This window comes from Histomonas meleagridis (genome assembly GCF_020186115.1).
Source record: "Histomonas meleagridis strain 2922-C6/04-10x chromosome Unknown contig_48, whole genome shotgun sequence".
Classification (NCBI taxonomy): Eukaryota; Parabasalia; order Tritrichomonadida; family Dientamoebidae; genus Histomonas; species Histomonas meleagridis.
The window spans coordinates 309,822-454,000 of NW_027150891.1; the positions used below are offsets into that span (position 1 = coordinate 309,822).

At 28.8% G+C, this 144,179-nt stretch overlaps 37 protein-coding genes across 37 annotated transcripts; 18 read left to right on the forward strand and 19 right to left on the reverse strand.

Annotated features, from left to right (window-relative positions):
• Positions 1–3,962: 3,962 nt before the first annotated feature.
• Positions 3,963–5,189, forward strand: GO595_006819 (uncharacterized protein; the record flags this gene model as incomplete). Its single annotated transcript, XM_067920214.1, has 1 exon — positions 3,963–5,189. The coding sequence occupies one exon, from the start codon at positions 3,963–3,965 to the stop codon at positions 5,187–5,189; it is 1,227 nt and encodes a 408-aa protein (XP_067773039.1).
• A 1,711-nt stretch (positions 5,190–6,900) lies between these two features.
• GO595_006820 (nuclear transcription factor Y subunit beta-like) lies at positions 6,901–9,913 on the reverse strand (the record flags this gene model as incomplete). The annotated part of the gene is made up of 2 exons (XM_067920215.1): positions 6,901–7,857; positions 8,921–9,913. 2 exons carry the CDS (start codon positions 9,911–9,913, stop codon positions 6,901–6,903), a joined length of 1,950 nt encoding a protein of 649 aa, XP_067773040.1.
• Positions 9,914–10,216: 303 nt separating this feature from the next.
• On the reverse strand, positions 10,217–11,293 carry GO595_006821 (TerD family protein; the record flags this gene model as incomplete). Its single annotated transcript, XM_067920217.1, has 1 exon — positions 10,217–11,293. The coding sequence occupies one exon, from the start codon at positions 11,291–11,293 to the stop codon at positions 10,217–10,219; it is 1,077 nt and encodes a 358-aa protein (XP_067773041.1).
• A 3,320-nt stretch (positions 11,294–14,613) lies between these two features.
• Positions 14,614–15,528, forward strand: GO595_006822 (uncharacterized protein; the record flags this gene model as incomplete). The annotated part of the gene is made up of 1 exon (XM_067920218.1): positions 14,614–15,528. One exon carries the CDS (start codon positions 14,614–14,616, stop codon positions 15,526–15,528), a length of 915 nt encoding a protein of 304 aa, XP_067773042.1.
• A 1,267-nt stretch (positions 15,529–16,795) lies between these two features.
• Positions 16,796–17,194, reverse strand: GO595_006823 (uncharacterized protein; the record flags this gene model as incomplete). Its single annotated transcript, XM_067920219.1, has 1 exon — positions 16,796–17,194. The coding sequence occupies one exon, from the start codon at positions 17,192–17,194 to the stop codon at positions 16,796–16,798; it is 399 nt and encodes a 132-aa protein (XP_067773043.1).
• A 1,429-nt stretch (positions 17,195–18,623) lies between these two features.
• On the reverse strand, positions 18,624–19,058 carry GO595_006824 (uncharacterized protein; the record flags this gene model as incomplete). Its single annotated transcript, XM_067920220.1, has 1 exon — positions 18,624–19,058. The coding sequence occupies one exon, from the start codon at positions 19,056–19,058 to the stop codon at positions 18,624–18,626; it is 435 nt and encodes a 144-aa protein (XP_067773044.1).
• Positions 19,059–19,387: 329 nt separating this feature from the next.
• GO595_006825 (DNA-binding protein) lies at positions 19,388–19,717 on the reverse strand (the record flags this gene model as incomplete). The annotated part of the gene is made up of 1 exon (XM_067920221.1): positions 19,388–19,717. One exon carries the CDS (start codon positions 19,715–19,717, stop codon positions 19,388–19,390), a length of 330 nt encoding a protein of 109 aa, XP_067773045.1.
• A 3,733-nt stretch (positions 19,718–23,450) lies between these two features.
• GO595_006826 (uncharacterized protein) lies at positions 23,451–24,494 on the forward strand (the record flags this gene model as incomplete). The annotated part of the gene is made up of 1 exon (XM_067920222.1): positions 23,451–24,494. The coding sequence occupies one exon, from the start codon at positions 23,451–23,453 to the stop codon at positions 24,492–24,494; it is 1,044 nt and encodes a 347-aa protein (XP_067773046.1).
• Positions 24,495–28,848: 4,354 nt separating this feature from the next.
• Positions 28,849–29,511, reverse strand: GO595_006827 (cysteine protease; the record flags this gene model as incomplete). The annotated part of the gene is made up of 1 exon (XM_067920223.1): positions 28,849–29,511. One exon carries the CDS (start codon positions 29,509–29,511, stop codon positions 28,849–28,851), a length of 663 nt encoding a protein of 220 aa, XP_067773047.1.
• A 305-nt stretch (positions 29,512–29,816) lies between these two features.
• On the reverse strand, positions 29,817–30,929 carry GO595_006828 (uncharacterized protein; the record flags this gene model as incomplete). The annotated part of the gene is made up of 1 exon (XM_067920224.1): positions 29,817–30,929. One exon carries the CDS (start codon positions 30,927–30,929, stop codon positions 29,817–29,819), a length of 1,113 nt encoding a protein of 370 aa, XP_067773048.1.
• A 1,066-nt stretch (positions 30,930–31,995) lies between these two features.
• On the forward strand, positions 31,996–34,716 carry GO595_006829 (ankyrin repeat protein; the record flags this gene model as incomplete). The annotated part of the gene is made up of 1 exon (XM_067920225.1): positions 31,996–34,716. One exon carries the CDS (start codon positions 31,996–31,998, stop codon positions 34,714–34,716), a length of 2,721 nt encoding a protein of 906 aa, XP_067773049.1.
• Positions 34,717–35,303: 587 nt separating this feature from the next.
• GO595_006830 (Bromodomain containing protein) lies at positions 35,304–35,870 on the reverse strand (the record flags this gene model as incomplete). Its single annotated transcript, XM_067920226.1, has 1 exon — positions 35,304–35,870. The coding sequence occupies one exon, from the start codon at positions 35,868–35,870 to the stop codon at positions 35,304–35,306; it is 567 nt and encodes a 188-aa protein (XP_067773050.1).
• Positions 35,871–37,900: 2,030 nt separating this feature from the next.
• On the reverse strand, positions 37,901–38,626 carry GO595_006831 (uncharacterized protein; the record flags this gene model as incomplete). Its single annotated transcript, XM_067920228.1, has 1 exon — positions 37,901–38,626. The coding sequence occupies one exon, from the start codon at positions 38,624–38,626 to the stop codon at positions 37,901–37,903; it is 726 nt and encodes a 241-aa protein (XP_067773051.1).
• A 3,300-nt stretch (positions 38,627–41,926) lies between these two features.
• On the reverse strand, positions 41,927–42,697 carry GO595_006832 (Cyclin, N-terminal domain containing protein; the record flags this gene model as incomplete). The annotated part of the gene is made up of 1 exon (XM_067920229.1): positions 41,927–42,697. One exon carries the CDS (start codon positions 42,695–42,697, stop codon positions 41,927–41,929), a length of 771 nt encoding a protein of 256 aa, XP_067773052.1.
• A 457-nt stretch (positions 42,698–43,154) lies between these two features.
• Positions 43,155–43,469, reverse strand: GO595_006833 (60S acidic ribosomal protein P2; the record flags this gene model as incomplete). Its single annotated transcript, XM_067920230.1, has 1 exon — positions 43,155–43,469. The coding sequence occupies one exon, from the start codon at positions 43,467–43,469 to the stop codon at positions 43,155–43,157; it is 315 nt and encodes a 104-aa protein (XP_067773053.1).
• A 3,808-nt stretch (positions 43,470–47,277) lies between these two features.
• Positions 47,278–49,759, reverse strand: GO595_006834 (uncharacterized protein; the record flags this gene model as incomplete). The annotated part of the gene is made up of 2 exons (XM_067920231.1): positions 47,278–48,115; positions 48,171–49,759. The coding sequence occupies 2 exons, from the start codon at positions 49,757–49,759 to the stop codon at positions 47,278–47,280; spliced, it is 2,427 nt and encodes an 808-aa protein (XP_067773054.1).
• A 2,990-nt stretch (positions 49,760–52,749) lies between these two features.
• On the reverse strand, positions 52,750–53,568 carry GO595_006835 (F-actin capping protein, beta subunit; the record flags this gene model as incomplete). Its single annotated transcript, XM_067920232.1, has 1 exon — positions 52,750–53,568. One exon carries the CDS (start codon positions 53,566–53,568, stop codon positions 52,750–52,752), a length of 819 nt encoding a protein of 272 aa, XP_067773055.1.
• Positions 53,569–58,670: 5,102 nt separating this feature from the next.
• Positions 58,671–60,860, forward strand: GO595_006836 (uncharacterized protein; the record flags this gene model as incomplete). The annotated part of the gene is made up of 1 exon (XM_067920233.1): positions 58,671–60,860. The coding sequence occupies one exon, from the start codon at positions 58,671–58,673 to the stop codon at positions 60,858–60,860; it is 2,190 nt and encodes a 729-aa protein (XP_067773056.1).
• A 433-nt stretch (positions 60,861–61,293) lies between these two features.
• On the forward strand, positions 61,294–62,622 carry GO595_006837 (uncharacterized protein; the record flags this gene model as incomplete). The annotated part of the gene is made up of 1 exon (XM_067920234.1): positions 61,294–62,622. One exon carries the CDS (start codon positions 61,294–61,296, stop codon positions 62,620–62,622), a length of 1,329 nt encoding a protein of 442 aa, XP_067773057.1.
• An 8,275-nt stretch (positions 62,623–70,897) lies between these two features.
• On the forward strand, positions 70,898–72,190 carry GO595_006838 (E3 ubiquitin-protein ligase UPL1; the record flags this gene model as incomplete). The annotated part of the gene is made up of 1 exon (XM_067920235.1): positions 70,898–72,190. The coding sequence occupies one exon, from the start codon at positions 70,898–70,900 to the stop codon at positions 72,188–72,190; it is 1,293 nt and encodes a 430-aa protein (XP_067773058.1).
• Positions 72,191–75,033: 2,843 nt separating this feature from the next.
• On the forward strand, positions 75,034–76,254 carry GO595_006839 (uncharacterized protein; the record flags this gene model as incomplete). The annotated part of the gene is made up of 1 exon (XM_067920236.1): positions 75,034–76,254. One exon carries the CDS (start codon positions 75,034–75,036, stop codon positions 76,252–76,254), a length of 1,221 nt encoding a protein of 406 aa, XP_067773059.1.
• A 1,641-nt stretch (positions 76,255–77,895) lies between these two features.
• Positions 77,896–79,092, forward strand: GO595_006840 (intraflagellar transport protein 52-like; the record flags this gene model as incomplete). The annotated part of the gene is made up of 1 exon (XM_067920237.1): positions 77,896–79,092. The coding sequence occupies one exon, from the start codon at positions 77,896–77,898 to the stop codon at positions 79,090–79,092; it is 1,197 nt and encodes a 398-aa protein (XP_067773060.1).
• A 280-nt stretch (positions 79,093–79,372) lies between these two features.
• Positions 79,373–80,335, reverse strand: GO595_006841 (Phosphofructokinase family protein; the record flags this gene model as incomplete). The annotated part of the gene is made up of 1 exon (XM_067920239.1): positions 79,373–80,335. The coding sequence occupies one exon, from the start codon at positions 80,333–80,335 to the stop codon at positions 79,373–79,375; it is 963 nt and encodes a 320-aa protein (XP_067773061.1).
• A 449-nt stretch (positions 80,336–80,784) lies between these two features.
• GO595_006842 (ribosomal protein S3) lies at positions 80,785–81,435 on the forward strand (the record flags this gene model as incomplete). Its single annotated transcript, XM_067920240.1, has 1 exon — positions 80,785–81,435. The coding sequence occupies one exon, from the start codon at positions 80,785–80,787 to the stop codon at positions 81,433–81,435; it is 651 nt and encodes a 216-aa protein (XP_067773062.1).
• A 4,679-nt stretch (positions 81,436–86,114) lies between these two features.
• On the reverse strand, positions 86,115–87,287 carry GO595_006843 (putative integral membrane protein; the record flags this gene model as incomplete). The annotated part of the gene is made up of 1 exon (XM_067920241.1): positions 86,115–87,287. One exon carries the CDS (start codon positions 87,285–87,287, stop codon positions 86,115–86,117), a length of 1,173 nt encoding a protein of 390 aa, XP_067773063.1.
• A 4,028-nt stretch (positions 87,288–91,315) lies between these two features.
• On the forward strand, positions 91,316–93,622 carry GO595_006844 (ABC transporter family protein; the record flags this gene model as incomplete). The annotated part of the gene is made up of 1 exon (XM_067920242.1): positions 91,316–93,622. One exon carries the CDS (start codon positions 91,316–91,318, stop codon positions 93,620–93,622), a length of 2,307 nt encoding a protein of 768 aa, XP_067773064.1.
• A 5,921-nt stretch (positions 93,623–99,543) lies between these two features.
• GO595_006845 (microneme protein MIC12) lies at positions 99,544–103,359 on the forward strand (the record flags this gene model as incomplete). Its single annotated transcript, XM_067920243.1, has 1 exon — positions 99,544–103,359. One exon carries the CDS (start codon positions 99,544–99,546, stop codon positions 103,357–103,359), a length of 3,816 nt encoding a protein of 1,271 aa, XP_067773065.1.
• Positions 103,360–112,213: 8,854 nt separating this feature from the next.
• GO595_006846 (uncharacterized protein) lies at positions 112,214–112,798 on the forward strand (the record flags this gene model as incomplete). Its single annotated transcript, XM_067920244.1, has 1 exon — positions 112,214–112,798. The coding sequence occupies one exon, from the start codon at positions 112,214–112,216 to the stop codon at positions 112,796–112,798; it is 585 nt and encodes a 194-aa protein (XP_067773066.1).
• A 599-nt stretch (positions 112,799–113,397) lies between these two features.
• On the reverse strand, positions 113,398–114,387 carry GO595_006847 (TBC1 domain protein; the record flags this gene model as incomplete). Its single annotated transcript, XM_067920245.1, has 1 exon — positions 113,398–114,387. One exon carries the CDS (start codon positions 114,385–114,387, stop codon positions 113,398–113,400), a length of 990 nt encoding a protein of 329 aa, XP_067773067.1.
• Positions 114,388–116,387: 2,000 nt separating this feature from the next.
• GO595_006848 (SAP domain containing protein) lies at positions 116,388–119,332 on the reverse strand (the record flags this gene model as incomplete). The annotated part of the gene is made up of 2 exons (XM_067920246.1): positions 116,388–117,374; positions 118,151–119,332. The coding sequence occupies 2 exons, from the start codon at positions 119,330–119,332 to the stop codon at positions 116,388–116,390; spliced, it is 2,169 nt and encodes a 722-aa protein (XP_067773068.1).
• A 435-nt stretch (positions 119,333–119,767) lies between these two features.
• On the forward strand, positions 119,768–120,979 carry GO595_006849 (WD40 repeat-like protein; the record flags this gene model as incomplete). The annotated part of the gene is made up of 1 exon (XM_067920247.1): positions 119,768–120,979. One exon carries the CDS (start codon positions 119,768–119,770, stop codon positions 120,977–120,979), a length of 1,212 nt encoding a protein of 403 aa, XP_067773069.1.
• A 352-nt stretch (positions 120,980–121,331) lies between these two features.
• Positions 121,332–122,978, forward strand: GO595_006850 (embryonic polyadenylate-binding protein-like; the record flags this gene model as incomplete). The annotated part of the gene is made up of 1 exon (XM_067920248.1): positions 121,332–122,978. One exon carries the CDS (start codon positions 121,332–121,334, stop codon positions 122,976–122,978), a length of 1,647 nt encoding a protein of 548 aa, XP_067773070.1.
• Positions 122,979–124,735: 1,757 nt separating this feature from the next.
• Positions 124,736–125,008, reverse strand: GO595_006851 (Dynein light chain 1, cytoplasmic; the record flags this gene model as incomplete). The annotated part of the gene is made up of 1 exon (XM_067920250.1): positions 124,736–125,008. One exon carries the CDS (start codon positions 125,006–125,008, stop codon positions 124,736–124,738), a length of 273 nt encoding a protein of 90 aa, XP_067773071.1.
• Positions 125,009–125,399: 391 nt separating this feature from the next.
• GO595_006852 (AGC family protein kinase) lies at positions 125,400–126,677 on the reverse strand (the record flags this gene model as incomplete). The annotated part of the gene is made up of 1 exon (XM_067920251.1): positions 125,400–126,677. One exon carries the CDS (start codon positions 126,675–126,677, stop codon positions 125,400–125,402), a length of 1,278 nt encoding a protein of 425 aa, XP_067773072.1.
• A 703-nt stretch (positions 126,678–127,380) lies between these two features.
• On the forward strand, positions 127,381–127,686 carry GO595_006853 (uncharacterized protein; the record flags this gene model as incomplete). The annotated part of the gene is made up of 1 exon (XM_067920252.1): positions 127,381–127,686. One exon carries the CDS (start codon positions 127,381–127,383, stop codon positions 127,684–127,686), a length of 306 nt encoding a protein of 101 aa, XP_067773073.1.
• A 360-nt stretch (positions 127,687–128,046) lies between these two features.
• GO595_006854 (uncharacterized protein) lies at positions 128,047–129,456 on the forward strand (the record flags this gene model as incomplete). The annotated part of the gene is made up of 1 exon (XM_067920253.1): positions 128,047–129,456. One exon carries the CDS (start codon positions 128,047–128,049, stop codon positions 129,454–129,456), a length of 1,410 nt encoding a protein of 469 aa, XP_067773074.1.
• Positions 129,457–133,189: 3,733 nt separating this feature from the next.
• GO595_006855 (uncharacterized protein) lies at positions 133,190–136,105 on the forward strand (the record flags this gene model as incomplete). Its single annotated transcript, XM_067920254.1, has 1 exon — positions 133,190–136,105. The coding sequence occupies one exon, from the start codon at positions 133,190–133,192 to the stop codon at positions 136,103–136,105; it is 2,916 nt and encodes a 971-aa protein (XP_067773075.1).
• Between the last annotated feature and the right edge of the window lie 8,074 nt (positions 136,106–144,179).

Sequence of the window (144,179 nt, forward strand, 5' to 3'; positions counted from 1 at the left end):
AAAAAAGTTATATCGGTTTACTTTGAGAGATTTACATATTTTCAAAAATAACATTTATTCTTTTAATAAAATAATGTCTTTATTCAATAAATTTTCTTAATTATAATTTTTTTTATGAAATAACTTAACAATTTTTTGATTACCTTTTGAAGATGCTAAATCAAGTGCTGTTTCAAATAATTTCATTAATTTCCAAATATTATTTTGAAATATTATATCATTTAATTGAATTTTAAAGAAATTTAATAAATAGTTTTAGCTTTAATATCAATATCTTTTTGTTCAAGAAGTAATTTAACTATTTCAGCATGACCATTTCTCGATGCTTTCATGAGTGCTGTACAAAATATTTTAAGTAAATTCCAAATATTATCTTAAAATATCAAATTATTATAATAAATATCAAATAAAACAACAAAAATTCATCTTTAGCATTAATATCAATTCCTTTTTGTTCAAGAAGTAATTTAACAATTTCTGTGTGACCATTTTTAGCTGCAAACACAACTGCTGTTTCAAGAATTTTCAATAAATCCCAAATACACATTTAACACATCCAATTTTATAAATAAATTCTAAACAAAATATAAAAACAATATCTTGAGCATTAACATCAATTCCTTCTTTTCCTAAAAGTATTTTGGTTATTTCAGTGTATCCACTTGAAGATGCCTTTATAAGTGCTGTCTGAAACAATATGAATATTTTCCAAACATTATTAAGAAATCCATTTTAATTAATTTAAACCTTGAACAAAACAATCAAAAATTTTTGGCATTAATATTAATTCCTTCTTTTTCGAGAAGTATTTTAACTATTTCTTTATGACCATTTTTTGAGGCCCAAATTAATGGTGTTTCAAATTATATAATAAAACTTTAAATTTTGGATTAAAAACCAAAGTAATTATAAATAATATCGATTATAGTAAATAAAAATTATCTATAACATTTAAAGCAATTCTTTTATTATCCAAAAGTAATTTAACAAATTCTAAATTACCATCTCTAGATGCAAAAATAAGTGCTGTTCTAAATACTTTAAATAATTTCCAAATATTATTTTGAAATATAAAATTATTGAAAATAAATATTAAATAAAACAAATAAATATCTTTATAATTAATATCAATTCCTTTTTGTTCAAGAAGTAATTTAACTATTTCTATATGACCATTTGAAGATGCTAATATAAGTGCTATATTAAATATTTTAAATAATTTCCAAATAGTATTTTGAAACATTAAATTATTAAAATAAATTTTAAATAAAACAAATAAATTTTATAATTAATATCAATTCCTTTTTGTTCAAGAAGTAATTTAACTATTTCTATATGACCATTTGAAGATGCAAAAATAAGTGCTGTTCTAAATAATTTAAATAATTTCCAAATATTATTTTGAAACATTAAATTATTAAAATAAATTTTAAATAAAACAAATAAATATCTTTAGCATTAATATCAATTCCTTTTTGTTCAAGAAGTAATTTAACTATTTTTGCATAACCTTTTCCAGATGCAATCATAAGTGCTGTTTCAAACAATTTAAATAATTTTTAAATAATATCATGGATTATTCCAAAATTATTAAAATAAATATTAAATAAAACAAATAAATATCTTTAGCATTAATATCAATTCCTTTTTGTTCAAGAAGTAATTTAACTATTTTTGCATAACCTTTTCCAGATGCAATCATAAGTGCTGTTTCAAACAATTTAAATAATTTTTAAATAATATCATGGATTATTCCAAAATTATTAAAATAAATATTAAATAAAACAAATAAATATCTTTATAATTAATATCAATTCCTTTTTGTTCAAGAAGTAATTTAACTATTTCTATATGACCATTTGAAGATGCAAAAATAAGTGCTGTTCTAAATAATTTAAATAATTTCCAAATATTATTTTCAAATATAAAATTATTAAAATAAATTTTATCTTTAGCATTAATATCAATTCCTTTTTGTTCAAGAAGTAATTTAACTATTTTTGCATAACCTTTTCCAGATGCAATCATAAGTGCTGTATTAAATATTTTAAATAATTTTCAAATATTATTTTGAAATCCAAAATTATTAAAATAAATTTTAAATAAAATAAATGAATACCTTTAGCATTAATATCAATTCCTTTTTGTTCAAGAAGTAATTTAACTATTTTTGCATAACCTTTTCCAGATGCAATCATAAGTGCTGACCAAAATAATTTAAATAATTTCCAAATATTATTTTGAAATCCAAAATTATTAAAATAAATTTTAAATAAAACAAATAAATATCTTTATAATTAATATCAATTCCTTTTTGTTCAAGAAGTAATTTTACTATTTTTGTGTGACCTTTTTCAGCAACATATATCAAAGCTGTTCTAAATAACTTAATAATTCATAATTAAATATTATATGAAAACATTGAAATTTTACAAAAAATATTTACAGAATTAAAATTAATTTCTTTTCTGTGTTTAAGAATGATATATTCCACAACTTCAACATTCTCTGATTTAATAGAATAAATTAAAATATTTTTTGGTATTTTCTTGTTATTATGAAGAAAATACATGAGTAGATATATATTACCAATTTCTGCTGATTCATTGATAATAGATTCATTGATTTTAGTTCCTTCTCCTTCTAAAAATGATAGGATTTCATAATTTCCACTCATAACACAAAATTTTATTAAATCTTCATATGTCAGAAAATCTTTATGAGGTTTTGCATCATGTTCCTCACACAAATTATCCATTTTATTTTCATAAAGATAACGAAAAATATCGTTTCGATGAGATTTAATTGCTGTTTCATAAGACCCTATAAATGATGAACCATTTTGTTCACATAAATTAATTATTTCTAAATTTTTACCTGCAACTGCATATTTACCTGTTTTACTTACATTTGCTTTGTTCATAAGTAAATATTTAAAACATTTAATCGAAGAAAAAAATGCTGCATAATCAATTAATGAAACATTATCTTCATTAACAAATGAACATCTTTCATAAAGTGATGGTTCAATTATTTGATTAAAATCAAAATTTGTTTGTGATGATATTTCTTGAAGTTTTTCTATTTCATCATTTCGAATGATTTTTGCTATTTCATTCGGATTATGCCCTTCTTCAATTAATTTCTTATGAAGCTCAAAATCATTCTTTGAAAGTTTGTTATAATTTTTTAAAAAAAAAGAACAAAATAGATCATTAGATATCCATTCTTTGTTTTCATTTGTAGTTTTGTAATGAGCAAAATATTTTGAAGGAATTATCTTTGTCATATTTGCATCAATTAAATTTTGTCTAATCATTTGCTCAATTAGATATAGAGCTTCTTGAGAATTATTCCTTATGATATAATTCAGGAATATTTCAATAATATTGTATTTAGAATTAATTTTTTCCTCTTCTTTCTTTTGAATTATTTCTAAAAATTTAAAATATGTAGTACACTTATTTCTTTGTGATAAAAATGAATAATAAATTAAATTACTTATAACAAGATTAAATGAATATGGTAAATTAAAATCAAATAATTTTATTGTTTGGATTGCTGACAAATTTAAATTTTCTTCTGTTAGATTCATTATTATTTGTTCAAGCTCAGAGAATAATTCTAGTTCTATGTTTTGGGGATATATTTTTTCTTTCTTACTTGTATTTGTTTTACGTTTTCGCATGTTCTTCCAAATGCTATGTGCGGTTTAAGTCAATAGTAGTTTATTGGAAAAGTGCATTAAGTTTCCCAGATCACAAAAAAAGAAACAAAGACAAAATCTTCAATTTTTTCGAATATTTTCATTCATAAAAACATTTAAACTTGTGCATTACCCAATCGTTTCAATTGTAGTTTTAATTACAATAAAATTTTAAAGAATGATTGGACCAGTTATGAATTCAATTTTCAATAGTTTATAACGAAAATGCAACGGCAAAAACGGTTTTCGAATACAAATGGAATCTTCAACAAAATCATTTTCTTCTTCAAGTGAAACAGACTTAGATGCACATGAAATGAATCAAGCAGACATCACTCGAAATTCTTTTTCTCCACCAGGAGTCCAAACTTGCCAAATCAGAGGTAGCTTAAGTCTTAATCAAAGAAATTTCTCACGCTTTATATCACATATTCATTCCTTCACACAAAATTCCATTCCAAGTGGAGGTTTGTTGCTATCACAAAGTAGTGAAAGTAATATTATATCAGAAGATTCAATGGAAAATCTTTTTTTTAAAGATTTAACTATTACCCTTCGTGAGATCCTCGATGGCGCATCTATAGAAGGACTCCATACAATGAATAATTTTTTACCATATTGTAAATCTTTAATTCAAAAACGACTTCATGATTATGAAATCACTATTAATCTTCAAGATCATTATCTCTATTCACTTAAAAACATTGCGCTATATCAAATCCGAGAAATATATCAAAATTTTAATAATCAAAATACAAGTTTATCACAACTTATATCAACTATTGAACGTCCACCAGAAAGTAAAAAAGAAAGTAGTGAAGCTGATAAGAAAGATAAAGAAAAGAAACCAGATTCAAATAATGATTCTTCAACAGCCAAAAAAATAATTTCACAAAACTTTCTTCTTCGACATCAACTAATCCTTCAAAGTATGCGATGTTCTCAACTTTATGAGCAAATCAATACTCTTCATTATGGGATCAATTTGATAGGTAATCCGACCAAGAAGTCGATCAAAAAAGAAACGAAAGAAATCATAAGAAAACTTCGTGATGATATTAAAACCAATAAAACTAAAATCAAAAATCTCGAAATCGAATATCAACAAAAAATAGAAGAAAACGAAAAATTAATTGAAAAACTTCGACAGAAATTAAACGGTCACGGGCCAAATAGCCAACCGTTTGAGACTCCCACAATTTCGCAACCAAATTCAATGAAATTGAATATCGCATCAAGCAAAAGTTTACTTCCATCAGATTTGAACCAAATGAAATTCGGAATAATTTTCTCAAATGAAAGTTCAGAACATGAAGAAATAATAAGTGAACAAAAGAAGCCAATAAAGAAAACTAAAAAGTTAAGGGCCAAGAAAAGAGTTAAAAAGACAACGAAAAGGAAAAAGAGTCAACAAGAAAAATCAATTGATCCGAATACACCGCAATCAACAAAGCTTAAGAGACCAGGAATGGTCAAGAAATAATTTTGTTATATATGTAATAAAAATAGAATTTTTATTTTTAATTTTATTTGATGTTACGAGTATCTCCGAAGTACTTAAAGTTGTTTTAAAGATGAAGCAAAATGAAGACAATTTCATGAAAGATTTTAATTAATAAATTTGTATAATTCTATAATTATAATATTTTTAGATAACTTGTTGTCTTCAATAATTATTTAATATATAAAATATTATTAATTGCATATAAATTTATACAGTTTGTATCTGAAATGAGCAGAAACAGCTGATTTCCCAAACAAACAAACTCAATTCATGTACTGTTCAAATTACGTAGGAGTAAAGCACACAATCGAGTAAAGCATTACAACATGTAGAAACATAAAATATTCGCCTGCTTCTAATTTGCGAATATTAATTGTATAAGCGAAAATATATTTATTTTATATTGAACTTGATTAACATTTTTGTGATAATTAGGAATCTCATATTTGGGATTAATCAATACCGAATGTTAAATGGCAAAAAATATATGAAAAAACAAAAATGAAGTCAAAAAAGGAAAGATGGAAATAAAAATACTAAGGACACAAATGATATCGTATCTCATATATAAACTGGTCGTAATGAGATGTAATGCGAAAACATATCCTATGTATGCTATAATCATTGGTATGAAATGTTATTTTATCCTGTAAACTTTTATGAAACGAAAACAAGAATATATTTGATACAATTCATAGATTAAACATGTTTAACATATTATAAATATTCATACATTTTTTATGGATTGAAATTGCCATGTTATTTTATATATAATTTATAACATTAAATATATCATTAAATTTAGAGATTTTTATGAATTTTAACATAGAGTTCTATGTGCAAAAAAATTTTTTCAAAATTTCTCCAATATCTCTCTATTACTTTGATTTAAATATTTTTTACAATATTTTGATGTTATTTATTTCATTTTATCTCATATAATAATCCCTCTAGATTCATTTTAAGTTTCATTTTTTAATGATTGAATTGTTTTTAATTGTTTTGTATTCAATACTTCCGGAAATATATATCATAATTATGATCAATATATCACACATTGAGTATAAACACATAAATAAATGATATTATATATAATATATATTTTTGAAGATACCAATTAAGATGACGAAATATTGTATGCATTAGACCATAAAAAAAAATGAAAGAAAGAAATTATTCTGTAAATTAAATTATCTAATTCAGATATTATTGAATTCATCCAGATTGTAGAAGAAAGAGAAAATGATATTAATTGTCTTTCAACTTGCGAAGCAAAAAAAATAGCTATTCATCTTCAATCTCAAAGAATTATCAAAGCTCGATGCTTACTTTAAGCTTGCGGTTGCGACATCCTCGCAAATCAATTGCATACCAAAAAGCCTGATAAATCATGGTTACAAAAAATGATTGTCGAACATGGGTTATCGATTGTACCAAAATCAGAATTAGAGACACAACGGTTGAGTTGTTTCTGGTGCACAGAAACAATAGAAATTTCAAAATGACGATAACATTTTCTGTAGAAACAGTTTCTTGACCTTCCAACGGCGTAAATTTTACAATTGACAGCGCCGTTCTGTATCGTTCTGTCGGACTTTACTTTACATGTGAAATTTTATCGTCACATTAATAAAACGGTTTATTAAGAAAAAGTTGGAATACGATTATTTGTTTTAGAAATTATCTCACTTTATTGGAAAGCCGGCAAAAGGTGCTTCTCGAAGTATGTTCGGCTCAACTCACGGTTGGTCTTTGTAAATTGTTCTGCAGTTATCTTTCCGTTGTGGAAGTCTTCACGGAGCTCTTTCACCTTTTCCTTGTATTCGGCTTCTGGATCTTTCTTAGGCTCTGGAGCTGGTTCTGGTGCAGGAGCTGGCTTCTCCGGCTCTGCCTTTGGTGGTGCAGGGTTGGCCGGCTGTTGCTCATGAGTGTTGGGTTGAGCATTAGCTGGAGGAAGCGGAGCAGAACCACTTCCTGGGATAGAGTGAGGAGGTTCTTGAGCTGGAGGCATAGTGGCACTCGATGGCTGTGATGGTGGCTGTTGATATTGTTGTTGTGATGGAGGCTGTTGATATTGTTGTTGTGATGGAGGCTGTTGATATTGTTGTTGTGATGGTGGCTGTTGATATTGCTGCTGTGGTTGTGATGGTGGTTGTTGATATTGCTGCTGTGGTTGTTGATATTGTTGCTGTGGCTGTGCGTGAGATTGTTGATATTGTTGTTGTTGAGGTTGCTGAGCACTCAATGACTGAGCTTGCTGTAATGAATATGGTGGGTAATCGGAAAAGAATTTTTGAATTGCATATACAATCTGTGATAAGCGGGATTGTCTTGGAACCCATTTGAATACAGCGTTTGTGTTTATAGTTCCATTAGGCTGAAGAGCATAAGAAGAAGAAAGATGAAATCCGTTTGGAACGGAAATTGAAGCGAATGGAGGAGCGAAAGGGAATTGATCTGGCAGAACCATACTTAATGGCAACACGGCGTCGTAACCACCGATTTTTATTGTTAGAGGCCCTTGAATCAAAACTGCGTTTCCAGATGGATAACGATAATTATAAGCTCTTAAGGTTGGATAGTACCTAAACATATCTTGCATGTCAAGGTAGATGGCATGAGCGATCTGAGGGTCGAAACGAGTGCCCTGGAAGAGCTGCTGCTCGGAAAGCATTTTATGAACTTCCGACGGTTATTGATCAAAAACCACCGTTTTTGAATGGATGTAACTGTTCATCTTTGTCAGGAAGTTATTTGTGTCAATAAACGATCGCAAAATAACTTTGTGCTATTTCTATGATTTACACGTGGCTTTTTCTTTGCTTTATCAGCCATTGAGAGCAATTTATTTCAAAATGAAAAAAATTGTTCAATTTGGATGTCCAGAATACAAAATCATTTCCCGCATTAATGAACATAACAACAATAATATTTAAATGGAAATCAAGGTATATGCAGATGTATAAAACAATAATTTACAAAAATATTAAAAAACAATCAAATCATTTAAAATGAATTTCATTAACTTTAACTTTTATATCAATATTACTTATCATAAGATAACTAATTTTCGTATGACATCAATTGTATTTAAAATTATGAAAATGCCAAATTGATAATATTTAAAAAAAATCAGAAAATTCTAAAATAAAACAAAACTTATTATTCGAAAACCAAACAATTTTTATTATTTATCAAGTTCCATTATTCAAAGTCAATTTTGTAATACTTCGAAATATTTCGGTAATTTGTTTCTCAATTTCATTCATTTTAGTATCGAACAATTCTTCTGTTCTCTTCACGACTTCGTCCAGCTGATATTTAGTTGTATAATTTGTATTCTTTTCGTCATTTTCAATTTCCTCGAATTTCATTTCTATTTCATTTTTTTTCTGCTTAAATTGCGCATTTACATTGTCCAAATCATTCAACAAATTTATATATTTCGTATTTAAAGCAGTTGCTTGTTGAGTTAATTGTTCATAAGTATTTTTTGCGTTATCGATAATAATTTGTAAATGATTTTCTATTTCATTAATTTTATCGAATTGATTATTAATATTTTTAATTTCGTTTTTTATGTTTATAATTTCGTTTTTGCATTTTTCTTCGTTTTCTTCAATCGTTTTATTGATAATGTTCTCCATATAATCTGTTTGACTCTTTAATTGATTCGTTATGTTCGTCTTAAGTTGATCATATCTTTCGACAATTTCCGTTTCGGAATTTATTCGCGAGTTCGAAATGTTCGAAATTGTCGTTTCGAGTTCTTGGCGCGCTGTGATTATATATTGATGTAACGCTTGTATTGTGGATGAGATATCACTTTCAAGCTGTTTAAATTGTTTGTTACTATCACTAATAAACTGATTGATTCGATCATCGATTTCTTTGAAATTGTTTGTATACGTTGTTGAACATGTTGTTAAGCCTTCTTTCGATGCGCGTGTTAAAGATGTTAATACTTGTTGGTATTGATTTCGTAACGTTGTTATGAAATTCTGAATCTTTGTTGTGGAATCAGTTGCGTTTTTGATGACTTCTTGGATTTGTTGTTGAACTTGATAAATAGATTTGGATCGGACAATAGCTTCCGATTTAAGTGCCGAGTTAAGACGTGAAGAAACATTGTTAAATGAATTTGTGCATTCATTTACAAATTGAGAGAGTTTGTCTGAAAATGCTTTCGAAAGATTTTGCACGTCGCTTTTAAGGGAACGTAAGACAGAGTCAGCTTTGGAAAGATTGGATTCAAGAAGATGAAGTCTCTTACTTGCGTTGTCTAATGCTTCTTTAGAATGTTGTAAATCAGTCTCAATATTAGTAACAGATGTTTGTGTGAATGATGTTAAATCATTATATCTGGTGATGGATTGTTGTAGTGATATTGAAATGTCATCAAGTTTTTCATGGAAAGATTGAATTTTAGTTTGTGTTTCAGATGAAAATTTTTCAAATTTTTGTTTAACTCGAGATACATCATCTTCTACGGGCTTAACCGCATTCGGAAGTTCAGATGAAAGAATCCTTTCAAGAGAATTTCTGATGTTTTGAATGGAAGATGTTATACTAGGGATTTGGGATCGTTCAACATGTTTGAGATTTTCAATAAGCGATCTTATTAGCGTATCTTGCTGATGCATTTCAGATTCTAGCTGATTAGCTTTTTCATCTAACATGGGATCAATTGGTGTTGGCTCCATTTTAAAAGATGTCTTTTCTGTAAGCTGATTTTGATTGATTCGTTGCGAAACTGAAGGAGATTGGGTATTTGTTTTATTATCTCTATCACCAAAATCATATCTTTCCATTTAAATACGTTATAAAAACATTTACATTAACGGCCGCTATAAATAAACGTCCTCCAAACGAAATAAATTTAAAATTCATTCCAAACATTTATCAAATAACTATCAGCATATCTTCGCAAGATAATCAACAATTTGCTCCAGCACAAAAGAAAACAAAAAATAAAAATTAATGTTTGGAATCTTTAAGCAAAATGCTTACTTGTTTCCATGCATTCTTTGGATGAAGTTTTCCTTCTTGATGTAATCACTTGTGAATGCAAATGATTGTTCAGGTGTCTTTGCATCGAAGTATTTAATAGCAGGAAGAAGTTCCCACTTTCCATCATCGCCACGGTAGAGAAGAGCGAAGAACAATGCAGTCTTCTTTTCCTTAGCTGATAATTCCAAATACATAAGTTCGAAATTATCAGATGAATCAGTAAGTCTCATGTATGCCTTGCTAACAGCGGTAAATGGAAGGCCACCGAATGAAGTGATAGAGATAGCAAGTGACTTGACGTTCGCTGGCATCTTGGAGAGGTCGATTTTGATTTTTTCAGCATCTTGATTAGTTTCGGTGCTTCCTTGACGATTGTCACCAAAGTGATGGAGAGCGCCAGCAAATGCGTCCTTGTTGCGGAAGGAAACTGAGCCAAGGATTTTTAAGTCTTTGTCGTAAGCAACAATTTGTGTATCAAGATCAGTCTTGGTGAGCCATCCACAACCAACAGTGATGGATGTTGGTGGATTCCTGTTGTGAGCCTTAGCAGCTTCATCAATTGTGAGTGAGTGGAGTGGATCGAGTTCTAATCTTGGTTTGCCGTCTGGTCCCTTTGCCATAACAGCGTGAACTTCTGGTTCAGGTGGAACTTGGCTTTCTGGGACAGCGTGTGATTCATGATTTTCATGGTCGATAAGAGTGCACTTTTGTTGATTATCACATGCGCATTCAAAGACTTCCTCTTTGCAATAAAAGACAACATCATGTCCGTCATGGCAATTCCTAGCACAGTTTTCGCAGATTTTCTTGTTGCATGTTCTGCATTCATATAAGTTTTGGCGCCAGTTTCCTGGATGAACATCATGTGTACAAAGTGGAATATCTTTTGCACTGAAGCCCATGCCCATTGAACCCATATCAACAGAAAGGGTTGGTGCTGATCTTGTTCCTCCAATTTTGGCACTCATTCCCATGGACATTCCGCCAACATTGAATCCTGCTGACATTCCGTTTGGGCCGCCGCTCATGCCCATGCCGCCCATGCCAGGCATTCCCATTCCGAAGCCGAACATAATAAAGTGAAATGATGTGTTCAATCGTTTTAAAATTTTTGACCGATACTTCAATTTAGTTTGACTGGATCACTTAATTAACAGTAACCGTTGGCAAATCAATAGCCGTCAAAGAAAAATTGAACCAACCAGAATTTCTATCAAAAATTCACACAGCCGATAATTATTTGGCGGTTTGGTCAGATCACCTGTCATTCCCAACGTTAAAATTTTGTCAACACTTGAAAATAATAAGGATATGGTATACAAGTTACTGATATATAGAATCTTTCACTAACTTCTACAATTTTTGATTCTAAGTTTCATATAAAAAATATTTTGATTTTCAATGTTAATATATATTAACTTTACTAATATTTGCACCCATGAAAGCCTATAGGCTATAACTCCTTAATAAAAATTAGGAAATATCAATATTTTACAATGCTTATTTTTAGAGTAATGTAAGATATAGTTCTGATTCCATGAATTTTTGTAAATGTTCGATAATTAATTATGAATTCATCGCACATAAAAAAACGAAAAGTAATTTTACAATGCAGGCCACGAATAGTTCTCCATTGGACATTAAAAATTGTCCACTTTTTTGGCTGATTTTTTTGAACGTCTTTTAGTGCAGTCCATGTGTTTGTTGTGAAAACATATCATTGGTCAATGACTAAATAAATAATTAATCTCTTTCATAATTTTTTCATTTGTTCAAATCACCAAAGATATGATGAAAAAGCAAATTTTTAATGTAAAATTCACCATTTTGTTAAACCATATTACATTATACATTTAAAAACTAAATATTTAAGAAGATACATAAATAAATTATTTATCTGATATCGATATTCAATATATATTAAAAAATAATTTAACTCTAATATCAATGATTTTATAAAAATGCCGAAACATAAATATAAGAAGAAAAATATATATAATATTTAAAGATTTCTCATATTTTTGATAATTCAGGTATGATGAAATTTTTATATTATGAAGGATTGCTTATAGTAATTCGCTTCATTTTATGAACAAATGTTGTTATTTAAAGTTGATTAAAATTTATTCAGATAATAATAGTAGTGATTTTTTTTTTTTTAATATCAAAATAAGTACATTATAAGGTTTTAATTAAATTTATACAACAGTCGTTAAATTATTGGTATTTATCGATTATTTATTAAATTATTGTAATATATTATGCAAATTAAATATTTGATTAAAGTTTGTTATACACCTGTGAAATCTGATGTTAAACATTTTTGTACGAAATTCTCGGAATTTCTTTAAAGATGGTGATTACCTTATCTGTGATTTAGAAAAATTCAGCAGGAGTAGGCATTTCATCATAGAAGGTCGTTCCTCATGCAATTTATGTTTTTTGTTCATTTAACAAATTAATCCAAAACTCTGATTAACTTCTGACCGTCTTTTAATTTTTTTGATTTTTATTAATGCAAATGAAATTGATCTCAACGTAAAATACAAAAATAATCATATTTTGCTGAACTGGACAGGATTTCAGACAAGTCAAGATTTAGCATAAATAGTTTACTCACAAAGAAATGGATCCAATTGGAAATCAATCAGTTTATTTAACCTTAATACTACTAAAATCAAAGTACTTAATGTATATCCATTTACTGATAAAAAAGTTAATTTCATATATAACTCACAAGCAACAAAAAACACTTCCACTTTCAGCTATTCTTAAACTTTGGATTGAAGGAGGTTATTATATAGATAATGGTGTAAATTATAGTTTTGAAGGTTTAGGAAGGAATTTCGATACACAAGAAGAAATTATATGTGTTACTCCTTTATCAAGTAGTGATTTTGATTCAATGAGTTTAAAAAGTATGATAAATTATGATATTATTGTTATAGTATTATGGATAAGATGGTGGACCTAATTACCAACCGTATTGTGAAACAGTTCAACGCGTTTTACAATATGTTGTTCTTGGTTATGGCGTTTTGTTAGGTCATGATGCTGTTGGTTATTTTTATGGAAACTCTGATGGTTATGGACGAATTGCAGATAATAATTATGTTACAGAAATTATTAGTTATAAAGTTATTGGTAAAATATTATATGAAAATATCTGTGAATCATCACCAGTTCAATTTAATCTTACAACATATGTAAAAGAATATTCCGAATTTTATACTATTTTTCAATATGATGAAAAAGACATACAAGACAATAACGAAACAAAATATATTATTATTATTATTTGTATATCCATTGTAATATCTATAGTTATAATAATTCTTATAATTTTATTTATTTATATTCATCATAAACATCAAAAAAATACTTCGCTAGAAAATGAATGTGACGATATAAAAGAAACAGAAGTTTCATCAATTGACAATTTTTCAGTAGGATTAACGCCAACTAATACAGAAGAAGATCCATTAGCTAAAGATTTCGATGATGATAAATATTTTCATCATATTTAAATATGTAAATAATTTAAATTATTTTTAAAGCAAATTTTAACATAGAGATAACATTATGTTAAATCACAGTATGCATGATTTAATGAACAATTTTTACATCTGATGCCCATTTGGGAAAGTATCTATCACCTCATGTTTTTGATCTTTTCTTTTATTTTTGAAAATTATAATTTTCATTAAAAGTTACACCACCGTTGGTGAACTTTTAAGGATAGTTTTCAAGAGCATATCACTCAGTGCTGTTCAACGGAGTAATAAAAATGACTAGTGGAATTATTAAGAAAATTAGGGATCTCCATAAAGAGCTCAGATTTTGCTATTAGTAAGGATCGTACTTACAAAAAATCATGCAACAATTGAATGAAGATTCTATTGAAATAGGGTCAAGAGATCCATCATCTGTCGAAGAATCCAAATGGTTCAAGAATGACTATATAATCATGATAGAAAAGCTAAAAAAGAATCACTATTGACAAGCGTTTCACTACTATAGAAAGTTGCATTTGCATAAATGCTGGAGAAGTTGTTTTTTTCATGTATTTTCACTTTTTTTCAAAAATTTTAATAAAAATAATACAAGATAATTGTTTAGAAAATAAACATATCTAACATACAATATTACTATATAGGAAATATTCCAAAATTCCCGAAAAAGTATGGTAAAAATCATATCGAATTTGGAAAGATTAAACAGTCAAAATTTCATAATGAGGGTATTTTTGTAATTTCCTACCGATGTCATTATTAACATAAAATTATCGTTGAAAAAATATTGCAGGATTTGAAGTTTGAGTAACTCTAAAAAAGTTTAAAAGCTATTTTGTGTCGACCGTTTATTAGAATAAACGTTTTTTGATAAAATTTTTATGCAATTTAGTTTTGATAATGATGAATTTGGATTTGGCTGGAATTCTCCAAACCCTGAAAATACATCAAACAATGAAAGTTTTACGTTTAATGAACCATCATCTCCTTTTAATTTTATAAATGATTTCGAAAACATTAATAACAAAAACAATGTACAATCTCCACCACCTGAAATAAATGACTCTCCACTGAACCCACAAATTTCCGAAATACTTACACAACAAGCTACAACTCATCATCGAAGAACTCCATCAACTCCATCACAATTGCAACAAATTAACATATTGAATTTATTTACACAAAGCCAAATTGCTAAAATCATCACGGCAAGTCAAAACATTCGACAAAAATCATTACCAGTTCCACAAATTCAAAATGTTTTGTCTTCAGCTGATCAAGAATTCAAATCCATATGCCAAGACCCTGATGTAAAATTCAACCCGCATGCTTTAGGCTTTATTCCCCATACATATTGGCCTGATAAGCAATTTACATTTGGTGAACTTGTTACCGATTTTTTCCAAAGAAAGAACAACTCAAACGCTCGCTTTTACCATAAACTATACAACGCCCTCAAAATCATTGAGGATGACCCATTTTATATTGAATTCGTCGGAATCGAATGGGTCAACGAAAAGGTTCTAAAAGTCGACAAAAACATCTTTGCGAGGCTCCTTGGGATTAAAACCATTGATGGATCTCTTTTCCATCAACAAGGCAATTTCCCATCTCATGGATTTGTTGAGCTCGGTTCGAAGGATTGCCTCCAATATGTCACTGAAAGCGACTTAGAAGGAGTTGACTTCGACAAAGTTCGGCTTCTTGTCCATCAGAACGGAGTATTTACAAAAGGATGTACAGAAAGTTCAATTGAACAGTGTAAATGGATAAGCTCTAGAAAGAGACAAACGTAGCTAGCAAAGGTACGGAAATGTTGATATAAATTTTGTTAAATATAAATTTCGTATAATTTCAATTTTTGAAACTATAATTTAAAAAATTACTAACATAATACATACAGTTCAGAATACTTTTCGCTTGAGGATAAGTGAACTTTGAAAAATTCTGATAAAATTTTTAATTTTATATGAATTTTATATGCTGAAGAAATAAATATCTTTATTAGTTTTGTTGAAGTTTATATTTCGTTTTATTCTCATTTTTGGTCTTAAACACTCAGTATCCACATTAAAATCTTACATATGGTCTCCAAATTATATTTTCAACGGTTTACCAGAAACTCATTCAATAATTAAATCGATATAAGGCTCTGATCCGGCCCTAATCGACTTTTTGAGATAATTTCATATGAAATTTTCAGAGCATTTTACAGATTTTTCAATATGGCCCATTTTGAATACCTGTACGTGCAAAACGTTTTTAAATTGAATGCAAAGAACGCTTTATGCGGTTTTGAATTCGATTTTTGTGATGTCAAATTTACAAAATAACTTTTTAAAATGGAGTTTCAGGAAATTGGAACTCAAAAAACAAATGAATAATGACGTGACAATCACAGCATTCTATCCAAGTTCTGCGCCAACTCGGAAAGCTTTCGATGACTTCTTGATACAGAGAGAGCCACATTCACCTCATTCTGCTCCAAAAAACCAAAAAAGATTGAATTTATGCATGGAAAGAAAAAATCATTCAACATCAAAATATAATCAATCTAAAATAAAGAAGAAAATACAGATAGCACCATCACCCTCTTTTTCACCAGAATGTGACGCTGATCCAATGAAAGTATTTTTAAAAAATCCATCAGTTCAGATCACTGACAAGGAAAAAGGACTCATAGATGAAATTAACAGTATCAAAGAGGCAACAACTCAAATCTTAAAAGAAAGAGAAAGATTTCAGCTAGATTATAAAATTTGGCTACAAGAAAGAAAGAAAATGATTTCCCAGGCCACAAAAGAAATGCTTATATTAGGAAACCCTGATGTCTGCTTGACAAAGGGACATCCAAATCTAATATTTTCTGTGAATTGATCAACCAATTTTATTAAGTAAACCATCATATCATTGTTACATATTCATGCTTTTAATATCTAATCCAATTCTTCCACAACATGTTTTCCTTTAGAAAATAAAATTTATTGATAAATAATGATATGATAGGGGAAAAGATTGATATATAATAACGAAAAAAACAAACCATATGCTAATATATGAGATTTATTTTTCTTTTTTCTTAAGTTTTCCTTTCTGAGATAATTCATCAACTCGTTTTTCAACATCTTTCTTAGATATTCCAGGAAGCTTCTTTTTGAGGTTATCTAAAAATGATTTTGAGTGAAGATCAAGAGATGTACGCGAAGCTGCCTTAATAATTATATCATCAATTTCTTCTTGTGATAAGGGATCCTTTTTTTTGTCCTCTCCTGTGGTCTTTTCCTTTTTGCTTTTGGCTTTTTTTTGTTCTAATTTTTTGTTTTCAATTGGTATAGGTGGTACCAAGTACATTTCTTTTCCTGCAATTGCACATACTATTGTTGAATACTCACTTAGAGTTTGGGCTGATTTTTGCAAATATTGATCGAATAGTGTGGAGAAAGATACAGTTTCTGTTGACATTAAGCAGTCAAAAGATAGAATACGTTAAGTATTGACCATTTCAATTTAAAACGGTTTTCTGAAGGAGATGTGAATTAACCAAATACATACAGAAAAATTGGTACAATCTCCAAAAAATACGATTTTTCGAAAAATTATTCGGAGCAACCAAGGGTCTATTCAAGTTATGGATTAAAAAGCTATCTTTTTGATTTGAAAAACTAAAATTTGATTTAAACAATGTATTTGAAATTTATTTTTCTTGATATTGTCAAGTTGATAAAATTCCATAAGCGCAGCACCAGACAAATGGTCTCGAAATATTTTTCGTAAGCTAAAGGATTTTGAACTGTTATAATAGTATATCATTGGAAATATGCCCATCAATTTGATAGCAAGTTACTAATGATCGAACTAAACCCCCTATTTTTGACTTGTAATATTGGAATTTCATCACATAAAGGTCTTTCATTTTACGCAATTAATAAAATTGGATTTTTAAAACTTGCAAGGGTTTCATTTAGTTTGTCATTCCAACATATCTCTAAAGCATGTCCTTTTCAACATCAGGTTAAAATATTGAATGGGAAAATTATAAAATTGATTAAAATTAATTGTTAATTAAATTAATGTTCTTTTCTCTTATGGATTTAGAAATGATGAGTATGTGAATTCTAATAAAATTATAACACAACAATACTTAGGCAAAAACAAAAATTATTGTAGACGTAACTTTTATTGGGGTAGTGAACTAAAATTTTAACTTTTTGGAGAATTAAATTAACGGTCACCAAAAAGGAAAACTTTTGCTTTTATAATAAGTGATGTTAATTATATTTATTAAATTATTTTACAGATTAATGATATTAATGGAGAATAGAATAATATATTTTATGTTTGTTTAACATCAATATTAAATTTTTTGGTGGGCAAAATAATTCAACATTTTCTCACTCAATTCAAGGATTTATAACTCCATATTATATATATAAAGGCTAGAGATTGTTGAAGAAAGTCGTACGCTTGGATTTGATTTTTATTATATTTATTATATTTATATCATTTTTTTGTGAATTACATAAGCAAAAGGCAAAAATATGCGGTTATATTCAATCCAAGCGTAAATATTTTGAGGATGCTTTTTTGTTTATTATCAAAAAGTTATAAAAAAACAACAGTGGAAGAAAACCAAAATTATTAGGTATCTAAACATAGTTAAAAATAAATTGTGGAATTACATATTTCTTATATGATCGGTGTTTCAATTTCACAAAGAACATTTGTAATAATTAAACGTAAAATTAAAATCATTTAAAAATTTTCAGAATTAGCTCATGGTTTTTAAAAGGAATACTTCTCGAGAAATTAAATTAATTAAAAAAAATTAATATCAATCAAAAAAGTATTTCATTTCTTATTTATTAAATTTTCAGTTTTAGTTTGTTTATCTTTAACTGTAAGATGAACCATATGAAACTGTATAATCAGAAGTATAGGAGTCATAACTTGTTGATGTGTAATAATCTGAATCACTTTGTGGTGGTTGTTGAGCTGGTGGTGCTTGGGCTGGTGGTGGTGCTTGGGCGGGAGGTGGTGCTTGAGCAGGAGGTGGATTTGAAACAGCTGGTGGTGGTGATGGTGGTGATTGCTTCTTTGAGGATGAAGATGAAGACGAAGACGAAGAATATTCTTTTTCTGAATCTTCATTAGGTGGAGGTGATGGTGGAGGATTAGAAGGAGTTGGAGGTGTTTGAGGAGGAGGTGCTGGTGTTGATTCAGGTGCAGGAGGATTTTGTTGTTCTGCTGGTTTTTCTGCTGGTGGTGGTGGTGCTTGCTTCTTTTCCTTCTTTGGTTGTTCTTTTTGTTCGTCTACTTCTTTACACATTGTGTTTGTGATCTAATGAAATTGAGGCGTTCTGAAATATTGAATCACATTGTGAAAAAGCACGACTTTCCAATTCAATTACGAAGGAGTTCAGAATGATTGTACGTTAAGATTCAATTTTTGTTATCGGTTTTAGGCAACGCATTGGGGTTATAAACCGTTAACGGACAAACAACAAGGAATTCAAAACAATTTCGTGCAAAAGCACAAAATGGGCTGCATAAATAATAATAAAATTTGAAATTTTCCCATTACAAGCTAAGAAATTGATTTCATGCAAAAAAGCAAAAATAAAATAAATAAATAAAAAAATCATGATAAACTTATGTTTACCATCCTTCATCGTCATCATCCCAGGCATCCTCGTCCTTCTTTCCACGATGAGCTATTTTAACTTCTGTGTTATTCGTTTGGCTTACGCTTTCTAACATTTGACAAAGTTGGGCATCAGTAATTGGACCGCCTAATCTGTGCTGTTGTGCTGTCATCAAAATCAAATCCTCAACTTGACGAACTTTTTCGGGCTTAACAAGTCTAATTCTTGACAATCTTTCTTTTGCTTCTGATGTAAGAAGTTGTTCAAGCATTTGAGCACGTTGTGCTTCTGCCTGTGCTTGTTTTTCTTGCGCTTGTTGTTGGTTCGCGTTTGCTGCTTCCATTTTGGTGTTTCCGCTGTAACTTTTTGAGGTTGACAATTTCTGACTTCACATTGTGATCATTTCGACCGTTTAAAACCAGACATGGAAACGATCACTTTTAATTCAATCTTCAAAAGAAAAAATGAAGACATAAACATCAAATAGAAACCAACCACAATTTAAAAATAACTAAAAAAACATTACTATTGTTATTAAGATAATTTTGTTGGTGAATAATTTTTTTATTATTATTCAATATTTTAATGAATGAAAAATAATACAATAGTATCAATGGTATAATATGAAAACCTCCAAAAACATAAAGTTTGCATTATGGTAGAAAGCTGATAATATTATATCATGAATAGATTTGAATTTTGTATTCATTGATAATATGAAAAGTGACATTTGGATGTACGTTTAGTAATTCGTTTAAAATTTAATACAGACAGATATCCAATGCAACAAATTTACCAGCTAATGAAAGAAGCTGAAAAAGAATCACAAAATATATCAAACTTCTTAATGTTAGCGGATCAAATAAGAAAATTAGTTGCACCAAGAAATTCATATCCAGGAGTTATTGAGCAAATAGAGCCAGATATAATGAGCAGATTAATTTTTATTATTGAAAAGTTTTCTTCAATTATTTTAAATAATGCTAGTAAATTTAGTGATCACAAAAAATCACGTGGTGTTGATGCACTTATTTTTGTCCAACTAGCAAAAATTGTTAAACACTGTAAATATAATGGGCAAGAGCTCAAAAATGAAATCAAAGATGTCCTTATTGGATGTTTAAAAGTATCTTCTTCAATATCAAAAGAACGTAAATCTATTACAGAATCAGAAATATTTAATATATGTGCTTACTTATTCAAAAACAAAAAGTTTGATTTTTCATATCGATTATCTCAATTATTAGAAATCAACCAAAGTAATTTTAAGGAACCATTTCAGCAAAAAGTAATCACTCTTATTGTTAACTGTTTGGTTGGAATGGGCAAATGTAATGATGATGAAATATTCAAATGGCTTAATTTGTTAATTAAACCTGATCGATGTATGCTCACAATAATAGTAAATCATCCACCACAAAGAGTTGAAATGATGCTTCCTTCATTCAAAAGGTGTACAGATCCAGAACCAATTCTTCCATATTTTGCATTGAACGGATATCTCGAATTAACTCATAAATTCGAAACGTACAAATCATTTTTTCCCGATTTGATTGTGCCACCAAACAAAATTTGTGTTGATCAAAAAGATCTATATCGAGATTATTGTGAATGTTATCAATATTTTGAACGTGGTTCATATTATGAATGTGCACTTCAATCGGTTAAAGTTTTAAAGAAACTTCCGAAAAGCAAAATATCACCACGAACATTACTAATGAATTTTTTTTTACATTATTGGATATCTTATAGTTTTGATGCATGTGGACTTTGTCATCGATCGAAATTTTATGTAGATCAAATGCAAAAAATCTTTTCACATTATCCATTTGCATTACAAATTATATCTGCGTTAAGTTTAAAGATTCATATTAATCTTAACGATGTAAAAAGTTTTATACCAATTGAATTAAAATATAATTATAGTAATTATGATTGGAATGCGACCATCAGTTTATATAATGCAATAACATTTTCACTTAATTGTGATCCTAATGCTTTACATTATTATGGAAAAGTATTCCAAAGTAATAATGATATTATAAAAAGAATTGCTTTTCATTATTATATAACTCAGTTAAGAGTTAGTGGAATACATCCAGATATTGACGAGCTTAGTACCTTTTGCAAAAAATATAAAGATACATTAGCATTATATTATTATCATAAAGCTATTGAATATGCGCAATTTGAAAACTTGGACGAAATTTGGAGTTTAAATAATCCTGTTTCACCAAACCCAATTATTTTAGAGCTTTTAACAGAAGCTGAGAAATATGCACATGGATATTCTATTATTCTGCGAAAAATTCGACAACTTAAAGCACTTGTTATTGGTTGTTCGAATTTAAAAGAAACTGCTTTACTTATAACTACTTCATTATCAACAACGTTTGATAACTTCTTAAGAAAACATAATCAAACTTCATGTAAATTTGATTTTCCTGTTCTTTCAATTGCATATTTTAATGTTGTTGGATTAGAACAATGTCTTTTAATGGCATTATATCATCCAAAGCATTCGAGGCCATTCGTTATACGTCTTAAAGTTAATTCAAGTATTGAAGGAATCATTGAATGCATTGATAAAGCTGAACATAATATGGAAATCCCAGAAAATATTAATTCTAAAATATGGTGGGAAAAACAAAAACAAAACGAAAGTCATTTTATTCAACAACTCCAAAAGTTTCAAGATGAAGTTCTTGGAATTTGGATTGGTCTTTTTATGCCATGTGAATTTTCCACCAAGTTACATTTGATTCAAACGATTTGTTTATCATATTTACAAACAATAACTTCAAAACAACAACAATTAAAAACTAAAGCTCAACTTGAACAATTAATTCAATTACCACTTCCACTTAATGTTAAATGTATCAAAAAATTACCATTAGCATTAATTCTAGGTAAACATATTCATAGAATTCCTTGGGAATCATTACCTTCTTTACGTGAACATGATTCACCTATTTCACGGATTCCATCACTTCGAATCTTATGTTTAGGTAAAGAAGTTCCTTCTTTTATTAATACCAAATCTGGTTATTATGTTATTGATCCATGTAAAGATTCGAGTTTTAAAGAATCAACGTTGGATTTATTCAAAAGAAATTTATGGGATGGAACCGTTCGAAATATTCCTTCTTCGTCTTATTTGATTCAACAATTTCAAACTAAAGATATTTACACTTATTGTGGTCATGGAAGTGGTTCACAGTTTTGTGATTATGAAAAGTTTGTCGAAGATGATTGTGATATTCGTGTTTCGATGTTTTTAATGGGCTGTAGAAGTAATAGATTAGAAGATAATGGTGAATGCGAACCTTGTGGTTCTCCTTATTATTGCGTTGCCGCGGGTTCAAATTCGATCGTTGGAAATTTGTGGAACGTATTTAACCTCGATACTGACCGTGTTTTGGTGGGAACACTTAATCAGTTTTTGAAAAATAAATGTGCCGACTTGGATGACGCGATAGCAAAGGGAAGAAATTGTTGTATATTAAAAACAATTACAGGTGGTGCAATTGTTAGATATGGAATTCCGATTTCATGGAGATCATAATATTATATATATATTAATAAATATTATGTATACTACTGAAGATTTAATTTAAAAAATAGAAAGATTGCATAAAGATCTTTTTGTGATGGATAATAATTATTAGAGAAACATCCAGCAATGATAATTCATTATTTCTGAAAGTAAATATCGGTGCGCAATAATAATCTTTGTTTGATATACGATTAAAATTAATATACTGGTTTTTACTAAATAATTATCTTTACCAAAAAAAATTGATGAACGAACACATTATATTAAATAATGCAATTGTTTATATATATATATTATAATATTTTTAGAATAATTAAAATTCATATAGAGAAATCGATACTCGCATGTCCAATTTATTGAAATAATTGTTCGATCAGTATAAACTTTCAACAGAAATTTAATTACAGTCACGCACAAGTAAACTATTCAATATGGTGAAAGATTGATATTTGAATTAAAACTATACAAATTTGTAAACAAATTTTTGAATTCAAGGAATTTAATCTCCACGAGTTGATTTATGTCGGCTCAGCCACTTGGAGCTTGGATCAAAGATAGAATTTTTTATATTATTGGACTTGTAGCTTTTATCGTTGTGGTAGTAGTTGTGTTGGCTGTTGCAATAGATAATGGTGATGAAGGAGGAGATCAACCAACTCTCACTCCTACTTCTGTCCCTACTGCTACTTCTTCCCCTACTACTACTTCTGCCCCTACTACTACTTCTGCTCCTTCTAATACTCCTGCTCCTACTCCCACTCCAGGAGAGAAATCTCCTTCCCTTTGTGGTGCTGATAATCACAATTGCATAGGTGGTTGGTTTTATTACGTGAATGATCATACTCCAGAATACAATGCTCAATTTGCAAAATCCAAAGGATGGAACTATGTTTTCCTTTCCCTTGACACTAGCAATGCTGCTGCCAATATCAAAGCCTTTCAAGATGTTGGTATCCATGTTCATTGGATGACTTTGGAAGATACAAGTTTCATTTACGATGTCGATGGTGCCAAATCGCTTATCCACCAAATCTGCACCTTTTTACGAGATAACAATATTGTTATCGATGGAATCCATTTAGATGCAGAACCTCATGGTCTTGATCAATGGGCTAGTTCAACGGAAGAGGAACAAAACGCTATTTTAGATCAGTTTTTAGTTCTTTTAGAAGAAGTTCGAACAATTGTATCAAGTTATTCCGAACATTACTTGCTCTCATCAGCTGTTGCTTGGTGGTTCCCAGAGCGCAGCGCTAGTGGAACTTACACACATGGTCATGGATATGATATGGTCAATTCTAAGCGTTTACATATGGTGGCACCAATGATATACGAAGGAGCTGGTGGAAGTGTAAGCCGTGTAACAGAACGAGCAAGAGGTTATTTGGGTGATGGAGTCGATACTGTTGTAGGAATGGGACTTGATGATTATGATTTTAATGAAGAACCATTAAATGCTGATGTAAGTGGTGTAATGCAACAGTTAAGTAACGAAAGTTTTGCAAATCACTTTTACGGTGTTTCAATTTATACAAATCATCTATATAAAGATTGGGGAAAATAATTAATTTAAGGAAAAACGTACAAAGTCAGTAAAAAAATTCTCATGCGCAATTGTATTTTGTTTTTTACATGAAAAATTACTAAAATATCTTCAAAAGTTTTGAAGTTTTGTACAAAAAAAGTAAACGGTTTTAATGGTTTTGCTCAATTTTGTTAAGTTTATTTATGAAATTAAATAGTTTACAAAATGCCCGTTATATTATGGTACGATAAAATTTTTTATTTGATGAAAACCAAAGAGCCAATGAATGGAAAACAATTTCTCCAATCATTGGAAAACATATTATCTTGTCTAGAGAAAGACAATATCGCGACTTCAGCTGATTTAATATTCTCATTATTTGATGAAGAATTTCCATATACTTTCAATTTTGTGATTTGTAGATTAATGTATGCACAATACATTTCGGAAAGATCTGACGTTTTTGATTTTTTAGAATTTTTATCATATGTTGATAGAAAAGAAAACGAAATTTACAAAAATCAGTCCAATATAATTTCTGTATTTACACTATTTCTTCTTAACTTAAATACACAAGAATCATTTTGGATTCTTGAAAATATGATCGAAAAAGACTTGATCAAACCAAATTTTTCCAAAAAAACGTTATATTTTGCACATCACATGTCAGACGATGAATTAGAAAATTTTAATCAATCACATTACTATAAAAACATTAAAGAATTCAAAAATGATGGTTGGGAAGTTCATAAAAAACTAATTCAAGATGGATTTAATCCAACAGAAATTACAAAATCAATAAAGAAAGATGATTTAGAAAGACTTCAAGATTTAACATCACGTGATAATTTTGATTTTAATCAAATTATTGAGCCATCACTTTATGAAAGATATTCATATATTAATCAAGGAGATGTTTCATATATTGATTATGCAGCATTTTATGGATCGGTTAAATGTTTTAAATATTTACTTATGAATTATTGTGACATAGATAATTGTGGAAAGTATGCAATTGCAGGCGGAAATGTTGAAATTTTTCATTTATGCGAACAAAATCATTCGACGTTTGAAGAAGGATATGAAGCAGCAATACAATTTCATCGAAATGATATTTTCAAATATATTTATGAAAATAAAATCATCGAAATTAAAGATTTAACTAAACTTTTAATGAAATGTATTGAGTTTGATAATTATGAACTTCTTTTTTATTTAGAAGATGAAGGAGTAAAGATAAACAATGATATAATTAATGAAGCTGCGAGAAATGGAAATATTTTTCTTGTAAAATATTTCCTCGAAAAATGTCAAATACCAAAAAACATTTTAATTTTTGCTGTTGAGCAAGGAATAAATGAAGTCGTTAATTATGTTCTTAAGCAAAAAGGAATAAATATTAATGCAAAAGAAATTTGTTTTTTGCTTAAGATATTTTTTTTGTTTTACATGAAGTTTTTTTTTATTTAACTTCATGTTTATTGCTAAAATTTGGAATTTATTTGGTTGATTTAATACAGCATTAATAAATGCAGCAAGTTTCGGTCATATCGAAATTGTAAAAATACTTCTTGAACAAAAAGAAATTGATTTTAATGCTAGAAATATTTGTTTTATATGTTTAATGTTTGTTTTAATATTTTTATGTTTTTAAAGAAAATTTGGAATTTATTAATTTGATATTGGACGTCATTAATGATCGCATCTGCAAATGGTGTTACAGAAATTGTTAAATTGCATCTACAACAAAAAGGAATAAATATTGATAATAAAACAATTTGTTTATTTTATAAAACGTTTATTTCAATGATTTTATTATGTTCAATTATAACATTTGGAATTTTTTTATATTATTTCTGCCTGCATTTTTAATTGCTTCTGCAAATGGTCATATTGAAATTATCAAATTATTTCTTACAGTTGAAGGAATTAATATTAATTCCAAAGATGTTTAATTCAATTATTTAATATTTATTTTTATATAATGATGTTGCATAATATTATTTAAGATTTTTCAAAATTGTTTAAAACAGCTCTTATGTGGGCATCTTATGATGGCCACATTGATATAGTTAAATTACTTCTTGAGCAGAAAGGTATTGATATAAATGCTAAAGATATTTTTTTGTATTTATTAAAGTTTACTCAATAAATTTAATGTATTTTATACATTTTTGGATTATATTGTTTTAATTTAAAACAGCATTAATGTTAGCAACTGAAAAAGGTTATACTGAAATTGTCAAATTACTTCTTTCTCAAGATGGAATTGACACAACAATAAAAAATGATTATATTTTCTATTTAAAGCCTATTCAAATTATTATATGTTTCAAAGCAATATTAGGAGTTTATAATGTGAACATCATACAGCACTTCTAATAGCAATTGGATTAGAGTATTCTGAAATTGAAGAATTGCTTCTTGCCAAAAATCCATCTGATGAAATTCAAATGAATATAAACTAAATATTACAGCTCATAGAAATAAATTAAATTATTTATATTTTTTTATTTTTTTTATTGAATTTCTCATATTTTAAACTAACATTTTAGAGAGATCGAAACAGAATAATTTAATAGATGAGAAGAAACATTAATCAAAACGAAATAATATTTTTATTTATACAAAGAATTTCTATTATCAAATTTTGATAATTATAACAAAAATTCGTTGTTTACTGATCACATTCGTTTGGCATTTTAAATTTCTTCACTTCGTCTCTAATAATTCCATATTCGAATTCCATTGGGTTCAAGCAGTCGCATCCATATCTGTTCCCGTCCATCGTCACTTGTCGCTCGTCATAGTAATGCACGGCCTTTGTTCTGACGAACTCGAAGCAACAATTTCTAATGTCGACTTTCTCTGCTGACTCGTACACATCGACACAATACGCATCATAACCTTCTTCGTATACATTTCCTTGGAAAATCGAATTTTGGAGGTAATTCTCTTTTCCTGAGATATAAAACACGTCGACGAAATAATCAAAGAATATATTATTCAAACTGTTATTATATATTAATATCGAATTAATATTCGAAGTGTATTCTGGTTGCATAAATATATTAAAACAATAACTTGAACAATGTGTCATTCGGAAATAACTTACATCAATGTAATCTGCTTGTAACCAGAAGTAACTATCACGTTGATTATATACATTTTCGGTGAAGTTATAATTACATAGTTTTAATGTGTCGCCATATATAATGTCAGTGCCAATCGGATGAAGGCCTAATGTTAAATTTTGCATCGTGATTTCATTTAATGTAAGTGTATCAAGGCCTTTGAACTTGTTTATGATATAATGCTTGAATAAGGAATTTGTAAATACACATTTATCAAATGTAACATTTGTTTTAGAAGAAGTTTCACGTAAGTCAAACATTATTACTGTAAGTACTATATTAGTAAATGTACATCCAACTATTTCAATGTTATTAGATGGACTTGAAATATATGGAAAAGTAAAATCAGAACATTCAAGTTGTGTTGATGTTGTCGTTAAAATGGGACGAAGTATATGTTGGAATGATGAGTGAAAGATCTTAATGTGATTATTAGACGAGAGAATTAAATAAGATGTTAATTTATTGAAGTATGAATTCATAATAGTTAGCTTACTTCTTAATTTAAATTTCGATGTCGAAACTAGGGCTGAATCAGATATAAAATTGTTTGCAATAAGATTGGTAATGGATAAATTGATATTCGCAAAAGATGATGTGAATTGAAATACCAGAAAAACAGGCAGAAGCATTTTTCCGTCGAGTTCCGTATGAATTTATAATAGCGAATGAAATTGAAATGAATACATCAAAATTCAGAAGAATCCATACAATTTTTGAATGTGACAAAAAAATAAAATAAACGTTTTATTTGTAAACTATTCAACTAGCAAAACTTAACGAACTTAAAGTTTTTTTACGTCCAACTTGCACTACTTCATTCACTGAACATTTCTATTTATGTTAGCGTGTTACCTACAGCTTTAAGGTATAAAACCTGTCCAAAAGATGAAAAATTGCATATATCAAATTAAGTGATATTTAATCGAATGGGCTTTTGTTAATTTCTTTTTAACATTGTGAAAAACATCCCATTAAATCATTGAATAAATCCTTGAAATCTAGTATTAAATTCATATGTTTATGTAAAAACTATCATATCCAATTTATTTCCAATGATACAACAAATCAAAAGAGTTTGTAAAATCAGCATAAAATGAAATTTGGTTGAATTCCGATTTAAGCTTGATACACCAGTTATCTTTTGAAGAACTATCAAATAATGAATGGGAACATCATCATATACGATTTGAAACAATTTTTTTGTTAAATGGAAAAATAAAAAAATTCAGTTAGTTTTCGTGTTTACTTGGATGAGCTTATTGTTGCTTTGTCTCTTCCTTGGCTTCTTCCTTTTTCTCAGTGTTTTCTGCTTTGATTGCAGGCTTTTCTTCCTTGCTGCCAATAGCTTCAATACCACGTCTTAAAGACCATTCATTTTCGAATGCATCGATTTCGTCTTCTCCTACGTTATGCCATGTTTCTTTAGTTGTCTTCTTGCCGTCTTTATCGACAACTTCATCGACTTGACACCAACGATTTCCGATTCTCTTGATCTTAGAAATATAAGTCTTTTCTCCATCATTAGTTTGTTCACGAATTTCTTCGAATTTTTCATTACCATTAAAGTATCTTTGTGATGAGTAAGTGCTATAATAGTTCTTTGGTCTAAAGTGTTCAATCTTATCATAGATCTTGTGTTGTGTTTCCTTTAATTCTTTCTTGAATTCACCATCTTGAGGTTTCTCTTCTTTCTCTTCCTTAGGCTTTTCTTCTTTTTGTTCTTTTTGTTCCTTTTCTTCCTTAGGCTTTTCGTGTTCGATCATGTTATGGAATTCTTCATCGAATGCATCAGCAAATAATGTATTCAAACGTTGTTCAAGATGATCAAAGTATCTATTCATTGCACTGAATGGATGATAAATTCTTATTGGTCTATATTCGAATGGATCATAGAATGGATCACCAAAATAACCAAACATAAATTACAAATGAAGTGAAATGTGAGATGATTACGAGTTCTCAATTTTCATCCAGAATTAATTGAATTTTTCAGAACAAAATGCTCGAGCAAATAAATTTTGAAACACCTTATCATCAGTTTCGAATTGTTTATTTGAAAAGTGCCTGTGAAAACTGATTTTCCATTTTTTGAACATATGTTTTTTGAATTGATACTTGGCCGATTTTATCGGAAACCGATGTCAAATTTTAACCGAGTTTTTTCGCCTAAAAATGACTCAGACAATTAAAGTTATCAGATGGTATAACAATGAAAAAACTTTGTTTAGTTTTGGAAAATTATTTGGAGGTTTGGTGGGACTGTTTTCAAATCGAATACGATGACATCTTTTTTCTTGAACTCTTGTTGCTCACCCATCCACTTCAGTGCGTTTTGTAGTTCATCATAAGTAGGTCCTTCTTGTGCACTAACGTCTGATACATAAAGATAAATATTGTTATCACTTGTATCGATAACAGAAGCTCCTTCTTTCGGTAATATATCTAATGTCGGCTTCTTCACGTGTACTTCTTCCATGCTCTTTCCAACTTCGAAGTTGAAGATATGGAGATATGTGGCAAAGAATTGAAGTTCAAAGAAGAATTGGTCACCAGCTTTCTCGGATTCTTGCATCATGATGATGTTGCCGCCCATATCGTGAATCATTTCATTGAATTCTGAAGATTCAAGAGACCTTTCGACACGGATAATAGTTGGGTTGTTTGCTTTCTCGACAATAAGTCCAAGGAGGCGTTCTCCAAGTGGTACTAAGTTATTAGGTGCTGATGGACCAACAAAGAGATAGATCTTATTATCAGGACATTGGGTACGATCATAAATAAAAACGCCACCCTTGGAAAGATTGGAACTCTTGGGAGGTACGAAATAAGCAATTGGACGATTCTTACCTCGGACATCAATTAATTTATCAACATAACAAAAGTTAACGGCACGAAGATTAGAGGTAACAGCAATGGCTCTTGTAATCTTACGAACGTTTAGATTCCATTGATGTTTTTCTTTAACTTCTTCTGAAGCATTTTCTGATATTTCGCTTTCTGAGAATTCATCAAGTTTAATGCCTCTTTCAGCGAGGATTTTATCTTCTTCTTCTCTTCTTCTTTTTTCTTCTTCATCTTCCTCTTTACTTACTTTTTCTTCTTCGTTTCCTTTTCCTTCTTTTTCTGAAGATGAAGACGACGACGACGATGACTTTTCTTTCTCTTTTTCTTTACCAGCTTCTTCTTCATTTTTGTCTTCTTCATTATCTGAAAGTTTGATATCTCTTTCAACGACCTCCTCTTGGTCCTGCTCGTCCTTTTTCTCCGGTTTCTTACAAGCCAGGAGCAAAAGGAGAATCAGGGCGAGGATAAGCCCGTAGATTATGATCTCCTTCATCTTTTCTGTAAAAATCAGTTCAACCGTTGGTAATTGAAAATGCTTTTGTTTGAAAAACACTTTTTCAATCGCGCTTATAGAATTTGAACGCTTGTGATAAAGTGGAATTTGACAAATTGAAATTTCAATTTCGATTCATGAACTCATAGAATATTTTGAATGAATGATTTGACTTCGTGAAGCTGAGCTCCTAATTTACTAATAAAGGAGTAATTGGTTGAGCCATTGTTTATAATCATAATAAAAATGAACTTGCCAAGTAGTTTTTCATTTATTTTTGGTTTTTACTAAAATCAAATTATTACAAATAAGTTTCTTACATGCTTTATTTTTTTGAAATTCACTCATATAACATGTGTAGTTTCATGGAGTACATCATAGAAAGATTAAAACAATAGTACGAACTGTTGTGAATAAATAAAATGTAAATATTTAACTTCAAATTGGATAAAGACTTGGAAAAAAACAATTGACAATTATTAACAATGGAGAAATTGCCAAGAAATAGCAAGGTGACTATAAATTATGAAAAAGTCATTTTGAATATTTTACATAACCTAAATTGAAATAAATTTTTTCCCCTTTCAATCTTTTCTTCACACCAAACTTTTTGATGAGAATATTTGAAAAGTGTCAATAATTTACGAGTTAATGAAATGATATGTAGAAAAAGTGACAGCGTGATTCTCAAAAAGTAAGCAATTTTTAAAAGCTTTATTTTATTATTCGTTTATTTTAAAAACTAGACAAAGATAGTCAATATTCTTACGGGTTCATGAGCAAAAATCCTTCTTATTTTTTTTATCTCACAGCCGATTCACTTAATAACTTCAGCAAAACAATTTGTGGTAGCTTTCTTGATTCCACTGCGAAAGATCTGTTTGAAGGATTTAAAGGAAATGCATTATTTTCAAATGCCGAAAATCTGAAAGCAGTAATATACAGAGACCCTTGCTTTTCATTTCACGTCCCTCCTTTAGTTAAAGTTTTTGATGTTTTCCCAAGTATCAAAAAAGAAATAAATCTTCCAAAGGTAGGTGATCAAAATAACTCAAAAGAAAGAAAGATGGACCACCCTAGCTACACTAGTGTTCTTTCTTTTGTCGGTCCTGATTCTCAATTATATGGTCATGTTACTTTAACATTTCATCATGCTCGACAAGAATATAGTCCAATAGTTTTAACAATTCCATACCTTCCACAAGATACTGATTTAAACATTCTTCAATCTCTAACAAGATATGTAGGGGATAAAACATTTGATGATATAATCGATGAATTATCTGCCAAATTAAATATACCCGTTGAATCCATCATTCTTCATCACATACAAAATGGTGTTGATCGCATTGTTTTTCCGTTTACCAAAATATCTGATTTTTTCAATTCAATGTTTGCTACAAATGGTATTGTCGTTGATACAGGTGAGCTTGAATTTGAGTTATATGTATCCCCATTTAACACAAAGAATAAATTTCCAGTACGACATATTGAAACTAATGAAGAATCTATTAATCAATTTTCTTCAAATCTTTATGATGCACTTGATATCAGTCCATCACAATATATTCCCGTTATACTCGAAAGCATCTATAAATATATCGAAACTAAAACGCTTCCATTAAGTAACGATGAACTTGATGTGATAAAAAGTGCCGTTAAAACGGTCGTTGAATCTCGACTTTTTGAGTTCATTCTCAAATATTTCAAATTGGACAGAACAATTGAATACAAAATGGAAGAACTTGGCGCACTTTTTAATCCGCTTAATTTAAAGAACACATCTATAAGACAAGAAGTAGATATAAAATTACTTATTGGCGCAAGCCTTTCTAAATGGAGAACATTTCCTCAAGATATTGTAAATCGATTCCATCAAGTTTTGGTTTCAATGCAAACAAAACGAAAACCTCAAAATGTATCATATTTTGGTACCGTGGTTTACTCACAATATGTTAATGTGAACAATTTACAATATACTTTGATTTTAACATATGGATTTTTACATCTGATGAATTTTTCTCCAAAAGTAACAGATCATCACGAAGTACTTCCAGAATCTTATCATTTTAATTGTAGTAATACGAAACCTTTACTTTTCGGTGCTCCTGTTCAATGTGTTAAATTTGTAAAATTTCATCCGGATAATAACATTGGTTTACTATCAACGCCAAACGGATATCTAGGGGTAGATCTTAAAAAGCAAGACGCACTCAATGACTTTTGGTTGATGTTTTCGATTTGCCAATTTTTGATTCAACTTCCTTTTGTCAAGCCTCCAATTCCTCGTCTTATAATTCATTACTCGTTTCCAGTTATTGGGGATGATAGAGCATTCTCAGCAAATATTGAAGCTGGAAATGATAATTGGTCGATAAATATATCGTATGAGAAATTCACCAGAAAAATGAATAAAATCTTTGCTCGATGCCGTAAGGTTCAGACGATGGTTTCATTAGACTCACCACTTCCAAAAATCAATGAATTCTTAAGAACAGATTCAGTTATTAGTTATTTGAACAGAATGTATTCATTTAGGAACATTGTTGAACAAATTAATGTACCTGAATTCCATGATTATGACTTGATGAAATCTGCGTGTTTTGAGTTGTCATTCTCATCAAATCAGAACGATCAATATAACTTTTTCAAAATTTTGGGGGTGTCCAAATTTAAACGTTCGTTTACGATTGGTTCCGTGTCACTTTTCCAATTTCAGATTCAAAATTTCGGTTCGATGGTTGAAACCGATAGAATCCAATCGTCGCCTTTACTCCATTTTGCGTGCTTGTTTTCAGATGATTATGATATGCTTCGTCTTCTCATGAATAACTTTAACATTAATGAGCAAGATGATGATCAACGATCTGCACTTTTTTATTCAATTCGTAATCCATCATTATTTGCAACACAACTTCTTTTTGAGCACAACATCAATCCCAACAAAGTCGATAAGTCTTCAGATACTCCTTTAATTGCTTCAATTCGTAATGGTTTTAGTGAGATGACAACATTTCTAGCTAGACAAGGTACTTCACTTAATCGAACCTTATTAGAGTTTCACAATCCATCTCTTGTTTATGCCATTCTATTCCATAAGACCAAAACCTTCAAAAAGCTCATCAAGATATGTCCAACTTATTATCTCAACTTTCCAACACGTCAAGGCAAATTCCTTACACATGTTTGTCTTGATGCCAAGTCTCCTAAAGCGTTATATTCTCTTGCACCCAAATGTCCTGATTTTGATCCCAACAGATATACTGATGTTGTCCCTCATCCGTTACATTACTTCTTTAATCGTAAGCCAATACAATCCATCCGACTCTTTAAAGCTTTGCTTTCATTGCCCAATCTCGATTTGAATGTTTACAACAAAAGTGGCCACACGGTTTTATGCAAATCGATACAATCGAAAAGTATCCTTTATTTAAAGGCACTTGTTGCAGATCCAAGGTGTAATCTAGATTTCCAGAACAAGAACGGTAGAACGCCATTATCTATTGCAGTCGAACTCCAAAATCTCGAAGCGGTCAAAGTATTGATTTCTGCGGGCGCACTCATTAATGCTCCGAATGATGACGAAGAAGGTAACACGCCACTGATGATCGCTGTTAAGCTGAAGAATGTCGAAATTGTGAATGAGCTGTTGGCAAAAGGCGCAAAGGCGGACGTGTGGTACAACTCTGAGGGCGTCCTGCCGAAGCACATTGCGAATGATGAGATAAAGAGGATACTGGAGGAGAGCGGATACAAAGAGGAATATCTGCAGCTGGAAAATGTTTGAAATAAAATTTGTTTGTGGTAATAAATATCTGTAAATGTGTTCTGAAATATATAGATGTGTCAGCATTTGTTATTCCAATATACATTTGCTTTTTAAATAGATGCTGAAAAGTTTGCAGTACGAGAGAACAGGAAATGGGAACTAGCGCCTCTCCTCTTCGGAACATTAAGAGCTCCAGGCAAGCTTAGGTACAGGAATTTAGCAAGAACTAGAAAAACATATTTATCAAGTCAAAAACATATTTTACACGTAAAACGATCATTAGCTTTTGAAATAGCAGAACGATACATGCTATCGTACTACGACCTTTTTAGCATCAGCTTATTCATTGTTCAATGAATAGTGTTCTATACTTTTTACAGTAATTAATGAAGTCAAATCAAGTTGAGCATTTGTTTATGATTGAAATGTTTTACAATTTTCGTGAGTTTTATTCATCTAATTTCCACATATCGCATGCCTTAACTTATGCATTAAGTATTTGTTGGTAAACTTGAACACTTTCTGAAGAATTTCACACTTCAAATGTCATTGGAACAATGGCCACAAAAAAAATAATTTTATACAATTTTTAGATAAACACAAAATTAAAACTTGTTTTGGTCACTATAGTCCACTTGATAGTTTTCGTATTTTTCTTTGATTCCAGGCGGAATTTCGAGAATAATTATTGATTGTTTTATTTCTTCTGCTGGACTCTGTGCAACTTCAATTGGAGGCAGAGCTGTTGGCGGATGAAACGTAGCAATTGTTGAAGGAGGAAGTAAAGATAAGTCGTATAACTTTTTTGATGTTTTTGTCAATGACAGTATCCAATCTTCGTCTTTGTTGATTGGAATTTTTATATATTTGCGATTGAACCAAAGTTTCATTTCTTTTGCAATCAGATACAAAAGAGTTCCTTCGTCATTATAAACCATTGCATTTTCCCATATTTGGTTTACATCATGTTTCCATTCTTCAATTGACGCATATTTGTTTCCGCTTAGTTTTTTTTTGATTGTCGTTAAGTCCATTGGCGATTTAATAATATCAAAATATCCTTTAGCCCCATCACGATCTGGATCAACTTTATCAATGAATGGCTTACAAAGTTCCATTTTCTGCATTTTATTTGTTAAATTAATACATTGAAGTTTTTCGAAATCATTCATTAAATGAATTTTTATACCTGGCGACCGTTAGATGATTCGAACAGAGTTTGTCAAATTCAAGAATCAAATTTTTGATGTCGAAAAGAAATTTGGTTCTTTCACTTGAATTCTGGGATCTCTTCTTCGTGCAACTCTAAAGATATTACCCCACTTTTGGTTTGCGTTGTCATCCACATTTTCATTATTTCTATTAATTGAAATTTTGATATCAGTTTCATTACTCCAAATTGATGATAAAAGTTCAAAACATTTACAACGCGTTGAAGTGTTCCAATGAGAAATTGATATTTTCTCAATTACGCTTGTAATGTTATGATAATTCATTTGTGGGAATTGTTTCAACAAATTTTGTATTTCCCTTTTCTTCAGTGCCTTTATTGCAGTATTAACAATTTCACAATGCACTGATTGTAATGACAATGCGATTCTTTCGAAATATGCCGTTGCCATTTCAAAAGAAACGACGTCAACAAACGTAATAAACAATTTCGTCATTTCGTTTAAGAAAAGAATTTCTTTTTGGAAGTCAGTTACCGGCCAATGATTCAACAGATATCCGAATATGATTGGGAACAACGAATATTCTTTTTTACAGAAACTAATAACGCATTCTATGTACATCGGATGTACGATTTGGTTCAGATGAAATGGTAAAAAGTAATCTCTAAAGTAATATAAATGTGATCGTTGTAATTCAAATGAATTATTTGATATTATCGAAAACAAAACTTCGAATATTTCATTTGAACATTTCCTTAATGAAAGCAACATAAATATACTATGAAGGATTTGTTTTTGGATGTTTTTATGTTTCCTTTGTATCGAAATTAATATGTCTCTAACGATTTCTCGTTCTTCATTTTCTGAACTTATTCCATTTTTTATGAGTTTATATATAAACGACGATGTGTATAGTTCAAGTGGACAATATTTGCATAGGAATAATGTGTTGTAGATGATGTTTAAGTATTCCCATGTAATATATCGTCGATATTGAAAGAGAATTGTGGAAATCATTTTCATAAAGATTTTGTACGAGTCATAGCGAAGTATTTCTTGGTTCTTTGCATATGAGATAAAGTCAATGATCTCAGTGGTTAACTTTGATTTAATAAGTTCAACGATTTTGGAATCATTGACTTGAAACACTTTGATGCATTCAACACATTTCGCTTGAAATAGATATTCACGTTGTTCTTGCGGAACTTCTTCAAATGATCGAAGCGAAAAGTCTTTGGATGAGATATCAAAGGAATCAAAGCGTTGATATTTTTTCATTTTAAGAAATGAATAAATTTTTTGTTTGAATATCAAAGCACATCAAATATAAACTATTCAAAAACCAAAAGTCCTTAAAATTTGAAATAAACTATTCAATAATTATATGTTATATAACTCACTTGCGATTTCGACAATTTATATAGAGCGCTCATCTTAGAGATCTTGACATTATGAATATATATTATATATAAATACATAGATGTAACAATAATTAATGAAAATCTGAATTAGTCATTATGAACAATACATTTTCCCATATTTAAACTTTATGTGTGTTACACCTCCATCTGCAATACTTCTAATTTCTGAGTTTAAAATTTCTTTAATATTCTTTTTTTTATTAAGATTTCCCAATAATTTCTATCTGTTTTTGGGGTACCCCATCGCTTTTGCGGTTTTTTGGTTCAATATGTTGTTAACTAATGAAGAAACAAAAGAATATCAATATCAAAATGAATGGGAAATGTTGCTCTCAATCAAAAAACTGGTTTTTGGTTTAAATGGAGGAAATATTGTTCAAACAGCGAAAGCAATAAATGATAAATTTGATAAAAATTATCCAATTTATTTTAATTTAATTATTATTCAAATGATACACAATTTGCTTACAATAAAGAATACGGAATCTGATATATATATATATATAAAATTTCTAAAAGAAATTAAATCATTTGAAGGTTGATTCAGAAGTAGCTAAACTATTTTTGTACCACCTGAAGATACATATGATACATAAAACAAATTAAATTTTATTGAAGAAATAAAGACAATGATATTCCAAATACTTGGACAAGACTTAATGGCGCTTTTGCATCAACCGTAAGTGTTTCATCAGCTCCTTTTTCTGCTCTAAAACATATGTTGCTTGCATCGTTTGTTGGGCTAAAAGATCCGTTTTTTACTGATTGAATTTGATAATTTTGACCTACAGAATGAAGATACATATACTTTCCATCTTCAAGAGTTACACTAAATATATCATCCTCATCAGGCGGTAGCCATAAATCTTGTGCAAGGATAACTTTTCTTGGTTTCTCAAGATCAATTCCTCCGAGAATTTGACGAAAAGAATCTGTTTGTCGTGCTCGAGGACTTATTAACGTAAACGAAATTCCTGTTCGTTGCTTGACAAGAATACCTGCAAGGTCTGGAGTGTCTAATGAAAAGTTCATTGATTTGGAAATAAACCATGTTTTTTTCATGTACTTCATTTTTCTTTTGGCAACTAACAACGTCTCTCCCTGTGTTGAAATTGAATATTTTTCACCTTTAATTCCTTTTATCCAAATTCGATGTCTTTTAACATTACAAGTGATTGCATCTTTAATAGGAGAAAGAAAAGGATCGCTGTCAAGCGCTAAAGGTGGTAAACCTAAATGCGTTAAGTCACCACTTAATGGTTGTAAATCTTTATCATTTTCCATCTCATCATGTGATTCTTCAGTATGTGGATTTTTTATTTTTCTTGGAGACATGTGTCTTGGAGGTGGAACAAAGTCACTGTCTGTGGAATCTGAATCTATATCAGTTGGCAAAGAGACACAATTCACAGACATTTTCTTGATTCAGCTAACGTATTATTAAACGGCTTCTCATCTGGCACAATTATTTTACTTTATTTCCAACAAAATTCCTACATTTAGAAATATAATTTTTCAATTCAATCGGAAAGTAAAGTCAAGAATCAAAATTTATTATATTAATTGTTGTTAAAATTAATTTCGAACCTAATGGCAACAGACCACAAATTTATTGAGTAAACGTTTAAATTAGGAAAATGAAAATTGTAGTTTTGATATCCAAAATTAATCAAATTAATCAAGTGTTTCTATCTATACCTATATATATATATATATATATATATATATATATATATATATATTAAATCTTGAGATAATTAATGATTTTATTTATATATGTATACATTGTGATTATTTTATTTATTTAATAATATCTTTAAATTCAGTGATTTATGGATTCGTTAATTTTTTGTTGAATCAATTTAGCTACTTCTCGCGATGCAACAAAAAGTGCTGTTTGAAATAATTTGTATTGTTTCCAAATATTGTTTTGAAATATAAAATTATTGAAATAAATTTCAAATAAAACAAATGAATATCTTCAACATTAATATCAATTTCTTCTTGTTCAAGTAGTAATTTAACTTTTTTTATTTCATTAATGCAAGATGCTATTATAAGAGCAGTTTGAAATGATTTAAATAATATCCAAATATTATTTTGAAATATAAAATTATTAAAATAGATATTATTTAAAATAATTAAACATTTTTTGCATTAACATCAATTTCTTTTTGGTTAAGAAGTAGTTTTACTATACTGCTTTTGTGTGCATTCATGAGTGCTGTATAAAATAATTTAAATAATTTCCAAATATAATTTCGAAAGACCAAATTATTAAAATAAATTTTAAATAAAATAAATGAATACCTTTAGCATTAATATCAATTCCTTTTTGTTCAAGAAGTAATTTAACGATTTCTTTATGACCGCTATAAGATCCCCAAATAAGTGCAGTTTTAAATACTTTAAATAATTTCCAAATATAATTTCGAAAGACCAAATTATTAAAATAAATAATAAACAAAACAAATGAATATATTTAGCATTAATATCAATTCCTTTTTGTTCAAGAAGTAATTTAGCTATATCTACATTACCCTTTATTGATGCAAACATAAGTGCTGTCAAAAATAATTTAAATAATTTCCAAATATTATTTTGAAATTTGAAAATTAAAAAACAAGTTTTAAATAAAACAAAAACATGTTTACAGCATTAATATCAATTCCTTTTTGTTCAAGAAGTAATTTAGCTATATCTACATGACCATTTATTGATGCAAACATAAGTGCTGTCAAAAATAATTTAAATAATTTCCAAATATTATTTTGAAATTTGAAAATTAAAAAACAAGTTTTAAATAAAACAAAAACATGTTTACAGCATTAATATCAAAACCTTTTCTATCTAATATATAATTAACATGCTCAATATTTCCTGATTCGGTTGAATAAACTAATATATTTTTTGGAAATGGATTTTCTTTAATTAAGTATTTTGTAAGAAATATATTTCCATTTCTCGCTGATTCATTAATAATAGATTCATTAATTTTCATTCCTTCTTTTTCTAAAAATGAAAAAATTTCATAATTATGGTATTCAATACATTCCTTTCCCATCATATCAAAATCTATTTCATTAATTTTATTTTCATAAATATATTTAAAGATCTCATTTTGATGAAACATAATCGCTGCTTCATAAGCATATTCAAATGATGAATGATTTTGTTCACACAAATGAATAATTTCTTCATTTCCACCTGCAACTGCATATTTGCCTGCGTTTTCTACTTTTGCATTATTTATAAGTAAATATTTAAAACATTTAACTGAAGAAAAAAATGCTGCATAATCAATTAATGTAACATTCTTTTGATTAATAAATGAACATATTTCATAAAGTGATGGTTTAATTTTTTGATTAAAATCAAAATTTGTTTGTGATGATATTTCTTGAAGTTTTTCTATTTCATCGTTTCGAATTATTTTTGCAATTTCATTTGGATTATGTCCTTCTATAATTAATGTCTTATGCAATTCCCAATCATTCTTTTTAAGGTCACTAATGTTAAGGTTATCAATTAATTTTTTTTCATTCAATTCAAACAATTTATTTAATTTTTCTTCATCTTTCTCATAATGCATAAAATAAAGTAATCTTTTTTTTATAATAATCTTTGGTTCAATTATATTTTGTTCGATCATATTTTCAATAAGATAATATGATTCCATAGCAAATTTATAATAATAATTATTAATAATCAATTGTAGAAATACATCTAATATCTTGGAATCACAATGAAACATACTTTCTTCATATTGTTGAATTTTATTGATAAAATCTAAACATATGTTAACATCACATTTTCTAATAACAAATGATAAAAATATCATTTGACTAATAGTTTGGTTAAATGAGTATAAATAAGTTTCATCAAATATATCAATGACCAACTGTACAGATTGAGAAACATTACCATGTTTTAAACCAAAAATTATTTGTTTCATTGATTGGAGTTTTTCCCATCCATTCGTATTCTGAAATAACATAAACAACCCAAATGACAAACAATAGATATGTAGCAAACCATAGATTCGGACATTTGATATGAAAAATGTTTTCATATTTTTAATGTTAGAAAATATTTAAATGCTAATTTTAAGGCATATATTTTAAATTTCCGATAAAAATATTTCAAAACCATTATATAATTAGTATATAAATGCAAAATTGGGGAAAAAATATTACTCCCAGTAACCAAACAGCAATGAGAATAAAACATTCATATCTTTTTAGTTATATTAATAACAAACAAGTTGAACCTTAATATACGAAATATTTACCAACAAAACTTTTTTAATGTTTTTTAATCGGACTGTATTTTGCCAAACCGTTTTTTATTTTCTATTTTCATTTAAAATAGGCGTCATTTATATTTTTATTCAAAATCAAATTGAAAGAATACAAATTCCTTTGAAAAAGTGGGATTGTTTCCTATCGTTCTAAACATTTGGTTTCAAATATTTCAAAAACGACCGTTAATAAGGACGCCCTTAAATCAGAAGGAACGATAGAATATTTTGAGTTATGATTCGATCGTTTTGTAACCCCAAAAAAATTCAAAGCGCAATTGGCTGAAACACTTGCCATAGAAATTTCGGATAAAACATAAAAATAAAACACTAAATCAAACATTTACTTTGTCAATTCCGAATTCTTTCGCTGCTCTTTTCACTATTTCTCTCAGTTTTTCTTTCCCATCCTTTGAATAATATTCGAATATTCCGCCATTTCCCCATTTAACAATGTTTACAGCCAAATTAATTATCTTTTTCACAACGCTTTGGAATAATTCTTTTTCATTATCACTAAAAAACCCTAGAAAAGCAAACAAACTTTCAAGAGGAATATTATTTCCAACAGAAGCAGAGCCAAGTGCAGCAGCACCAGCTGCAACAATGTAACTTGGCACCTCTATTAGACCAAGAGATGTTAATGATGCATCGAGAAAAAAATAACAAAATTTTTCTATATTTTGTAACTCAAAACGTGTGATGATACAAGTGATAAATAGTTGAGATGTTGGAAAGTTAAGTTTCATCCCAATGGATGAAAATATGTTGAGTTCTGTGGAACGAAGTTGATCCGCTGTAAGTTTGTTGTTGGCAATGGTGGTGAAAATAGATATGTCTTTGTATATGGTTTCTTCGAGTTTAGCAGATATCCAAAGTGATGTGGCCGCATAAAGTTGAGCATCTTTTCGAGTCACGTGAATGCTAAGAAGCACTCTGTCATAGATAGCAATAGAACTATAGAGAGTTTCTCTGCTAAAATTTACTTTGATTTGAACACGATAGAGCCAATCAACAACTGCGGTTCTAATAAAAATAATATTTTCTTTATCTTTAAGAGGTATTGAACTTGCTTTTAATGTGCTATTTTTTGAATCTGTTAACATATTTTGAAGATAAATAAATTTATTATTTTCAATTTCTGTATTTTCGCTACAGCTTTCAATTTCGATATCCGAATAGTCAGAAGTTGCTTTGTATTGTTCCTCATCAAAAGGAACTCGTATCATAAATTGGTCCTTCCTCTTGGGAACAAAAAAGTGTCATCCAAATGAGGAATCGAACATGAAAAATAAAAACTATCATTAAGCAAATTATTTGCATATTTAACATAAAGGACATATGGAATCAAGTTGTTTGTGTTTAAGAAATGTGTGTTTTGAGTGATTCAAAAAAAAATTAAATTTAAATTAATCAGTTGATTATAAATTTTCTTTGGTTAGCAAAGATTTCCTTTCTCTTACTTTCTTAAACCAAAAATAAATTGGTAAGGTGTGTAATTATATTGCTATTTGAATTAAAAGATGAAAAAAAAATTACAGCTGGATTGCGTGTTTAAGAAATTTAATCAAAGAGGTCATCGAAACCACCTGCCAATTCAACAACTTCTTCTTCTTCCTTCTTTTCTTCTTCCTTCTTTTCTTCTGTTGTTGCAGCAGCAGCTGGAGCAGCGGCACCACCTCCGACAACAGCGAGTTTGGATGAACCTTCCTTGATGAGTTCTTCGATGTTCTTTCCGTTTAATTTTTCGAGAAGAGCATCAATTGCTTTTGCATCAACTTGAATTCCAACGCTTTCGAGAATTGCTGTGATCTTTTCTTTGGATGGGGAAGCATCGCCGCCGGCTTGGGCAAGGAGATATGCAGCAATATATTTCATTTAAATTAAGGCCAGCCATAACCGCCAAAAAGTGACGGCCGGTTTTGCTCAAGTGTAACGTGCTCCTTTTGAAAAAGTCCTTTCTTACTAAATGAACATGGAATATTTCAAATAATTTCATTGTATGTTCAATTTTCTTGTATTATATCTAATATAACTTGCTTAAGTTTAATAATTTTTTACTAATGCAGAAAATTTACTTTTTTCTTTTGATTTCCTGCTTATTATCGCATGAATGAGATTACATACAGAATTTTTTCTTAACGTTATAAAAAGTGTTAGATAATTGATCAATTGCCCATCGTCCTCTTGGCGGTTATTTAAATTGAAAAATTCAATCTGTTAATTGTGTTGAAACAAACTTTTTGAGCGCTCGAAAAAATCCATGGATTTCCTTTGATGCTAAGCGATATCATTTTCTTTGTTTCATTTTTTTGTCTTCTTCTACAATTTAAATAAGGGAACTTTATGTCACTTTTCATAAAAATCATTACGTTTCAGCTTTGTGAACATCTTCCGATCGCAAAAACAATAAAACGCGTTTCGGTAAAAGTTATACAAATGAACTGACGAAAAGAAGAAGCGGTTGAAGCTTCTGATTTATTAGCAAGTTTCGCAAGTTTTGACACGGATGCGCTATTTCATCTTGGTTTTTCCCATACATTTCTTTTGTTTATTACAAACCTCACCAAAAAACTTAGGCTCAAAGATTTTTAGTGATCAATTATCTATTTCTCAAACTCTCCAGTGCTCTCCTTGCCTTACTTTGAAATCCAAGTGGGATGCATACTTTACATTCTCGTGCCTTAATAAAAAGAACGTGTCCATCAAAGTCACCAATTTTCTTATGCTAAAAGATAATGAATCGAATCCATTTAATATAAGCACAAGAAGATATCATTTTAATTCCCCTTTGCTAGAATTACCGATTTCATATGTTAAACATTGTTTCAAATTTTTTTCTTTAGTGTTTAATCATTTTTCATTAAAAGCACATTTATCAATGCAAATGAATAATAGTTTCATAAAGAAAATGTTCAAATTCAATGAAAATGTTCAAGCTCTAATTTGTTACTTTTTTATTTTGGGATTTTCTTTATGTTATGAAATTAAATTCTTACTTAACAAATTGAAAACAAACGAAAAGAAAAAACATAAAAATGTTATAATTTTTTTTATATTTTTCATAAATTCTTTTCAAATAATTTATGATAATACTTCAACATTAACAATAACAAACTCAAATGATTTTAGTGAAATTGAACAATATAAAATTACCACGAAATTTATAAATATCAGTGAAGGAATTTATTTCATTCCAAATAATCCATTTTCAGAATGGCCATCAGTTAATTCAGTTAATTTTGGTAATTCTACAACAGATATTGGGAATTATGTGTTTTCATCATGTTCTAATTTAGAAACGATTATTTTTGGAGAAAATGTTGCAATGATTGGTGGTGGAGCATTTTCATCATGTCCATCAATCAAAAACATTACAATTCCAAATTCAGTCACATCGATTGGTAGTTCAGCATTTTCATCATGTCCTAATTTGGGGGTGTTAACACTTGGGTATGGAATAAAAGAAATTGGAGGATCAGCATTTGGTAATTGTAATGCACTTGAATGCATTTATTATTATGGTTATACAGAACCAGTTATTGGAGAAAGTGCATTTTATAATGTTACAACGAATGTTATCACATATCCAACATATATAGGAAGTAACTTTGGAAAATTAAATGTTAGCAATACATATGCAGAAGGAAATTGCAATCCAATTGCAACACTATCATTTTCATCATCACACACATTCAGTCGAAGTAACACATATTCTCAGTTAAATACATTCAATCAAAGTCACACATATTCTGTCTCAAGTACATTTTCTCAAATGCATACATTCAGTATTAATACATTTTCAAAATCGAATACATTTACTGAATCAATTCAAAATGATATAACGAAATCTTTTTCATATCTATTAACGATCACATTATCATTTACATATTCATTTACTTATTATGAAATACAAACAAAATCACTTTCACTATTTACAATTAATTCATCGAATATTTATATTGAAACAGAATTTATATATTATGATTACACAGTTATTATTTATTCAACTTATTATATTTATTATTCGAACTTCTTTACATTTATTTATAACAATGAATTTCAAACAAATGATAATAAAATAACAATTATCATAATAATCGTTTGCGTTATTGTTGTTATTATTATAATTTCATTACTAATTATATTATTGATTCGAATTAAAAATAAAAAAGAAGAAATTGATGAAAATGAAACTTCAGAACAACAAAATGAAAACCAAACCACAAACACATTCACAACGGGAATGTCTATCTCAAATATTGAAGAAGATCCTTTTGCAGATGACTTCAAAGAAGAAAAATTCATTGAGCAAATGTAATTTTGAAAAATAAATAATAAAATATACTCAGTTCTAAATGTAAATCATTTTTAGTATTGTGTTTTTTGTTTTTGGTATATAACATCATCTAATATTTTTGTAGAGTTTGGGAATCTTCGGTCTTATTTAATTATTTACGGTACAAAGAATAATGAATCACATTTAATTATTTATTACCTATTGAAGAAGAAATGTATGAAAACTTACGACAAGATCCATCATGAATATTATGGCAAAACTTATGGAATGTTATACCAAATTGTTGCACATCGAATTTAACTGATATTTCAGGGTTTGTTGACTTAGTATTAAATCGATTTGAAGAAATCAAATTAGAATTATATCGACCGATTTGTAAAATAATACTATATGCTATATTGCTCCATATACTGATCGACATGAACAAATGTTAATTTCATTAGCTAATGCTTCTGTTGATCCATCCACTGCATCATGTGTAATTCCGGCAATATCTGTTGTTGCTTCATTAATGGATCAAAATTCCGTTAATGCATTTTTCGGCTCATTAATTCGTAATAAGATTTTAGTCTTAGCTGGTAATCCATCACAAATTAGCATTGCATGTGCATTAATGGATATCGCATTAGCTTTAATGTCATATATATCAGAAATATATCGAAATGTGTTTTATAGAATGTTATTATCATTTATCGAACAAAAAATTAATTTCTAGAAAAAGGCACTTCGTTCATTACGTACATATATTCAAAAGTTTCCAAATCCTTCAGTTACAACTAAATTACTTAATGCATTAAATACTACAACAGAAGTTCAATCATCATCAGCATTACGTTATCGATTATTATTAATGTTAACATTATTACAAATACCGAACACAGAAAATGTATATCAATGTTTTTCATAGAGAAAGTTACTGAATGTGTCCCACCTATAAGATGAAACGAATAAGAAAAGTTTTCATCAAAATGATTAAGAGTTGAACTAACACAGTGTTTCTTCAAAATTAATGTTATCCATCATTTAGCTTTGATATAATTTTCTCCAACAATTGAATATCCTTTTGTTCCATGAAATGCAAATGAAAATAAAATATTCCTGTTATCACTTTCCTATACACCAATGTTGAGTTTTGAAAAAATATGAATTTCTATGATAAGGAAAGTTACATGCCTATATCCTTTTGATAATATTGCATAAATAATTTATATGAAATATCAAATTATTGAAAAACTAAAAAACATCATTAAAACATTTTATGCTTGAGAAATAGTTATTCACCTCGAATTCCAATCTTTAAATTTACAAAATATTATACTATAAATTACTTATAGCATTTGATATCAAAATTATCTACAAACAACATTTAACATATGTGTAAACTATTCAATTAGCAAATTCATCGTTCTCTTTCTTTCTGCGGTAACACAATCCGGCAACAAGCACAACTCCCACTCCTAGGATTACACTTCCAACTACCAACACAGCGACGCCAATTGGGTTCATTGCGCTTTCTCCCAATTTGAATCTTATAACAGCAACTCGATACTGGTGGTACTTTGGTAGCCCTTTTATTTCAAGCTCAAACTCTCCATCGCCTTGGGGTTTGCATGACATGTCATTTGACACAAAGAAGCATTCATATGAATTTGAATTATTTTTGGCGTTGAACTTCACTTTTGCGAGTCTCCGGAAATCGCTACCAGAATATTCACCGTTGTAAGCCAACAAAACGACAAGATAACAATTTGATTGTTTGCCATTTTTTATCTTATCACAAAACATCGTTTTATCTGACATTTCTATAGTCTCACGACTTGTTGTGTTATCAAGAGGTGGAACCTGTTGATCTGGTGGTAGTTCCATTTCGACCATTTCGTATTGATTTGCATAAAAAACAGTGTCATTAAGAACAGCACGAAGGACCGGAGTCCAACGCTCAAAGTGTTCTCTTGTGTCGAATATTTCTTGTTTACATTCAGCTGACCAAAAGTTTTTTTGTGCAGCATTATATGAGAAATAAGAAGCAGCACCACCAAAAGAAAGAAGAAGAGAGAAATATTCTTCCATATACTTGAATGAGTTTTCACGTGGTGTATTTTCTAGTGTGCTAATTGGTCTAGATCCAGAAGTAAATCTTTGTTTCCAAAAGTTATCTCTTGTTGTTTTTGAGTATTTCAAATGTCCATCTGCGGCGGGGACGAAACCGACTTCATAACCTGAGCTTGCGATGAATCTTGATAATTGAGGTGGGGTAAAATTGGGTATTCCCCATGAACCCCCCTGACGATACGTTCAAATAACGTTTATAAATTCTGAGGAAGTTAACTATCGTTGGGATGAATGATTTCTGAGCATTTTCATCGTACAGATAATAAGGTATATCAGACAACGCGACTCTATTATCATTTGATATATAAGTAATCCGATAACCGCCACTGAAAGAATCGATAGCTATACCATCGAAACTTATGTTGTTGTTAACGTAATTAGCTATTGAGTTATCTAAACCAGGGATATAATAATCATAAGATTTCCCTTCCAGAATAACATAAGATTTCAGTCCGACATTCCAAGAAGCGTTTTCAGCTTCAATAACAATTTCTCCATTTACATTTCGATTTCCTTCTTCTAAAATTGCAGCGCATTTCAGATATTGTGAATTATTCTTATCGTTAGCGCAATTTTGTAAATCGGAAATTACTGTTTCTTCATTATACGGAATCGATACATGTATCATTGTCGGCTCAATGTAAATATATGACTTCAAATATTGCTTAACTTGATTCCACGATGCACCCCATTGGAATTGGACTCCATAAACATCGCGGTCATCAGTACTATTCGGGAAAATCGATTGCAATTGCGGAAACGCTGCCCATAGCCCTTGACCTCCTGGTTGCGTTGAGTATATATCAGAGAAATGCAAATGCCACTTCTCAAGTGCGTCAAGCCAACTCGATGACGCTTGCTCTAAAACTAATAGTGAGATATTAAATCCATTCGTGTTAGTGACCTCGATATGCATAGAAAAATGCGTTGTCTTGGTTCCATTTGAATCTTCGATTTCTTCGATTTTCCATAGGTGCATAAAATCAAACGCATAAAGATCAATGCCAATGATATGACTGCCATTAGCAATGATTGGGACTTGCGCAATAGAGCCAGCAGAATTTGAAAAGGCATAATTGGGCGTTGAGAATTTTGTCGGAAATAAATGTGGATTTTGAAGACTAAGTGAATATAATCGAAGTTTTGGATCATTACTATGATATGGAACATGGCCAATATAGCGTGTACATAAGCTTGTGATGGGTTCAGATGTAACTGGAATCTCCTGAGGATTAATGATTTGGTTGAAAAATTCAACTTTGGGAAGAAGAAAGACGGCATCTCGAGTTGGATCTTGATTCATCATATAAATGGTTAATGAAACACTTTCGTTGGGTGCAGGTTGACTGAGTTGATATATCGTAGATGTACCAATATTGGAATTGGCGCCATAACGATAAACAATACGAGGATTTGATTGCGTGATATCAACATAACAGAGTGCAGCTTCGTTGTTGTTGCTGCTGGCTGCATTGCATGTAGTACGAACATATATATAGCGCTTTCCAGTTGGAAATTGATTTACACGATAAGAAAAATAATATGCAAGTGTAGATGTGGTACCAGGTGGTGCTATAAGTGTTTGGCCATCAGAACTTGGAGTTGAAGTGCAACCTTCTCTTTTGGACCAATTTAAAAAACTTTGTGGTAATGGAACTGAAAAGGAATCTTCTGGTATATCCGATTCAGTGTAGTACATGTAAAGTTGCGTTTGATCTAAAGAGAATATTAAGTAAGAAAACCAGAAGAAAAACATTGCGCAATGTGTGTGGGCATTTTCAAAGCATAATAAATCATTCAATTATTCAAGCTGTAATAACGATTTAGGGTGCCCCATAATATTACTTCACAAAAAATCGCCCTTGTGTTAAGTCTTCATTAATTAAACATTAACACACATGCAAAATAGCACAATTTAGTAGGCTAGGCTACAGCTATTTTTATAAATTAAATATGTCATAATAATCTGTTTATTGATAAAATAATATTTCTTATAGAACTCTAAGATGACAGTGCTAATTCCATGTAAAACAACAACCCCAGTGGAGAAGTCAAATGTTTTCACAATATTCTCAGATAATCAATCCGCAGTTACAATTAAAGTTTATGAAGGAGAACGTCCACGAATGTGACAATAGCTAACTTGGTACATTTGATTTAACAGATATTCCACCAGCACCACGCGGCGTACCACAGATTGAAGTTACATTTCATGTTAATGCTATAAAATTTAATTAAAAAGACTAAATAATATTATTTGGGGCAAATGCTTTTTTTGCTTTTTTCCATAGACTGCAGTGAAAAACATGTAGAGCGACCCTTATTATACAACCCACGCCTACACTGTACCATTATTCATGGAGAACATATTTAGAAAATAAGTGTGTCTCACGGCAGTTTACCAAAATTTTTTTTTATATTTCTAATATGATTAAATTTATTTTATAAAAAAAGTATTCATTTAAAATAATATATAAAAGAAGATCAAATGATCATTGGTCTCTATCGGCACATTTGGGGTGGCCTCATTTTATAAAACCGTCGCTCAAAAATGTTTTTGGACTTTGTTAGCGAGTGTCACCAATAAATGTAGTTTTATGTTCAGTGTACAATGAATTTTACCAAAGTATATATATTGCTTATGTACATCACAAAATACATTTGTCTTCTTTCAGGGAAAAACTTTTATTTTTGGTGATTAATGAAAGTGTTGAGTTATGTTTTTTTGTTTAAAGATATGTTCCTATTGATCGTGTGGTTTATTGCTGATTTTTGTGGGCTTTTTTTAATTATATTTATTTTATTGTTTTTAGTTCCGTTTCTATTTTCATATGATTTTGTTATTAATTTTTTCTTTTGATCATTTTTATTTGGATTTGTGAAACTCAATGAATTTATTTCTTTAATTCGTGTTTTACTATTTGTTGTTAATTGGTTATTTGTTCTTTGTTGATCATGTGATTCCTTAAATTCAGTAAGTACTGTGATGCCTTTTGTCGAGATAAATTCAGATTCAATTGGATGTTCTTTTTTAGAGGTGTTCTCTTTGTTTCTTGAATTTGATTGTATTAAAACATTATTTGATTCTAAGTTTCTTGGATGAATATTAAATGTAACGTGGGGGTACGTTTTCTCCTCTTCTTGTGAGAGTATTATTTCTTGTCTTTTCCTATTTGTATTTTGTACATTTGGGCTTTGTGATATAATTTCTGTTTTTTTCAAATATCCATTTATTTCACCAAGAAAATCTTTCTTTACTTTATCGCATGCAGAGCAAAATTTTTTACTGCTCCTTTGCGGTGAGTAATACATTTTTTTGATTTTTTTGGATTTCTTGGGCTGTTGGTCACTTTTCTTAGTGTACCCATTGAAAATAGGGTATTCAAAAGTGACAAACGATGAACGATTTAGAAGAGGAAGATTTAGAAACTCTAGAATCAATACTGATTGCAGAACAAGAGAAGACAACTGAACTTTCAAAGGAACACAGGAACCTCGAATTCGAAGTTCAAAAGATTACAATTCAAAATGAACAAAAAGAAGAATATTTAATATCAATTTTTAACAAAAAAATCAAAAAACTAAAGGAACAAAATGCAACAATCTCATTATGGATTCAAAAGGAAGAAGGTAATATTAATAAATTAGAACAGCAATATCAAGAATCAGTGGAACAAAGAAAAAAACTGTTAAAAACAATATCCACCCATGAAGGCCAAGTGTGTCCTGACCTAGAAGAGCAAATAAAAAACTTAACAGAAGAATTAGAAAGGATTCGAAGCACTCAAATTCAAAAAGATGAATCTGAAAATATTCTCGCAAAACTCAAAGACGACTTAGAAGGGAGGAAAGCAATATGTGAGTCTGAGCTTTGTGACTGTATAACTGAGATTGAAAATCTCATTAATTATAATAACTCTGTACTTGAGCAAATAAGTCAGTTTCAAGAAGAACCGAAGTGCAATTCCAGTGAACAAACCTTAGCTGCTCCTGTACCTATTAAAGGAAAACGCCAAAATTACTCATCACTTCCTGTTAAAAAAAAGAAAAGGAAAACGCCACGTCCACAGTAGGTGATATTATTGTGTTAATTACATATTTACAAAGAGATAATTATATTTAAAAATTAACGTTTTTTAATTTCTCTCAAAATCTTCTGAGATAAAATAAATCTCATCCTTGGAATAGCCTATTGAAGGATAATATACAAAAAGGTAATTTGTGGTCATTGGAGAAATTATCCTTCGATCCTCGGCTTTACTTTTTTTGCTGTTTTATCTTTATTGTCAAAAATTTATGTTGAATAGTTTACACGAATTTCTTGCTCATTTCGAAAACAACACAGATATTATTATAGAATATTCTAATATTAAAAGCATAAGCTCATCTCCAGAACATGTAACATTTTAATATTATTTGAATATATTCTTAAGTTTTAAATACAACAATGCATTACAAGATGAAGGGCATATTTTTCAAATGCATTTTGAATCATCAAGTTGAGCTTCAGTGTATATTATCAATTAATTTAACAATTTCAGTAAGACCATATTCAATTGCAAATAGCTGTTTTAAATATTTTAAATAATTTCTAAATTTGTTTTTTATTCTTAATTCATGTGTATCCATACTATTTCTGCAATCAACAATGTTTGTATTGCTCTAAATTTCCATTCTTTTGTTTCATCAAAAACGGTTTTATTCGTTTTCTCAAAAAGTGACGTTTAAAATCATCCAGTAAATGGTTTACTGACCAGCAGCAGCTCTCCTCTTTGCAAAAAGAGCTGCTAATTCATTAGCGACAGCTGCTTGTTGAGCACGTCCATCTTGGTTGGACATGAGTTCAATGATTTGTCTCATCTTGGAGATATAGATGGACTCGATATAATCTCTGAAGTGTGCAGAGTTTGATTCAACAAGTTCACCGACGTTGACAATGTGATCATCGTCGTTCTTCCATGGTTTTGTGACAACTTTACGATCAGCAGTGCTACCGCCAATTGAGAGTGGTTGTGTAAGTCCAATGTCGATAGAGATGTGCATTAAAACCGATGAAGTTAAAGTATATGTAGCGTTTGAAGATGATTCATCAACTTCGACAACATCACTGCAGTCGATGACACCTTTAATTCTCTCTCCTGTACGGAGCTTAGTGTCGATGTTGTTCTTGATGAAAACACCGAAACCGAAAAGCTTATCTTCGATTTCCCAAAGATAAACAGAGCAAATACCGCCTTGGAAGTAAAGATGGCGATATGCATTGAAAGCATTATTAGCTTTGATTTCAATATTCCTCAAGCGCTTTGGGATTTGTTGACCATCTGGAAGTGGTGGGTAATACTTGTTAGAAAGTGGTGAACGGTGGCTATCGAGATCACGATTGAATTCGCAAGTCACAAATTGACCACCAGCTTCTGGGTCATTTTCAATTTTCATTGGTGTATCAACAGTGCTCAAAAGGGTATCTGTTAAATCTGGGCAAAGGTGGATTACATCATAAAGGCGTGGCTCAATTTCGGATGGTTGAACACGACGGAGAAGATCGTAAACAGCGTCTTCGGACATCTTGAGGAAGATAATGTGCTCAAATCGTGTAGGTTATTTTCAATTATTAGCGGTTGCGACTTTTTCATAACTAATATTTGACACTTTTCCAAATGTGATATGAAACTGTGCAGTTTTTCAAAATCACTTTTTGTTAATGATTATTAAACGATTACATTCTAACTAGAAAATGGATTCATAAACTATTTCTTATTATATTTTGGTAATGAAAAATATTTATTGATTTTTATTCGTTCTTAAGATTTTATGTTTGATTTATCTCCCTTTAACGATAGACGCATTGGCAAGGAAACTTTTTTACATTTATTGCTTTCAATTTTTTATTTTATTATTTAATTTTTATTAGAAGCAATATTGAATTGTTTCAAAAAAATTAATCATTAAGATATAATCAATTAATGTCAACTTATATATGCGTTGTTAATATAGATAATAGCATTAAGTTTATAGATACTTCGGAAATAAATGGGTATACATGTAAACAATTATTAGATAAAATGAAATTATTTAATGTTGACCTTTATTTTAATGCACACATTTTTTCTGAAAAGATATTGGAACAAAATGAATTAATGATTTTATATCCTCAACTCATTCTAAAAGAAAAAACATTAAAGCCTTCTTTTTATTTATCAATTAAACCTAAAAGCGATGATTATGTTTTGATATTAAATATTATTATAAATGCTACAAATTTTAAGGAAAAAATTTATAGTAAAATATTTTTTGAAACAAATAAGTTTGAAAATGGAAACGAAATTTTCAATACAATTAATGATGGATTTCTTCTTGAACACAAAAATGGATCAACTAATTCTTTTACATTAGATAATAGTGCAAGTGCAATATTTTCTCAAGCACGTATAAAACCTATTGAGTTTTCATGTACTTTATCCCAAAATTCTATTAAGATTATAAAACAACGAAAGAACATTCTCCAAGAAATTTTTTCTACTGAGTTAGCTTATATATCAGATCTTATTGAAATAATTACTTATTGGAAACCAAAGTTTGAAAATACGAATGATTTTTCTGTTTCTGAAATAATACAAATATTTAAATATTTTCCAATAATTTTAAATTGTCATACCTTGTTTATAAAAAAATTAAATGAAAGAGTAACTTCATTTTCATCGATTATTTCTGATATTTTCATTGACTTTTGTGATTTTTTTAAAGTCTCATTGCCTTATATATCAAATTATTCAACAATAATTAAATTAATTCACCATAAATCACTTAATAATCCGAATTTATTTATACATGAAAAAGATGGAACACCATTTTTTAATTTATTAATAAAGCCAATACAAAGGATTCCTCGTTATTTATTATTTCTCACAGAATTGGAACAGTATACACCAAAAGACCATCCTGATGCAGAATTACTTCAATATACGATTAAAAAAATTAAAAAAGTAAATAATGAAATTGATGAAGCTACAAAAAAAGTTCAACAATTAGAAAAAGTATGGAAGATACAACAAAAATTATCAGCTCCATTTAATTTGATCAAAGCTTCTAGAGTATTAAAATGCAAATGCATTGTAAAAATAGATAAAAATTCATATAAGTTATATTTGTTTAATGATTTAATTCTAATTAATTCTGTAGATAAATTTAATGAAACAATTTTCTTTAATAAAAAGATAAAAAAATTCAAATATTATCCATATATAAATTCCATAAAATTTTGTAATAATGAAAAAGAGATAACTGTTAATTTTAAGCGAGTATCAATTTTTTTATCAACAATAAAAAAATTAGAAAATTTACGATATGTTTTATATCAAAGAAAAGGAAATTATTCACATATATTTTATTGGTCAAATCCTTTTGTTATCAAGTATCAAGAATTTTCAAAAGAAAGTTTTTGTGTTTCTGTTGATAAATCTTTTATATTTTTATCTCCACCTATTGCCATATTCCTTAATCTTAGTTTAAGGAGCATTCAATCAAAAGTAATAAAATTTCTTGATCGTGTAGGATTTTCAATTTCTGAAAGTAATAAGAAAATATTCATTATAGGTGGAACTAATGGAATTGATTATTTCAATTCAATCTTAGTTGTTGATCATTTGTTTAACAATTGTACCGAAATATATCCTTGTAATCAAAAATTTAAACCACGTTGTGAACATACTTCTATAATATATAAAAATAAAATTTATCTATTCGGGGGAAGATACAAAAAGAAGTATTTTAATAGTGTTTATTGTTTTAACTTAGAAACAATGAAATGGAAAAAAATCAAAAAATTAGGAACTGTTCCATCACCTCGATCAATGCATTCAGCAGTATTATATAGAAATTATATGATAATAATAGGTGGAAGAAATAATAAATCTGTTTTAAATGATATTTGTGAATTTGATTTAATTAATTATAAATGGAAAATTTTTAAATCGGATGTGATTCCAAAGGTTTATGGGCATTCATCAATAATAATAAATAATATTATTATTTCTTTGGGTGGAAGAAATATTAAATCTGGTGTTCATCCTTTTACAATCAAATGTGATAAAGATTATGTTTTAAATAAATTTAAAAATGGAGGAAATGATCCTCAAGTAATAACAAATTTTGGTGTTTGTTTATATGAAAACAATTTGATTGCTTTTCATAATGGAACATTCTTTGCTATTACCTTACCGAACTCAATTGGGTTATTTTATAACCAAACTATACAATATAACAAATAAACTAATCCACTTTTTTAAGGTTTAATACAATATGAATCACAAAATATGTTTCAACCAAAGCATTTTGATTTTCTCCAAATTTCCTGATCAAATCATTTAACCCATTAATATAAAATAGAATTCTCAAAATAAAAAAAGAAAGATACCTAATTAAGAAAGTAATTACATTTTGCACAATGCAAGGAAGAAATTTAGTATTAAGTACATGAGTTAGAGTACTCAAAATGATTACCAAATTTCTTTGATAATAAAAAGATTGATTTCGAGAAAATCATTTTTTTTTTTTGTTTGGACTGCCCCAAATACGTTATTTTTTCGCTTCGAAAGCGTCGCTTCAATGGTTTCTGATTCACCTCTTTTCTTAGCTATTAGATGGGATAAAGAAAGTACAGTTTCACAAATCCTAAGTCAATCTAATAATATTGATTGTGGCATTGTTGTTTATAATGGTTCTTTTATTTTAAAAGATCGACCTCCACCAATTTCTATTGCTGTTTTTTTTCGCTCGTTTTCATCATTACATTATTTGATTGCAAATGGCGCATTAATTGATAAACCAGATAATAGTAATGTTCTTTTTTAAGGATTTCGTCTTCCAATTCATTTCTGTGCAGCCGGCGGTTCAATTGAAATTTTGGAAGTTTTAATTCAAAACGGAGCAGATCTCAAACCAAAAGATATTTATGGAAATACGACTTTTCATTATGCTGCAATGTTTGGAAGAGATAAAATGTTAAAATGGCTATGGGGAAATGGCATTAATCCTAATGAAAAAAATAATATTTATAATATAATTTTAATGAATCTTTTTCTTTTATGGATTTTTTTCATATTTTTTGAAACAGCATTTCACTTTGCATGCCAATCCGGTTCATTACAATCAATTATGTTCTTGAAGAATATTGGAATGATTGTAAACGATCTTACAAATGATGGAAGATCTCCATTGTTCTATGCAATCGAATCCAAAAAACTCGAAATTGTGAAACTCCTTGTTGAAAGTGGATGCAGTATTCATCAAATCGATAATAATGGAATTTCACTGTTGCACATAGCAGTTCAATTTGGAAGTTTTGAAATTGTTCAATTCTTGATAGAAAATGGTGTTAATGCAAATACAATTGATAATGTTTATCTTTTTTATTTAATGTTTATTTAGTTTATTCCATAAAACACCAATTCTTATTGCAGCACAGAAAAAAGAAATTTCAATTTTTAATTATTTGATTAATTATTGTAATGATTTTTCAATTATCGATGAATATAATTTATCACTTTTAGAATATTCTGTGATATTTGAAAGTATGGCGTTATGCAAATTGCTAATAGAGAAAGATTGCAAATTACATATTAATGAGTCTTTAATCAAATCTGTTTTATTAGGTAATACTGAAATTTTTTCATTTTTACTTGATAATGGCGCTAGCATTCGTTTATGTCGTTTCTTTGATATGTTTCAAACATCCTTCATGTTGCAATCACAACAAATAACCCAAATATGATAATTTCTTGCATTGTTAATGGATGTAATCCGAACTCATTAGATGAAACAAACATTTTTTCTATGTATAAAGAACGCCATTACATTTAGCATGCGAAGTTGCATCACCAGAAATAGTTAAAATTTTACTAGAAGAAGGAGCAAGAACAAATGCTATGGATAACTTTAATTTAACTCCATTACATATTGCATCACATAGAGGGATAATTGAAATTGTTGAAAATTTATTATCAAAAGGAGCAAAAGCTAATGTAACAGATAAATTAAATATTTATTTATTGATAATAGAACACCTTTACATTATGCTGCTATAGCAAAAAAGAAAGATGTTTATGATCTTCTTTTGGCAAAAGGTGGAAATTGTAATAATAGAATTCTTTTTAATTTTTCGATGCTGTTCATTATAATTTTTTTGTGGTATTATTTTTGAATTTTCATGACTCCACATATGATTATTAATAAATAAATCTTGTTTTTAAAAAACTTCAATGATATTATTTTAGTCAAGTAAGAGATGGTGATAGTATTGAGGAACATAATTCATTAGTTAAGATCATTTCCCCAGAATTAAGTTTTGGCCCAACAAAATGACATTTTTATTTCTTCACAATAAATTTGGAATTGAATGTTTTTTTATAAGACAGGTTTAAACCCAAATGCTAGAATCTGTTTTATTGGGCGAACCACCAAGATATGAAGCAGAAATTAGCAAACCTATCAATATTTTATATTTCGAAGAGTTTGAAAAAATGAATTTTTCAGAGATGACAGAATTCGAAGAGATATTATCAATTTTAAAAACACTTCAAGAGATAATAGAAAACGCCCAAAAAACAATGTGTATGCATGCAATATATTTTGTTTTAAGTTCTTTGCTGCCAGTTCATTTTGATGTTTTTATGACTCTAAATTTTTTAGAAGTTATTACTGACAAACTTTCGCAAATTGCATGCGATGGGGAAAGTATTTTAAAAAATGATTTTGATATGGTAGTATTTAATCTTATTTCTAGCAATATAGTACCAATTATGGCTCAATATCTCTTTTCACCATCATTTTCAAGGTTTCAAGCATTTGTTGTTGCTAACGAATATCCACATACATGTGATTTACTTAGAACAATGTATTCTTCCAAAAGATTTACACAATGGGTGATGAGCCCAAAGCGCAATTCTTATTCTCTCGACATAATTCTTGAATCCATTTTCCCAGCACGCGTTTCAGAACTTCCACCAGAACTATCAACAGAAATTGCTCGATGCCTTATAAGTGCATCCCTTTTAATCAAGCCTTTATCAAGTAGTGACCTTAAATTGACTGTCTCTCTCCTTATTTCGACTATTGCTAGGTTCCTTAAGTATTCGCCTGAATCTTTTTGTAATGCGTCGACCGTTTATTGCCTTCAACAAGTAAAAACTTCGAAAATCATAGCCCCTCCACTTGCTGATATTAGAAACCATCCCGAATTAGCAAAGCTTGATGCAGTGCTTCAGCTTGTCCGATTTTCTAATTATCATATTCACATAAATAATAAGTATCATCTTCTCAAATTAGCATCTATTTCTCCATCAATGAAAGCAGAAATCCTTAACCACCACTTCCATAAATTTCAAAAAGATCCTAAGGAACTTAAGTTTTTATATAATAATATTGCAATAGATACAACAGCACAAAACGCAATTTTTAATGAGTTTCCTGACAACCTTACTGAGCTCTCAATCCTTCTTCGATCCCAATCTAAGGATAAACTCAAGAAACTTGCTTATACAGAATATCTCCAAAAAATTCTCAATCTTATATTTGTTACAATAAAAAACCTTCCAACGGCCTCATGTAATCTTAGTATTTTGGTTAGTAGCTCAAAAGTCATGTCATCTCTAATTGGTTATGAAAATTATGTTTTCCAAAAAGAAATTCGTAACACCCATCGCTTTAATGGCTTTGAAGCGCTATCTCCACATTTCATTGCTGTTGCTTGTGCAGTAGCAGAGTCGATGATTTCGTCACCTCTTTTTCCTCATTTTGATTGTAACAATCCATCTTCGTTTGTTCTTAAGGCAGCGTTTGATGACATGTCATTAACATTAATTTCTCGCCCGAAGGAACTTCTTACATATTTATTTAATACTGATCCAACACCATGTAAATGTTCTATCCTAGTTTCTGGCTTAACATCATCAAGTGCCAAGCCTTATCTAAAGAATTGGAAGTTCTATTTTATTGCAAACATCACCAAACTTGTTCAATACGGAATTTCTCTTCTTAAAATCCCATCAGAAATAACCGTTGACATAACCGCCCAATATTATTTATCACTTGTAAAATTTTCTGTTGAACAAAACCTTGATAAAGGTTTAATTCAATCATTATTATCTGTTCCTATTGAGCTTACATGTGTTATTGGTAAGAAAACTCTTGAAATGGAAGTCATTAATTCCCAAAAAACTCTTTCACATTTTTTCAGTTTTATTGAGAAAGTCCTTCAATCGCCAATAGTTAAAAGTTTTATATTACTTGTAGCTAGACGCGACTTTTGGGATTCATTATTTTTCTGGCTTAATCCTAATGTAATGACACTTACTACAAAACTTCCATCAAAAATAATTCGAATCTTTTCTAAACTTTCAGACTTTGATAACACGATGAATAATACACTTGTTGGTACGCAACGAGTTATTGTTGATTGTTTACATTTCCATTTGGTTGATATCATTATCGATCACATTAATAATTTGAGATTCGAAGATTTAAATGTTAATATAAGTGAACGAAGTTTATTTGTCGTTTCGATTCTTCAATTGTTACTTTCGTGGTGTTCTCCTCCTCCACTTGCTTCGTATGTAGTGATGAAAATAAGGCCGGAATTAGTCGAAGCAATTCATCAATTCGGAGTCGGAACACCATTCGAAAATATGATCGTGGAAATGGTTAACATATTAAACAACGAGTTCGAAAAGGCTGCAAAAGGTGATCCGAAGGAAATAGTGGCAATACAGACAGTGTTCGAAGGAGAAAAAGTTGATGCGTTATTGAACAAAATATTTTTCACGGTGTTAAAACAGTATCAACAGAAAAAAAATATAATTTGAGTAAATATTTTGTGTTTTTTGTAAATTTGGATAAATATTTTTTTTAAAGCACTTCAGTTTTTGAATATAAATCCGATGATTTTTAATTCATTCGATTCTATCGTTGGAGAAACTTAATGATATCATTAAGAAACAATGCGAAGAATTAGCAGAATGTGAGCTAACTGTTATGGATTCGTTGAAGACATATCCTATATGTTTGCGCTTTCGATTGTTAGCAAGACGATTCGGGAGAAATCATTTCAATCAGTTCAATTGCATGAACGGTCAGTTGGTTTTTTTGTGAACTTATTCAATTTGAACCGATAAAGCTGTAAAAATTGTCAAAAAGTGTAATGCCGCGTTCAACGATTTATGTCTCGTGTAAAAAGGTTTACACCACTTTTTCATTGGCGTATCTGTGTAGCAGCCGAAAAGTGGCGAAAGTTTCTAAATGACGAAGTGTCTCACATATGAGGAATCTTTTGTTATTCTAAAAAAGGCTACAGAAATAAATATTGCTCTCATGGATGCTGTTGTTAAGAAGCTAGATGCATTTCATGGCAATATTAACCATATGCTTGATTCTTTATCTAAGAAAAAACTTGAGATTCCTGTTAAGCGTGACCGTAAACCTCTCTTTGATCGTAAGTTTCAATTCAAGAAAGACAAAGATTTAATCAAAATGAAAGATATTGAACCTAATCTTTCTAAAGCATGGAACATTTTATGTAATCAAATCATATGCCAACAAGCATCTCTTCGCGCTCTTAATGATGCTCTTAAGAAACCACTCATTAATCAATTTTTAAATCTTTCTCGTATCTATTCCACCAAAACGGGTACCATGGAGAAATATTCAGCTATTGCTTCCAAAGATCTTGAATCTACACGCACATTGTATCATCAATCATATAATGCATATCAACAATTATCCGAAAACATTAATGATATTAAACAACGCATGGACTCCGACGCAGCAGCCGGCAAACCACGCGATCAAATCCTCAAATACCAACAATCACTTAATGATTTGAAATCCACATTTAATAAGCTTCAAGATGAAGCCGTAAATGCGCTAGAAAAATATAATTATGCGAAACTCAGTTATACAAAATCGCTTGAGTCAGCTCTGACAGTGTTTGAAGAAGCCGAAATACAACGCGAAGAAGGAATCCGCAAATTATTCACAGATTTCACAACTCCGATCACAAATTACACTGAAACTAAGCAACAGATATTTACAAATTTACGAGAAACTGTCGAAAAGATTAGTGTTGAAGAAGATATTGATAAGTATTACAAACCATCTGATGTTGAAGTTGTACCATCTACAGTAATATTTGAAGCCAAGAAACTTCCTTTTGTTATCTCTGAGTATGTACCACCAGAACAAATATATTCTGATAAGTTACATCAATATGTAGCTGAAGTTAAAACCGAATGTACACGAGACTTCGAATGTGACCTAGAAATCGCTGTCGGTGAACAAGTTACTGTCATGAGTGAAAATGGAGAATTTTGTAAAGTTATTACTGAGAAAGAAAGTAAAATTGGCACTGTTAGGAAGCAAAACTTGTCGAGATTAAGCGAATTCGACCATAAGCTGTATCGGGTCGTCGCTGACTACAACCCGCCAGGGAGGTCACCGGGGATGGCGGTTGTGGCAGGTGAAGTGGTCATGTCGCTACTTCAGTCACAAAACGAAATTTTGTGTCAAAACCCTTATAACAAGAAGGGAACAATCCCTTTGTCCAACTTAAAGTTATATCAATATGACTAAAGAATTAATGATTAAATGAATTTAACGAAAAGGAAAATTTTATTTTTAATGTTGCAGTCAACAAAACTAAAACAGAATAAAAATTAATGATCTTTAAGATGTTTAATGAAAAGGTTGTGTATCTGTATTTTTGTTTCCATGCGTTCATTACTTCCAATTAGTGTTTTTTATTTTTGCGCGTGTGTTATAACTGTTATATTATATAGACTGACTTTAGAGATCAAGATTCTGATAATTATGTTTTAAATGTAATTTTATATTATTTCTGTCAGGTTTAAATGAGTGCATTCTTTACAAATGTTCCTGTATCTTCCACATATTATTTCATTAAACTAGATGTTACAAGTAATTTTGCAATACTTTGGAAATAAAAGTTTTCATATTTCTCTAGATTTTTCTTGTGTATATATTTTTATATATATAAATTTTTGATATTCATCATGGCTAATAGAAGTGTAGTAATACAAGGTGTCACTGATATAGTATCGATGGTTAAAAGAAAGGAATTTAATTTTAATTTTTTTTTATAATAATTTTGACAAAATTGTACAATCACTCCTCATTTGAAATTACCAAAAATGATTAATACTCAAGTAAAAACGGGATATTGGGGTAGTGCTTTTTTAAACATGAAAACAATAATAATTGCGTTTTATATGATCCTGGAACACACAAGAATTTCCCACTTCATAAATGTTGATTTTATGACAACGGTTTATTTCTATCAAAATGTTGTTTTACAACCATTCAATTGTTTCCTTTTTTTGCGCTTTTGCAGAAACCCCACATGATATTACAAAAAATGGTCTTCCATATTTCCAAACAGTACCTTCATTGTTCCATATTCTCGTACGATAATATCAAACCTCTGTCATGATATTGGCCCATTCAAAAAATTCAGCCCAGATTTACATCGTGTGAAAATTTCTTTCTTTCAACGTTCTTTTAGACAGAAAATTTGAAATGAACCGCCATCCAAATTTTTGGGTTGATACTTTTTGAAGGATTACATCCAGAATCAGGCTTTCCCCAGAAAACCAAATGGACGATGAAATGAAGGTCAATATTCAATGGCTTCCTGGGGCAATTCTCCCAGTTGTAACGCACAGATCATCAACAGCAGAAGAGCTTTCCAATTTACTTCAATTCTCATGTTTTGACCATGAAAAAGTATTTTTATTTCATAATGGATGTGTTCTTGATCCTTACGAAACTTTGGCGCGTCAAGGCATTAAAAATGGGGATATTATTGAATGCAAAATAGTAAGCAAAATCGATAGATTTGTCGATTTATTTACAAAAGAAAATCAATCTATTGCTCGAGAAATAGCTCGCGTTTTAGATATGCAAACAGACAAAATCGACTCGGTGAAAGAAATGGAAAAAGCCGACTCTATCTCATCATATTCAGATTCGGATTCATATCAATTTTTGTTTCAAGAAAGTAGTAACATTGCAACTTCAAATGATATATCATCTGAGCCACTTCCAATAATATGGCAAAATGATGAATATGAAAATATAAGATATAAAACTGATTCAAATATACGGGAGATTGAAAAGCAAGAGAATTCTGATCAAAGAAATGATTGGAAAAAAGCATTGCCAGAGGAATAAATATTTTGTTTTTTTCGCATAAATTTGTTTTGTTGTATTTCCTTGAGTTTTTTAAGAAAACGGTGGATTTGTAGAAAGTTGTTCCAGTGTTTGAAAGAACAGTGATGGAAATTTTCTTCAATTGAAGATTAAAATTGAATAGCCACACAATTTTCAGAAATAAAAAATTTTAACCGCCAATAATATTAGAAATATTTCAATGGAATCGGACCAGGATTGAAAGGAAAGGTCCGGAACGCAGTTGTTGTTTTCGACGATATGAAGTGAACTTAATTTTTGAATGAATTTCGGATATTTTTAAAATAATTTTATTTCATTTTCATCGAAATATATTGTATCATTTTTTTAAACTTGGATGATACGGTTTATTGTCCAAATTATATCTCGTAATCTTAGAGTCTTTTGCTTTTGTTTCCCCCAAAATTAGTCAAGAATATTTATCGGATTTTAGCGTTCAATGTGTTTATTCAAAAGCACCTTTGAAATTGGGATTATGGTTAAATTTCAATACATTTCGAAGAATAATTCTGGGATACTCCCCAGAAAAAGTCAGATTGATGGAATTTTAGGAAATTTGAATGATATAAAACAAATTTGAAACTTTGAAGAAATAATATGCTTTCTTTGGGTTTATCTTGACTAATAACACCAGAAAACAACTTGCCAGGCACTTAATACCTTAGAAATTTCATCATGAACAATATATTTCAATCTTCAACAATTTAAGTATTATAAATCAACATATCAGACATTACATCTGCAAATTTCTTAATTTCCAATTCATGAGCCCAAAAATATCAATTTGTTTTGGGCATATTTTTTTAATTTTCAATTTATTTTTATAATATTTCACAACAAACACAAAACACGTCCAAAAATAATATTTGTTAATGGAATTACTGCTTTAAACATTTTATGACATGAATAAATCATGAATATGTTTTATATATATGTTTCAAGTTCTTATAAAGTCCACATTCTTAGAATATTATCTATACAATATAATACGTTGGATTCATAAAGAAAATTTCAAACTCAAATAATAACAAACACTCAAACAAAAAATGATTAGAATTAATACTAGCAGAAAGTTTTCATTAACTTCCTTTCAAGTTATCTTCCAAAAATTTCTTTTCTTTACTTCAATGTGTTATTTCAAAAATTTCTCTCTTCCAGCATTCAACGCAATGTTGCATTGAGAATCAAATGTGGATGATAAACAATTATAACTTAGATGCGCTTAAATTGGCTTACATTAGTACGAACTATAAATATAGATATAATAAATACTTAATGATAGAATGCATGAAATCAATTTCTTATTGCAGAAGGATTTATTTGTTTAATGATACAGATTATTTACATGTTTTCTTCAACAAGAAATGAATCATTCATTTACGTATGCTTTCATTGGAATCAATTTTTAAATATCAATTAAATAAGAGCACTTAACACTAAGTGATGAATGATTTTAATTAAGAAGAAAGATCTTCTCGAACAAAAATGTTTTCCATTCATGAATTTACAGTGATAGTTTATACTTTTATTGAATATTTCATTGTTTGTGAAAAAAGAATTAGTGTTTGCATTAAATGATCAGAGAAGCATGAATTTTTATAAACGCATGGAACAGCGATTATTTATATTCCAAAGGCATTACCTTGCTTCAGTTAAGTAATTAATATTTTGATTTGATATAACATTTTCATCAATTTTAATTTGTATAAATTTACGCGAATTTCCTTTTTCTTTTAACATACTTACATTGTCGTTTCTTTTTATAATTATAAAATAAAGGAAGATTTTCCTGATTTCTTATCTAATAAATTTAATTGATATCTCTACAATTTTTTTCCTGAAATAATAATTATATTGATATGTTTTTGGATACATTCGCGTTCAGTTTTTATTGATATTTTTCTTTAAAGGTTTTAATGCTTCAAATTGTTCTAAAGTCCAAAAAGTGACAAATAACCAAAATTTCCAAATTTTATTTAGAGCAAGTAAAAAGAGAATGGAAAATGGTGCAATATCTCAACTTATGCAGTCTACACTTGAAGACACCGATTTCCTTTACAAATTAAGACAAGGATCAATTGAACTTCTCCATAACAAAGAAATATTATTTCCAGATATATTACCAGCTTTCAAGCAAATTTCTCAATATCTAAGTCAAAATCATGAGCATTGTATTGAAGAGGAAATTCGATATTTTCTTTTACAATGTTTTCTATTTAGTCCAAAAAGAGTATCAAGAGTAATAAATGAATCTTTTAATCAAATTAAAGAATCAGCCAGCGGCAACACATTTACGACAGATGTTCTTCTCAAAAATCTAACGTTAAAAAAGCCAATAACTTTTTCGTTTGATGTTGATTTATATCTCAAAGAATTATACGATGAACTTGTTCTAATTAAGTCTGCGATTGAAAACGATGATCTATTATATAATGTTGGCAATCTTACATATACCAAATTCCAATTATTTCAACTTTTGAATAATTTAATTTTACTCACCAATGATCAACAAGGACAATTTTCTGAGTTTATACCACTTATTCTTGAGCATGGCGACAAAGTTTTTAATGGGGATTTAGTTGAACATTTAATTTTAATGGGACAAATTAATATTTTACCATATAAATATTTGAAGAACATTTATTACTATTTTACATCTGATGAAGCAATAACATCGATAATTCGCAATTTTCCAGAAGAAGAATTACCTACGAATTATCAATGGATTCTATCAGTTATTGAACATTATGGCGATCATGAAAAGTTAAAAGATTTTTTAAATTTATGTATTAAATGTAATTTTTATCATTCTGAATTCAAAGAATTTCTTTCACGTAATTTACGATTACTTCAACCAGAAGATTATACTGAAGAAATCTTAAATTATCTTAAAGAACATCATTTTAAATTAAATACTGAACTTTTAAAGCAAATTATTGATAAGTTTCCTAATTATGATAAATCATCTTTTGTAATTTTAAGTAAGAATCCACTTAAATTATTTAAAGAAGATGTCATTGAAGAAATAGCAATTGAATCACAAAATGAAGAAGTATATGAAAATATATTCTTTTCTGATAATAACTCTGAATTAATCTTAACCGGAATGATAAAATTCCAAATAACATTTTGGTGTAATGCAATTGAAATCTGTTCTAAAGATAAAATTCCATTTCCATTTTATAATAATAAATTTATAAGTGAAATATTAACATATGAATTTCCGAAAAATATGAACAATAATTTCTTTGATTATATTCATTATAATATCGAAAGTATTAATTATAATATATCAACATATGATGATATCTTTAAAAAAGTCGACAAAATTTATCCATTAAAGTTTTATTCTTGTTTTAATAGAGCTGATCCATTCTTAAAATATTATAAAGGAATTAAACAACGAAATGTCCGTGAGAAAATAATTGGTTTAATATCTTTATCAGTATCAAATTTAACATGTTCTAAACCAAAAGATTTAAAATGTAAACGATTAACTATAATGAAACAAAATGATAAATCACGTTCTGAATTATTTAATTTTATACAAAAAGATTTAACTAAAGATAATATCGTTGATGATTTAAATGATCTTTTGACGGAAACTTTATCTATTATTTCAATTGCTTATTATTTAGCTGCTAATTCTATTAATGGATTTGAAATACCAAAAGTATTTGGAATCGATTTATTAAATTTATTTTTTTTAATTGATATATTATTAGGTATTTTTTCATTATATTTATCAGTGAATCCATTACAAATTCAACAATTTATGAATAATATTTTTGATGCTTTATCGAAACCTTTAGAATCAGAAACATTTGATATATTAGTTTCGAAATTTTTTATGTATTTAACAAAGTTTTGTAAATCAGAAAATTCAATTTATTCTAAATTAATTAATGATATATTAAATAATTCTATTTTTAATGATAGTTTTTGGTATAATAATCAACAAAAACCTTATACAAAATGGTTAATTGAACTTATAGCTAATAAAACTTTAATGAATGAAAGGTTTAATAGAGAATTCTCTCGAAATAATTTTGTTACATTAATTAAAAATAATGAAAATTCGATTTTAAACTTATTTTATGATTTAGGAATAAAGAGATTTAATATAAATTATTTCGATAAGAATTTAATAAATCAAATTATTCAAAAAAATATTAATAAAGAACAAATTGATATGAAATTAATAAACTTTTTATTTGCTACTAATAATGAAACCAATTTTATAATTAATGAAAATTTAATTGAGAATTTATTAGAAACACAAATTAATGAACAAAACATTAAAAACATAGAATTAATATCAAAATATTCAATAAAACATAATTATGTTAATCATATTGTTAAATTATTAAATATCGAAAATATTCCAACGAATATACAATTTGATTTATTAAATTTAATCATAAAAAATTATGATAAATGTCAAGAAATTTTAACAAATGAAATTTTTATGAATTTATTAAATCAAGCAAATCATTTCCAACAAATTTCAAGTTTATTTGACTTAATAATTAATTATATTAATGATAAAAACTTATTAATAAATCGTTATACATGTATTTTAGATAAAACACAAAATTCTTTTGCGATTTCTTTAGATCAATGTTTAAAATTATATAATAAAAATAATAAAGATGAAATTCCATATATATGTAAAGCTATAAAAAAGAAATTTTATACATATTTAGATAATGGTATTAATGGATTATTATTATCTAAACCTAATCCTGAACCATTAGAAGAAATATCGGAAATTGCAACACAATTTTTTAATGTTTTAATTAATGAAACTATTAATCAACCAAATTGGAAATCATTTTCATTATTATATGAAATATCTAAAGAATATATATTTATATTTCTTAATAATGATTATAAAAGTTTAATAACTTCAATTTTTAATTCTTTTATTTCCGATGAAAACTTTTGTGATGATGATGAAAATATAATTAAAACAAAAGTTTCCGCTATTTTATTATTAAGTCGTTTATTATTAAATCCAATAATTAGTGATTATTTTTATAATGAATATTTTGATAAATTTGATTCATTAAATTTCGAACAAACAAGTGTATTCTTATTAATATTATATACTTTTTTAACAATACCTACAACACAACATATATTAATATCATTAATGTTAAAGTTTAATTGGTTAATGAAATTTTCGGATTTTTCGAATAAAATTTGTTCCGATAATATTTTTTATGTTCAAACTTATAAATTAATGATACGAATAACTATAAATATCTTTTTAAATTATATAAAGAAATTAAAAAATGAAATGGCGTCAACAATTGATGAATTAATTAAATATGAAAATCCATTTGAAATTACTTATACGAATAAATTTTATATGTTATCCGAAGAAAATGAAATTTACGAATCAATAAAAAATTATTTTAAGTCGTTTTTAGAAGATGATAAAAAAGATTTTGTCATTGATTTTATTAAAGATAATTATTATATTTCTAATAATAAAATCATGTTAGGATTTAATGATTATTATTCAAATGAATTTTATAGTCAAATTTGTAATAATATTTATTTAGAAATGAATGATTTAAATGATTTTGAAATTCCTGAAGATTTAAGTACAATAAATAAAGAATCGTTATTACATTTACCAATTAGATATCAATCAATAGTATTATTAAATTCACTTCCTGAAATACCACAATTAAATCCTTTAATGTTTCGTTATTTAGTTAATCAACCGAATTGGGTATTAATATATTTAATTAGTAAAACGGATTATTTATTATTACCAATTCATTATTGTATTTTATATGATATATTAAAACATTTAAATACATTAAAAGATCAAATCGATGAATTTACACCTGATAAATTAAAAGAAAATTTAATTAATGAAAACTTTTTAATTAATTTCATACATAACCCAATCATTAATTCTGTTTTTGTATCTGATTGTTCTAAACTTATATGTGAATATTCATTAATTAATAAAACTTCATTTGAAAATATAATGTTACAAATAAAAGATAATATTGATAATATAAATAATTTTGATTCTTTACGTATATTAATACGTCTAATTAAAGATTTATCAAATCACCCAAACTTTAATGAGTTTTATAATCAACATTTATCGAATGATATAATTAAATTAATTGGCTCACCAATTATTCGATTAAGAGTTCATTCATTTCGAACTATTTCTGTATTATTATCACGAATTAAAGATACTAAAAACTTATTACAATTTATTTCATTCTTATTATTAAATCATTCTAATAATATGTGGGTAACTAATGGAATAATGTTAGCATCTAAATTACCTGAAGATCAAATCGAATCGATTAAAGATATTTTGTTTTATATATTCGATGAAATTATATCACATCATAATTTAACAAGTTATGAACCATTTAAATCATTTTTAAAGTCTTTTCCTACTTTAATTAAAACTCAAACTAAATATTATCCGATATTATTAAATTGTTTAGAAACGATTTTTGATAAAATATCACCAGAAAATAATATCCAAGGTAATCATGTAATATTACCTGAAATTTTAGGAATATTATTAAATATATTAAACCCTGAGAAATCGAAAGATGAAAACATTCGAATGATTGATTCTCAATCAGATACACAAATGGATTATAGTTCTCTTTTACCTATACCTCGATCTATTATTAATCGATTTCCAGCATTTTGGGAAATCATTGAACATAACATTGAAAAGATCAAAACATTTCTTGATGTTAATATTAACTTATTACATTCCATCTTTAATTTCATCACTGGTTATCCTCAACTTTTAACATTTACACAGAAATCGAAATATTTCCGTAAATGTCAAAAGCAAAAGATATCACATACAACGCAACCAATACAAGTTCGTCGAGAATATATATTAAGGGATTCATTTCGAGCGTTATATAATCGTAATAACAAAGATAAAATGTTATGTAACTTTAAGATATTTTATTCCGGCGAAAATGGTATTGATGCAGGAGGACTTCGTAAAGATTGGTTCACGTCATTAGTCCGCGAGTTATTTAATCAAAACTATGCATTGTTTATCTCATCTTCTGATGGAAGAAGTTTCCAACCGAATCCGAACTCAAGTATTAATGAAGATCATATTGACTATTTAATATTCGCTGGGCAAATGATCGCGAGAGCATTAATAGAATCGATTTGCGTTGACGCACATTTATCGATTCCTTTCTTAAAGCAAATTTTGGTTTGCGATTTATCAATTGGCGATTTAGAAGATGCTGATCCGGAATTATATAAATCTTTAAGTTGGATGAAAGATAATCCAGTAGACTCACTCGAAATGGATTTCACAACTGACGTCGATAACTTCGGTCAACATACAACAGTGGAACTGATTGAAAATGGACGAAATATTAAAGTAACTGATGAAAACAAAAAAGAATTCATTAAGTTAAAGGTGGAACATAAATTAAAGAATCAAATTAAACAACAAATAGACGCGTTTAAAGAAGGGTTTTATTCATTGATACCACATGAAGAAATTAGAATGTTCTCACCAAACGAATTGGACTTAATGATTTGCGGTATACCCAAAATTGACGTTGAAGATTTAAGAGTCAATTGTGACTTCCAACCGCCGTATTCAATTAACCACCCAACCATTGAAATGTTGTTCAGGGTGCTCCATGGATGGAGTAACGAACAATTGGCAAGTTTATTGATGTTTATAACGGGGTCATCCCAAGTGCCAATAGGGGGGTTCAAAACGTTAAAGGAATCAAGTCATCCAATCATAATAACTGCTGTGGGCGATAGATCAAGATTACCTCAGGCTCATACTTGTATGAATACGTTGGATTTGCCAATGTATAAGAATGAAAAAGAATTGGAAAGTAAGTTGTTAATGGCAATTTCGGAATGTAATACTTTTGGTATAGCTTAGAATTTAAAAATAAAAATATTTATTTTTTACTTACTGTTTTGAAGCCAAAAAATTGGAGTTTTGGGACGCGGAATTGATCGCCCAATCTCTTTGGGATCATGAGTAAAAATCCCTAAAAACACTTTCGAATTTTTTTGTTTCTTTTGGCATTCATTTGCTTTTTCTTTTTTACAATCTTTCATATTAAAAACATTATGTAAAAGATTTTTTTAACAGTTTCTAGAACGAAATCTGTGTAAGCTTCAATTTTAGGTGGTTGAAATTTAAAATTGATAATAAAAACGCGTGAAAAAACTGAATTCATCTTCAAATTTTAATAAAGATATGTGTTATCATTGTTATTTACTTAATGTTGTATAAAAAATAAATAGATAAAAAAAGAAAAAACAAACATATTATTAAAAAAAAAAATTTAAAACAATGTTTGGTTTAATGTCCAAAAAAGTTACATAAAACTAATCTTTATTTTATTTAATAAATAAAATTCTTGGTACTTATTTTTCTTCAATCTTATTAAAATTAATTTCATCATAAAAAAGAATAAACTCAATTGAGTTTTATAAAATTTGATAATCTATTATGGCAAATTAGAAATTGCTAGAGTCATGAACATTGCAATCAAAATTCCTCCATTTGTTGCAAAAGTCATCAAGTATCCAGAGAAAGCGCGATCATCAGATGTTAAATCTTTATGATTTATACCATACAAGAAAGACACTGTTGATGAATAACCATTTGATAAAGCAAATGGAATATTCCAAACAAACGTCCACCACGGATCACCCAAGTTCACAACTCTTTGGATAGATAACATGAAGATAGGATAGAAAAGTAACCGAAGTGCATGTGGTATCCATGCATATTTTTGTCTTGGAAACATTATCAGAGCAGGAAAATATCTTCCAACCCAATCAAATATACAAAATGTTGTTGTTATGACTAAACTTGTCCAATCACCAATCCAATCTAATACTTTTACTCTTAATAAATATCCTGGGAAAATCGAAAGTGTGATAAAAAAAGTAAAGAAAATACTTAACCATTCAACCCATATTATTTTTAACGTTTGGAAAATTTTCATTGAACAAATTGATGTCTTTTTAGAGTTTTTAATGTTTTTTAACTTCAATTTAAAGTCTTGATTTTTACACATTAATATGAAAAAAACTAACGTAGCTAAAATTATTAATGAAGTTATAACAAAATAACACATCGATGATACTATTAATTGGGATGGCTTAGAAAATGATGCTTTTGTTATAATCCGTAAAGCTGCTGCAAAAACACCACCAAAACCAACACCACTTGAAGTATATGCACCAATTTTAGAATCAAATTGTGTTGATAAAGAAAATGATGAAGAGAATGCAAGAGGTGAAAACATTCCATTGATAACAACAAATGATACCGTGAGCCAAAAGTTTAAATTTGGTGTTGTCTTCAATAATAATAAAATGGGAAATGTAATGATAAATATTGATAATACAATGAATGCAATGATTAATGCTAATTTTAATTTCTTAGGATTGATAAAACATAATAATAATGCCATTGTAGAACTTGGGAAGCTAAAGCTTTGACAAAGAACCATTCCCATATCAGTTCTCTTACATATTAAGTTGAATATATCAACAGCATTTATCAAAATGTTAAAGTTTAATAAAGATGCATTCCCAAGTAAGAAGAATAATGCTTTGTATTTCCATTCATTTGAACCCCCTTCATTAGTAAACTCTTTAGAAGTTTTATCATAATCATCATCAATCATTGGCATATAATAGTGTGAAATAATTCAGTTGAATTGTAACATTTCATAATAATAAGTTTTCCATTGAATTCCGATTGAAATTGTTCTTCAATCATGCAATTCATAAAATATAATAAAATACAAAAGCTTTGTATTCACCAATACATTCAATTATCAAAGGACTCAGTAAAACACAATGTTCATATTCAATTTTATTAAACAATTTTTTTGGTTTTATATTGAATTAATATAGTCAATCAAACCATTTTTTGAATTTAAACATCATTGTTTAATAGTAAAAAAAATCACATAAATTAAACGTATGGAAATATTTAAACACTTTTAAACCAATGTTAAGACAAATAATTTATTTCCAAAGATGTTCATTTTAATGAAATTTATAAAAAAGTAAGAAGTAAACAAAATTTCGTGAATTAACAAAGAAAAAAGCGAATTTATGAATGCAACAATCATTGTATGCTTTTTTCTTCATTCCATCTTTTACAATAATTGTAATGGTTTGTTATGTTAAGTAATTTGATGTACTTCTACAATTATTGAAATATTTTAGAGGAATAAATTTAATGTTAAAAAAAAAAATTGCATAGGATTAATGTGTTCTATATGAATAATTATTGATAATGGAATTTAGCGGTATGAATTTATTAATAATGATAGTGGATGAATAATTTTTTTGTTTTTAAGCGGGTTTTTGACTTACACAAAAATATTTGTCAAGTTTTGATAATTGAAAACTTTAAATTTTACAAACGGTTTTAACACCAAGCTCAAAATGGGAAAATTGGAATTATCAGACGTCAGAAGATACTTTAAGCATTCACAAGACTCAGACCCAGATAAACAAATGCGATTTGTCAAAGGAATACCAAAAATTGTTAAAGCTTTTTCTCCGGAATGGATAAACCAATATTTCATTCCTTTTCTAACAGCATGGATCCCACAAAACAACAAAACAATAACTTCTGAAGTAGTTTCTAAATTTCCATCTATAATTAAGTCTTCAAATTCATTATCATCAGTTTTTCCATTAATAGAAGCAATTTTATCTACAGGTGACCCAACTTATCTTCAAAAAATGGCAGATATTGTAAATCATAGTGATTGCGAAGAAGATATTGATTTTATTTCCAAACTATTCCATTCAAAGTATGACTGTGTCCGATCTTTTATACCCAAAGTCATTCTAAAGGTTATTAAATCCAATGAATCCCAACTTATTTTTCTTACCAAGCTTTCACTTGATCGCTCATTTGAAGTTCGGTATGAAACAGCTCAGCTTTTAAAGAAACTCGATGATTCTGTCTCTGAAAAGTTATCACTGCTTTTAATTGACGATGCCAATCCACGTATACGATGTTTAATACCATCATTATGTTCTTCCAAATCATATTACTATCGAACATTGATCAATCGCCTTTACAGTGACTTCGATTGGTCCATCCGAGCAGCGTTGTCCAGTGAACTCATCCATACTCTTGATCATGACAAAGCTATTGAATATGCTCTTGTATTAATCTGCGATCCATGTTGGCAAGTGAAGCTCCAATCGCTTCGTTCGCTTCGTATTCTCTTCCAGCGCATTTCTCCGACAGTTCGGATTGATTATCCCAAACTTTTTACAAATCTGATTGAGATCTGCCGATATCCGCAACTCACCTTAAAGATTGCGTCGAGCGACATCATATTCCAAATCGCGCAGCACGTCGACATCAGTAAGTTCGATAGTTACTTCCAATTGTTTGTTAAAGACATAATCACACGCCAAACGTCGGAGCTCAAACTCTATTTCATCACCACTGTCATCAACCAAAAGTCGCAATACTTCATACACATTATGGAGCCGAAACTCATCGAACTAATCAATGAGCTTTCGCATGACACAGCTTGGCGCGTTCGAGAAGGAATCGTGAAACTGTTCTCGAGCATAACGGAAATGGTGAACGACATCGAACTGATACAAAGTCTCGAAAAGGTTTGCGAAAGTTTGATCGATGACGAGGCTGAACACGTGCGAAAAGTCGCTGTCGAACAGTTGACATTGTTCGCAGTGAAGAAAATGGACGACGAAGAGATGAAAATGCCGCTGTTCTACCAGAAGATGGCGTGCAGCAATACATTCAGAGAGAGGCAGGCTGCGATTGTGGTCATAGAGACAATGCTGGACGAGAACGGAAGCAATAAGGAGAAAAAGGAGGCGCTAATGGCGGAGCTGGAGAGGTTCGAAGATGACAAATGCCCGAACGTGATGGAGCTGGCGAAATTTGTGAAGGAAAAATATAGTAATAAAAATGAATAAAAGTGATAATTTGAAGTGCTTGTTTCGGACAGTGAATGAATAATAAATACATTGTGCATGAATTGTGTTAATATTAATGATGTTTGATTTTTACATGAGCAAATCGTTTCATGAATGAATGAAAGTGATAATTTTAATGAGTTTTGTTTCAGACAGTGAATGAATAATAAATATATTGTGAATGAATTGTGTTAATATTAATGATGTTTCAATTTTACATGAGCAAATTGTTCACAGAAATGGATAAAAGTGATAACTTAAATGCGTTTTATTTCAAACATTGAATGAATACGAAATATGCTTTATATATCGGAAAAAAATACTTTAATATTAATGATTTTTAACTTTCTAAAAAGCATGTTGTTATTTCTATTAATAGAAACGAGTGATTCAATATTTCAGCCTGAATGGGAACTTTTACTTATTTGTTCTGTTTTGAAGTCGCTCAAAAGTAAATATAAATAACATGTAATAGATTCAAAAAATACTATATAATAATATATTCTGCAAAATTTCATTTTGATTAATTAATTTCTTGTGAAGTTTCTAGTCATTCAATGAAAGTTTATAATAATTTTATGAAATATTTTTGATAATCACAAAATTTTCATAGTCATTCTCTTTCTTTTACGTTCTTTAAACAAAATAAAGATAAAATACATATATTTTAAATTTTATATTTTAATATAAGAAAATTTATTAAATTATTATTTATGTTTTTTACATAAATCAGAAACAATTGAAAGAATTTGTGTTTCAACATTAGTTCCATCCACAAAATGACAATTACATTTCTCTTCAAGTAATTCACGAATTGATCTTTCAAATTCTTCATCTTTATCGTTTAGAACAGCTTCCTCATCAGATAAAACGAAATATTCGGAATACTTTTCGATCAATGATTCATGTTCATTCATTAATTCATCGATTTGACTCAAATAATTATTTGTTTCAATTATGTCTGAATCTTTAGTTATAGTTATATTATTAACTGATTCATCGCTTTCGTCGTTTTCTTCATTTGTATATTCAATTCCGAATTCTTTGCAAATATTTTCTAATTCTGAATTTGTTGGACATGGATATTGAAAAGTCCAACCTTTGTCAAGAAGCTCTCTGACAACACTTGGATATTCAAGCGCTTTCTTTTTATTGCTAGATGATACTTGTCTCCCATTAACTATTATATCTTGATTTGTAAAAAGTAAAAGCCCAACAATATAATGTGGAATTTGAGAAAGTGGTGTGCCTTGAAGGTTAAATTTTTTGGCATTAGAAATAGAACTAAAATTTTTAAATGATGAAAGATTAGATTGTTCTGCATTAAAAACATAAATGTTTGGCTGACGAGAAAGTCCCGCCAAAGAATCTATTTTACATCTTGAAATATTAAGTTCTTTTAATGAAGATCGAGTTTTAATTGCTGATAAGTTTATTTGATTTGTATTTGATAAATTAAGTTTTCCTGTTCGTAAAAAAGAATATTCGCATTTCCTAAGCCAATATGGCTCTTCTATGTTAGCAATATTTCGACGTGTCTTCGCAAATTTTGGTGTTGAGCTGTTTCTCATTTTTATTGTTCGGTAAACGTCTAAATAAAAGTGACAAAATACGTTTGCTAATATTTAACGTTCAATTCCAATGTCTTTAGTTTCTCTGATTGACGCTGGAAAGCATGAAATATATTCCAAAACAAAAAAGCTAACCAAATTTGATGCAACTGTTTCATCCAAAACAGAAACGAAACAACACAAAGGTCCAATTACAATGGAAGTTCTTCAAAATGCAAAAGCAATATGGTTTTTTGGCCCACAACGAGACTTAACTGAAAACGAATCATCAGACCTCGAAAGATTTCTTCGAAGCGGCGGTTCAATTTTAATTTTTGGATCAAAATTCCCACCAGTTTTCACATCATTTCTCAAGAAATTTGGTGTTACCATTTTAGATCAAGTTATTTCTCCAGCATACACAACATATGTTGATCCAAAAGTTATAGCTGTACAAAGCGGTGTTGTTAATCGAGGTCTCACACTTTTTGCTAAGAACCAAGACATAACTTTTGCATTTCCTGATGGTTGCACACTTGATTGTAAGAAGCCATCAGTTCCCATTATAACATCTGGTCAAATATCATATCCACTCAATCAACCAATTCTATCATTTGCTACTGTTGGCCAACAAAAAGGCACACTCACAGTATGTGGTTCACCACACATCTTCAACGACGAATGGCTTCCCAAAGAGAACAACGAAATTCTTCTTCGTTATCTCATTGAAATTTCGCTTACAAAAAGTGAACAAATAAATCAAATCGATGCCGATCATCCCGAAGTTACAGAACGTTGGTATTCACCAGATGTTCTATGCATGAGTAATCATCTTCGTTCATGTATCCAAGAGCCTGAAAAGCTTCGAAATGAATTCCAAGAAAATTTTGACACTGGACTTTTCCGTATGGATATGTCATTTGTGACAGAATCACAAAACATGTCGAATCTTTTAGGATTAAAGAATGAGCCATTAGAAATAGTTGAGCCACAGTTTGATACTGCATTACCTCCTTTGACACCTGCTGTATATCCGCCGCAAATGAGAGAGCCGCCTGGCCCAGCATTAGAACTGTTCGATTTGGATGATGCGTTCGCATTACCGAAAACAAGATTGGCACAATTGGCGCAAAGGACTTCGCAAAGAAACGCAGAAAAGTTCACTGTGCAAGCAGCTAAAATTTTGGGCATAATGCAGAAGTTACCAGAGGATAAACAGTCCGGAAAACATGTGCTGGAATATGTATTGAATCAGATAATGAGATGGAAGCGCCAAACACAAGATTGAATGATTAAAGAGTTATGAAATATATAATTTTGTTTTAGATAATTAGGTTTTTCGTGTGAATAAAGAATAATTGTCTTACAAAACTAAAATATTTATTGTTCTAAATGAAATTTAGTTTTGTTAAATAACAATTTATTTTTCGTCAAACTGAGGATACTTTCGACTATTAAAAATATTTTTTTCATATATTATACATGCAAAAAATCAAATATTCGATTATTATAATCAGAAAATTTTATTCTTTTCCACAAAAAAAATCCTCTGTTTACTTTACTTTATTTTATCTTGTTAATTTGAATGTTGCTAATAGCTCTGGGTTAATTTCCCTCTTCTTATCAATTTCATCCAATGGAACAGAAACTATTTTGTTATTCTTAGTTGCGATCATTTTCCCTGTTTGTCCTTGAAGTAATTCAATCACTGAGAGATGTCCCATTTCTGTTCCAAGAATCCTATCGTAGCCGGTTGGGGCACCCCCGCGTTGCACATAACCTAAAACCGTTTTCCTGACAAGTAAATCAGTATCCTTCTCATGCTCGGAAAGGTACTCTTCGAGGGAGTCTATTCCTGGTTTCCACCCGGATGAAACAATGGTGATGCATTGGTTTTTCCCTCGCATACTAAATTCCGCCATTCGTTGTGATAATCGTGACATATCAGAACATGGCCTTTCAGGAATCATACAAAAATCAGCTCCAGTAACAAGGGATGAACGTACAGCAAGCATTCCACATTCACGTCCTTCAACTTGAACAAGAAATGTACGTTCACGAGAGGATGAGCTTCCTCTAATTCTATCAACACACTTCATAACATTGTTAACGGCTGAATCAACACCAAGAGAAATATCAGTTCCATTAATATCATCTTGAATTGTTGATGGAATTCCAATTACTTGGATACCATGATTGATGAATTTTCTGGATTCTTTTAATGAGTGTAATCCACCAATCACAATCAGACCTGTAATTTTTTTCTTCTTTAATACTTTAATTGCTTTATCCATTTCCTGATTAGTAAGAATTCCTTGTAGCTTAGCTGTTCCAAGGAAACATCCTGCTTTCCCGATTTTCCCAGAGACGTCTCTGCTTGTTAGTATTGACATTTGGTTTTGAAGTAGTCCTTGAAATCCCCAACGAATCCCAGTAATATGAGCGTTATGAGCAGCTGCAGTTCTTACTATTGCACGGATTGCTCCATTTATACCACTGTTATCTGTTCCGCTCGAAACAACAGCAAACATCTGTTTCCTTTGAAACTAAAAGATAAAATTTCGATGCAAATTGATCGGTTGCATTCAAATCCATTGAATAACTTGACCAACCATTGCATTACAAAAGTCATAAACGGTTTTTATAAAATCTATCCCTGTTTTACTTCTGAAGAACATTTTAGAACATTAATTTCAGCACTTAATATTTTATTTCGTTACAGTTTCACTACAATAATATTATTAAGAAGTTCTCAATTGTTGAAATATTATTATCAGATGCATCTCTACAAGATATTAAAACAAAAAAAAAAAAAAAGATGCTTCTACATGCAAATAAAATTTAAGAACCTCACGAAGACAAAATTTTTTTTATTAAAGTCAAATATTTAAAAATTTATTTTGCGTTCTAATCGATATTGCACTTTTAAACGGTCGTGTATAATTTGTGTGCTTTTTGGCGGTTTTGGTCAGCCTTTTAGATGAAGGCACAACGCTGCACAAAGGTACGCCGCATTATCGAAACAGGCCTTTTCTATGCTGAACTTAACGAATTGTTCACACGTGAATTAGCTGCTGATGGTTATGGTGGCTGCGAAGTTCGTACAACACCATCCCGTACAGAAATCATCATCAAGGCTTCTAATACAAAACTTTTTGTTGATAACAATGGACGCCGCCTTCAAGAAATCCGTATGATGGTCTTAAAGAGATGGCACATCAAGGATGACCAACTTGAAATCTTCATCGATCGTATCCAACGCCGTGGTCTTTCCGCCCTTAACCAACTCGAATCTCTTCGTTTCAAGCTTGTCAACCGTATCCCAGCTCGTCGTGCTGCTTATTCCATCATCCGCTTTGTTATGGACGCAGGCGCACGTGGTTGCGAAGTCGTTATCTCAGGTAAGATGAGGTCAGCTCGTGCTGCTGCTATGAAATTCCGTGAAGGTTATATGGTTAAGAGTGGTGATGTTTCACAAAAGTACGTATTAAAGGCTGTAGGTCATATCCCAATGAAGCAAGCCGTTGTTGGTATCCGTGTTCTCATTATGTTGGCACACGATCCACAAGGAATTACAGGTCCTCGTGAACCACAACCAGATGTCATCAAAGTACACGAAGCCAAAGATTAAAAATTTGGAATCACAATTTTTTTGTTCTTCTTTAGTGCATTAGAATATTTCATAAAAATAGGTAAAATCAGACAAACAATTATTACAACATTTAATGTAACCCAAAGCCTACTTGCAGAATCTTTTGTTCAACAATAAAGTAGATCTTTGAAAGCAGAAGGCTTCACGATTAAAGTTGTCAGAAAACCCTCAAACTGTCAAAAATGATGAATGGGTAAAAAAGAGTAAATCCAATTCGAACCTTCCAATTATACCACCATAACTTATCAGAAGATTAGATTATGATAAAAAACATGATACCAATTGTTGTTTAAATGATTTTCTTTCTGTTTTTATATAGAATAAGAAGTCATCATTTTGAACATTAACATCTTTTACATAAAAAATAAGTAATGAAACATTTTTTTTTAAATAAAATCAATAATTTTACAATATGTTTAATGGGAAAATAAACTTTGAAATAATTAAATAAAGTATCTCTCAAAGATTCTTCAATTTAAGAGAACGTTAGAAAGTATCACTAAAATATGTTTGGGAAATTGTTTTTTGCTACAGACAAACCTTGTCAATTTTAGAAGCAAAAAAATAATTTAGATGTCATTTTACTGTAATTAAATTTGTGAGATAAAAAATAGATGGAGCAAAACGTCAGATTTTGATGATAAAATTATGTTATTAAGTGAACCAAAGATGTTTGAAAGAGAGAGATAAAATGATTAAAAAAACGAAAATGTCTAAAAAAGTTTATAAAAGAGGTAACGAGAAAAGGTGTTGATGATGAATGGTCAGAACAATTTTTTCATATCACATTTTCAAACCCTACGGGGAATTCCCCGCCTTTCTCACACAATTTTTGCGACTAAAATTGACAAGGTTTGTCTGTAGCAAAAAACAATTACCTAAAATGATGATATTTAATTTTTTATCCGGAATATTCAATTATTTACACAAAAGTACTACGATTTTGTAATTTGACTAATTATTTGGTCATTGGTGAAAAGGTAATTTTTTTGAAGCAAGACAAAGAGTTCATCCTAATTTTTTTTTAAAAACAACACATGTTACGCGTTACTCAATATTTAGGACCAAGCTTACCAAAAAATTCTCATACAATATCTTATATGAATCAAAATATCTTTTCATATTTCTTATTTGTTTTTATTCATATTTATTGTTATAATTTATCAAAACATTGTTTCAGAAAACAAAACAATTTTTCAAGTTATAATTTTAAATCATTGTTAATACGAGAAATTTTGATTATATCCAATTATAAACAAAATCATTTTTTAATGGAAACATCTTATTGTAATAACTTCTGTAATTTATTGGCAATATTTATTTTTTTATTTCAACAATTTTCAATTTATATTTTTTCTTTCTTTTATTATGGAACAAAATTTATTTCAACAAATATGATTTTTCATAATAATAAAGTCGGAATAAAATATGAAATTCTTTTTCTCTTATTTTTGTTTTTTATTTATTCATGCAAATTATTTAATGATTTAATTAAAACGTTTTTGAATATAAATATTTCAATTCAATTTTTTTATTTCTTTCATTATTTCATTGATATATTTTCGAATATTTTCTTATTAATAAATGACATAATAAATAAAATTATAAAAAAATTTATAAATATTAATTTTATTTCTATTATGTATTTAACAAAATTCAATAAATATTTAAATAAATATAAACGAAACATCAATACGAAAGAAAACATTAAAAACAAAATTATTTCATTATTATTTATTGTCTTTTTTATACAATCATTTGAAACATTTAATTCGACAACTTCAACACTTACTATTTATACATATGATGAATATTTAGGAAGAAGCACATATCAAACTTCAACACAACATCTTTTTATTAAAAGTGGTGTTGAAGAATTAGAAATTGAATCATTTTCACGATGGGATTCTTTGATTTCTGTTAATATTGGAGATTCAGTTATATCGATTGGAAGTCGTGCATTTTATCAATGTGATAAATTAGAAACGATTCAAATTAGTGAAAACGTTACATCAATTGGAAGTCATGCATTTTATAATTGTGAATCATTAACTGATATCAAAATTCCACATTCAGTTACATCAATTGAAGATTATACATTTTATAATTGCAAATCATTAACTGATATCAAAATTCCTGATTTGGTTACATCAATTGAAGATTATACATTTTATAATTGCAAATCATTAACTGATATCAAAATTCCTAATTCAGTTAAATCGATTGGAAGTTGTGCATTTGGTAATTGTGGTAAATTGGCAACGATTCAAATTAGTGAAAACGTTACATCAATAGGAGATAATGCATTTTATAATTGTGAATCATTAACTGAAATTCAAATTCCTGATTTGGTTGCATCAATTGGAAGTTCTGCATTTTATAGTTGTACAAATTTAATTCATATTGAAATTTCAAAATCATTAACATCAATTGAAGCTCATACGTTTGATTATTGCCTTTCATTAATTAATGTTGTAATTCCAAATCCAGTTAAATCAATTGGAATTTATGCATTTCATGATTGTCAATCATTAACTAATATTACAATTCCAAATTCAGTTACATCAATTGAAGATTATACATTTTTTGGATGTTATAAATTAAATGATATTACATTACCAGATTCAGTTACATCAATTGGGGAAGGTGCTTTTGCATATTGTGAATCACTTCAATTTATTGAAGTATCTGAAGGAAATAATTATTATATAAATGATCAGAAAGGAATTCTTTATAATAAAAATTATACAACGATTGTTTGTTGTCCAGGAGGAATAATAGAAGAAATATTTGCAATTCCGAAATCAGTTACAAATATTGAAAGTTATGGATTTTGTTTTTGTAAATCATTAACTGAAATTCAAATGTCAGATTCAGTTACAACGATTGGAGATAGTGCATTTAGTGATTGTGAAGCATTAACTAATATCACAATTCCAGATTTGGTTACATCAATTGGAAGTTATGCGTTTTATTATTGTTACTTATTAGTCAATATTAGAATAACAAATTCAATAACAACAATTAAAGAACATACATTTGATCACTGTTCATCAATAACTAATATCACAATTCCAGATTTAGTTACATCGATTGAAAGTTATGCATTTTATTATTGTTATTTATTAGTCAATATTAGAATACCAAATTCGATAATAACAATTAACGAACATACATTTGATCACTGTTCATCAATAATTAATATCACAATTCCAGATTTAGTTACATCGATTGAAAGTTATGCATTTTATTATTGCTCTATATTAGAAACAATAAATATTGGTCAAAAAGTTATATCAATTTTTAGTTATTCATTTCAAAACTGTATAAAATTAAAATGTATTTATTTCACCGGATATAAATCGCCAACATATATAGTTTCAAATGCATTTTCAGGTGTACCTGCAACATGTGTTATGACATCAGATTTATATGAAGGCGAAAGATTTGGTCCATTTAATGTATCGAAAGGCTCATCTATTGAAGGATGTAATCAATATCCGTGACCAACACATACATTCACGCGATCATTTACATTTTCTAATACTTTTTCTGATACATTTTCGCAAAGCAATACATTCACACAATCGAACACATTTTCTAATACATTCACGCAATCCAACACATTTTCTAATACATTTACACAGTCAAATACATTTTCGCAAAGTAATACATATATTGAATCGAATACTTATTCAAAATCGAATTCATTTTCTAAATCAAATACATATTCACAATCAAATACATTTTCTCACAGTAATTTCTTCACCAAATCGCATGCATTCACAGCCTCGTTGCAATCTGGTGTAACATTCATTCAAACATTAATTTCGAAACATTTGATTACGCAAACAGTTATTTCCAAATTGATTTTCACCAATACAATTAGTATAACATTACTTAATTCGACATATTTTTATGTTTATTCCAGTTTCATTTCATATGAATATATAATTTATCAATATTCGACATATTATATATATAATAGCAATTTCCTTACTATACTTGACAATGAATCAGCTAAAAATAATAACAAAATGTCAAACGATGTGTTAATTGGTATAATATGTGGCGCAGTATCAATAATTCTTATTATTGTTGGAATTGTTATATTTTTACACCGAAAATATCGAAAACAAAATTCAAATGTTAAATCGGAAACATCACAAAGTTCATCAACAAGAAACCAACAAACTGATTTTGTAAATGAAGAATTTAATGAATTAATTGACAATGAAAATGATCAATGGATAAAAAACATTTAATTAAAAGCGCATTAATGGAATAATTTCTAAACTATATGAAATTGTTCAATATATTTTTGATTTAAGTAAAAATGAATTCATTTCAATTTTAATTTTATTTTTTAAAGCTTAAACTTATATCAAATAAATCGTTAATAAAAAGTTAATATTAACACATCTATATAATCGTATCATTATAAAGAATACAATTCATCAAAATTTTAATCGAAAATTAAGTTAACAAGAAATTCAAATAATACACAAATTTTAAATCTGAACTTTTTTAAAAAATTTTCTCTCGTGAAACACATTAACCACACACATACATTTATTTAAGTTCAAGTGAATGTTTTATGATACACAAACATATAACAAAAATTTATAATGAAATATTTATAACTATCGCAAGTCGACTCACTCCTCATCCTTGTTCTGTGTCAACAAAGGCTGTGAGTTTATCGATTCTTGTGTTTCCTTTAGTGGTTCGTCAGGGTACTTAAAGAAGGGCAATCTCAAGATCTTGTTATACATCAAAGTGGACGTGAACAGCAAGAAGAAGCCTGCCAACTGCATCAAGCTCCACGCGTTCCATTCTTCGCCCAACTTATAGTTACCTGTTGTATAGAATATTATAAGTTGAACAATCCAAATGCAAACAGTTCTCAATCCTTCCAAAATAGTTCGATGCACAGCAGAGTACACATTAATCACTAACATTCCGCCGACGTTATAAAAGAGAATGAAAAGACAATACAAAACTACAAATGTTAATATGAATGTGTTATTTCCAATCATCGTAAATGTATCAACAATATCTTCATGAACACCATTACCTTCATCGCCACCAAGAAATTGAACTGTAGGCATCGCAATGCTCGTGCAAAAGATAAAGCCCCATGTTCCCTTAAGTCCGACAAGTTGTAGCGGATGTGTGTCGCAGTCATGTAAGATGAAGTCTTCAATTACTAATTGGGTGGCTTGAATAAGTTGTGCAACAATGACTAAAAAGATGGCCATGATGGTCTTAGACTGGGAAACACCTGCTACGCCAGCGCCAGTGGACATTACGCATGCTATGCCGACAATTGTTAATGCAATTACAACACCAAGAATTGACCACCACATGTATGGGTAATGTGGGCGCTTGAGAATAAAGGCACAGAAAAGTGATGAGAATATAACCATTGAGCCTCGAAGCATTTGCCATACTGAAGCATTAATATAAAGAAGTTGGACATTGGAAAGTGAAGTGGCACATAAATCACAAATGGCTGGTAGCGAACATCCGAGATAAAACTTAATCCGATTCTTAATTGGTACTGGCTCTTCATTTATTTCTTGGGCTTTCTTATCTTTTCGACCGAGAATTAAATATGCAATAAGTGAAAGCATCATGCCACAGAACATAAGATCGGTTTGGAACCATGGTTTACGAAAATCATGAACACCATGATCACCATATTTCTCTAGACCTTTGGATGATTGTGAAAAAAGAAGTTTTTGAGTAACGACAGTGCAGGTACCAAATATAAGCATACCAGGGATGGCATAGATGCGCTGCCACTTTGGAGCGGGCTTGTTTACCATTGTGAGTGATTTCTATGCCGGCAAACGGTTAATTGAACCGACAACGATAACGATGGTTCGGAAACGATCAAAACGTTTTAGAACCAATATGCAGTTGTTTGAGCATTTTTTATTTCTATAAACAAAATGAATAAGATGCATTGTGCCTTGTACTAATGTAATTAGAAAACCTTTTAAATTTTTAAAAAGATTCAATTTATATAATATTGATGAATTGTAATTAGAGCTGAAGTTAAACTAAACATTTATTTGGAATATCTTGTGCAAACAAAGTTTACATGAGAAAACAAATTTTAAGTGATAATTCCAAATTTGTTAAATCTAAAAAATTATAACTAAGATTTTGACTTATATTTGAATTTTCTCTTTAAAAAGAAGTGTTTTTTAATTGTAGGTAATGTACACTAAATTTTTGTATAATTTTTTGTTTGTGCTTTCAGAAGTCACTTTTACAAGTTGGAATGTTTGATGGGAATCTTAACGAAGAAACGCCATCTCAAAATGAATGGGATATGTTACTATCAATAAAGAAGATAATTTTCAGCTTGAATGAAGAAAATATTGTTCAATCAGCAAATGAATTAATTAGCAAAATTGATAAAAATTATCCAATTTCTACTAACTTAATCATTCTTCAAATGGTGTACAGTTTGTTTGTTCTAAAGAATAATAATTCTGATATATGTTTGAAGTTTTTAAAAGAAATGAAAATTTTTGAAGGAAATGAAACTGTAACAAAATATTTAAAAAAATTTTTATTTGATAAACGTACGGAAGAAGCCAAGTATTTTTATTATATTTTAGTTGAAAATGGTTATATTCAGTCAGAATTCATAGGAAATAAAATTATACGTAATCAACATTTTATCCAATATTTAACAGAAGAAGATTTTGAACATTTATATCGTGATTTAAATTGTAAAAGTTTAAGAGAACAATTTTACATAAAATATTTTAAGGAAAATTATAAAGAGCTTTCAAAGAATGATTGGGAACTTCATAAGAAGTTAATTAAAGAAGGACATAATCCAAATGAAATTGCGAAAATAATTCGAAATGATGAAATAGAAAAACTTCAAGAAATATCATCACAAACAAAATTTGATTTTAATCAAACAATTGAACCATCACCTTATGAAAGATGCTCATTCATTAATAAAGAAAATGTTTCATTAATTGATTATACAGCTTTTTTTTCTGCTATTAAATGTTTTAAATATTTACTTATAAATGGTGCAAAAGTAGGGAAAACAGGTAAATATGCAATTGCAGGTGGAAATTTTGAAATCATTCATTTATGTGAACAAAATCATTCATCATTTGGAGAAGCTTATGAAACAGCAATTAAATTCCATAAAAACGATATCTTTAAATATCTTTATGAAAATAAAATAGGAAATATTAAAAATTTCGAAGATTTAGGAAGAAAATGCACAATTTCTTTCAATTATGAAATTTTTTCATTCTTGAGAGAAAATGGAATGAAAATCAATGAATTTCATATCAGAAAAGCAGCAATTAAAGGAAACTTATATCTTGTTAAATATTTTCTCAGAGAAAGCCCAATTCCATATGCATTGATATTATATTCAACAATTTCAGGAAATATTGAACTTGTGAAATATACTTTGGAACTTAAAGGAATTGATATTAATGCTAAAAATATTTATTTGAATAATTTAAAATTTATTTGAATAATTTAATATTACAAAATAAAATTTGGAAATTATTTAAATTATTTGATACAGCCCTTATATTAGCATCTGTATATGAGCACACAGAAATAGTTAAATTACTTCTTGAACAAGAAGGAATTGATATCAATGCTAAAAATATTTATTTGTTTTATTTAATATTTATTTTAATAATTTAATATTTCAAAATAATAATTGGAAATTATTTAAATTATTTTGGTCAGCACTTATGTATGCATCTAGGGAAGGTTATACAGAAATAGTTTCATTACTTCTTGAACAAAATGGAATTGATGTTAATGCTAAAGATGAAATTTATTTATTTTATTTAAAATTTATTTTAATAATTTTATATTTCAAAATAATAATTGGAAATTATTTAAATTATTTTGGTCAGCACTTATGTATACATCTAGGGAAGGTTATATTGAAATAGTTAAATTACTTCTTGAACAAGAAGGAATTGATATTAATGCTAAAGATATTTATTTATTTTGTTTTATATTTATTTTAATAATTTTATATTTCAAAATAATATTTGAAAACCATTTATGTTATTTTCTACAGCACTTATTAAAGCATCTTCAAAAGGTCATACAGAAATAGTTAAATTACTTCTTGAACAAGAAGGAATTGATATTAATGCTAAAGATATTTATTTGAATAATTTAAAATTTATTTGAATAATTTAATATTACAAAACAATATTTGGAAATTATTTAAATTATTTGATACAGCCCTTATATTAGCATCTGTATATGAGCACACAGAAATAGTTAAATTACTTCTTGAACAAGAAGGAATTGATATCAATGCTAAAAATATTTATTTGTTTTATTTAATATTTATTTTAATAATTTAATATTTCAAAATAATAATTGGAAATTATTTAAATTATTTTGGTCAGCACTTATGTATGCATCTAGGGAAGGTTATACAGAAATAGTTTCATTACTTCTTGAACAAGAAGGAATTCATGTTAATGATATAAATGTTTATTTGTTTTATTTATTAATTTTAATAATTTTATATTTCAAAATAATATTTGGAAATTATTTAAATTATATGATACGGCACTTATGAGAGCATCTTATAATGGCTATACAGAAATCGTTAAATTGCTTCTTAAACAAGAAGGAATTGATGTTAATGCTAAAAATATTTATTTGTTGTATTTGATATTTGTTTTAATAATTTAATGTTATAAAATAATATTTGGAAATTAATTAAATTATTTGATACAGCACTTATTTTGGCATCTAAAAAAGGTTATATAGAAATAGTTAAATTACTTTTGGAACAAGAAGGAATTGATATTAATGCAAAAAACATTTATTTACCTTATTTAATGTTTATTATAATAATTTGATGTTTCAAAATAATATTTGGAAATTATTTAAAATATTTGTAACAGCAATAAAAGCAGCATCTAGAGAAGGTTATATTGAAATAGTTAAATTATTATTTAAATCAGCAATTATGGTAAAACAAAAATGAGCACATCAACAAGGAAAATGTTCCCATATCAAAATGCAAGAACTTAGAGTAATGAAACATTGTAATGATTCAAATTATGTTTTTACAATGAATATCAATTTGTTTAGACTTCGTTGTTAATTTTTTTTATTTTAAGTGGAATTTACTGTTTTTATGAATAAACTATTACATGTGATTATTATTAAAAACTAAAGCATGATTATTGGTTTATTTTGTGTTTAAAAAAAAAAAAACAATGAATTTTGAAATAATGATTAAAAATTATGACGGATAAAACAAAAGCATTCATTACGATTTTTTAATCTTAAACTTTGTCACAAAAATAAATTATTTTTTCTGGGTATATAGTTAATCTTTAAGGTTATTTTTTAAATTTGTGTTAATGGGTAATGAAGTGATTTAACGTATATTTTGTACTTTAATTAATTTTTTTCCCATTCGAATGGAGGCAATACAGTATTATCATATAAAACCATTACGCTAAGCGTAGTAGGAAACATATTACACCCATTTAAAAATTGAAATTTCTTACTTTTACTTTTTGAAAAAATAATGCATATTTTGCAAAATAAGTTGACAAAATATATATTTATAACAAATATAAAATATAAATAAAACCCATCCAAAAAAATCATGTTGATCCCGTCCGAGTTTTAAGCGTATGGATTGTTTTTTTGAAGAAGACGTTTAATGTCAAAAAGTTGTATTTTTTAAAAATACATCTGAATCATTCAAAAAGTTATTCCATAAACAAACGACAAAAATGCCTGTTTCAAAAATCGATCGTAATCACTGAATTTTGAATACTAACCGTCATTCAATTCCTGTTCTTCTTTCATGAAGGAATTATCCTCAGCTTCCTATGAATTAGAAACAGTTGATCCAACACCTCTTGATGCAAGCAAGTCCTTACTCGGAGTTACTAAGACAAAGCAATTTTCCTTATTTTTTTCAACAATAATGAAAATTCGCATCAAGTCGCCAATTTGGTATGTCCTAATACTTGGTGGCATATTCATGAGTGCTTTTGCATATTTAATTACACGAAACCCTATTAAAGCAACTGAAGTTCTTACGCCTAATATAACCGAAATTTCAGGTAAATGGGAAGAATTAAACTTATTACTTCAAACGTCTGAAATCGATGTTGGTTATGCTCCTAATGATACTTTTACAAAGAACTTTCTAAATGGTTTTTTCCCTGGATATGAAAAATTACAACCATTTCCCTCAAGGTCCGAACTTGAAAAATATCTTAAAACAAAGAATGAGTCAAATTATGGTATTTATCTTGCACCAAATTATTCCGTTACATTGATATCTTCGTCTGATTTTCTCGAACAAACGTACGTTCAACCCACATTTGTTCATGGATATTTTCAATATCTTTATGAAAACATCAAAAAGATAAAAATGAATGTTAAGTCAATGGGATTAGCTCATTATACACCAGCAGTTTCTCAATCGACTGTTATTTCACTCTTTTTAATGGGGATGATCTTTCCAATTTTTTCTGATAGTCAAATATTTTATCAACTTAATGTTGAGCGTATTTTCTTTATGCTCCGAATGTACAACCTGTCAGAGTTAGTCAAACACTTGGCACTTTTCCTCGCCTCCTTCATCGAACAAATACCGGTAACGGTCTTAACGGTCGTCTTCACATGCTGCACCATTGAAGACTCCAAAGGAACCGATATTACACTTGATTTAGTTGTAACATTACTTACGGTTCTAAGTATTATTTGTATCTTCTTTGTATTTGCACCATTACTTAAGTCAACTGGTTCCATTAGTGGTTTCTTATTATTCCAAATATTCGTTACTATTGTTTTTATGATATTAATATCTTTCGAAAGTAATATTCCCAAAGAAATGTGGATTGTTTTGTCTGTTCTATTCCCTCAAGGTGGATTCACATTAATAAATTTACTTATGCAAGCAGCTAAAAAAGATGGAGAACCACTTTCATGGAGTAACTTAGGCTTTGTACACAACAAAATATCAGGAACTTCGGCTCTGTTATGTATTATTGGTAATTTCATCTTTTATTCGATTTTAGCATTTTGGTTTACACTAATGAATCCACAAGCTTATGGAAGGCCATTGATTGGATGGAGAAATATGTTCAAAAGCGAAGTCTGGAGGGCTTTGTTTGGCAAGCCTAAAGTTCTAAATATTGATGATCCAGAAGAAGCCATTCGCTTTGAACATTTGACCAAGATTTATGGCGGCAGGCTTAACATCAAAGCTGTTGATGACGTTTCATTAAGTATTAAACCTGGTGAAATAGTTGTAACAATTGGGCCAAACGGTTCTGGAAAGACCACACTAATTAATTCTTTAATTGGTTCATTCCCTATAACTGAAGGTAACATCTTCTTCTTCGGCGAGCCGATTGTTAATGATTTCTCTTTTGTTTACAGGTCATTAGGCGTTGTTTTCCAAGAGAACTGCTTCATCAAGGACTTCACTGTCAAAGAAATGATTCAATTATTTGACAGGTTTACGGGCAAAAGTGAAAAGGCAATTGAGAGGGACATTCAATATTACCTATCGGCGCTTGAGTTGGCACATTGTGCTGGAAGTAAAACACAAGACCTTAGTGGAGGACAAAAACGTAAACTTCAATTAATATTAGCGTTACTTAAGTCCCCAAGTATTATTATTTTGGATGAACTTACTGCAGGAGTTGATGCACAATCTCGACAATTGATTCAAAAAGTATTAGAGAATCATCGAGATAGCACAGTATTAATGACCACGCATTCACTAGAAGAATCTGAATCATTTTCATCACAAATTATTGTTATGCAACATGGACATATCTCATTTAGTGGCACAGCAGCGGAAATGCGTAACAAATATAAATGCGGATATAACATTACGTTCATTGGCGGAGAGCCAAACATGGAACGAATATTAGAACTCGTGAGATCTATTGTTGCGGAAGCTGTTCTCGACGAGAATAACCAAATGACAGTCTCCATACCAAGCGACTTAAGAGTTGCCGACGTGCTGGAGATGCTGGAACAGAATAAGGAAAGTTTGGGATTCGAAAAGTATAACGTGATGATCGAAAGCTTGGAAGACACAATGAGGAAAATCATCGAGACGGATGAGCTAGAGCACCAGGAACACTAAACGAAATATCGAATGTACAAAATAATTTGTAGAAATGGAAATAAGCAAAGTAAAAATTATTTTCGAAATTATTAATAATTTTTCTCTGCAAAGGTTTTCGTTTTGAAGATGAACTGTATTAACACCAAATAAACATTATGTATTACATTAATGAATAAATTTTTCGTTTTGAGATGAACTGTATTAACACCAAATTAAAATTATGTATTATTTTAATGAATAAATTTTTCGTTTTGAAGATGCACTGCATTAACACCAAGTTAACATTATGTATTACATTAATGAATAAATTTTTCGTTTTGAAGATGCACTGCATTAAAACTAAATTAACATTATGTATTATATTAATGAATAAATTTTTTGTTTTGAAAACACACTATCAAAAAATGAAAAAAGTTGTTGTGTATTAATTATTTTTTTCAATAATAAGTCACGAATAATTTGCTAAATTTTGTCTGATGATATTCATTTTGGATGTTAATTTGTAATTTTTCTCATAAAAATATTTTGTTTTCAGCTTTCATAGAAAATGTTTCTATGCAAACAATAAAAATTTGAACATAACAAAACAGAATTTCGAAATTTCGTTTTCTTTATTCATTATCCACAGCAGCCTCGAGAACTGATTTTCCTTTTAACATTGACAATTTCCCTATTTCCTTTTTTCTCAATTTATACAACTCCGTATATTTCTCAGCCAAAACACATCTTTTTTGAGTTGCGATTATTGCCTTATCTAAAAAGCATAGCATTCCTATGATCAGTGGCAATTTTTCCACTGACACAACCTTCCACTTTTTCTTAGCAAAAAGTGACATCAAATCAAGAGTCATTATGTAAACTATTCTAATTTTGTAAGAGAGATACCCATCTTTTTCAAAGGTACGATAGTTCGGGGAAACATTAATTATTAATTTATAATCCCCTAATTTAGAATGAATGTTGACGGAATCATTTGTTTCATTAAAGACAACTAAAACATCAGAGTCACAAGGAGCAACCTTAAAATCGAACTTACAAAAAGCCATTTTGAATGAATCCGTTAAGTGCGACAAAAACAGTTTAAACCGTTTAGAATCATTGTCAACTTTATCGAAAAGTGACTCTGAACTTGAATTAACGTGCGTCACGCAAATAGGAAAAGAACAATAATCGCAATATGAATCGAAATTTCTTAGAACATCATCATCTTGAAATTCAACGAATTCGGAGTCTATGTTAATTAAGCCCAAAGATAATAATAAGTTTATATATTTGTTTCTTTCAGTGCCAATTTTTAATGGAATAAATTCATCGAAAGGTTCATATCTTTGATCAATTCTTAATGCTTCACGTAACGCATATTTGGAATTCGGCATTTCTGGAGCAGGTTCTTTTTCCTTTTGTAATATTTTCGTAATATTAAATGAAGAAATTCCAAATTTACCTCTAACGATTAAATGAATTTGATCGTTTTCTTTTTCTTCATGAAATGTTAAAATGTTTTTGTTGTTTAACATATAATTTTTGATGTTTTTCATGTTATTATATTGTTTAGCGATTTGGGATGGATTAATTAATGGTATTAACAATGAATGTTTTAATATTTGCGCGAGTTTTTTAACATTTTTAATATTGTCATTTTCGTCAGTTATGTTTTCAAGTGTTTTAATGCTTTTAGATAAAAATGATAAAACATAACATAAAATTCGTCGACTTTTCTTAAATAAATCAGTTTTCCCTGATAGTTCATATAATGTAATGAATATATAAATCAAAAATTCCGTTTTAACATTCGGCCCTTCGAACCAATTAAGTATGGTTTCGATTGCACCAGTATTTATTAGTACATCAGATATATTTGGAATGAAATATGTTGAAATTGATAATGTATATAATAATGAACCAACAGTTTTAACCCATGTATAAGCGAATTGATTTGAATCCAATTTTGATTTAATTATATTTCCAAGATTAAATATTCGTGATACATAAGCTAAAGAATTTTCGGTTTCGATAAGTAAAAATAATGCATATATATTAATTTCATTAATATCTTGTTTCAATGTTACCATGAAATTATTAGCTAAAGCTTGAATCGACGATTTTATTTCATCATTTTCATCCATTAGTGCTAATTCATATATGTTTTCAAATGAAAGATACCAATACGTCTTTTTGATCTCAGTAAACTTTTTATATTGTTTTGTCTCAATATCAAATTTCTCATATGAAGCATAATAAAGAATTGTCCTTAACACTTGCTTAAATATTTGTGGATATTCGACAACAAAGTTATAACATGAATTAAATAATAAATATACTGCTAAATTAGTCGGCCTTAATATCTGAAGAATATATAATATATATTGAATGAAACATTCAAACCATTTGGAATCACATCTTAAATTACCACTTGAAAATACTTTAAAGATGTTGTGTACAAATAATACTTCTTCCGATGATGGTGCATTTTCACTAGTATCAAATATAATTTTATCTATAAAGACGGTGTCATGCATTATATGTAAAAATGCTTCGGTTGGAAATTTTCGCCGAAATAATGGTCGACATGATAATATTCGTTTGTTTGTTAACGCATCAATGGAATAACTTAAAAAGATACTAAGCATTGGAAAATATCTTTGGGATTGTACTTGTTCTTTTGTAATACATTTCATGAGACCTAAAATTGAATACAAATATTTGACTCGATTTTGATCGTTGCGAGAATAAACGAATTCTTCAACTGTATCGCGAAATAATTCTTCCCAAAGAGAGCTACTTTGCTCACCTTTTAAACAAATGTTATATAAGTCTACAAGAAGATCTTTGGTACGGTCATATGCACGAAGTTCGGCTTTTTTAAATGAATTAAGAAATAATTTTCGAAGAGTTGGTGCAAGTTCACTATGTTTCTTAAATTTTATGGTGCGATCAAGACACGTTATTAAACATTTAATACATTCATACCATGTTTGCAGATCAAATGAAGGAGATGTTTGACATGTTTCATTGGTTTTGCAAATATTTTCTAATAATTCATATGCTACCCAATAACAATCACGGTTGTTTGGGAACTCTTCTTCGAAAATTATGGGAAAATTTTGGAAAAAATATTTTATGTATATATTAAATCGATCATAATTAAATATAGCATTAGGATCAGCTGGATCAACAAGCCACCTTGAAAGTATGTTAAGGGTTTTATCTAAATAATAAGGATCATCTAATTTGAGAGAAAAAAATAAAATTGGTAAACAAAAATTAATATCTTTTTCTTCATACATTCGTTCTCGTAAATCAGAATCAAATAAAGAATCGATTGTAATCTTTGCAATTGACCTTGATTTGTCTTTTGATAGAAAAGAGAGAACTTGGCAACCGTATTCCATTTGCCGCACAACCGAAAGTTTATCGATAGAAATGTGACAATTAGAACAGAAAATTTTGAACTACAGGTAGTCACTTTTTTGTAGCATTTTTTATCTATTACTTTTTGTAAATTTTTTTTATGCTTTTATTTACTGAGTATCATTTTGCTATAATGAATGAAAATAACATAAAATAACAATTGGGATAAAAAAAAATTGACTTAACATCTGTACATAAAATATTTTGTATACGCATCCCTTCTCTACACTAAAAGCTCTTTCAACTTTGGAGGCAATGAGTGAGAAAACGTTTTCCCAAGGTTTAAAACTTTAGGAGACCGTTTGCCCAATTTCTGCCAAAATATAAAACAAAAAATAACCGTTGAAGAAATTTAATAATTACTGAAGTTTAATCGTCATTGATAAACAATTCAAAAAAAGCTATCGATCATTTTTGATTGAATCACACAACAAAACTTTTAGAAAAATAAAATCAATCTTTTACGCTATAGGGTTCCAAGAGTTTGAGCATATTTTCTAATGTTTGCTTATAAAAAATATGTGCCTCTGTGGGAAGACATCTGCCCAAGATGAAAAACCCAATTTTTTATATTTAGAATGTTATCATTCCCTTCAGAACTCAAAGAACGGAGCCCCTGACATTAGAAGCATTAGAAGTAGTCCAACGAAACACTTCCATAAGTTGGTAGAATATACCAAGTTTCTTCTTAAAATTATAATCACACAATCATTATATTATTGAAGTCACAAGGGAAAAAAAAATATGTAGTAAACGTTCATTTTTTAAAAAAAAAAATTTTCTTCTCATTGATGCTTATGAATTTGGTTTTAATTGTATTTTGTATAAAAATGGCATTTTTTGAAGTGAGATTCAATATTCATTGATAAGTTTTGCAAAGCAACGTTTATTGATCAAATAAACCCAAGATTGTTACATTCAAATTGAGCTTTTAAAAAGGCACCCCAGGCCATTCAATAAGTATATCGTTAATTCAAAATCTCGACAAGATGTCTCAACAAATCCCAGTCCCCACGGGACTCAGGGAGGTATGTGAACCTATATCCGAAAAACAGAATTTAATCGATCCGAATATGCCATTGTTTATAAAAAATAAATCACAAATTGGTGAAATTTCATTTCGACAGGACATATATTTATCTTCTCTTTTAACATATTCACAATTTATTTTAAGGTGGCTTACAGTTTGCTCTGGAAAGACAAAAATGGAAAGATTAGAATTAAAATGTAAAATTCAAGTTACATCTAGTTCAACTTTAATAGCAAATCGATGTCGTTTTTCCCCAAGCGATTTAGAAGGAGAGTGTACAATTGAAATTTTTTCAAACTCCAAAGGAAGATTTTATGATTGTGAATTTTATTCAGGAGTAAAAGCATCGCTTGTCTTTAGGGACAGGTCACGTGGGTCAGTTCAAAGGTGTAAATTTTTAGAGAGTCAAAATACCTCGATTCTTGTTATGGATCGTTCAGATGCAAAAATTTGCAATACTACATTTAAAAACACAGCCAAATATTCACTTTATATTTACAAAAATTCTACAGGGGTAGTCAGAGAGTCATTATTTTGTAGTCAACCAGGCAAAGGAATATTCGTATTAAATCAATCAAATGTACATGTTTTTAATACACAATTTGAAGATTGCAGAGGAGGCGGTATATCTGTTGCCGAGAAGTCACTTGTTTATGCATCTGATTGTATTTTTAAAGATGTTATTAATTCATCAGTCCATGGAATGAAAGAAAGTAATCTTAAAATCGAACGTTGTTCCTTTCAAGGGTGTGGAGGCAATGGTGTTAATTATGAATATTCTACAGGATATGTATATTTATCACGATTTCTCAATATGAAATTTCCAGCTATTGCATGTTTTGGTTCACTATCGAATCCAGTTATATACAATTCTACTATACAAAACTGTGATTCTTTTGGCATAGTTACAAGAGATTGTTCAGTCCCATCATTTGTTAAGTTATATATTGAACAAACTTATTCACATGCATTTTCTATCTCTGACCTAAGCAAGCCTATAATCAGAGAATGTTTAATTCTTAATGTTTCCAAATATCCATTTTCTATATATAATGGTGCTGAACCGATAATATTTAACAACGTTATCAAAAGTGCCAAACTTTTTGATATATTTACACTTGGCAATCCGAAATTTAGATATAATACATTTGTTACAGATGAAATAACATATAATATTCATAACCATGGGAATTGTAGCATAGAGAATTTTCAAGAAAATATTTTACAAACTAAAGAAGGCAAAATATATTTAACAAAGTTGAATGAAGATCACAAAATTATTATCCAAGATAAACCTCTGTCTAAAGAAGAAATTGCTTTATATAAAGAAAGAAGGAGAAGAGAAAACGAACAACCACAGAAAGCAATTATAGAACAAACACCAAAAGTTTCGACTCCATTACTTCAAGCGCCAAATATATCATCATCACTCATTGACACACGAAGAAACTTTTACGGCCAAAATACGCAAAACAAATTGTCAAGTTCGCAAGCAAACATGATACCGCACACGCAGAATCAAAATCTTCAATCACTTCAATCGTCACAAAAAGTATTGCCGCCAATGCCAATATATCAATTACCGCAGCAGCCGCCTCAAGTCGCATTACCGCAGCAGACACAGAGCCAAATGCCGCCGCAATATCGATTACCTCTACAGGGACAATATCAAGTACAACAACAAGATGAAATGAAAGTATATGCGGATCCTGATTTTAATCAGGAAGCATTTGCTGTACCTAGGATATTATTTGATAGGGTTAAACTTGTTCAAGATCAACAACAACAGCAACAAACATACAGAAAAATTGAATATTTTGTTCTCGGTTATATAAATATATCAGAATTAACGGTCGACAATTCAAAAGGTAAAGTGATAGAAAATTGTGATGTTTATTTGAAGGCCGATAAAAAGACTTCAATATTTCATCTCAACAAAGATGATGAAGTAGAAATACTGGAAACAGTTGAAGATACATATAAAGTTCGGTTTGAAAGAGAGGGGTACATTAAAGCCACCAGGCAATCTTCTTATAGACCATTCTCACCGCGACCTATATTTAAACCTCCGCAGAATCTTCTTCAGCCACCACAAAACTTAGTGCAGCCACCACAGTATCTTCTTCAACCTCCACAGAACTTTGTTCAGCCTCCGCAAAATCTTCTACAGCCTCCACAGAATGTTATCCAACCACCACAAAATCTTCTACAGCCTCCGCAAAATCTTCTACAGCCTCCACAGAATGTTATCCAACCACCACAAAATCTTCTACAGCCTCCACAGAATGTTATCCAACCACCACAAAATCTTCTACAGCCTCCGCAAAATCTTCTACAGCCTCCACAGAATGTTATCCAACCACCACAAAATCTTCTACAGCCTCCACAGAATGTTATCCAACCACCACAAAATCTTCTACAGCCTCCACAAAATCTTCTACAGCCTCCACAAAATCTTCTTCAGCCTCCACAGAATCTTCTTCAGCCTCAACAAAATCTTTTACAGCCTCCACAGAATGTTATCCAACCACCGCAGAATCTTCTTCAGCCTCCACAAAACTTTGTTCAGCCACCGCAGAATATGTCACAACAAACTGTAACCAATTCTACTGAAAATTTGGAGCAAAATGAAATACTTAAAATACTTGGAGTTAACTCTATTGAAGAAGCTAAAGATAAAATCACAGAATATCGAACATTAATTGAATTATTAAAGAGTCAAGAAAAAATGTTAATGACGAGACAAGAAAATTACTTTAAAGAAAACAAGAAAAAAGAGATCGGATTCAAAGTACAGATTAAAAATCTCGAAAAAAGAGAAGAAGAACTATTTGGTGCACTCAATGTTAAATCCAGTGAAGAAGCAATAAATCAATTTAATGAAATTAATAAGACCAGAGAAAAGCTGTTTTCATTATTAAAGGTCAAAACAATGGACGAAGCTATAAACAAAGTGAATCAGCAAATTAAAGTTATGATGAACATAACAAAAATACAAAAGCAAAACAAAGAGAAACAAGAAGAGAAAGAGAAAGAACTTCAGCATAAAGAAAAAGAAATTGAAACACTTAATAAAGAACTTCGAGAACAAGAACGAATTAAACAAGAAAATGAACAATTTCACAATGAATTCAATAAAATTAATGCGATATCTGGAATTAACGACAACGAAAAATCGATTGAATTCTTACGACTTACGAAACGAACAGTTGAAGAACTTTATGAACATCTTAATGTCAATAATAAAGAAACAGCTATTGCACAAATTAATGAAATGAAAAGGGTCAACGAAGAGACGACAAATGAAATTAATGAAATTAATAAGGCCAACGAAAAGCTGTTTTCATTATTAAAGGTCAAAACAATGGACGAAGCTATAAACAAAGTGAATCAGCAAATTAAAGTTATGATGAATATAACAAAAATACAAAAAGAAAACAAAGAGAAACAAGAAGAGAAAGAGAAAGAACTTCAGCATAAAGAAAAAGAAATTGAAACACTTAATAAAGAACTTCGAGAACAAGAACGAATTAAACAAGAAAATGAACAATTTCACAATGAATTCAATAAAATTAATGCGATATCTGGAATTAACGACAACGAAAAATCGATTGAATTCTTACGACTTACGAAACGAACAGTTGAAGAACTTTATGAACATCTTAAAGTTAAATCTAAAGAAGAAGCGATTAATGAAATCAACGAAATGAAAAGAGTCAACGAAGAGACGACAAATGAAATTAATGAAATCCGCAAATTCAATGACGAAGTCTTTAAATTCTTTGATATCAGAACGAAAGAAGAGTTTAACAATTGGAGCAAAGAACTTAGCAAATCAATGAAAGAAATGAGAAACGTGTTAAATGTCAATACGAAAGATGATGAGTCCATAACATTTCAAGAGATTAAGCGATTAACGGAAGAATCTCTTAAACATGTGAATGAAATCAACAGAAACAATGAAGAAATATATTCGACGTTCAAAGTTAACACTCCAAAAGAAGTCATCGATACGTACAAAGAAGTGTATAATTCCAATTCGCAAATATTTAATGCACTTAATGCTAAAACTACAAAAGAAGCAGTTGATATGATAAATGAAATGAAGAAATCAAATGAAGAAATATTTAAGATATTAAATGTTGATAATTATGAAGAAGTAATAACGCAAATTGAAGAAATGAAGAAATCATATGAAGAAGTAAAAACACAAATTGAAGAAATGAAGAAATTAAATGATGAAATGTTTAAGGTATTAAATGTTGATAATTATGAAGAAGTAAAAACGCAAATTGAAGAAACGAAGAAATCATATGAAGAAGTAAAAACACAAATTGAAGAAATGAAGAAATTAAATGATGAAATGTTTAAGATATTAAATGTTAATAATTATGAAGAAGCAATAATTCAAATCAAAGAAATGAAGAAATCATATGAAGAAATGTTTAAGGTATTAAATGTCAATAATTATAAAGAAGTAAAAACGCAAATTGAAGAAATGAAGAAATCATATGAAGAAATGTTTGAGGTGTTAAATGTTAATAATTATGAAGAAGCAATAATTCAAATCAAAGAAATGAAGAAATCATATGAAGAAATGTTTAAGGTATTAAATGTCAATAATTATAAAGAAGTAAAAACGCAAATTGAAGAAATGAAGAAATCATATGAAGAAATGTTTGAGGTGTTAAATGTTAATAATTATGAAGAAGCAATAATTCAAATCAAAGAAATGAAGAAATCATATGAAGAAATGTTTAAGGTATTAAATGTTGATAATTATGAAGAAGTAAAAACGCAAATTGAAGAAATGAAGAAATCATATGAAGAAATATTTAAGGTATTAAATGTTAATAATTATGAAGAAGTAAATAAAAACAATTTAAACAATAATAAAATCGATGTAAACGAAGTCGAAAAGCGATTGCTTGTTCTCAATCAAGTATTGGATAACTTGGACTGTGACTTAGGAGAAGTTATCCACAAAATTAACAATATGAAAAATATGCTTTCACAAATGATTCAAAAAAACAAAAAATTAAATAATGAAATCGAAATTTTAAATAATGAAATCAAAAGTTTATATATTAAAATCGAAGATTTGTGTAAAGAAATCCAAACTTTAAATAACGAAAAAGAAACTTTAAAGAATGAAAACGAAACTTTGAAACTGAGTTTGGGTACCCAAGATCCAAACACTCAATCCTTGTGTGAGGAAATCAAAAAATTAAAAGAAAACAACGAAGAATTGCAAAAAGAAAACGCGGATTTGATGCAGGCAATGGAGAATTTGATGAATGATGAGGACGAATGAAGTTCACCCAACGATAGAAACGAATGAATGCAAAATCATCGGATTTACATTCAAAAACTGAAGCGTTTGAAAAAGTGATAATTTTAATTAAAGTATGTGTAAATATATTTGTGGTGTTTTATACTTTTATACTGGAGTTCTCATTTGGGTAAAAAGAAATGTTTCCATGGGTCAAATTGTTTTTGTACTTTAATAAAATTCGTGATCAAAATTAATTTTTGTGATTAATTACTCAAGAATTAACTAAGCAAGAAGACATTCTATTTAGAATTCATCATTGGCCATTGCGTAGCTTTATCTAATCTAAACTGTTTCTAAAGAAAAATTTCACCCAAAAAAGTACAAAAAAATGTTTACATATTTCACATGGAATTATACTTCAGGGTCAGTGGTTTTTACCTATCTGAGAACTCTATTTTATTTACACTTTAAGTTATAAAAATAAAATATTTCATTATCAATTAGTAAATAAATTTTTTAATCAAAATAGTTTTCTGATTTAAATGTTAAATATATAACATTAAATGAAATATTTATTATTAATTCATCTCTAGTAAGGAGGAACAAAGATTTAAACTTTTTATGATTTTTTATTCAATATTTTCTATGTGTTTAGTTAAAAATTTTGAATTGTTTCGGGGAATTCCTCACTCTTTTTTGTATAGTTTACAATGAAATCAAAACCAGATGAAGCAAAGTCCTGTTAAAAAACGTAAAGCAGAAGAAAAGACTCCTGGTCTAATAAAATTTTTCACAAAAAATACTCTTAATAATGAAACCAGTTTAATGGTTTTAAAAACCATTGATATATCATTAAAAACCAAATATATTTTTTCTGCTCCAAGGACATATAAAATACGTGATGAATGTTTGATTTCTTTTTTTGAGCATTGTTTTTCACATTCAATTTTGCCAGAAATTGGCAGTCCAGAATATGAAATTCAATTTGATTTAAGTCTTGATATTATCCTTTCTATAATTTCTTATTATCCTTCCCATAATTTTTTTAATGAACTTGTTGTTTGTTTGGCTTCATTATTACAAAATCAAAAAATCAATTCATTTCCATCACCAATTCCAAACAAATCCTTTAAGTTAGATCACAACAACATTGAGAAATCCATTTTTTTTCTATTTAAATTGTTAGAAAGGTCATTAAAGTTTTATAATGTTTCGATGAATGTATTACCATTAATATTTTCATCATTTCAATATCCGAATGAATCACTTCATTTGATATCATTTTCATGTTTATTATCCATTCATACCATATCCATTCAACAACAAATACAAATAATTCGGATTCTTATGAATTACATATATTTTCATTTAGAAAACAACAAATTTATCGACGAAGTTAATATCTTTATATACAAAATCCTAAAACAAACCATAAAATTAATACCAAAATCATTTTTATGTATTTTAGGAAGTGATTTTATATCATATTTATCATTACTTAAGACGTATTCCAATTATAAATTTATAAATCCGATTTTTATATTAATCAAAAAATATATTAAATCGAATTATCAAATTATTAATATTTGTATGCCAATTATCATAAATTATTATCAATATTTTTATCAAAACAAAATATATAATGAAATTTGTTTATTAATATCAAAAGAGAATTCGATTTTTAAAGATAAAATTTGGACAAAATATAAAAATGAAATTAATTTTTATCCTTTTTTATTAAAATTTGGGTTAATAAATGATTTTAATTTTCATGGATTATTATCTATTAATGATAATAATTTATTTTATGAAATAATTTGTTCATTACTTGAAAATGGAATTGAAATTCCGGAATTTATTATCCGAAACATTAAAGAAATGTTAATAAATATACCGCCGTTAATACATCAAATCTCGAAACTTATACATTATTTTCCCGAAAATATTTTTACTATTAATTATTTAACAAAAGATTATATATATTTTTTGTTGTATGAGAAAAGTTTAATAAATAATAAATTAATTTTGCCGGATAATTTTAAAGAATATGTATTAAATTCCGATGACTTAAGATTAATATCATTATATTTAAAATATAATTCAAATGATAAAGAACTCTTTAGAAATAATTTTCCATTAAAAATCGAAGAATTAAATAATGAAAAATTATGGATGATACCATATTTCTCATATTCTTTTAGTTTATTTTATGATGAAAACATTGAAAATAATTTCTTCGAAAACATTTTAAATAATAATAACTTAAAAATATTTTTATATATATCTAAAGAAAAGAAACTTTGGAAATTTTTTATTAAACAAATCTTTGGTAATGTTTTATCTAAAACACCAAAAATTTGTTGTAGTGCTTATAGTATAACATTTTATACAACTAATTTAAATGAAATATTACAAAAGAATTCGTTTTTGTTTTGTAAATATTATATACAATCATTACCAAATAAAACGAAATATTTATTTGATAATATAATATCATTATTTCCTAAATCAAGTAAATATTCACGATGTAAATTTATACCTTTTGGTAATATAATATGTCCATTATGTATTAAACAAAACAATAAAGAAGCATTAAAATTATATTGTAAAGAATGTAAAAACGAATTTACAATGTTTAAAGATTATTTCCCTGATACTGTTAAAAAGTTTAATATGCAATTTATGTTATTAGAAAGTTTCTCCGAAATAATTTCATATAATTTAGTGAAAGAACCAAATAATAAACAAAAGTTCGAATTCTTAGAAACTTTAGTTAAACGAAATCTTAAAAAGAATTTAATTAATGATTGTTATTTAATTTTAGCATTTCTTTTATTATCATATGGAAAAAGACATAAAAATTCGGAAAATGCAATAATTGGTTTATATCATTTAATATATGAAGAAGAAGAAAATAATGACTTCAATGATATATTAATTAAATTATTACGACAACATTTCGAACGAATATTATATCAATTTTCACATTTTACTACAATAAATTATGTATATAAAAAAGATACAATTAATTCATTAATAGAATTAGTTAAATTTATAGAACCGAATGATGATAACAATTCATTATTATTACAATATTCACAATATTATCCGAAAATTTTATCTATAATATCATTAACTATTAAAGATATTAAATTAACAAAGAAATGTTTAAAGTTTTATGAAAATATTTTAATGAATTGTCGTAATGAATTAACTATTAAAAATTTGTTTTGTCCAATTTATTCACAAATTATACCATTTTTTCATATTTATCCAAATTTAGTTACATCGATATTATATATATTAATTAAAGAAAAAGAATTAATTACTTCTTGTTACTTTAAATTAATTGCATATAATTTTTTAAAAGGTAAAACATTTAATCAACAAATTAATAATTTTAAAAAACTTAAACAATTTAATGAAATCAAAAAAATTTTATCAAATTATTTATTTAAATCAATTGAAGATAAAGGTCCAATTTTTAGGTCATTTTTTGAAGAAAATGATAGTTATATAGAAGATTGGTGTATTAATTTAACATCAGTTTGTCCAAGTTTTCGTACATTATTATTAAAGCAAATATTATTAAAAATTAAATCAAATCCAAATGAAATCAATAAAATTAAAGATAAGAAATATTTTGTTGAAATTTGGAGTATATTTACTTCAGATTCCGAAATCAAAAATCGAATTTTATGTTCAAGAATTATTTCATTAATTAATATTCAACAAAAAACTTTTGATGAAATACAAATAAATAATACCAAAAACTTCAAGAAAAAAGAAGAAATATTTTATTTACTTTCACATTTCATTGCGAAATGTATCGAAAATTCAAGTTCTATACAAGTACATGATCATGCAGCATATTCTATACAAAAATTACTTATTAAATTAAAACTATTTGAAAATGAAAACTTCGAACAAAATGAAAATTGGAATAAATTATCAACAAAAGTCCAAAATTTAGTACGACCATATTTACGTAATAAACTTCAAATAGTTACTAAAGCACAAGACTTTCATTTTCCGATATGTTTAACAACTAATTCTTTAAACAATTGGTTATTTTCAATCACAAAATGTATATTAACGAATTATAAGAATATAAAACCTAAAATCCCAGTAATATATTATCATTGTCAATTGTTATTAATTGATTCACCAGAATTATGTAAATATGTTTTACAACAAATCTTTATACATTTTGCAAATAATACAAACCAACAATTTATTACTGATATCCAATTAGAATTTAAAACATTATGTGAATTCATTGAAAATAAAGAAGATAAAGAAAAAAAGAAATTTGCAAAACAAGTATTAAATATCTTTTTTTCTATTTTCTTAATATTATATGAAAATAATATTACGCCAGGTACTATAGGTATTGATAAGAAATGGATATGTATGAACATATTAAATGAAAATGAATTAATTGAAATCTCATTAAAATGTAAATTATATTTACAATCATTAATATATATCGAATTATTAATCCATAATACACAAAATTATAATAAAAAAACAATCAAAAATAATATATATATAATCTTTAAAAATATTAATGATCAAGATAATTTAATATATTTCGAACAAGGGAATAATTTAAATGATATATTAATAAAATATGAAAAAGATATTTTAATTAACTCCACAAATAAATCACAATATTATTATGAATTATCAAAAAAAGAATTAGAAAATGGTCGTTATGAAAGAGCTTTAACTGATTCAATGTATTTATGTTCAAATACTTATCAATTAAACATTAAAAGTAATGCGATTTTAGCTAAATCTGCATTATATTTACAACGTTGGGATATAATTCGTAATATTAATGATAATATTATAATAAAATCAAATGATTATCAATCTTCAATTGATATATTAACATCGAAATTATTATATTATAATCATATAAATAATATAACTAAAAAGAAAATGTTAATAAAATTAATACAAAATACATTATATAAAATGTTAAATAATATTTCATATATTTCATATCAAAATTATTTACCAATTCTTTCACAATTCCGTTTAATTGAAGAAATTTCTAATCCGAAATTATTAAAATTTAATGAGTTTAAACTTGATAATAATTTAATACTTAAATCACCTGAAATAGAACGAATTATATCAATACATATTTCATTAATTAAAGACTATAATAATATTACTAACAAAGATAAATTAATATTTGATCAATGGTTATACTTAAGTAAGTTTTATCGGAATAATTCGGAATATATTAAAAGTCAATGGGCTTTAATTAGAGGTAATCAATATATTAAAGAAGAACCTATTGAAGGATTAATCGAGAAATCGAAAATTTTAATGAATATGCAACAATATGATAATGCATTACTAATATTAAAAAAAGCTAAAAACACATTTAAATATTCTAATCCAATATTTCTTGGAAAAATCAATTTTTTATTAGCGAAATGTTCGAAAATTACTGATTCATTAGTCTTAGAAGAAATTAAAACACTTTATGAAGAATCATCTAAACTTTATGAATATAAAAATAGTAAAATATATTTCCAATTAGCTAATTTATATGATAAAATCATCACGAAATATTATCAAAGCTTAACAAATAAAAAACAAGAAACAAATGTAACTAAAAATAATAATAAAAGACGTATTAAACATACTCCTTTTACAGATAATAATCAAAACTCAATTAAAACGAAAATTAATTTCATTGAAACAAATTTACCAAATACTATTTCTAATTATTTAATGGCATTAAAATATTCATTAAAATATTCACATGAAATATTACCACGAATTTTATCATTAATTTTTGACATTAGTTTTTATATTACAAATCTTAATGGTAATAATAATAATGAAGATAATTCATTAGTAAATATATTTTCATTACAATTTAAAGAAGAAAAAAAAGATATTTCGGATGATATCGAAGAAGTAATTAACAAAAATATTAATAAAATTAATAATATGATTTGGTTAACTTCAATTACACAATTAATTTCACGTATCGAACAAAACAAAAAATATCAAAAAATTTTAAATTTGTTCTTAAAGCAAATAATCATTGAATATCCATTATCAGTATTATGGCATTTAATGTCCACTAAACATTCGAATTCCAAAACGCGAAATGAGAAATTTGAAGAATTATTTAATGAAATCATCAATTCTTTAAATGATCAACAACAAAAAGATTTTTTATCTAATTCCAAAACAAATTATATAAACATTACAACAAATTTAATAAATTTCATAAAACAAAAAATTAATGTATATAAATCAACAACAATAAAAGCGACTGAAATATGTAATGAATTAAAATATTTATTCGAAGATTCACAAATATTAATGCCAATAACTTCATATTTACAAAGTAAATATTTAAATGATTATCTAATTAAAGCTATGGATGAATTAATAATAGTTTTACCTTCACGACAAAAGCCTAAAAAGATTAAATTGATCAGTTGTAATGGTAAATCGTTTTCTTTCTTATGTAAAATCGATGACGACTTACGGAAGGATATGCGAATGATGGAATTCGCTTCTTTTATGAACAAAATTTTGTTACAAGATAGAAACTGTAAACAACGGAATTTATCATTGACAACATTCACTGTAATATGTTTAAACGAAGAATGCGGACTAATCGAATGGGTCGAAAACACAATCCAATTAAGATCAATCATCGAAAAATATATTCATGAACAAAATAAAGGATTAAGTCTGACAACAATACAGGAACTATTGTTGGTGGATCAGCCTATGAATAATAATATTAACCAAAAAAGAATTAATAATTTCATTAATCAGATTTTACCAAAGTTCCCACCAGTGTTATACTTGTGGTTCATATCGCTGTTTAAACAGGTTTCGACTTGGTACCAAGCAAAGATTGCTTACATGAGTTCAATATCTGTATGGTCAATGGTGGGTTATATAGTTGGTTTAGGTGATAGACATACTGAAAACATTTTGTTGCACTTGAAAACTGGTGCTTGTTTACACGTGGATTTTTCTTGTCTATTCGATAAGGCTAAAATCCTTGACGTGCCTGAGTTAGTTCCTTTTAGGTTGACTCAAAACATCGTAGATGGTTTGGGGATACTAAAAACAAAAGGAGCTTTCGCAGTGACTTGTAAGTACACAATGGAGTTGATGAGGCTCAAAAAGGATAAAATTTTGTCGGTTTTACAAACGTTCGTCAACGATCCGCTAATTGAATGGAAAAAGAACGGCGAAACTGGAGAGGAACAAGCGATGCTGGCAATGAGGGAAGTGGAAAGAAGACTGGCCGGATGGAGCGAGGACAGAGTAACAGTTATGTCCCCTGAGTTGATGGTGGAAAAATTGATTGCTGAAGCTACAGATAATACAAAGTTGGCTTTGATGTATGTGGGGTGGCAACCTTATTATTAAATAAATGTTAGAATGATAGAGTAAGTTCGAAGTTGTTTTTGGTAATGAGAAAATGAAAAATTTGATTTATTTTATATAAATAAATTTTTATATGGTTTGTTAGCAAATAGAAGTTTTAACATGTGTTCAGTTCCAAAAATATGAATTAATTAAAATATGTAAAGAAAATCTAGAAAAAAGATTTTTTCGTGTTAACGTTCTCCATAGTGAAGTGAATGAAAATTGGAATATTGCGAAAATTACAAAATTAAATCGAAAAAAAATTATTAAATATATATTGCTAAATATATTCTCTATGAATAATACTACAGTGTAGGCGTGGGTTATATTAAGGATACATGTTTTTCATGCCAAAAAGTGAATTTTTTCACAAAAAGTCATTTAGAAAAATGTCTATCGAGGAAGTTTTCTAACATAAAAAGTGAACATCCACTTTACATGCATCTAACGTTCCCCGATGAAATCAGATTGAAAAACAATAATGGAAGAATATGAATCGACTTTTATGCGTTTTTGGGAGTTCCCATTGAAACAGTGAAAGTCTTTAATCAACAAGAAATTCGAAAAATCTTTTGAAAAAAGTGACAGCATTAAAGAAATTGACATAATAATTTGAATACTTTTAAATTGGCATGTGGATTCCTTGATGCATTTCGAGGATAAAGTAAAAGAACAAAACAAAAGATTAAATGAAAAAATAAAAAAAGGACAAATTTTTAATGATGTAAGTAATGATGAAGAAAGTAAGAATCAAGATTATTTTCAACTTGTTCAACTTTTCCCTCAATATGAATCATTCCTTTCATCTAAAAACCCAAATTTAGTAATTAAAGCAATTCAGTATTTTCGTAATTTATTTAAGTTCCAAGAAATTCCACAAAAATTTGTTGATCCAAAATTTATGGTTTCAATATTAATTGAAATTCAACAATTTCCATCTGATCCTATGGCGCTTGAATTTGGACATCTTATTTATAATTTTTATTCTCATGAAATTTTTGATCCTGACATATCAATAATCCGATTTGCAGAAACAATAGTTTTTAATATCCCGACTCCCATAGATCAAGCATCTGTAGAAATACTTATTCCTTATATATCTTTTTTATCCATTTCTGCTCGAATTACAGATTCTTTATTAAATATAAATTTTCATCAAAAGCTTGCTTTATTCATTGGAAAGGATCCAACCCTTGATAGCAATCTGTCCTATCTATTTTCTTCTATTCTATCTCATGACATTTCTTCCGATGTCATATTATTTTATCAAGTAATATTAAAATCTTTTCGTTCTTCACCTTTTTCTCTTACTCCTGATGTTCTTACAAACTTCACCTTCATTACATATTCTGTTATTTATTGGGCAGATTATCATCATATTAATGATCAACTTAATTATGTCGAACTTATAACTCCACTTTTAGCTTTATGGGGTAGTTCTCCTGAGACAAACAGTAACCTTTTCATGATACTTCAGCTTCCTCTTCCAAAAGACATCAAAGAAAATCTTATGAAAAGTGGCGGCGAAACCGAAATTTTGAATTCAATTAACCGTAACTGCCAGAGCACACCAGAAGCGCTTCGACTTTTAGCACAACTAATTAAGGAAGGACAAAATGACTTTACTGCATTATTTCCAACAGTTGTGCATTATGCGAATTACGGGAAAAGAGATACACGAGTTTCGGCCGGAATTTGTATTTCCGAATTTATCATGTATAACTGTGATCTTGTTTACCCATCATTCGTGCAGGTGATGGAAGACACTGAAAATGATCCATCGGATTTAAACGCAGCAAGAGCAATTTCTAATTTGTTGAGTTTGGAAGATGAAGAAGTTGCCGAGGAATTGATCAAAGCACTTTATCATTTGTCTTTTTTGTTTTTCGAGAGAAATCAAGTGCATGAGTTTAGAGAAACGTGTGATTGGTTTTTTATTCCTGAAAAGGTAAATGTGTTCATCGATTCGGATAACGAATATTTGAGCGATATTGCGAATTTGTTCATACTCACTTCAATTAGAGGAATAATTCCGTTTGAAGATGAATAATTAAATTAATTGTAATAAATAATATATATAAATTAATTTTTAAATAATTTTATTTTCTTGTGCTTTAAAGAATTTTTCTTTTTATTTCCTATTGAAATGAATAAAAATAACGCAATTCATTTACCAATTTGGGAGAAATATTTTTAAAGATTAAAGATAAATTTATTATATAACGATTTTTTCAATAAAAAATTTTTGTTTCACACATAACTGAGTTTTTAGCGCATAGGTTGCACATTCGTGAATGTTATACTATAATTTTTTTTTTTTTTTTTTTTTTATTTCTCTTTTTGGGAGAATTAATGATGTAAATAATATTTATATAAATTTCCTGATTCTATTTTCAGAAAGACTCCCTTTTCCTAAAAGAAAATCTTATCCAAATAGCTTTTAGTTTTTCCGAAAAGAATATAATATTCGCGAGTTGACACCAATTGGCGAAAACCCTATTTTATTATCACCAATCATTAATCAATATTAAGTTAACAAACATAATTACATTAGTACAAAGCTCTGCATTTGTTGTCAAACCTAATCAAAGCAACAAAAAACATAAATATGATTTTCCTAGTAATATATATTTTTATTGAGAATATATATCATTTAAGTTTTGACGCTTCATAGAGTTCATTTGCCTTCTGTACAATCTTTGACGAGTCGCATATCTTTAATTTCAATAACACTTCTACTGACATAGAATAGTCATCTTCAATCAACAAATCTTCAATAATCGAAATATATCCAATTAGCACATAACACTCATATTCTATTAGCTCATTTAAGTGTGTAAACAATGAATCCCACAATACGATAAGCATCGGTATTTCGAAATCTTGCGAAAACATCAAAGTCAGCCGTTTAAACCCGAATTGCATCGGATGAATATTTAATCTTTTGATTTTAGAGGCAGCTATTGGAAGTTTAACAGAAAGAAGGCTCATAAAGTTATTAAGTTGCCTATATATTAATGAAGATTGATCTGTCGTGGTATAAAGTTCATGAAGATTTGATACAGCTAAAATTTGTTGAAAAAGATAAAATGTAATCGCTTCGCCTTTGTTCCAATTGTAATTAAATACAATTATAGAAGAGGCAACTACATAATAAAGAACTGAAATGATTTCATTAAAGCCTTGCATATATGATAATGAAGGATTACATTTAGAAAAGATATATAAGGCGCGCTCAATGCGGCGCATATGAAAGTGATATGGTAGAAGTGTGTTTTCAGAGTTGGTTTCAATGGATTTGTCGATAAATGGAAGATATCGAAGATGATGACCTGTTCGAATTAAATCATTATGTATGGTTTCCATGAGTTTGTTGTCTGGAACTTGAAATTCTGTGATTAATGTGGAATTTGGGAAAATGTGATTTTCATAATTATTGACTTCAAAAAGATTTATAAAATTCTGATAGTTAGTTGTGATTTCCTCAATTCGCTTTTCCCAGTTTTCTGGTTGTAATGGGAGAACGCCTGAGAGAACAAGCCAATCGTATAATCGATCTTCTGGACAACAGTTTTTTAAACCATATTTTGATAATTCTTTTATTTTTTTGATATCTATTGGAGATCCATCGGCTTTCATTTGAACTAGAGGCAAAATGACGAATTGAGGTTCATTCATCGTTGATGCGGTGAACCGAACAAAATGATGAAAATGACCACCTGCATCAGAAAAAAAACAATAAGAAAAGATCTTCTTAATTCTTAACAATACCTTAAAAATTTTAAAGTTCTTATAAGGTTTTTTGAAAAGTCTTACATATTGTCTCGAGAAAGAATTTCTAACCTGGAGAGATCACGAATATTAAACAACATACAATTCATGATTGATATTAAAATGGAAAATTTAGACAATAATTAAAAACCTAAATTCATTTTTATACAAAAACAAAAAAAAATTATCAATGAACAGATGTTATCATTTTAAGTTTTAACTCAAGTGAACAGTAATATGAAAAATGTGCAGAATGAAAAGCATTACATTCTTGTCCAACGTTAAAATGGCACTTTTATCTTTAAAAAAGTGTCTATATTAATGGAGAAAACCCAAAAAAAAATTCTTAATTTTGATTATTATATGGAAAATATAGTTAAAGATGATAAAACACCAGTCCCAAGTTTTGATGTTTATTCTAATAAACAAATAGAATTACCATTCTATTCAAATGATATAAATAACTTATTTTGTCCAAATTATATTACACCAAATGAGGTCGAAGCTCAGTCTGAATTTACTTTCTACAAACTGAAAAATAAACTTTTTTCTAATAAAGCAATAATAAATAATAGTGTTTCCAAAACAGATGAAGGAAGTGCTGAAACTTCTGAGTATTCAATTACATCGGGAGACCTTGCATCTGGTCATTTAACTTCAGGTTTTACAATTTCATATGAACCTGAACCAGAGCCAAAAAGCGTCACAGATTTACAAAATGAACCAGATCAAACTGCAGAAAATCAAAGTAAAGATATCTCAAATGCCGAACAAAATATTCCAAACATCCCCACTCATGATACTGGAAATCAACAAAACACCTCAATTATTCCATTTTCCAACAAAAGCATTTCACAAAGTCAGAAGCAAAAGACGAATGCTGCATGCAATCCAAAATTAAAGATCAAGTCTTCTGATGATAGCAATAATATATTTGTCCAAGCCTCAAAAACACATCGAAAATGTATTTTAATTTCAACACAGGGCAAATATCAGCCTTCTTTATATGTGTTTAAGCCCGACGAACATTCGCCGCGAATTCACTTTTTCTATTTTGAGAATTACACGCAATCGCCATTCGATCTTCCGCCGTCCAACATAAAGAAATACCTCGAAAAGCAGGAAGAGAACATGGCCGCAAAGGAGAAAAAACTCCAAAACAAAACAGACGAACAAAAAATAAATTATTGCGAATTTTGTCATCACAAAGTAAAAAACCCATCAAAGCATCGAACAGGAAAAAGACATCAGGCAAAGTTCATGGCATACAACTGGAAGCCATTGCTTGAAATTGAGGCGAAGTATGCAGAAAAAATTTGTTTATTATAAATATAGATCTTAAATTTTGTAATTATTTTTGTTGAGTAATGATTACATATATTTTTATTCATTAAATTGGAGGTCATCTGAATAATAAAGATGTTGTTGATAAAGCTATAGAAAAATGTAGAATTATTAATAGCAGCTAACGCTCAAGATTCTATGACGCTAATTTAACACGTATGTAATCTGTGCATGATTCTCATGTCAATGTCCTTAATTAACACAATTTGGGCACTGTTTTCAAGGATATGCATACAGCATTTTTTTGATGTTATGTTACTGTAGTTTGTTATAAATATATTTGATGATATTATAAAAAGTAACTACAAATGGAAAAAATCATTATTTTAATATGTTACCTTATGTTCCAAAAAAATTATATTATTAAAATATCTTACAAAAATTGGGGAAAGAAAAAAATTCCGTTTTGATGTTATTGAGTGAAATTTGCTGTAAAAACTTCAAATTATTTAAAGTTCCTTCAACAGGTTTTACTTATCTAATTAGAATAAGTATTTATTCAAAACATAAAAAATAATAATATTTCAAAAGAAATAATTTGTGTCAACTCTTATTTCCTCTGGGAAGCACGTCTGCTTGCACACGGGGCATATCCAATTGTTTGTGCTCGATGCAATTGACAGGTAACCAGTCAAGTCAAAGCATTGCTTGTGGTTACACTTAACTCCTCTTGCGGGTCTAAGCATTATCTTATTCGTCAAAGGGCATATTCCTTTGCATTCTTCGCTTTCGTTCTTAGCAATATCTGGAGCGTTTCCATAGCTAAGAATTGTTTCGACAACTTTTGGCAGAGGCACTTTTCCTAACCATCTCACGCATGCAACGAGAGGTATCGGTGGTTCGATTGATAGTACTTGGAAAGATTCGACTTTGCTTGCTGAGTCTGCAATTTGGAACCAAAAGTTTCCATCTGATAATGTGATATGACGATCCAATAAAAGAAATGTTATTTTGTGTAATTGCGCGCCAGGTACAACTGGTGAGAAACATAGAACTGGATAACAGTTTGCAACTGGTGTTTGGTGTGAAAATGTATATGTGAAAAATGGAGCATTTCCTTGAATAATAACAGGGCCATAACAAAATGGATAATCAGTGTTCGAGTATATGATTGAGGGAGTCGAGCTATTGAGTGCTTGAATCATTGCTGGTGGAAAACTTTGATTTGCATTGGAATCAGTATCGTGTTCTTCTGTTAAAAGAGCTTTCAACTTGTTCTGGAATTGAATATATACATTTTGCTGCTTAGTTGCAAAAGTTTCTAAAAACATTAAAAGTCTTTCAACAAGAAGTTTTTTCTTTCCACCTGTTGGCAATGAATAATCACGAAGGAGGTCACGAAGTTGAGCAATTGAAAGAAGCTCTAAGCCTCGTGAAAGAACAGGCGCTTTCGATTTCTTATTTTTAGGTAAATTTTTATCGTTTGGTTCAATTACTTGCTTAGCATCACCCCCTTCAGCTTCTTTATTTTCTTCGTGTGTTTGTGATTCTGTGTTTTCTTGTTGCATTTTCTTGTTACAAAGCCTTTAAATACCGCCAAAAAAGCTATCGGATTACTCACAAAAATTCAATTCAAATTGCAGTTATAAATGCATTTAATGCACTACAATCTTTTGCAAACTATGTGGTAATAACATTAAATTATTGTAATAAATCATATTTATTACGCCGCTTAAAGAAAGATTTACACTAGTAAATAACACCCAAAACAAAGAAAATCTTGTAAATACTTTCAATGAATATATAAGGAAACATAATAAAATAAGTGTTCCACATTTATGATTTTTTACTATTCACATATATATAAATATATACTACTCTAATAGAAGTAACACCCAAATGCATAAGTAAAAGTACAATCAAATACAAAATGTTACATTTAATTATTAACATTTTTTTTAATACAGATTTGATACTTCTGAGCCATAATATATAGTGAAATTATTTTCAGTATAACTACATTCTGTTGTCAAAATCATATATATATATATATATATATATATATATATATTACAATTGTTCTAGTTTACATCCATTAAAAAAAGGAATTCTCAGTAAAAATTTTAGAAATTACAAAACAGAGAAGTAATAAAACATTACTTAAATTTTTTACTTATTATTAGAGTAAAGACATAATTTTTTTAGCCGCCGCCAACAACTTTCCGACTTCCACATTTTTCTTTAATTTCTCATACATTTGCACGAACTCATTGTAATCTATTGTGCAGACTTCATTTATTTTCGGCGCTATTAAAATTAACATTGAAATTATTATACTTTGAAATACTTTAACTCTTTCACTCACAGACAACACAGATATCCACAAACGTAACTTATCTTCAGCCGATTCCAAAATATCTATGAACCATTTACGACAATCTTCAATAAAGAAATCTAAAGATTGAATATTTCTCTGTTGAAGTAGTTCCAAGATTTCATGGAATTTAGAATCAATGATCTTTCCTGTTTCAACAAGCATTGGCTTGATGAATTTTTGACATAAATTTAATTTAATTGATTCAATTTCGGCTTGATCATAAAAATCAGCAAATACATTAAAAACAGATTCCTCACAATCTTCATCATTACAGTCCTCTCCATGTTGAAGAACATATGCTTTTAAGAGAGGATATAAAAACTCAATTTGTCCATTAAAGTAAAAACCGCCATCCCAATTGAATATGGAATACGTTAACAAAATATTAAACGTAATTTTTTGGAATTTCTTCGGATTAGCAAATTTCATGTAACCGAGTCTTTCACTTCGTTCAAGGATATCTTTCTCGATCTTTTCAATTAGGGTTTCAAGATTTGAATAATGATCAAATTGATCTGGAAAAATGATAAGCTTCCATTGCTTTTTAATTTTGGAATAAGTTGTTTCGTTATTAGGAACTCCACTGCTTAATGCTTTTTTGAATAAATCAAATACATTCTGGTTTTGAATGTTAGGATCAAATAATTCAGAAATTTCTAATGATTTATCATTATCTTCCTTGAAAAAGTTTTCAAACCTTTCTAAAGATATCATCTTTTGAGGATTAAAATCTTTGATTGTTGGTAAAATAGTTGGTTGAAAATCTGTTTTGCCATATTCAAGTGGTTGAAGAATGTATACATATGGATTTTCATTGGAACAAACAACATGAACTCTTTGCCCTAGAAATTGCATGAATTTGGATATATCTTTCTTTTCTGTGAAAAAAAACGTGCAATTATTTAATGGATTTGAACTCAAAAATGAGATATAATCTTCATTGTTGGGACTTAACTCAAATGAAGAAAATTCACTGAGGCTATAATACATTTCTGGTAATAGAGCTGGAGTTCTTCTCTTATCTTTATCTGCTTCTTTGAAGAAAGAAAAGGTTATATTGTCATTAGCATGTTGCACACGTAGTTGCATTCTTCTTTCTTCTCCATTATCTATAATTTTTACAATAATATTTGGATCCTGCACAGTTGTCATCTCTCTTTTTAAGAAAGGGGTACCCTTCGATTAAACGATACAGGCAAACACAGGAATATTCAAACAGAGATAGTTAATATAAAAATAACAGATTTATTAAAAGTGTATATGTAAACTATTCAAAACAACAAAGTTGATATTCGCTGTGATTTTAAAAATAAAATCTATTTTTTGTGGTTTGAAATGTATGATATCAATGAAAGAATTTGAAGATCTTATTAAATTCATTGGTTAGGATTTATAACAGATAATAAGTCTATTGAGTTCTAACAAGATGTGAACGCTTTAAATTGAAACTGTCGAAACAGGTTTTATTCAAATAATTATATGAGTACTCTCATTTCCCAAGTTTGGCGCCAGGAAATATGAAAACGTTCTCTCAACCGTTAATTTTTGATTGAGAGGCTTTGTTAGGGTCAAAACAGAAGATTTAAAATGAACACTGCTCTTGCTTGGATTCCATGTGGTGTTACACCAAAAAATTTAAAAGAATATAACGCAACAGAAGATGAAATGAATCGTTACATTGCAGTTATCGAAGGAAAATGGCAACAAACACCGGAAATTCAAGCAAGTGTTTCAAACGAAGATGCAGAAATTATTGCTCGTTATGATTTTGATAATTATGATAATGATGATGAAACAGTTCCAGCAGAAATTGAACCGAACGATCCATATCAACAAGCACCAATTCAAGAAAATGCTCAAGACGAAGATCAAGATGACGATAATATCAATTCAGACGACTTCCTCTTAATAGTTGGAAAGAACTTTCAAGGAGAGCCATCCATTGAAATCCAATTATACGATCAAGTTGATTCTTATTACACACATCATGAAATAATGGTTGCTACACCTCCTCTGGCAATTGAGTGGATTGATTTTGACACTAAAACGGGCGGCACAGGTTCTTTTGCAGCTATTGCTTCAATGTGGCCGCACATAGAAATCATAGATCTTAACGTAAAAGATCCTATTTGCCCACAAGCAGTGATCAGATTCCATGAAGATGCAGTTCCCGGGCTGTCATGGAACATTCTTCAGCGCTCATTAATTCTTTCAGCATCAATTGACAAAATGACTGCAGTTTTCTCACTTGACCGGATTGAAATGCAAGTTGGCTCTAAGGAGAAGCCTGTTGTTTGTTTTGATGTTGGTTTTCCATGTCATGATGCTGCATGGTCGCCTTCAAATGTCTCTCAATTTGCCATAGCCAGCAGTTCTGGTCTTCGTGCTTATGATGCACGTCAAGGGCCTGCATTTTGTGTTCTGGATGGGGTAAAAACTGAGTCATTATCATGGTCTATTGATGGAACCCAAATCATAACATCTCTTGAATCAGGTCAAGTAACAGCTTTCGACATGAGGAATCTCACAAGCCCTCTCTTTTCTTTCAATGCACACAATGGCCAGGCGAGTTCCCTTAGCGTTTGCCGCTCAGCTCCGATTGTCGCAACCGTCGGCGAAGACCGTTTCTGCAGAATATGGAACCTGAGCCAACAACAGCCAATTTTATTGGCAGAAAACAACATGGGCTTAGGCGAATTGTTCACATGCAGATTCTGCCCTGATAGGCCAACATTACTTGCAATCGGAGGAGAAACTGGAACTGAATTGTGGGACATTGGAAATCTTTTAGAACAATGATAAAATAATATATATCTTTGGAAAATGTTTTGATTGTTTAATAGAATAACTTACTTGCAAATCTTTTTTAATTAAATAAAATTTATTCATGAATAAATTCTTCAAAAAGTGAGGAATTTCTGAGAATAAACCATTTAAATTGAAAAGATGATTGTGAATAAGTATATATATATACTTATTGAAAACGTTCAGATTTTATATAAACTATTTAAATAAAATCTGATGCTTAAAACCGTCGCTGAGATTTAATTTTCAATATAAATATTTATGACACGTGTTTTAAATGAAAGTAGATTACAAGTGTCATCGAGTACTAATTGAATACAAAAACGCCATCAACCATATTGCGAAAATGCAACATCAGCAATCACATATGTACAATAACTATAATCAATCTTCAGCCTACGCAAACTTAAATCAGCCTCCAACGTTTGTTAATCCAAATCAAACTCCAATGTTTGTCAATCCAAATCAAACTCCAATGTTTGTCAATCCAAATCAAACTCCAACGTTTGTTAATCCAAACCAGCCTCCAAATTTTATATATCCCAATCAACCTATAGCCTCATTCGATCAAAACCCAAATCAATCAGCTGCCCCATATCAACCACCGATGTTTCTCAATCAAAATCAAACCACAGTACCATACGAATATCCTTCCGGTTACAATCCAAATTTGAAGAATAAATCATTATCAAAATCCACATCAATTTATGTTGGTGATATCCCAGTTGATAAAAACGGAAACTCATTAGTTACAGAACCTATGCTTGTTCAACTCTTTAGTCCGATTGGCAACATTGTTGAAGATGGAATTAAGATTGAAGTTAATAACAATAATCCTAAACACCGATATGCATACGCATTTGTAACCTTTGAAACGCCCGAAATGGCTGATCAAGCCGTCAAAGATTTTAATTATTCCACTATTGACGGATACACATTACGTATAACACGTGACGATGGTGCTGTTATTAAAGCGATCAAGAGTGGAAAAGGGAACGTTGTCTTCAAAAATCTTGATGAATCCATTAATCCTCATTTATTAGATCAACTCATTACAAGCGAACTTCACTGCGAAATTATTTCATGTAAAATCTTTAACAAAAGCACACCTGATGGGAAAAAATCCTCAGGTTCTTATGCGTACGTCCAATTTTTAAATCCTCAAGATGCTGATCGAGCAATTTCGCTATTTAACGGAGCAGTACTCAATGGCAAGAAAATCACAGTCGAGAGTTTCATAAGCAAACGAACGAACCCAATTAACAATCAAACGTTTACCAATTTATACATTAAAAATCTACCCCCATCAATCAAAACAAATAATGACTTGAAACGATTATTCTCGAGATATGGCAAAATTGTCAGTGTCTTACTCACAAAGAACGGAGTTGCTTATTGTAATTTTGCCGATCACAAAAGTGCCGTGGCAGCAATTAACGGTCTCCACCAACAAATTATTGATGGAAATGAATTATATGTACAACGTCATTTACCTCGTGATGAAAGACAAAAAGCTATTAAACTCGAACATTGTCAAAAACAAAAATTAAAACATAATGAAACTAAAGGAAGAAATTTAATTGTAAGAGAAATTAACGAAGACATTACAAAGCCATTACTTGTATCAATATTTTCTGAATATGGCGAAGTTGAAAGTGCGTCTTTACAAACAAATCCTTCTGTACAAGGATTCATTTGCTATAAAACCGTCGAAGACGCTCAAAATTGTATCAAAAAGTCGGCACTGTTAACTTTGGATGGAAAACAAGTATATGTCGCAACGAAGCTTACGAAAGAAGAAAGAATTATCCAATCGAAAAAAAATACAAATGATGATGCAAAAATAACATTGCTAAACAAAATTAGGGAATTAACTTTCGAAATGAAATGGGAAGAAATTAATAAAAGAATCAATAAAATGTCAAATGAACAAATTAATGCACTAATTGATGACAATGAATTACTGAATAACTTTTTGGAACAAATTATGTAAAGTACAAAATGTGTAATCTCTATCCGACAATACACATTATCTAAATATAAACAAAACCGATGTATCGGTATATATAAATACACGGAAACTCAACACTTGAATAAAAATATTTTTAACTAAAATTTTATATTTATATAATATATATTTATGCACGTAAGTATAAAAATGCGGATTTGGATCTTTATTAGACATAAAGTTAACAACAAAAATAAGTGGCACTCATAAAAAATGAAAATATTTGAAGAATCGTTTTTTGCTACAGACAAACCTTGTCAATTTTTGTACCAAAAAAATAATTTAGATGTCATTTTGCTGTAATTAAATTTGTTAGATAAATAATAGATGGAGCAAAACATCAGATTTTGATGAAAAAATTATTGATTTTTAGTATTTCTTCACATTTTTTGAGTTTCAGATTCTGGTGAATTACCCTTAATTAAAAATTTTATATATATCATATGCTGAATAAGAAAAAGAATCAAAGATTTATGAATAATAAATGAAACATTATAATATATTTAAATTACCATATATGTTGAAAGAATAACAGCAAAATAATATTGGATGGGAAAAAAGAATGTACATTTTAACATAAGGATATTTTTAATAAACTGGATGCAGATTTCCAACGATAGAATCAAATGAATGAAAAATCATCGGATTTTCATTCAAAAACTGAAGTAGCCATTCAAAATAGTTTCCTATTATCATTGATCATTTAGGGTACAAAAAATATCATTTGCTGTGGGTCCCACACATGTTGACAAGTGATATGAAAAAGAAAAGGGTATCATATTCCAAACAAATGTTAGAGGCACTTCTAAAATTCTAAAATAAAGGATATCACCACATAATAACAGATGATGAATCTTAGTCTTATTTAAGGTACTTTCATAAATTTATTTATGCCCATTCCCGAGAAAAAGTTGAAAATATTCCGAAACGGTTAATTTCGGAACCAAAATTCATGTTTACAATATTTTAAAATCCATGGAATTTCTTTATTATTAATGTTTTACCCCCCAGTCAAAAATTTAATTTAGAATATTTCATTAATCAAATATTAAAACCACGTGAAAAAAAATTATATCCAAATGGGAGAAAAAAGCATTCAAAAAAATATTGGATACATTTCGATAATACAAAACTGCACACATCAATGAAAACAAAAAAATTTATTTTTAACTCAGAATTGAGTCAGCTCACTCACCCACTCTATTCACCAGATATTGCTCCCAGTGACTTCTATTTATTCGGTAAATTAAAAACAAAGTTGGAGTTAAGCATTTTTGAAAATGAAAGCCAATTATTTGAATACATAACCGAATATGTCGGGAATTTTGAACATGATGAATTAATGGCTGTGTTTGATTAATGGATTAATCATCTTCAAGAAGTGATAAGCACAGGGGGTGATTACATATCTAAATAAAAAAAATAATTTTTAACTATTTTATTGAGTTTCCGGGGTTTTATTATATACCCCTATACAAAATATTTTTTTCAATAAGAATTTTCCTTTTCATGGGAATTAATGATAATCTAACGATTTAATGATTCAAATGCATCATAGAAATTTTTTGCTACTAAAAAGATTTCGATTTCCATTATAAGAATAGTGTTTTAAACAATGCTAATTGTTGGCTTTTAATGCGATTTTAAAATCATATTAAAATTAATTAATTTTTTCTTAAAAATTGTGTGTAAATTCTTTAATCAACTATGCCTTAAGTGCTTAACCAAGGTACAATGTTTACTTACCCACACTTCCAAAGTTGAACTGCAACTTGACCAATGTAAAAGTATATGAAATGTTTTGTTTCGTGTGTAACAAATGATCCAAATGAACGTCCTACTACACAGTGCCATGTAGGGTTGTACTTTTTATCGAATTCCTTTTTGATATATGCTGCAATGTCTTTTTCAATGTTGAAACGATCTAAAGCTTGCGTTGCAACATCAATTGCGTCTGCTTGCATTTCGTCAGACATATCAACGTTTTTTACAACAGCACGACGATCTTGAGCCATCCCAAAAACAAATGACCATTAAAACGTTTAATATTTCCATTTTTTCAGATCGAAAACGATTTTTTGTTCCCAAAGTGCAATATGATCGTATTCCTCTCAATATGACGGTTTTGAATTGGCAAAATTGGTCTTTTGTTGTCAATTCCTCTAAAAAAATCGATATTTTGCTCTTTTACTTTAAGTAAATATCATTATATATGTTTGGTTACCTTTACTTTTGGATAAAACGTATGATTTATTTAGTAAAGAAAAATTCAGAAATTAATACACAAAAATTCCTTTATTTAATATTTTAACATGTTTTTAAATACAAAAATCTGAAGGAAATTCCATTTCTATGTGTTTTTCCAAATTCTGACGATCGTTTTCTGAATTGATTAATTTTGAAGATTCAATTTAACACCTGTAGACCTTCATTCCAAGTGTTCTGGAATGAGAATCCTGGAACATTTACGTTTGCAGAAAACATTGTATCATCAAATGATTCACAAAAACACGAATCATCTGTTTCGCATACCTTTTTTGGATCAAAGGCTGGAATGTATGAAGGCTGATATTCTTTTCTCAGCACTTTATCGAAGTCCATTCCCTCGAAGAAAGGGTGCGACTTCACTTCAGCAAAACCGTAACGGTTATTGGGATCTTTTGCCAAAAGACCGTTTATAAGATTTGCCGCCGACGGTTGGCAGTTTGGAATTAACGGTTTCTGCTGCGTTATTTTTTTGTACATTCTCTGTGGATTTGGGCTGTAAAAAGGTGTTCGAAGGAATAACAACTCGAAAAGTAAGATCCCTAAGCACCACCAATCAACACTAAATGAATAAGGTTTCCCTTCAATAATTTCAGGTGCAAGATATTCAGATGTTCCACAAAATGTAGTAGTTGAGTCTGAGCTTTCACATAGCTTCTTTGCAAGTCCGAAATCAGTTAGCTTTATGTGACCATCTGCTCCAAGAAGAATATTTTCGGGTTTAAGGTCTCGATAAATTACGTTCAGTGAGTGTAAATAATCAAGTGCAAGGGATATCTCTGCGATGTAAATACGGATATCTTCAATTCGAGGGATTTGCTTCGATGCAAGAATATCGGATAGTTCACCACCTGGCGCGTATTCTAGGCAAAAATAAAGCTTTTGAGAGTTTTGAAATGCTGAAAAAATAGTTATGATAAAAGGATGTGAAGATTCAGAAAGAATATTTCGTTCTGTCATAACATAATCAATCTTGTTTTCATCTGAAGCTATTTTGTTTTTAAGAATCCTTTTGATTGCGTAAAGTCCGTTATTATCAAGACGCTTAGAAAGTGTTACTTTTCCATATCTGCCAATGCCAATTACAGAAAGTGTTTTAAATGAATTTATAGAAAGAGGTAAAGATGGCGATTGAACGCTACGAAGACCCATAACCCATGAAAATGCAATTGATTCGTTATCGCTTTGAAACTGAAAATATTGTTGATTTGGAACATCAATTGAAAACGATGTTGGATCATTGCCTTCGTACTCAATTTTAGTCTCTGAGTCAATGATTATTTGGAAAATCATATTGACAAAATCAGGATTATCATAAATTCGAAAATCATTTCCGATTAGAGAACAATAAGTTTGTAAAGGAACCCCACCATCAACTTTACATTCTAATTCGCCATGAATTTGTGGCTCAATTCCCATAGTCTCTAGTGAACTGGTCAAAGTTCTATTTAAAATCTATTTTGGCATAATATTAACTTTTGAAAACTTTCTGGCAAAGGATAACAGAAATTTTGAATTAATCGACCAATCTTTTTCAAAAAAGAGACTGAATTCAGAATGGACCACCCCTGTTGAGGTTGATAAAATCTTTCGGTCTCAAACTTTCTAAGGGAACCGCTCACACCAAACGAAAGGAAAAAAAATCTTTTTCCCAAAGTTCAGAAGATTAATAAAAGAGCATTTTTATGATATACTTATCGTTAATTATTCGAGAATCGAACTGCATGGTTTTTTATGTATATTTTGGAATTGCTGAAATTTCATCATTTTGATATCATAAATATTAACATAAATTTTTAACACAAATAGAAGTAGTTTTTGTAGTGTTTTTGAAATTGGTTAATAACTAATGGTTGTAAATATTAAAAAAAAAAACTACAAAAATTAATCAACTTAGAAAAGATAATCCCCTTATGCATTTAAAAGTATGACACAAGGTAAGGATTTGAAAATCTATTTTTTAGATGAAATGATTCCAAGATTCGAAGAACTATATTCATGTCGGATTTTACTGTGTTGATTTTTTTTTGAACGAATAAAAAAGTTAATTGGTTTTGAAAAATTGGTGACTTTTTGTGTGCAAAAATTGAATTGAGGGTTTTCGCTCATTGCCCGCGAAGCGATGTGCAAAGAAGTTGACGACTTCACTCAAGATACAGAAAGGCAAGAACCAGAAAAACCTGAACCACCAGTTTCTGGATTACCTCCTCCTCCTAAAACAAAGAAACCGAAAACTACAAAAAAGAAAATAGTTAAGAAGAAGGTCAAGAAAAATCATAAAAAAGAAGAAAGTGAAGAAGAGATTGAACCAGAAGCAATTGGAGCTGATTCAACACTTCTTATATTCCCACCAGAAGAAGAAAGATATCATATTCATCGAGAAAGCTCATCAGAAACAGAAAATGTTGATACAGATTTAGACATGTAGTCTAGCAAACATTGCGATTACAAATAATTTGTGAGCTTAAACCATTAAGATTAAATCTTATATTATTCCAAAAGATTTTTTGAAATAGTATATCTTATTTTCAGTGCATAAATTTCTAAGTCATGTGGTAATCAATATTTGCCAGAAATTAGCTAAGAATTGTAATTGAAATAAGTTAACATAAAATATATTTTTTAAACAATTGTCAAAAATATTTTGTATGTGTACGTAAAGCATAACAGTGTGATGTATTTCATATTGATATTTTCATTAAATTTTAAAAATTGGACACAATACGCCAAAGAAGTTTCAGATAAAATTTCATTGAAAAAGTTCGATCGCCACTTTTCCTCGAACTGGATGATGAAATCTTTATGCAAGGAATTTAGTATCTTCAAAACATCTTTCATAATGCCAATAGTATTACTTTTTGTTATAATTTCTCTTGTTGTTGATTGTGATCCACCAGCTTTTCCTTTACCTGATTCTTCTGAAGCGATCGATTGCATCAACATAAAAGACGTAAACATCTGGGTTGAGTTATCTCGACTTAAGGTAAAAATGAAAATTGGCGAATTTGTTCAATATCCAAAAGAAATTGCTTCATCACTCATTCGTCTCAAAACACGTGTTGGTAATATGACTTTTGAATATCCACCTGAAAGGTTCTGGGATCTTACGAGCGACTTAGAAAACATATCATTTTGTTCTTTACAAGCTGTTGGAGGTCCAATCACGTTTTCCTTATATTGTCAAAATCAACTCCTTTCGACAGTTACTGGCAAAATTGCTGGTGATATCAATGTATATCCAGTTGGTTGGTCACGTCTTGTCTCTCGTAATTATTCATTTGCTGATTTTTATGATGTTTGTTTTGAAGACGATCAGCAACTAGTTTTCTTTTCTCAACCTAAAACAACATTCTCACCCATGACAGTGTCATCCACCATGACTCTTCCTGTTGTTATTGATTCTCGAAAGTGCAAAGATTACTGCAATTTCAAGAAATATACATTCTTATCGAATCCCACAGTTCTTATTCCTGATGTTCCTATTGATCCGTCAACCATTCTAACCCATATTGCATTACCACTATTTGATTTATTATCAAATTTCAACAATCGACTCAATGTTTATTCTTTCGCAGAATTGCCATCCTTTGCTCACACATCTCTTTCACCAATTTCTAGCAATATTACTGTTTTACCCACGAAGAAATGTTTTGAGAGGCTTTTGATCGTCAAAACAAACGGTTCCAAATCAATTTTCTCTGAAACTAACAACAATTTTTATAATGATTTAAGTAATATTGACCCTAAAATACTTAATTCATTTCGAGAAAAATATACTAAAAATAGTGCCAATTCAAATCGAATTGTAATTGATTCTAACTCGTTACATTTAAAGGAAAAAATTTCTAAACTATTTCCTAAATTAGAAATCTTAACAATTGATGAAAGTTCTGATTTACAGACGACAGCAAATTTAATTTCGTCTTCAAAAGTCTTTATTTGTGGACATATTTCGAAAATTTTTAATTCCATTTTCCTCGGTTCGAATTCATCGCTTGTTGAAATACCACTAAAAGACACTGAGTGCTTTAGTTTTGGAAAGAAAATCGCCGAAAAAATCGGAGCCAAATATTTTATGTTTAATGGAATTTCGAATTGTAAATGTAATAACATCGAATGTTATATGAAATCGGCAATAAAACATATAGAAATAAATGACGAAGAACTGAAGAAAATCATTTCGGAAGCATTGAAATAAATAAAATATGTTTTGTTTGTTAAATATTTTGTTGCCTGATTAATCTTCAATTTGTATTTGGCGTTGTGTACGAGAACAATTTGCAATTATTTTGTTACAAAATCAGATTTGATAATTGTTGTGTAACTATATATTCAAAATCCAGTAAATAACTAATTAAATTTTGTGAAACCTCTTTATATATTTCATCCTTTGAAGTATAGTAAAGACTTGCTATTTTTTTTTATTATTATTTCTCATATGTTGAAACTTTTATATAAAATATTTCAAAAATTACAAATAAATTTTTATAAACAAATATTTCAATCAAACATTTTATAACACTTTGTATTTCTTAAGGTTCCCGATGAAGTTTGGCCAAAAATCGAACGCATTAATTTTTGGTATGAAATTCATCATAACAGAACATATTAATGCGAATGAAAGAACATATCCGACCAACAAAAATCGAATTCCACTAAATTTCATTAAATTTTTCGTAACTTTAATGTCATAACTTTTCTCAAGTTCTTCTTTTTTATGTAATTCCCGAATGTTAAACACACCATCACTTCCTACAATGAATGTTTCCGAAAAAATGCTAATATGAAATCGTGATGCATCGATCATCTCAGAAATCATACTTGCGGTTTTTAAAGGCAACCCACATTTTTCATCACTTTCATCAGAACCAAACGTAATAAGTAAATCAAGATCTTCGGATGTGAAGTGATCAGGAGAAAACATTTCGCGACCGTTAATAAAACCGATTTTGCCAAATAAAGTTTCAACAGATAAAATCTTTTTAAGGCCAAATCTAAAGGGTATAATTGGCTTAGAATGCTTAGAGGAAGCTTTAAAGAGAGTTTTATTTGGTGAAACAACAGATATATAATTCGTAATATTATCCATATAAGAAAACGCAATAATCGAATTAGTATCATGTGATATCTGTTCTATTAATGATGTCTCGTTTGTGGGAATGGTTTCTGCTATGATAATGATGTCAGTAGAATTATAATGATAACTTTCTTTCATAAGAAATGAAGTTGCATTAAAAATAACAGTTCCTCTGATATGAGTAACACTTGGATGAACAATGTATTGGGTAAACGAAAATATTATAACAATTATTGTTAACAAATTAAAAAGAAAATTGGACAGGAATTTTGGAATAGTATGAGTATGTTTAAGAAGTAAACAGAATGAAACAAGAAAAGATAATAAAAGTGTAGGCCCTGCATATCCAAAGAATCTGAGTGGAATTATTGTTAGATCTGGAATTTGAGAGATGAAAGCTGAGAAATGAGTGGAAATACCTAATGGATCAATTACACTGAGCACTTCGTAACACCCTGAAAAAATAAGTGGAAAGCTGAAAAGTGTGAAATATGAAGCTGTCCCAAATCTTTTAGTTGTTAATCTATCAATTGTAAGCGCAAAATAAAACATGGAGCTGCGTAAAAGAGGCAGTATATATTTAGATGGGGAAATTAAGGTATCAAAAATTGAAGACAAATATGAGGAAACATAATTTGTTATAGTAATATTTAAGAATAAAAATAACATTTCTAAGTTTGAACTAAGTCGACAATATTCTACAATAGCAAAAAGTGTGATGAAATTTGTAAAAAATGAAGGATAAATATATGTTGACATAATAATAAGAAATGAAAAGCATGCATTGTAGATGATCTGTGAGGCAAGTGTATCCCTTCTTCTTTTGAGTCCGCTGAAGAAACCAAAAAACGATTTCATGTGAAATTATCCAACGGTTCTTGATCGTTAAAAAATGTTTTTCTTATTAGCAAATTATTGTCATGTTTCTCATTCTAGATAACACTCACGTCAATTAAGCTCAATCCACATCGATTTCTCTGAATATGATTAAAAGAAAATTGTAATATATAAATCTCTTAACAAAATTTTATATACAATCATACAAAACATGTTTTTTATGTGGAGATGAGTAAGTATTTTCAAATGAATCATGGAATTAGTTCTATTTTTTTTTATAAAGTCAAACAAATTTGTTAAATTCAGACATTATTTGTACAATTTGCACTCCATTATGGGCGCAAAACACTGCGCAGTGTTAAAAAGCCAATTAAATTGTTAAGAAAATCTACATTTTATAAAATAACATTTTTTTCACGCAACACAACATCTATTTTTTCTCTTGCGAAAAATGTGAAGGGGACAACTCGAACGCAATGCTTGGAAGCCTTTGTATGGTGCTGGATGGAAATTCACAAATTGATACATCTCCCGTTTTAACAGCAAAGACATGCATTTTGCTGTGAATTATGCTAATCTTGGGATCTGTTTTTTCAGGTATTCTACTTGGAAGATCAAGTTTTTCGAACAATTTTGATTTTTTCCATTCAAAAATCATTGGTCTTTGTGTTTGAGGAAACGAAACTGTATTTCCCGTGTTCTTCTTTTGTTGTGTAGGATGCAACTCTGTGATTGAAACTTTTTCTTTTTCAATAAAATTATGTAATTGATTCGCATCAAATGTATTTGGATATGAAAAATAATACCAATGTTTCACACTTGATTCATCTATTAAATCTATTACTTCTCTAGTTTGGGATGTTTCTTTAGGATCATCTAGTGGAAATATTTTGGAAAATTGATTAATTCGTCTTTCGAAAAGAGATAAAGGAACGCATAAAATTTCGGGTAGAATTTTTTGGTTGTAAGAGATATTGTTATGATAAAATATGAGACCAAATTGTTTCAGGAGGTTGATTGGATCTCCCTGGTCGAGAGCTATCTCAACTACATAATGTATGCGAGTAAGCATATTTGCAGAGGTGAGACCTAATGATTCTGATTGGTTTAAATGAGCCATTTTATGCTGAACAATCCTTTTAAATGTTGTGTACATTTAGGTTCTCTGCATGTCACTTTTTTCATATTTGCCACTTTTTAGTAAAGGGAATTTGTTCGCAAAGAATAAAACCTGTAGACACCTTTTATGTTTATTATACATACACTTATTTGGAAATTTTAATTGTAAATCCTAAAGGGCTTTAACTTTTGTTCTGACAAAATCCTTTTTTAATTTTAATTCCTTCCATTCGCAAAAGTTTTTCTTTAAAAGATGGTCCATTGAGGCTGTAATTGCCTATTTTGTACGTGGATGGAAGAACTCTATGACAAGGAATAAAGAGTGGCCAAGGATTAGCTTTCATCGTATTTCCAATGAAACGAGATGAAGAAGGACCAAACCCAGCCTTAATCCCAAGTTCTTTATATGTTATAATGTGTCCTCGAGGAACTTCATGATAAAGAGTTAAGAGAACTTTTTTTTGGTTATCTGTCATTTGATAACCTTCAAAATCTAACAAATCAATAGGGAGATTTTCAACTATTCCATCACGCCACGACGCGATTAAGCTTTCAACATCTTTTATGGATTTTTGAAGGTCATCAGGAAAATTAGATGAGATCTTTTTCTTGCCTGATGAAATTGAATTGATCAACCACCTATTTTTATTATCCTTTTTCCAATTAAACTCTAAATTAATTCCAAGGAATTGAAAATTGGAAACAATCATTGTGATTTCGTATTTTTTTGAGGCCGATAGTCACAAACGATCAGAAAATTTCTAACGACAAATTACAGAGTAAACTATTTAAATTTCCTGCCATTGTTTGACAGGCTGTGCCGTTTATTTTTTCAAATTCAATAGTTTACTTTTTAACAGCTGTTTTTTCTTGGAACACAACCGCTCGAATACAGCAAATGGTTCTGCTCGCTGTCCTAGCCATTTTCAATATCCAAATTGCAGCAACTAACAACAATGAAAAATACTCGAAGCTTAGTGGCTTTTCAAAGATACAAAATAACATTATTCACAATCTCATAAATGAAGAAACTCAAATAATTACCAAATTACCTAATCCAGAAACATCAACAGAAGCAGCAACAACAGAAACATTATCTGAAGTATCAACAGAAGTGTCAACAACAGAATCATCATCTGAAAAACCAACAACAGAATCATCATCAGAAATACCAACAGAATCATCATCAGAAATACCAACAACAGAATCATCAACTGAAGTAACAACAACAGAATCATCATCAGAAATACCAACAGAATCATCATCAGAAATACCAACAGAATCATCATCAGAAATACCAACAGAATCATCAACTGAAGTAACAACATCAGAAATACCAACAGAAGTAACAACAACGGAATCATCATCAGAAATACCAACAGAATCATCAACAGAAGTAACAACAACAGAATCATCATCTGAGATACCAACAACAGAATCATCAACTGAAGTAACAACAACAGAATCATCATCTGAGATACCAACAACAGAATCATCATCTGAGATACCAACAGAATCATCATCTGAGATACCAACAGAATCATCAACTGAAGTAACAACAACAGAATCATCATCTGAGATACCAACATCAGAAATACCAACAGAAGTAACAACAACAGAATCAACATCTGAGATACCAACAGAATCATCAACTGAAGTAACAACAACAGAATCAACATCTGAGATACCAACAGAATCATCAACTGAAGTAACAACAACAGAATCATCATCTGAGATACCAACAACGGAATCATCAACAGAAATATCAACATCTGAGATACCAACAACAGAATCATCAACTGAAGTAACAACAACAGAATCATCATCTGAGATACCAACAACAGAATCATCAACAGAAGTAACAACAGAAACAACTGAATATACAAACGAAACATCAACAGAATATCCAACAGAAACAACTGAATTTACAAATGAAACATCAACAGAAGTAACAACAGAAACAACTGAATTTACAAACGAAACATCAACAGAATATCCAACAGAAACAACTGAATTTACAAATGAAACATCAACAGAAGTAACAACAGAAACAACTGAATTTACAAACGAAACATCAACAGAATATCCAACAGAAACAACTGAATTTACAAACGAAACATCAACAGAATATCCAACAGAAACAACTGAATATACAAACGAAACATCAACAGAATATCCAACAGAAACAACTGAATTTACAAATGAAACATCAACAGAAGTAACAACAGAAACAACTGAATTTACAAATGAAACATCAACAGAAGTAACAACAGAAACAACTGAATATACAAACGAAACATCAACAGAATATCCAACAGAAACAACTGAATATACAAACGAAACATCAACAGAATATCCAACAGAAACAACTGAATTTACAAATGAAACATCAACAGAAGTAACAACAGAAACAACTGAATATACAAATGAAACATCAACAGAATATCCAACTGAAACAACTGAATTTACAAACGAAACATCAACAGAAGTAACAACAGAAACAACTGAATTTACAAACGAAACATCAACAGAAGTAACAACAGAAACAACTGAATTTACAAACGAAACATCAACAGAATATCCGACTGAAACAACTGAATATACAAATGAAACATCAACAGAATATTCAACTGAATTTACAAACGAAACATCAATAGAATATTCAACTGAATTTACAAACGAAACATCAACAGAATATTCAACTGAATATACAAACGAAACATCAACAGAAGTAACAACAGAAACAACTGAATTTACAAATGAAACATCAACAGAATATCCAACAGAAACAACTGAATTTACAAATGAAACATCAACAGAAGTAACAACAGAAACAACTGAATATACAAACGAAACTTCAACAGAATATCCAACAGAAACAACTGAATTTACAAACGAAACATCAACAGAAGTAACAACAGAAACAACTGAATATACAAATGAAACATCAACAGAATATCCAACAGAAACAACTGAATTTACAAACGAAACATCAACAGAAGTAACAACAGAAACAACTGAATTTACAAACGAAACTTCAACAGAATATTCAACCGAGTTTACAAGCGAAACCTCAACTGAAACAGAAACAGAAACTCAAACTGAAACACAAACAGAAACACAAACACAAACAGAAACACAAACACAAACAGAAACTCAAACACAAACACAAACTGAAACACAAACAGAAACACAAACACAAACAGAAACAGAAACTCAAACAGAAACACAAACTGAAACAGAAACTCAAACAGAAACACAAACTCAAACAGAAACAGAAACTCAAACAGAAACACAAACACAAACACAAACTCAAACAGAAACACAAACTCAAACAGAAACTCAAACTCAAACAGAAACACAAACTCAAACAGAAACTGAAACAGAAACTCAAACAGAAACACAAACACAAACACAAACTCAAACAGAAACACAAACTCAAACAGAAACTCAAACTCAAACAGAAACACAAACTCAAACAGAAACTGAAACTGAAACTCAAACAGAAACACAAACTCAAACAGAAACAGAAACACAAACAGCAACGCAAACGCAAACCATTACAGCGCCCACAGAAACGCCGACCCATTCACCAGAGCCAACAAACTCTACTCAAACCGAACAGTCCAACGGAAGCAAAGCAACGAAAATTGCTCTTGCAGTTGTGTTGCCTGTCATTGCACTTGCAGCGATTGGCGTTGGTATATTCATATACTTCAAGCGCTTCAGAAGCAAAGACTACTATGGAATGTCCGACGACAGTTGGCATGACCCACTCAGGTACACAATCGACGCCGAACTGATTGATGCATAAGTAAACAAACACACGAGTTAACTTAAGTTTTTGCTAATTGTTTATCGCAAAATGTGTTGAACTGTTTGAAGATGAATGAGAATCTTTTTCCTAACGAAACTATGCGATTTTTTTCGATTTATGCAACTAAATTGAAAAATGGAAAAAAATAATTTGCCAATTATTCAGTGATTTTTCTCATTAACAGATGATATTATTCAAGAAACTTCGAATGTTTGACTAATTTAATCCTGATTTATCGCAAAACTATAGCCAACAATTGTTTGGGCAATCGCTAAAAAATACAATTCACTTTTTGTGAATAATATGATCGTATATACATTCAAATTTGTATTTCGGTTTGAATTTCGATTGCGAAAAAATTGTCATTGTAAAGTTATTAAATATTTCCATTTTTTAATTGATTTATAATCGTCTTTATCTCATTTTGTCATCAATGGAAGATCAAAGCTTTTTGACGCCAAAAAATATGATCGATGCATATAAAAAACTCGATAGTACAGCAATGAATTCACTTGATTCTTTAGTAACGCGAGTTATTGAAATATCCGAATTATATGGCAGCAAATTAATAGCTTTTTCCACAGGTAAATCAAGAAAAACACAAATTTTTGCTTGTTGTCACAAAAGAACAATATATAATTGCAAAGTTGAAGCAAGATTTCAACTTATTAATGGAATTGTAAAATTTATTTCAATTGATGAAAAGCATACCCACAGTGTTAATTCAAAACCTAACCATAGAAAACAAAATTCACTCACAACTTTACAACGAGCACAAATTAAAGAAGCCACAATGCAAGGAGTGACATCAGGAAAAATTCGATTAAATATGAATCTTTTATGCACTAAAGATGTCTTATATGGCGCTAGAAGATCAATTTTAAATAATGATAAAATTAATGAAATGGAAAACTTACAAAAAGAAATGAATCTATGGAAAAATTAAAATAGTATCATGTTAATTGATAATAAAGTATCTAGCGGATGCTATGTTCATCATCTTCCGATATGTTTGAGCCCAATTTCCAACGATATATGTATTGTAGACGATACATCTTGCACTAATTATTACGGACTTCCTTTATTAGTGATGCTATGTGAAGATGAAAATAAAAGAAATCAAGTTCTTTCATTTTCCTTCATTGAAAATCGAACCCAAAAAACATTTATTGACTATTTTTCAAATGTTAAAGAAAATGTTGGCGAAATTAGGCTTTGTTTGTGACAGAAATCCAACACAAATTAATGCAATTAAAAAAGTATGGCCAAATGCATTAATTATATACTGCTCGATTCATATCGGAAGGAATTTGATAAGTATCAATGCTGAACTGTATGTTAGTTATGAAAAAATGTGCAATAAGCAAATTGAAGAAACAGAGTTTATTGCTTATTGCGAAAAATATATTAATGATAATCCAAATACTAAAGGTGCTAATATATTAATACACCTCCTCGAAGAAAAAGAACATTGGCTACCAAGTCTATAAAAAATAAATACATGCACGCTGACAATAATACTTCAAAACGAGTTGGAGGTTTCTTTGGTAGCTTAAAAAACTTAACTGATCATCAAATTCTTTCACTACCATTGATATTTCGCGCTGTATATTTAAGGGGTGAAAGATTAAGAATATTATCAGCATCAGATAAACAAATTGGAATGCCTGATGACATTATTTTGAAAAAAGATGCATTAAAAATAGGATCAGTTGCACTTAGCATTGTTTTAAATGAATACAATGGAATGAATAGAGTTGGATGCATTGGTGAATACAATTCGGAATGATGCAATATTTGTATTATGTTTGGAATTCCATGTAAGCATCTTCTCTTAGAAAGAATTAAAGAAGATAGAATGCCTCTCCTTTCACTTGATGATTTCCTCCCAAGATGGAGACATTCTGATAATTTAAATATGAATTTAATTGATAATAGTGTGGTTACTGTTCAAAAAAATAAAACAAATGATTCTGATTAATCGTATTCAAATTGTGTTGCAAAATTTGAGAGATATTTCAGTTCTGCTTCGAAGAATCAAAAAATCCAGGATATTTTGCATGCAACCCTAGATAATTCGTCCTCGATTGAACATCGATCTGGCATAGATGAAGAAATACTTCCACCGCCAAATCTTTTAGTTCCTGGTCGACCTCAAACACATCCAAGAAATAATACTGAATTTGAAGCACCAAGGAAAAAAAAGCAGTATAGATGTAGCATATGTGGGCAGAAAAGTCATACAGCACCAAGGTGCCCATTAGCTAACTTAACTTCTTAAGTAAATAAAATTTAATTATTTTTTAATTTTAAATAATAAATAATAAATAAATAAATAAAATATATAAAATAAATTAATAATATAAAAATAATTCTAAATAAGTAATAAATTAAGAATCAAATAACAAAAAATATGAATGAAACATTAGAAAATAAAGTAATTAAAATGTGAAATTAAAAAATGAAGTAATTTGACAATATAATAATGTTCGGGGAAATGATTTAAGATGTAATAAAACATTCGGAAGCATTTGGTAATAATTGGTAACATTTATAGTATAATTGGTAATAATTGGTAACATTTATAGTATAATTGGTAATAATTGGTAACATTTATAGTATAATTGGTAACATTTCTAGTATAATTGGTAATAATTGGTAACATTTATAGTATAATTGGTAACATTTCTAGTATAATTGGTAATAATTGGTAACATTTATAGTATAATTGGTAATAATTGGTACCATTTATAATATAATTGGTAATAATTGGTACCATTTATAGTATAATTGGTAACAATTGATAACATTTCTAGTATAATTGATAATAATTGGTAACATTTCTAGTATAATTGGTAACAATTGATAACATTTCTAGTATAATAGGTAGTATTTGGGTAATCCAAATAAAATTATAAGATTGGCGCTACTTTTACCTACCTTTGGCGCGACCTTACAACAACTTTTTCAATGGAAATTTTAACCCAAAACCGAAATACGAATACAAATTTGAATGTATATACGATCATATTATTCACAAAAAGTGAATCGTATTTTTTAGCGATTGTCCCAATTGTTTTCGCCTTTTTTTAATTCAAAAACTATTGTTTAAATTTTCTCACAAAAAGTTAATTTGGCGCCCTTTTGCATTGACCAAAAAGTTTCCAAACTTGTCACAACTGATTTACTTAATGCGTTAAATACTGCAACAGATGTTCAACCACATCAACATTAAGCTATTGATTATTATTAATGTTAACATTTTTACAGATCCCAAACAGAGCTACATCTTCAGAAATTGAAATAGAAATAATCGTTTGTTATTCAATTTCCCTATCGGCTAGATAATTCACATTAGCAGGATATAACCCAAAAAATTTCTATACTAGCAAATCAAATATAAATTTAAACATATGTTGGACTGTTTAGTATTATGCAATTATAAAGTTATGTGAATTTTTGTTCTACAGATTTTGAGAAAAAGTGATTTAATTTGATATATCTACTTTGGCTATTTCCATTATTTTAAATTTTTGATTATAATATTTTTTTGCCATTAAATATTAAAATTATTTATATAATTATCTATAGAAATTATGATTAAATAGAAGAGATATGACCTCATTTCAAATGCCTTTGTTTCGGTTTTTTTTCACCATTTTTCTTAAATTCTATATATATTTAAAGTATTTTATTTTTGATTTTTTAGATTTTAAATTTTATTTTATATTTTTATGTGCTTACATGGTAAAAACAATCATTTTTCTCCTGAGAATCAATTTCACAAAAATGCATCATGTTTTAAAATAATATTTTTTTTTTTCAAATCATATTGATTATTATTAATGTTAACATTAATGTTAAAAATAAAATTTTATTTTTTCATATGATTAATATATTTATCCATTATAATTTATAATTTGTATTTAATTTTTGATAATATTCTTTGTGTTATTTGATATGAAACTGTTAAACACTTATTTTAGTTTTCGATCCCATAACAAATCATACACTGGTTATGCTTTCTCTAACCTTTAATTTTAATAAAAATGTCCAAAAAATTAAAACAATACTCAATGAATATATATAATTTGATATAAATATATTTAATTGAAATACTTATGTACTTAATTATATCGATAAATTAAGGTAAGGTACACAATTTAAAATTTCACTATTTCGTTTTATTAAAATTAATAGTAGTCAATATGAATCATATACATGTTTTTAGAATGATGAGATTACAAATATAAGCTTGATATTATTAACAACTATAACACAAACTATATCCTATTTATTTGTATTATCATTTTATTTGTCTCTCTTTTATTTATATTTTCATGCAGCTCTTACTAAGCACAGAAAATTATTGCGAAATGTTAGATTGTTTTTTACCATAAGTTGTTGGAGGTCTTAAAAGAGCATGGAACAAAAACACATGAAGCGTCAATGAATGCATGATTTCATAAAACGAGGAAATCATTAACACCATTATTATTACATATGTCTGTTGGAGTAGCATTAAATACAATAATTTTGTGAGTGCAACTTTTGATGCTAATGAATGTATCATTAACAAATTTGCAAAAAATATTAACTTCGAAGACCTCGGACAATTTTGTTATAATATGTATATCAATATCATTTCTGTGTTGATAAAATAATTAAACATTATTTTTTACATTGAATTTTCTATATCATCATCGATACTTTATTACCTGATTCTCTCTATATTTTTCTATACTCATATTTAGAATTTTTTTTTACTAATCATTAATTAAAATTGTATTAAAAAAGTTTTTTATAACTTTAATAAATTCATCGAAAATTATTTTGGAATATTCGAACCTTTTCCATCTATCGTTCACCGATAGCATATGGGGAATGACATAATTATTTTTAAAAATTTAAATTTCCAATCCGATGTTTGATGTCTATTTTATTCGTAACACAAATCATTTATCATATCATATAACATCAATTTTTTTGTTAATGAGTTCAAATTATAAAAATATCCCTTTGCCATCTTTTTGATTTTTATTTTTTCAAATACTTAATACATAAAATCAATTCTTTTATTTTAAAAAGAAATTGAACTTTAAAATAATGTGTTGAGAAATTGATCTGAATTTCAATACATTGATTTTTTGAAAAAATGAATTCATTCGTAAAAAAACATATTTGCCAGAAAAAAAAAATAAGCTATTTTTATTTGTCACAAGAAACAAAGTCATAATATTATAAAATATTTTATTCATATAAATAATAAAATCTTTATAGTTTATTTTCCTTTTATTTGATTTTGAACTACGGTTTAACAGTATTAACAGTATTATTTCTTAATCGATAATACATAATCATAATGTACATCATTAAAATCAAAGAAAACTTCCATATTTATCTTAATATTTATTTTCATTTTGAAGATATTTACCAGTAATTTCTTTTTTGAAGTGAAATTTTTGAAAGGAAGTATTTGTCTTAAGTCTTAGAATAATACTTTTGTGTCTTATTTTTTGTACTCACAAATCATTTTCACTATTATTTTATTTTCGTAGTATTAAGAATGATTGCTCTGATATTTTACTATCTAATAGTACCCACATTTGGAAAATTTGATAATCAAACAAAAACACTTACAATAGAAACCATGGAAGATTTTAAAAATGCATCTACCTACGAAAAAGAAACATTAACTTTGATTATCGGTGATAATATTACTTCAACTCCACCCTATGCATTTAGAGAGTGGGGTAATCTAGCAACTGTTCAAATTGGAAATTCATTATCTCATATTGGTAATGATACATTTTTTAGTTGCACAAATTTGTCATATGTTGCCTTTGGCCCAAATGTTACTACAGTTGGTGAAGGCGCATTTTTTGGCTGCATTAAATTATCAAAAGTTATTTTCAATGAAAAATTGATTAAAATTTATCAATATTCATTTAAGGAATGCCACAACTTATCGGAAGTAATTTTTAACGAAAAACTGACCAGTATTGGCACGGAAGCATTTTCAGCTTGTTCACTTGTGCAAATTAAATTACCAAATTCACTCACTACAATTGGAAGATATGCATTTTTTCGTTGTTTTGATTTATCAGATGTCACCTTTGGAAATAACATAACTACAATTGAGTATAGTGCATTCAGCTTTTGCAAATCTCTTAAAAAGATCGAAATTCCAAATTCAATAACTATTCTCAGTCAGGGGGTTTTCGCATTTTGTTATAATCTATCAGTTGTTATTATAGGTGAAAATCTGGTTTCAATTGATCATTATGCATTCTATGAATGTAAATCTCTAACTTGTGTTTATTATAAAGGTCACTCAGAACCTAAAATTGATGAAGATGCATTTGATGAAACTCCTCTCAAATATGTAATGACATTAGATTCTTATAATTCAACAAAATTCGGTAAATTCAATGTATCAATTGGATCCACAATCGAAAAATGTGGTCCATGGCCAACACGCACAATCCCTGAATCGATCACATTTACACATTCGAATACAATTACACATTCGATCACATTTACACATTCGAATACAATTACACATTCGATCACATTTACATATTCGAATACAATTACAAATGCAAATACATCTTCACCATCAACATATACAAATTCTACCACATATTCTATTTCATTCACGAATTCAAATATTACATCAAATTCTTTTCCATCAGGAGCTACTTCAAAAACTGTCCAGCTTGCTTTTGTCGTAAGTATTTTTTCATTATTATTTTTAATTTTATTCTAATAAACATTTCTGTGTAACCTTTTCAAAATCATATAATTACTTCAATAAATAATTTTAATGATTTCAACTTTTCGATGAGTAAATAACATCAATTCTCTTTGTGATTTTTTTGCTTAAAATTTATTGTTAATGGATAAAAAAATCATCTTTTTTTACTTCTATTAATATAATAATAATATTGTGCCCATTTTAAGATGTTCATGGTTTAATATGGTGGTATACATAAGATATCTTATTCAACTTTAAAAAAAATTCATTATTATCCATTTTAACTAAATTTTTGAGTTAAAGAGTTTTTTAATTAAAATGAGAGAATCAAAACAGGAAAGGCAAGCATGTAATGGTTATGATCGTCTTGATTAAATCATTAGCTCCCTTGATGGGAGAAATTTTGTGAATGACTATTGTCTATTCATAACAAATACAACAACATATTTTATTTTGGCTTCGGTTCAGTTTCAGCGCCAGTGTTAAATCTCTGATGAAAAAAGCCGATAAACACAAAAAGTTTTATTCAAACAGAGTTTTCAAATGCACGTTAACGTTCACTCCAATTTGAAAAATTCGAATTTGGAATTTTCAAAATTTTCAATTTCTTCATTTCGTTCGGGATATTCATCCAATCTATAATTCACGTATATCCAATATGCAACGTTCCTTACTTCTTTTTCAGTGAACATTGCTAGATTCAAAGGGAATGAATTCATTATTTTAGAAATCACCAAATTTTCTACGATATTTTTTTACAACAAAGTATTTATTAAAATTTTCTTTTCTTATATGATATGATACTTCTATTTCTGATTCAATATATTTTATGGATATAAATGACTGTTCATTAAATACTACCATGATTTTGTTAATTTTATTAAATTTGAACATTTTACCACACAAGAAATCATTGTAAATTAGGCTATCTAAAAAAAATTTCTATAATACTATATAGAACTTGTAAAAGAGAGATTAAATTAATTGATACCATATTCTTTATAGAAAATTATATTTGATGACATTTTTGAGTTCCAACTCTTTCATTCCATTTGAAAATCAAAAAAGTGACAATTTTAAATTAATGAATTAATTATTTAACATAATATTACTTAACGTTTCATTTATTTAATTGAATGTATCAACACATAATTGTTGAATTTTTTATTTCATTCATTAATAACAAATTCAGCTTTACCTCCACTAACTCCGGGATGATGACGAAAACGATTAGCCGAATACTTTCTGTTTTCTCAGTTTTCCTTCTATCTTAAATGACTATATTTAATTACTTTAAATACACAGCGTTATTAC